At 39.8% G+C, this 144,179-nt stretch overlaps 3 protein-coding genes and 2 pseudogenes across 14 annotated transcripts in view; 2 read left to right on the plus strand and 3 right to left on the minus strand.

The window, feature by feature from the left end:
* The first annotated feature begins 16,887 nt into the window (after positions 1-16,887).
* PKP2 (plakophilin 2) lies at positions 16,888-90,634 on the plus strand. The gene is made up of 13 exons (XM_087814730.1): positions 16,888-17,135; positions 30,775-30,887; positions 31,242-31,894; positions 38,915-39,050; positions 47,088-47,295; positions 55,149-55,326; positions 71,527-71,644; positions 72,509-72,673; positions 73,733-73,906; positions 79,458-79,611; positions 83,897-84,086; positions 88,563-88,650; positions 88,804-90,634. The coding sequence occupies exons 1-13, from the start codon at positions 16,913-16,915 to the stop codon at positions 88,870-88,872; spliced, it is 2,469 nt and encodes an 822-aa protein (XP_087670856.1). The 5' UTR covers positions 16,888-16,912; the 3' UTR covers positions 88,873-90,634.
* LOC107528371 (large ribosomal subunit protein uL6 pseudogene) lies at positions 25,204-25,773 on the minus strand (annotated as a pseudogene).
* A 21,511-nt stretch (positions 90,635-112,145) lies between the features above and the next one.
* Positions 112,146-112,858, minus strand: LOC107528360 (securin pseudogene; annotated as a pseudogene).
* An 8,491-nt stretch (positions 112,859-121,349) lies between these two features.
* On the plus strand, positions 121,350-140,917 carry YARS2 (tyrosyl-tRNA synthetase 2). 5 transcript variants are annotated; one of them, XR_001602358.2, is made up of 7 exons: positions 121,350-122,131; positions 122,826-122,993; positions 125,085-125,240; positions 125,556-125,726; positions 127,938-128,214; positions 132,524-132,570; positions 139,009-140,917. XR_001602358.2 is itself a non-coding variant. In XM_016201454.2 (5 exons), exons 1-5 carry the CDS (start codon positions 121,350-121,352, stop codon positions 128,095-128,097), a joined length of 1,437 nt encoding a protein of 478 aa, XP_016056940.1. In that variant the 3' UTR covers positions 128,098-129,953. The 5 variants fall into 5 exon arrangements, 1 of the variants encoding a protein (XP_016056940.1); XR_001602360.2 differs by having other exon boundaries at positions 132,527-132,570; XR_001602362.2 differs by lacking the exon at positions 132,524-132,570.
* DNM1L (dynamin 1L) overlaps positions 130,430-144,179 on the minus strand; it is a 45,694-nt gene continuing 31,944 nt past the window's right edge. For 2 of the 8 annotated variants that reach the window (XM_016201451.2, XM_016201452.2), the window contains 13 exons: positions 143,747-143,878; positions 142,950-143,156; positions 139,793-139,913; positions 139,444-139,599; positions 139,110-139,199; positions 137,673-137,765; positions 135,469-135,525; positions 134,412-134,489; positions 134,102-134,134; positions 132,264-132,440; positions 131,984-132,093; positions 131,691-131,850; positions 130,430-131,455 (listed from right to left, as the gene is read on the minus strand). In XM_016201451.2, the coding sequence (XP_016056937.1) occupies positions 131,399-131,455; positions 131,691-131,850; positions 131,984-132,093; positions 132,264-132,440; positions 134,102-134,134; positions 134,412-134,489; positions 135,469-135,525; positions 137,673-137,765; positions 139,110-139,199; positions 139,444-139,599; positions 139,793-139,913; positions 142,950-143,156; positions 143,747-143,878 (1,471 nt within the window). In that variant the 3' untranslated portion in view covers positions 130,430-131,398. The remainder of the gene's footprint in view (positions 131,456-131,690; positions 131,851-131,983; positions 132,094-132,263; positions 132,441-134,101; positions 134,135-134,411; positions 134,490-135,468; positions 135,526-137,672; positions 137,766-139,109; positions 139,200-139,443; positions 139,600-139,792; positions 139,914-142,949; positions 143,157-143,746; positions 143,879-144,179) is intronic. The other 6 variants (XM_016201447.2, XM_016201446.2, XM_087814731.1 and 3 more) reach the window with 3 other exon arrangements.

Here is a 144,179-nt window from a genome sequence, read left to right on the forward strand (position 1 = left end):
CATTCTTTATGGAAAACAATAATAAAGAAGAAAACAAGACACAAGCCTGAGACCAAAAGAAATGTAGAGTATTACATAGTGCTCCTAGATACTGAGCACATCCCTCAAATTCTTGTAATACTTTCAACACTTAAGATACATTTTTTTAAAAAGAGGATGGCAAAAAATAAGAACAATATTTTAGCGTACGTGTGTGTTTCAGTTTTTCCACATTTTAAATGGAAGGAAAGGGAGAGTTTAAAGACCTCTGTAGGATTTTTCAGCCCAAAAGGTTTATAATTTCATGAAACTTCTGTCTCAAAAAATTCACCAATGACCATTTTAATCGTTACTTATAGTATTTGTTAGTCGTTTCTCATTTTCCTTTGCCTCTGTAGCATTTTGCACTCTTAACTACATTTTGTTCTTTCCCTTGATTTAAATGAAAGGCTGTGATTTCCGCAGGAGCAACTAACACTTAAGACCACTGTGTTTGGTTATGTAGGATGGACACTGCCCAACACACCACATCCAAAGGGCATTATTTCCATCAAACATATCATACCTATGTATTTATTACAAAAACTTTTATACTGGTCACAGAAAACTACCTTGTCCAAAAAAAATCACTCTATTATAACAATTTTTTTAAAAGATAACCTTTTCTAGTTCACACAATGGATCTCATAGGTTGGCAATAGCCCCGGCAGCACTGCCATTGTTGATAAGAACAGAATGAATTCAGTCTTAAAAGCTAGCTGTTAAAACTTGAGGCTTTACTGTCACCTTGAACTATTTTCCTTCCTCAACAATGACCAGCATGTATTCAATTAACTTTTTTTTTTTAGCATTCACTCTTCTTAAATGAGAGAGAGAGAAGTTCACACAAGTCAACCCCATTAATTCTACCCCCCTTTCCATTTCTCCAGCCATAGTATCTGCCAGTCTCCCTACCTTCAGTCTCATCTTCCACCAACATATCTTACACACCATTACCAGTTATGTCTTCCCAAACACATACATGATCATCTCTTTTGTTTTCTTTACAACATCCATTTATTGCTGAAGAAAATATGAGTCATCCATGTTCCGGCCCCAGTCTACTCTTCCAGCTCATCTCCTGCTTGCTCAGTATTACATACTCAAGGCAGGGAGGGGAGGGGTGTAATGTAGAATGAGTTGGCAAAAGGACAGTTATTATTGGCTGCAATATGAATGTTTATGCTATGTCTGTGTCCAAGTAGACACAGTTTTTTTATTTTATTTATTTTTTTTAATATATCTTTATTGATTTCAGAGAGAGGAAAGGAGAGGGAGAGAGAGAGATAGAAACATCAACGATGAGAGTCATTGATCGAGCCCGCAACCGGGAATTAAACCCCAATCGCCTGGATCCTAGGTCGACGCTCAACAGCTGAGCCACACCCGGCCGGGCGACACAGTTTTTTAAAATCTGTTTTAATGTCTAATTGGGTAAAATAAAAGTGAAAATTCTATCTTCTTATTTGGGGCCTTTAGATAATTCCTCATGGATTTATAAAGTTTCCAGTATTTCAGTCCAGGGACGCTTTCCATTTAAGGCAAAACAAAGCATCCTTCCTCATTTAAGGATGATTCTTTACACACAGCCTAAAGAAAAGTACTCATTAACCCCTCCCTATTATTCATATATGGATGTGAAGTGCACAGGGATGTCTCATCACTTAGTCATTCACAAGTTTTAGGGCATTTAGCTCAAAAATAGATGATAACTCATAAAAGTTCTCTCCCTGTTTATTGTTCCTGGTCATTACATTGTCTACGGCAACAAGTCCATGACCTACCATATCAGCTGACTGCTGCTTTTAGTTTTTATATATAGATATTCCTCCTGCCAATTTTCTAAATAGATCAGGCTTCCACTTGTAATGTAAAATGAGTGAGCATCGAGGAGCTAAACTCAGGACCCATTCTTTCCCCCACTTAGAAGGTAGCTAAATACAGAATTGTAAAAGAAAACATATTTCCTTTTAGTTTCCGATTTTAGAAGCCTTAGGTAGACATATTGGGGGAAAATAAAGAAAAATGATATTTGAGAGACACAGGTGCAAAAGTAAAGAGCACTTCCCCTGACCTGGTGACCTGGCCCTGCAGTTCTCACACCGGCATAGGCGGCCTGGGGTCAGTGGCTAATCTAGTTGTATTTTCACGGTCTTGAACCAAATCTTTGGCTCCACATACGAAATGATGGTCCCTGGCATAAGGAGTGATCCCATGTCCTCTGTTGTGTTTATTTTGTTTTGTTTTTTAATAATCGAGGATTCTTCCTCTCCCGGTGTTTTAGAGCCACAGCCCAGAGCAGCTAACTGTCTACGTGCCAAATAATTTCCCAACTTCCTCTTCTTCCTTTTATTTGTAATTTGGGTGTGTCTTACTTCGCTCAGCAATTGTATTTCCTTAAACTGCGTATAGCGCATTTTTATAAACTTAGTCATAGTATAAATATACTGTGAGTGCACTGTTTGAAGGATATCTTTGATGAATGCTATTATAAGGTAAAATCCCGAGAGCCGCCTCTTGAGGCTTCTCCTATAAAATACAGGGTTTTGGGGGGTAGCATTGTTATTCTTTGGATCCCTTAGCCTTAGCTCACTGGGGACGGTTATGAAAGGAGCTTTGACCTCCCTCAGAAACTCGTTGCATTTTCTTGGCATCAGCCCAAAGTAGTCTCACTTGAGTCCAGTTCTTAGTGCTCTCTCATTTATGAGTCACATAGTTTTAAAACTGCTGACAGTTTCACCAACATTATCATAGTTTTTGCATGTAGAGTTCAGTTTAGGCTTTCTTTCTCTTCACTGAATCCACCTGATTCTAGAAACAACTAAGCCAAGGTGTTTATATTGGAGAGCGCTCCAAGGATCCCGTGGCAGGGTCAAATTCTGTTTGTTGTTTTTTTCATTCCTGTAGCATTTCTGGGGAGTGACGTATATAAGCACTAAAGAAGACATCCTTGAACTGATGGGGAGGGGGAACCTTACTTAAGTCAATTCACTTAAAGGAAAATACCCTGTAACAACCGCTTGATGTCACTGCTGTAGCTCGGCTCCAGCTTTGGGGAAGAAGGAAGTTGGCTCCTTCCTAAATCATCAGAAAAGACAAATGAGACAAACAGAGTTTTCATATTTTCTCATGGACATTTTAAAAAAGGTAACAGTTGCTTCTGTTTTAAATTGGGTTGTTCCACCATGTTTCTTTTACTTGCTCTGCAAAGAGAAGGAAATTATGTGAAGGGACTGAGCAGGTACTTTGAGCAGACAAAGGCAAACATTTCATTTCCATGTCTGCAGTTCTCAAATGTAGCTGTGTATCAAAATTTATCTGGAGATCTTTTTAAAAACACAGATCATCTGACTCTACACTAGAACCACAGAATCAGAATCTCTGGGGTGGGGCACAGACATTTGTTTTTTTAAGTTTCTCAGAGTGATTCTGAATATCAGTAAGGTTTGGAAATGTTTCTCTTTGTCCTACACCTCTCCTAATTTATAATGTTAGAGAATGTAAGTTGACATGATATTCTGTATAACTGAATAATTTTACATTTTCACATCCTCATATGTACTCAAAATGAACTTTTTGGATGTACTTTATCCCTCACTCAACCCACCTTTCTTTCATCTCCTTTCCTTCACAGAGCTTCTTTATTTTTCTCTTCTGTAAATATTACACAGTAATACATTTCCCAAATAGCAATAACTACATATTTTGCTTTACTTATCTATTTTTCAGCTGAAGGAAAGCTGAGCTAGTTCCACCTACCTTTGCTGCTTGGTCTTTCCTTTTATGACAGGCCCAATTTTAGTCTCAGCATTTTCCTAATCATAAAAACAAACACCTTTATTAAATTTATACAATGTTATAGGTAAAATATATACTTTAAAATAATTCCCTTTACTGGCTAGTTACATGCCCGATCCTATTTCACATATGTGCATACATTCTCTCACAAAATCCTATGTGAATTGTACCATTAATGTATCTTTACAAATGAAATTGAAGCTAGAATATTGTCTCCTCCACCCCCACACTCTGATCTTAAAGTCAGAAATCCTAACATGAATACCTTCTCAGGTTTCAGATGCTGCTTTGTCTTATCAGAAATATGATCAGCTTGCTACTGACCAATTTATTAAGTGTCCAGTGTGCAGACTTCAAGGAAAATTAGACTACAAGTTAAATATCAAGAGCCCTACATAAAGACATAGCATGCAGTCTTATTGGTGAGTCATATGGTTTCTGGCTACCAGGGAAAAGAGGCTAAATGGCAAACCCCAGAGAGGTGAACCAACTACTCTGTCATAATCCAACAAACTTAGAACACTTCCTAAACTTTTGCTAAGTAAGGGACAGAAGAATCTATACCTTGGGAAAAGAACCTAATGAGTGGCCTCACCTTTGGCTGATAAATTGAAGATTATAATGTCTTCTTGTGTGGGGTTTTTTCCAACAGTACTCAGTACATTTCAGCTCCTCTGTAGAAAATGTCAACAATCTCAAGTTTCTTGCTTGCTTTTAGACTTCAAAGGAGAATTACGACCAAAAACAGACTCACCCAACCAATCATTTATGTAAGAAATACTGATTTAATTTTAGCATGCTGTCTAATTTTGCCTTCTTCCTGACACAACAACTGGGAAGAATATCAAAGCAAAAACTGCAGAGCTAAGTCTGATAATAACCAAAATAATGATTAAGCAAGCACCAGATACTCGAAACACTGCCAACAGAAAGAAAACAAATACCGTTCATTTTGTCTGAGTAAAATTGAAACAGAAATTCTGAATCCATGTCGAGTGCCGAGTCCTGTATCTAGTGATCATCCAGCTCCGATATTTTGAAATTAAGGTGAAATTCACATAACATAAAATTAACCTTTTTAAAGTGGACAATTCAGTGGCATAAATTACACTCACAGTGTTGTACAACCACCACCTCTATCTACTCTCAAAACATTTCCATCAACTCAAAAGGAAACTCCGTGCCCACTAAGCAGCTACTCCCCCTTCCCCTTCCCCGTTCCCTCAGCCACTGGCAACCACAAATCTGCTTTCTGTTTCTATGATTTACCTATTCTGGATATTTCACATAGATGTAATCATACAACATGTGACCCTTTGTGTCTGGTTTATTTCACTTAACATAATGTTTATAAGGTCCATCCATGTATTAGTACTTCATTCCTCTTTATGCTGAATAATATTCCATCAAGTGTATATATCATGATTTATCTGTTCATTTGGTGATAAACATTTGGCTTATTTTTACCTTTTCCCTAATTTGAATAGTATTGCTATGAACATGTGTGTACATATATTTGTTTGAGTACCAGTCTTGAATTCTTTTTGGTATATACCTAGGATTGAAATTGCTGGATCATATGGTAATTTTATGTTTAACTTTCTAAGGAACAGCTATGACACTTTTTGTAGCACATCTCTCCTCTTGTCATCAGCCTCCAATGAGATGCTTTAAAAAAAACTATAGGAATGGGTAGGGCAACTTCAATTAAACCAGCAGGTCTCAAGCTTTTGGGTCTCTCTAACTCTTTAAACCCTCAAACACTTCTAAAGAACTGAAGAGCATTATTTGTGTGGGTCATGTCTATAAATATTCATTGTATTAGAAATTAAAATTGAGGATTTTTCAGAAACAATGGAGTCATTACATATTAACATAAATACTTCTTGGAAAGATAACTATATTTTGCAAAATGAAAAATTAGCCACAAGAGTCGAATTGTGTATATTTGCAGCTAAGGTAACGTAGCCAGCCTCACCCCGCTGCTTCTGCGTTCAGCCTGCTGCGGCAGGTTGTTTTACTGAAGTATAAGAAACTCCAGCCCTACACAGACATGTAGTTTTAAAAGGGTAGAGTAGTTCAATAGCCTCTGCAGAGAATTATGGGCATTTTCTTGGATACTACATGAAAACTTAAACGGTAGAATCTTAGAAGTCAGTTGTGATGGGGGATCGGAAACCATATGAATACATTTTTCTAACTTAGTTACATTAAAATCTACCTATTCAGCACTTTGACTAGCTCTTTCATCCATGCATGACTGTAACATTAGAAAGGATGGCATGAGTTATCTATCTCCTCCAAATGTCGATAATCATCTTATTATACAATAACAAATATATATATACTTTTTCCAAAAGTATGATTTTAACTTAGAACCTTGAACCTTGTCATTTGCAACAAATACTTATTGTTGGTGTCCTTCAATTGACAGGCTTACTTCATTTATTTTTAAAAAATACCTGCCAATTACTCAAGCCTGAATAATAATATTTTGTCAGTCTTTACAAGTAAAATATATCTCATGGACAAAAGGGACTAGTTTCACTCATAACTCAAGCAGTTGCACAAATGTTTTTCCTCAAAACAACCCTCACACTTCTGTAGGCGGCAGAAGTTCCTTACATGTGTTTCCAAATTTGTGATTCAGAACTTTTAAAAGGCACATATTCAAAGATCAAGATTTAATAAAATGAATAATTTTTACTGCTTCATCAAAGAGACTCCTAAGTGAAAGCAGATTTTCTTTTTTACTGCAAGCGTGTGGAGGTAAAGACTCACAGTGCAGTGCAGGACCCCCGTCTGGCCAGCAGTTTTACCCACCACTGTTTTCTGCCATCAGTGCAAATGTCAACGTGGTGGGAAAGGCAGATAAAGTTCAGTACTATTATTATGAAAATTGTTTTACTACGCAGAACTCTATGGAAGGGTCTGTACACGATGCTTTAAAAACCACTGCTGTAAACTTAGAAGCCAACCAGAGAAAAGTTATACAGGGATATTTTTTTTAATGGGAAAGACTAGAAATTTGGGATTCCCAAGCAAATCAGTGGAAAATGTGTCCCAAGGGTTGCTTGTGTTAAGAGCCAAGGGAGGCAGAGAAAAGAAAAGAAGCAGTCCTAATCTCCTGAACAACCAGACTTCTTCGGGGTCTTTTGAATAGCGCTAAACATCCCTTCCGTATAATCATTGCTTCTGCTACTCTTCTTTCCTCCGGCTGAGGAAGTACATACTCTAGAGCCCAAATTCCCCTTATGACCCCCATAACCACTGCATCACTTCTGTGGAATCTCTGTTTATCAACTCACCTCCACTTTCTTTTCTCTTCCAGGCCATTCCAGAAACTATAAGTAAATCAATGGGTATCTTAGATTCATACCTCAAAGCACTGTCACTCCTCCAAAACTGTCTGACTCTCTGCTGACTAATTGCAGGTTTCACATAGGGCCCCCAGAGACATTTTTCCCTTTAAAAATGATCCATACTGCCCGGCTGGCATGGCTCAGTGACTGAGCATCAGCTCTGAACCACAAGGTCATGGTTCTATTCCCGGTCAGGGCACATTCCCTGGGTTGAGGGTTCGATCCCCCCTAGGGCACGTGTAGGAGGCAGCCAATCAATGACTCTTATCATTGATGTTTCTATCTCTCCTTCTCTCTGAAATCAATAAAAACATACTTTTAAGAAATAAATAAATAAATAAATAAATAAATAAATAAATAAATAAATAAATAAATAAAATTTTTCCATGCTTATTAAAGTCTGAGAAGCATTTTTGTATACAGTACAAAACCTACTCTTAACATTCAAGGCCTTGGAGTTTGGACCTCAAGTAATCTCTTGCACTGTGGCCCATTGATCCTTTTTCCCTGTGGTTCTCAAACCTGGCTGTTCATCAGAATCACATTGAAAGCATTTTCAAGCTACAGATTCCAGACACTATCCCTGAGATTCTGATTTAAATGGCCTGCAATGGAGCTCAGGAATCTGTAGGATTTGTAAAGTTTCTTCTTTGATTCTAATGTTCACATGGATCGGAATAGGAGCCAGAATTACTCTAGTCAGACTAGGTTGTGATCAGCCTTCAAACTATCACACTTTTCTTCTACCTCCACACTTCTGCTGCCACCTTCCTATACCCTCTGTCTACTTTCCACTCAGTCAAATTCTACCCACTGTAAAGACTCAACTCAAGTAATACCCAAACACTGTCTCTACAAACACCCTCCCTGATTGCGCCCGCAGGAAAGCAGTCTCTTACTCCTGGGACTTCAGGAAAACTGTTGATCTTCCAATTTATTCCACACATCACCCCACAGCACTTTCTTTATTGTTGCTTTGAATAATTTTTCACGTTGTTATTTAACTTTCACATAGTTTTGTTTTATCTCTGTATCTACAATCTGCACTGGAAAGGCCTCCAGGACAAGAACATGCCTTATCCTTTTGGATACCAAGCTCCTAGCTACTGTCTTGCATATTGCTTCCTTTAAAACAATCTGTTACTTTGATGACACATATCTAAAAATTCTGAACTATGTAAGATAACATTTAACATTCACGTAGCACTTTATGGTTTATAAAAAATGTTCCCATCTGTTATTTTACTTGTGATGTTAACCCTATTAAATGTGGTAGTGTTTCTTGACCCTATTGTTAAGGCAGAACTAAGGCTTAGGGAAGTCTAACAACCTGACCAAGGTTAAATAACTACTAGGCAGCAGAGAAGGGAAAATAATTGAAGTTCATCTAATTCCCTATAGCCATTATGCTATATTTATTTACATATCATGGATTATTATTCCATTTTTATCCTCCAATTTTTTATTTTAAATATCTTACAAGCAAGCAGAAAATGAGCATCTTTATTCAGGACACTAGGTAGGCTAAGCTCCTAAAAAAATGTGATCATCTCATTTAATTCTCAGGAGCAAACCCAAATGATTCTATGGGGTCTGGGAGTGGGGCAAGGAGAAAACCATGTGGACAGATGAAGTCAGCCTTGCTAAGGAGAGGAAGCATGAACTGGACCTTAAGAGATGCGTAGAAAAAACTAGGCAGCCACTGAAAGTAAGGAGCACCAGTAGTTTAGGGGCTGATGAGAATTTTAGCCTTGCTGCTTCAGAATGTTTGTGCTGGAGAGTTCCATACTGTGAAGTAAAGTGAGCCTGCTAGGTGAGGCTCGTGGGCAAGATCTTAGAATGCGAGATAACTAATGCTGCCTTGATCCCAATGCAGCTGGCTTACCACGGTCATTTCCTCACTTAGATGTTTTCCTGAGAACATCTTTGAAACTTGATTTATTGAGGCAATATGCCTTGTTATTCGTGGTCCCAAAGCTTGATATTTCTGCTGAAATCTAGAACACTGAAATATGAGCAGTGCTAATCAAAATATCCAGCACATCATTCTGAACTTTTTATTTTTTTTGAAGCTATTGCCACAGTCACAACTTCAAAGGGACTTCTTTCTTACTTTTTCTGTTTTATCACAGAAAAAATCACTAGGATTCCTATTTGACTTTGGTTCTATGGCCAGAATATTTTTTCAAAGTGTTTCCTGCTTTCTGAGATATAAGATTTTAAGCTTAAAAAGAGCAGATCTGAACAGGCTTTAATTTGAGTTTGTTTAGTTCAATGCAATAGTAATATGGAAGAATGTCAGAAAATTTGGGCTGTAAAGAAAGTAGGCTCAGGAATGAAGAAATTTGTGTCCTGTCTAGGCCTATCCCTGAAACCAGGAAAATCCAGGGCTTCTCAAAAGGTCTTTGCCCTTTAAAGGATTGAGGAGGTGGCTCTGGGAGATTTGCCAGAAATCAGCAGTAAGCTCTGGGTTTCAGGTTCCAAGATCTAGAACAAAATGGGAAAACAGGCAATTGCTTAACCTTACCTTCATGTAACACATTGTTACTCAGAGCACTAAGTTTAACAATAAAAATGAAATAAAATAAGTAAATGAACCTCAGAATCCCATCTTTCATTATAAACCATTTAAAAAACATTAAAAGATTTGCTATAGTCTGAATATCTGTGTTCCCAGAATTCATGTGTTGAAACTTAATGCCCACTGGGGTGGTTTTAGGACTGGGGCCTTTGGGAGGTTCTTAGGTCAGGGGTGGTGTTGGGGGAGAGGAGAGGGGAGAGCCCTCATGAATGGGAGTAGTGCTTTATGGAAACCCCAGAAAGATCCCTTTCCCACCTGCCATGTAAGGACACAGCAAAAATGTGCCTTTCGTGATCCAGGATGTGGGTCCTCACCGGACACCAAATCTGCTAGGGTCTTGATCTTGGACTTCCCACCTCCAGAACTTAAGAAATAAATGTTTATAGTTAGCCCTAGCCAGTTTGGCTCAGTGGCTGGAGCATCCGCCCACAGACTGAAGGGTCCCAGGTTTGATTCCAGCCAAGGGCAGGCACTGGGTTGCAGGCTCGATCCCGGCCCTGGTGAGGGCGTGTGCAGGAGGCAACCAACTGATGTGTCTCCCTCACGTCGATGTTTCTCTCTCTCTCTCTCACTTCCACTCTCTCTGAAAAGCAATGGAAAAAACATTGTTGGGTGAGGAAAAGAAAAAAAAAAAAGTTTGTTGTTATTAAGACAGCCAATTTATGGTATTTTATATAGCAGCCTGAACAATCTAAGACAATAATGGAATAACAATGTAAAATAATGGGGTTGGACTGACAATTGGTCTGTCCTCTCTCATTCACATCACTCTTGGCAATTGCTATTCTTTAGGACTATAGCAATTATATTCCAAGTGAAAAATAGTACGCTTTCCTTCTAACTATTATAAAGATATCATGTATTTTTCTCTTAGCATTATAAGTAGGAATGCCACAATAAAATGAAATTATACCATTGACCACTTTTGAGGTTCAATTTTGCATTTTTATTAATTTTTAAAATTATTAATGAGTATACTCTGAATAAAATCCAAGATGAGGGTTGTTCAAGCACCAGTGACCTCGCTGAGATGGTGAACAAACTGGAACTCCATTCACTTTTAAACTAGTAGAGGACTGATAGTGAATCCTTCACATGCAGTGAAATAGGTCTGGATTAACTGCACCCCACTTCGAAAGATATCCAAGGTTCCTCTAAATAGAGTTTACACTTCAGTGATATAACAGGCAGAGAACTATTTGTATCCACTAATCTTAGGTAAATCAAGATTGCTTTCCTTTGGCTTTGTTCCTCCAGCCATCGAAGGTAATAACAACAATCCTGCCAACCTCTGAGACACATTCCAATTCTAAATAATAATGATAATGATAATAATAATAGCAACTACCATTTATTGAGCAGTAAGGATATTAGATGGTTTGCAGAGATAGCCACAACATCACCTTCCATCCCTGCATGAATGTCCTTTGAAATAAAGCTTTGTGATCTCTCCTTTAAGAAGTAGCAACTCTTTCTCCACCCCTTGAATCTGGGCTAGTCTTGTGACTTGCATTAGTCAATAGAATATGTGGTCAAAATGACATTAAGCAAGTGCCAGAGCCTAGGCCTATAAGGCCTATTGCTTCTGCTCTTGCTATCCTAGAATGCTGCTGAAGATGACCCTGTAAAGAAGCCCGAACTAGCCTACTGGAGGATGAGAGGTCACATGGAAAGAGAGGCTCAACTGTCCCAGCTGTTCTAGCTGTGCCAGTTGAGACCCTGGACTAGTGAGAATGGCTGTCTCAGACCATCCAGCCCCAGTCAAGCCAGCAGTTAACCTCAGCCACATGAGTGAACCCAAGCCAGACCCATAGAAGTATTGTGCAGTCAACCACAAAATCATGAGAAGGAAGTCATTCTTGTTTTAAGCTCTTAAACGTTGGGATGCATTTTTTGCAATTATAGATAACTGATATACTAAGTATGAACTAGAGATCTAAGGGCTTTATATCTTTATATTTAGTATCTACATGAATCTTCTTAATCCTCTAAGGCCAATACTCTTAACGACACCACATTACAAATAAAGAACTTAAAGCTCCGTGAATTTAAGTAACTTGCCCAAGGTCACACAGTAAGGAAACAAATCAAACTCAGCTCTGGCTTCAAACACACATTTCTAGCACCCTACCATTCTATAATGATGTTTGTGAGGGAAACAAGGGGGGTTGATGGGAATTTTAAAATCCAAGTCAGATTATTAGTATTATTTTTCTATGTGGAATGTAATACTTCTGTTTTGGGAATTTCAAGGAAGTAGTAATGTGTATGAAAAAAACAGACAAATTTTAAAATGCAGATAATGTATTTATGAAGGAATATATACATATCTACCAATCAATACCTTATATTTAAATAACTTCCAAACAAGAGTATATGGTGTAGTAATTTTAATAATTTAAACAATACATGACACTGAAATGCTAGATCCTCTACAAAGTTATACATAAAAAAATAAATTCTACTGATTTTTTCTGCTACTTTCATAGGTTAAAAATCACTAAACATTGTGCTTCTCTAGGCACTCAAGTCACTTTGATGTTTTGTTTCAGGCCAGGCCACCTCCTTCAGGATCCTTTTGTTCAGCTGCACCTGGGCCCACACAGAGGCAAACTAATTAACCAAAATGCCTGTAGGAGAGAGGTTACACTTATTATTTATTAAGCACCTGCTAGTTATCTCATTGCTAGATTCATGGCAGAGACAAAGAAGTGAGGATCATGGTCTCTTATGATGACAAGAATATGTGGTAGAAATCCACCAAGTTGTCCTCTCCCTTCAGCCTCTCTGGCCTTCAGATGAGAGATCTGACAGCTATTAATGTAGCAGCTATAGTCACACACCCAGAAGGTTATCATTTTAACTGATCTGCCATGAGTCATAATTAAAGGAACTGTCTTGAAAGCTTCACTAACTATGAACAAATTGCTCATTGCCAGCCCTAGTAGTTGCCCACCTGGTTTTCAACTCCCACACTATTTTGGGGTCTTTTAAAAAGAATAATTTTCAGATCTACACATTCACAATATATCCAAAATAGCAGACAAAATGAATATCTACATTGAAGAGAAAACTTAACATTCACTGCCATTGAGAGTCCCCATCAGAGCTTCCTTTTCCAGTCCTGATCCACTTTCATTATATGTGGCTAATGATAAAACTGCTACCCATTGCCTTGGCAACACATCCATGTGCTAAAAAAGGAAATAAAACCTGAGGTTTATTTTAAATTTTCTATCCACCAGGTCTTTTACACTAATTTAGGAAATACCTTTTAAAAGGAATAGATAATAATAGCCTGCAAATAGTAACAGGAAAATAGTTCATGAGAGAAGACACTCATGAAAATGTATTAGAGTTTATTTTTTAAATATGAATCAAAGCGTTTTGATGCCATTTGTGTTATTTAAAGTTATCCATTAAAATATTATTTCTGCTCTACAATTTATGCTATATTTAGTCTTTTAGTAACTTCCTGAATTTTTTGCATATTGAAGTTTCCCATATTAGAATTTACATATGGTTAAAGGAAATAAAATTACTCTGAGGAAACCCTAACTGTAGATTTGAAAACAATAAAAGATTAGTGCTTTAAAACTGTAGTGTGTAAATCAAATTAAAATGCAAGTGTAAAACTCAAGAATTTCTGAATCGTTATTTTATGTTCGCAGCAGAAGGAACTGTAGCCTCATAATTCAGTTACGTTATTCACATTACACTTCTACATTCCTGTGGTTCTAACTTTTCATTTTTTATCAAATTCTGTTGGTAAATGAAAAACAAAAGAAATAAAAGAGTTTTCAAAACTGGGCCTAAATATTAAAAAGTAGCAGATTGTAGAACAGCCAAACAACCACAAAACTATTCACAGCATTTTATTTCCATGGTTTGATTTGTTAGCTTGAAGCTACCGTTAGCAGTCATCTCAGGGCTTGCTCACAATTTAGGAAGTTGGCTAGGCAGTTTTCCCAGGAAACATGGCAGGGCTTGCATTTTGTTGGAATAGAAGCACATGCAGACTACATTTTGGGGCACAATGCCAGTCTGCCTACTTCCTCAGCCTGTAATTAACAGTTGCTATTACAACAGGATCCTTATCTCCAAAGGGAGCCTTCTAATGAATTTATGTTTATCTTATTTCCAAAAGGATTGTTTTCCTGAACTATTGAATTCTGAAACTATTTAAAAATTATCTCAGTGTAGTTTGTTTTTTTAATTTATAGGGAATATTACATAGCTAATTAATTGAATACCTAGAGTACATAAGGATATCTGACTTTTTAAAAAATAAGTTACCAGCCCTGGCTAGATAGCTCAGTTGGTTAGAGCACCATCCCATATGCCAAGGTTGCAGGTTCCATCCCCAGTCAGGGCACATACAAGAATCAACCAACGAAGGCATAAGTTAGTGGAACAATAAGTCGATATTTCTCTCTCTCTCTCTCAAATCAATAAATTAAAGACAATAAGTTACCAAAAGAGTATGATAACTTAAATAATTACTACTAACAGTAGTCTAGCACTCACTATGCTAAGTGCTTTTACGCATCATTCATTCATTCAACATACACCTCTTGTCTACTACGTGCACAATCCTAGGACAGCAGTGAACAAAACAAAATCCTTGCTTTCATGGAGCTGATGCTGCAGTAATAAGCAAACAACAATTAAATAAGTAAAGCATAAAACATGTGTGAAGAAAATAAATGCTATGGAGAATATATGTGTGTATAAGTATTTCATTCAAATGACAAGTTGACGTGAGCAGAAACCCAAAGGAGAAAATCCAAAATTGGATCTCAGGGGGGATGCTTGTTAAAGATCGCTGAACAACTATTTATTGAGGATTTCTTGTAACCACTTACCTTTTAATCTTTACAGCAGCACTTTGTGGTAGGCGTGTTTATTGCTCCCATTTTACAGGTAAGAGAAAACTGAGGCTTAAAAATGTAAAGGAACCTGCTTAAAGCCAAACTCCTTACCAAGGGCAAGCTAAGATTTAACTCGTATCTGCCTCACTCATAAGCTGTGCTTTTGACCATCTTTTTCCTGTCAAATCAAGATGTCGACATGCTCAATATCAGTGCCTATTTAACAGGATAGTTAATTACAACAACACACTTAAAAAGAAGAATAGCCTGGCTGGTGTGCCTCAGTTGCTGAGCATTGTCCCATGCACCAAGAGGTCACCGGTTTGATTCCCGGTCAGGGCACATGCCCAGGTTGCAGGCTCCCTCCCCGGAAGGGGGTGTGCAGGAGGCAGCTGATCGATGTTTCTCTCTTATCAATGTTTCTCTCTACCTTTCCCTTCCACTCTCTCTAAAATCAATAAAAACATATTTTTTAAAAGAGAGAAAGAAAGAAAAAGAAAAATCAATTTGAGAGAAAAAAAGTAAAGGAGGTTTGGCTCAATCAAATAAACAAATAATTTTTTTAAAAAAAGCTTCTCCACTCCCCTCTTGAGGGATCTAGATGGAGGCAGAGCAGACCATGTCAAGTTATGGCTCTCCGGGCACACACGAAAAAACAAAGGATGCCCTAGCTGGCCCTGGGGGGGCAGGTACTGAAATCGTCCTTCAGAGCAGCCAAAAGAGGCGCTGAGCCAGGGAGAGGGAGGGAGGAAGAAGAGGTTAGGAACAGAGTTTGTTGTGGGAAGTCTCTATCAGCACTCCCCCTTCTGTTCACCCCTCTCTTTTCAACTGAACCTCAGTATCAGGGTTGGATATTTTCATCTGGCCACATCACTGAGCTCTTCACAAGGCATCATCTCCCTCCAGACTGGTCCTGCTGGGATGGCAGGAACTGCTTCCAAGACCTACCAGCCACATGACTTGACTTAAACACTAGTTCCTCAAGGCCTTAGCCATGAGGCTGGCTGGGAAAGGGTGGCAGAACTAGCACCATTTCCTTGTGCAGGACGGGCCCTTGGACTTCCCCTTGCCCCCTGGAAGCTTGTGTGCATCAAGGGTATAGGTGAAGATAACAGGGCATGCACAGGAGAACGGTAAAGCTGTGTTCCCCAGCCACTCCAGACCTGAGTAAGTGGAGTTTTACAGTAATTACGCGATTTGAGGGAAAGTGAACATAGAAACCCAAGCAATCAAAGGAAGATGATCTTACTTAATACCAGGGATAGATGTTTTTCTTTCTGCCTCTCAAGTCCAAAGAGGAAGGTCAAGGACCCTTTCTGTTGAGCTTAGCTCTCAAGTCCTCAGCCGTCAGCTACGTGTGAAACACAATTAATAGCACAATAAATACAAGTTGCGGAAGATGAGATTGAAACTCAGAGGCCCCTTCGGGGGCCCCCTACGGAGCCGGTCATAAAGAGGGCTTCATCAACATTAGCAGGGCCCTTAGAAAGCATCGCCTATTAAAAGCGTGCTGTTCCCCTGGCGCCCCTCGCTGGAGCTTCTCCGTGTGGGGGTGTTCGTAGGAGAGGAGCCCGTGCGCATAGCGTGTTCTGGGTACAACGTGTATTTGTCAGAGGAAACAGAAGATCTCAGTGAGGAAGAACATATGTTTCTGAGACGGCATCTGTGCAAAACAGTACACAGTCCCTGCCGTGGTACTAAGAAGGAAAAAACTCCCGTATTATTTAAAAAATCGTTTCTTTCACACATGTCATCGTGGCACGATTCCTCCTACTGCTTTTTCCTGCCCGACCGACTAGCCCTTCCTCACCTTCAGGTGCAGGAAAACCACATGTTTGGAGCGGTCTGAGTCAGCCCGGCCGACCCGGTAGCGCGCTCGGGGATCCCGGAGGCGCGGGGCCCAGGAAGGGGCGCGGCTCTCCGCGCGCACCTGCCCGCGGGCCGCGCCTTCGCGCTGGGCGGAGGCCGAGCGGGGCCACCTGAGCCCGGGGCCGCCCCGGGCGGCTCTAGAGTAAAACCCCCGCGGACCGCGCCCTCCGCCCCACCCCGGGGGCGGGTCCAGCTCGCCGGGTGGCCGCGCGCGGCCGCTGCGCCCCGGCTCCCGCGTCCAGTGCGCTTGCCTGGGGCAGGTTGGGCTCCGGGCCTCTCACCGGCGCTGGGGGCGGGGCCGGGGCGGGGCCGGGGGCGGGGCGGGGCTCGCACCAGTGGCCCGGGCCCCGCCGCAGCTTCTTCGCCCGCAGGTCTGGCGGCAGGCGAGCGGCTCGGTCCCCTCCTCCGGTCCCATGGCGGCCCCGGGCATCCCCGCCGAATGCGGCTACATCCGGACGGTCCTTGGCCAGCAGATCCTGGGGCAGCTGGACAGCTCCAGCCTGGCTCTGCCCTCCGAGGCCAAGCTGAAGCTGGCGGGGAGCAGCGGCCGCAGCGGCCAGGCGGCCAAGAGCCTGCGGATCCAGGAGCAGGTGCAGCAGACCCTGGCCCGGAAGGGCCGCGGCTTCGTGGGCAACGGTGAGTGGAGCCGCGGCGCCTCCCTGCACCGCCCGACCCTCCCTCGCCCCCTTCCCTACCCCTCCCTCACCCCCTGCCTCGACTCGCCGCTTCCGAGGGCGCGGGACCCGGTGCCCTGCCCACCTGTGGCTCCCGGTGCCTCCGTGCTTGCCGCGCCTCCGGACTCAGACCGGCTCACTTGGGGAAAGCAGTGTTTTCTATAATAACCTCCTACTCAGCTTTGTCCTGTGTGTACCTACGTGTATGAAATGCACATAGAATATGCATCTATGCGAAAGAATTCAGCCCAGGATTTTAGTGCTTCCTTAACCTGCCCCCCCTCGCCGCCCTCCTCCTGCCCCCCCCTCCCCCAGGGGTCTTAATCCAGAGGCTCCCGGAGCCTAAACACTTTGAAATTTTATGCAGAAATTCGATAGGATCCTTTTTCTAGGGGAAGGCGCCCCTAGCTGTTATTAGTTTTTTTAAAAAAGAGTCTGTGATCCAAATGAATATTTCGAAGAAGAAAACCTGGAAGTGCTGGTGCTCCCACAAGCTGTAAATTGGGGTTGCGGTGCCTCGCCCAGGTACTTCGGGGCGCTCCACCCAGTGCACGGCGCGAATGGTTGCTCTAGGAAGTGAAAAAATTGGGAAGGAGACTTTGGGCCAGGAACAGCCACCACCCCGCGGGGGGGGGAGGGGGGCGGGAGAAAGGGGACTTTGGCCCCGCCAGCCCCGGCACCTCCACCCCCACCTCCTCAGGCTCTCTGAGGCGAAAGGGGTTTTAAAAAAGTAAAATACTATCAGTAACTGATAGGGGAGATGGAAGGTGAGGAAGATGGCAAACTACTTGTGCAAATTAGAAAACATGAAATATTTTCTTCCCTGCTAAAAGCCAGGTGATCAGAGCCACACAGTTCCACTTTTATTAATTTTTTTCATGAACAGTGAATTAAGTTGGGATACCAGTTTGTTTTCTGCAATGTTGAACTGTTTCTGTTTTAAGTAATTGGGCAACGGCAAATGGTGAACCCATCAGGAAAAAGAAAAACGCTCGTAGCTCAGACTAGACATTTAAAATAGCAGACCGTGGGAGGCCATATGGTTTTCAGTTTGTGTAAAAGAATCCTAAAGGATCAGGCAGTCAATATTTACATACTTGAAAGTAAACAGAGATGTTTAATGATTATAGTTAATGTAACTGAGTGCCTACTATGTGCCAAAAATTGGACTATGGGGTTTGTGTTCATTATGTCAAAAAAACCTTTTTAGGTAAATCCTTTAATCCCCACTGTACAGAAGAGGACACTAAGCAGTTAGGTAACACTCAAGTTCCCACAGCTACTAAGTAGCAGAACTGACATTTAAACTTCCAAGCCTGAATTTTTAAACCATTCATCGGTTATATTGTTAAGCTTTTTGGTTATTAATACAAAGTAGGATTTTTATCACACACTAAATCCCCTCCCATTTTTCCTCAGAATTGAGGTGGTTCTGAGAGAGTGGGAGGTGTAGGTAACAGAATTCCCACAGTGCATGGAAAAAACCTAAATTTACATTTAGGAGCCAGGACAACTGAGGTCCATTTTTGACCAATGGAGTCACTGCATCCCTTTAGTCTGTGCAGGTCCAGTGCTACCCTGGAACCAAACTAGCTTCTTCTATTTGGAGGACACAGGGATGCACATTAGATCATCTTTCGTACCCTCTGAAAATGGCTTGCTGGAAAGAGCAATCACACATCAACTATTCAATAAATGTGGGGAATGGACACAGAAGGAAAGGGAGCATTGCTGAGCATCTAGTGTGTGCCTACACTGTTCAACAATATGTTTTGCATTTTATCATATCCTTAAAACAATTATATGAGATAGACATGAGGAGTCATTTCACATATGTAGAATGTGTTGGTCTCTCAACATTTATTGGACGCTTACTCTCAAACCCACACATGTTCTGTCCTCTCTACAACATGGCGAATTCATGTTGTTTCGTGAATTCAAGAACTATCCAATGAGTCTGTTCTTCATGCAGGGCACCGAGTTAAACATAGACTCTGCTTGCTTTAAAGCAAGGAGTTTAAAGTCTGGAGAAGGAAACCTCCCTCTAAAAAATGCGTTATCAAATAAAAAATGGTGAGGTACCCTTAAAAAAGAACAGCTAGTACGTTATGGAGTTTAGAAGGATGAATTAGACCACTCACTGAACGGAATTTTGAAAAGCTCCTTGGAGGAATTGGGATTTTAGATCCCCCAAATTCAGTGGGATTGGACATAAAGAGGTGGCTAGAGGGAAGAGCGTTTTAGGCGGGAATAGCATGAATGCTTCATGGTTTACAGAACTGATATGGCAAAGTGCACTGTCATGATGCTTCTGCTCTAATGCTAAGGGCAACTGGCTGAGTGGCTCTTCAGACTAAGGAACAAAGTGTTTAAAATATTTTGATTGCAACAGGAGCTTCCCAGCAAGCTGAAATGCACTCAGCAGCCTACACAGAAGTGCAAGTCAGGCAGAGAGATAAGGCAGCACACAGCACCTACTTACTTGAAAGCCTCAGCTTTCTGAGACTCAAAAAAAAGCAATCGGCTTGAAAGGAATTTAACATGAACGTGCCATGGAACAATTACCAGAGGTGGTTCAAGCATGTTGTTTAATTAAAGTTCTTTGTACAGGCCGGGGGAGGGGGGCTCCTGATGGTTGTGAGTTTATTATTTCCGTATTACTATCACGTCTCTAAAGTTTGAAACAGACAAGCAATTGTTGAAACAGTGCTGGTCTGGAAAGAATCCTGTATCAACACAAGAAATTCTGGGAAGAAATGACCCTGGTGTTTTTACTGTTGTTAGCTCCACTGGCCCTGGAGAATCTGAATTGTTGGCATACCTGTAAGATTGAGGCAGCAGATAACCTGCTGAAAACAGATATATGAGGCTGATCTGTTGATAAATACCCTGCAAGGATCTTTAACCCTGTCAGTTTCTCTTTACTGCCTTAATATAGGTGGGTGGTTTTCACCGTAAATCACTCTTAACTTTTGCTGTTATTTTAAACTGTGCTGAGCGGTTTTAAAGTTAGCTATAACCCATGGGTAGAAGGGCAGAGGTGTTTAGCAGCATTGTGACGTGAGTCTGTATTGTGGGGAATTTTAAAAATTCTTTTATAAAAATCACAGAGAAGACATTTACGACTTGCAAGTGCTAGCAAAGGGAAAAATTTTAAGTGTCCATATCCTAATTGTTATGCTTTGAAAATACTATCACTTTGCTTATTACACTATTCCCCCCGGATGCCTGTATAGGAAGAAAGTCATGTTTTAAATTGTTGTATGTGATACTTATAAAACACAGTGAACAATATCTTAATAAAATTTGCAACTCCTTTAGAAATGTACCATAAAAACCTGAGGCATGCCATTTACTTAGATGGTTTCCCTAGTCAGTATCTTTTGAATGCCTGTGATCAGGGGGAATTCTGAAGAAAAGACTGAAAACTGACTAAGGTAGCAAAAAGGGCAATTTATAGGTGTTACTGGGGGGAAGCAGGGAGGGGGAGTTAGACATTGTTCAAATCCTGTACAAATTCCTTGATTGCCAAAAAGGAATGCCAGGAATGAAGCAATTCTGGAAGCGAGGTGACTAGTCATTCTGAAAGTAGGAGAGATCGGGAGAGGGGAGAAAACAAGAGTTCAACGGTGGGGTGGTAGGGACATGGCCATGCTGCTCTGAGTGTAAAATGCCAGTTAGTGCCACCTGATTTAATGTACCTGCATATCTGCCTAAGATAGCTCACGGCCAACCTTTTGTCCAGTGTCTAACAAATCGTTTTCAGAGAGTACAAAAAAAAAAGTGTGTCTTTTTTAGAAATTCTTCTGATTATAATTAATCAAAAGAAATAGAATGTTAACACAATGCTGCTTACAAAAAATGAGATCTCTGCCCCTAGAAATGGTGAGAACACATCTTTTGTGGGTAAGGTCTTGAATCAGGCAGACCTGATAGAGAGGTTTCAGAATCAATGGAACAGTGTGTGATTATAAAAGTTCCTTGCTCTGTCACAGATGAGATACAGGAATTTACCCTTAAAGAGAAGGCTGTTCACTTAGGCTTTTGTAAAGGCCCCTTTAATGTTATCTGTGCCCTGTGCTAGTGGTTCCAATCATGGGAACACAGGGCAGCTCACTTGAATGAGATATTCTAGGTATTCATTGTTCACATTGGCTCCTTCTGAAGTGTTGTTTTGGATACCAGCTTTAAATGGTGGGTCCCATGTATTAAAATAAGGCTATATGTATTTACATTACTTTTATCTTCAAGTAGTTACTATTGATTTTACACTCAAATTGAACTTCTGCTCTGATCAATAAAAATTATTTTTTGAGAGGGCACACACATTATTGGTAACCTATCAATCATAGTAATGAAATATGATGAAAACATGTTGCTAAGACTTCTGGTGTTTAAAAATCATACTTGATTAATATGGCCAATAATAAGACCATTTGGTTCCATCTCAGGTGACATTTGGGAATTTTAAATCATACAGTTCTGAGATAAATGTTTTCCTGCTATTTTGGGCATGTTCACAAATGTGTGAAGACAGAAATACCATACTTCTCCTGGGGAAGTAAACAGTAAAAGGCAGTGTTGTGAGTGGGAATAGACAAAATTTGGAAAAATCTTAATCTTTGTGTTACAATGAGCCATCTCACTCTCCTGCCTTATTAGGGTAAGAATAATAGAATTTCAGGTACTCTTTCAATAGAAATATTAAGAAATCTATTGTGTATCTTTGTGTAATGCAGTTAATGATGATTGAATATTGGACATAAAAACAGGTATGTTCTTAAGTGCTTAAAGATGAGCTAGGGGACCCAGTATGTAGCCTTAGAGAAAAATGCATCTTTCCAGAAAAAGAAAACACAATTGCCATTACCATTAAAAGAATTCACACATTTATATTCTTGGAATAATCAGCTTTAAGTTTAACAATATTAATTTGCCAAAGCATTACAACTAAATTTCAGCAATTTCTTTATTTTCAGAAGAAAATGTTGCTCAGGAGCTTAGTAGATTATTCCCACTAAATCTTAAATCTCAGTAATACATCCATGGGATGGGATTGAGAAGGATCACATCAGAATTACTATATCTTGATTTCTTTTTTTCTTTGAAGGAGAAAAACAGGAACTTTTCTTGACAGATAATAGGAACTTATTGTAGGCCACCAAAATATTACAGATAAATATACAAGCCATACAGAGAAGAGAATAACGGTAAATATATATGATCCAGATGTAGAAATAACCTTGCCAAAATGAGCATAGTCAGCTTTTCTAACCACTCAGAAAGAAAGTCTGCCTACATTTTGGGGAAAGAAATTTTTCTTCCTCAATAGTCCCAGAATAACAGAAATAGTAGAAAATATTTGAGTACCTTCCATCCACTCTAAGACAAAAACACACAAGCAACCACTGTCCTCACTTTTGGCTTCACTGTGGGAATCCACAGGATAGATGTCAGCCTGAAGGATTAAGTGCAAACTGAATTTGTGTAACTAGCATATTTTAAATGTACAAGGAAATATGACTAATCAACAAGTAACTTGTCAAATACTGATGCAGGACTGTACTAGACGTGGAAGTAAAGGACGTGAGTCTTCATGTCAAGGAGGTAAAAATTTACTGGAAAGATAAGACACCTTCTTCCTGTTTTATTCTGGCCTCACTCCAATCCATTCTCCCCATGGCTACTAGAGCAAATTTTCTAAAATCTCATCGAATCATCTCCTGATGTGTTTTCCTTTGACTTATTTTCTTGCTGTTATCTGCAGGAGTAAAATCCTCATTCAGCATGGCATTCCAAGGTCTTCGTGATCTAATGCCTGCAACTTCTCAAACGTCATCCTATCACCATTACTCCCACGGCCCACCAAACAAACATGTGCATTTATCTTAGTTGGTATTCCTACTCCTACCCCTGCCGCACTCCTCCCTCCCTTCTCTGAGCCTGGTTAACTCTTGCAAGCCCCTCAAAACTCAGTTCAGTTGTGTCCTCAATAGGCAGCCTTCCCTCACCCCTCCTCCACCTCACATTGTAGAGGGAGATCTTAAATACAAGGTAAAGATTTGATAACCATGAGTCACAGAAGATGCTTCAGCAGGGGAGAAACATGGAAAATGCAAGGGTTTTCTGAAACCACACTTGCCAGATTTGGTAGATTTAAAGGAGAAAGGATAACAGGTATGAATCAGTTGGGAGGGAAGAGGTTAGCCCTGGCAGTTGGGAGGCTGTGGAAATACCATGACTTAAGACTCATTATGAGAACCTGTAGTGAGGTTTTTCAAGCAAAAATAAATAAATAAATAAAAATTCATCTTTTTGACTGTTGCATCATTGTGAGAATATGTGACATTTGTCACTGCAGTTCTGAAGTAATCATCATGGGATATCTCAGCAAGGGAATCGGTAGGAATGCCGAAGTAAGGAGACAAATTACAAGAATTAAGGGATTTAGAAACTTCCAGGGTGTAGCAATTTAGTACTTTACCAGTGTGCTAAGGTACCAGTTTATAATCACAAATTCTATAATCACATATTCTGGCTACTCAGACAAAATACATTCTATGGACCTATGAAACGGCCTTGTAAATATGTATTTCTGTGGTTATCTAGAGCAGTCATTTGAAGATTGGCCCCAAAATGCCACGAACTGATGTATCAGAGAATAACGTCAGACTGCTTAGAGGGCTTCTGAAAAATAAGGACTTCTGGTGGCTGGTTGGTGTATCCATTGACTAGTCACACAGTGGCACAAGGAGCATATGGCCCATTCTCCCAAGAGAGCTGGGTGTGTCCTTGGCATTTTCAACCTTGTTGGAAAGCAGCTACGCTCACCTCTATACCACCACCAACAACTCCTGGCATATTCAACTTCGTAAGAATTCACAGCCAATACTATGCAGCTATACAGCCAGTACACTGAATTGTTTCTTAGGGTTGATTATGTGAGCCATGTTAACTGTAATAATAATTACACAGTGATCACCTGATCACCACTGCACACATTTTGTTAATTTTTCAAAAATGCAAAACATTATTAGACTTTGATGTGCTCTAAAATATTTTTTCACCATAGTTTTTGAAACCAACAAATGCTACTCATTTTCCAGCCTGAGAAAGTACTTATCTGAGTTATATGCAAAATGTGAAATGGTGGTTTCCATAAATATCTGGTCATTTTTCTTAGAAAGTAAGAATAGAAGAAGATAAAGATTTGTTTGTTTTTTAATGTAAGTCCAGGGGAAAGAATCCTATGTTATATGCCCACACAGACAAATAAAAATGCATCACCAACTCGGAGAGTCCTGATATATGGTTCTCGATGGGTCCTAACATATTTCATGTTCTCTTTTAAGTTACTGCTTTTGCTGGTAAATGACTTTAAGGAGCCACTGAAATATGAATTGCTATACTGATTTCTTCTAATAAGTTTCAAGATTCCATGCTTCACCTGTAATAGCATGCCCCTAATTTTACTCTTAGCAGGGGTGGGGAACCTTTTTTCTGCCAGGGGCTATTTGGATATTTGTAACATCATTCACAGGCCATAGGAAATTATTAACTTAAAAATTAGCTATGAAAAAAGCTCCTAGATTTATTGAATTTCGAGTCCTGCCTACAGTTGCCTGGGCAGGGCCAGATCAAATGGTTTCAAGGCCTGTATGTGGCCTGCAGGCCAGATGTTCCCCACCCCCAAAGAAGTGAAATTTGTTTAAGGTATGCAGAGAAAGAGAGCTGTTGTTACTCACAGGTTGCTGTAGAAAGACCAAATACCAGAGGTGATAGCTTTTAAACTTCCAAATTCTCTTTCCACCAAAAAGGGCATTGTGAATACGCCCTGCCAAGGCAACTACTTGTGAGCACAATTAAGTGTAGCATTTAAATCGGCACCAGTAGTGAATGCCTACTGATTTCTGTGCCTACATTTCCCCCCAAATTAATACACAGCTTTTCTTGCATCTTTAAAATGTCACTGGTAAGTCTGAGGAATCGCCTGACATCTTGTTTCTACAGCTGGACAACCTACATCTTATTTATTCATCAGCCTCCTGAACTACTCCTTTTTCAGGAACATCGATACCATCCAACATTTTCCAACATCCTTTATTTTAAATGTTGTGGCTTGTTGAACCGAAGCTGAATTTTATACAAGTTCAGCGTTGGTTCCTTAAAGAATTAACTCATCTTTCTGGGCTTGAGACACTGAACAGGCAACGCCCCACCTCATCCGAACCCTGCGGATGTATTTTTCACCCAAGAAATTGTGGGTTTCAGCAAGAGAACCATTCTCCTGAATAACAACATTGATGGGGAAGTGAGAATACACAGCCTTTATCTTGTAACAGAAGCCTGGCCCGACATCCTCGGTCTCTGTCTGTACGGGACATCAGATAGTGCGAATGGTGGCCAGTTCCTTTCCATTTCCCCACCGTTTGTCAGCCTGAAGCCTCTTTTTCTTTCCAGTGAGACTGAGTTCTACATGGATGTGACTGAAGTCCCTCCGCAGGGTGCCTCTGGGGCCCTTCATAGTAACTGGATCCCTTCAGGGTGATGTCGACATTGTCTTGAATGTCGATAGTGTGATTGCTGAGAGTGGTCTTCATCTTCTCATACATTTAACCATATCTGTTTTTGTGAGAATTCCTTGTACCTCCACCTCTGCACATTCTCATTTTGGAGGTAATTCAGTTTTTTAAGCATGCTCAGGGGGTGCTAGAAGCTTGAAAGAAAAGACGCTTTGCTGACTATGAACGCTATTCTCTTCTCCGATAGAAGCAGGTTATATAAAGGCTTTGCTTGCTTGCTTGTGTAGCAATTCTCTAGCATCTACTTACCATAAAATGGTAATTTTTAAAATGGGCCCAGATACAGGTAATGGTGTCAAAATAGAGGTTTCTCAACGTGATTTCATAGGTGTATTAGATTTAACCAATTAGGTAATAAAGCTGCTCACAAAACCCACAAAGAAAAAACTGATTATGGAAATCAACTTATTTTTTTAACCCTAAAATAATCCATTATTTTGGATAATACTTGCATCGATGACCAGAAATCAAGATATTTTCCTCACAGGGATAGTATATCGTGCAGATTAACATTTAGACCAGGAAAGAGAGGGAATTGCGTTGTCCTGTAAGGTCTACTATAGCTCTGCCATCTTCTGAGTGATTTGGAGCCCTTCCATCAAAACCATCCCCCTCATCCTCCAGCCCCACCTCCCTCCAGCTCCACCCCACTCTAGCTCCACCCCTGCAATTGCTTTGACCCAAACTGCTTCTTATTTGAGGAGGGTGGAGTTTAACGTCATCTGTAACTGCTTCCTTTATTTCCCTTAAAGTGAATTCCATAAAATGTCCATGGTGTTCTTAGAAGAAAAGGTTTGGATAATGTTGCCTGAGTTAATATTAATGTGAAATATTCCCTATAAATCATCACCTCCTTTTGAAAACACCAAAAATACATAATGCATGGTGCAAGTAAAACTAGTGGCCAAAAAAATCACAATAATGTTATTCAGATCCTCAATGGCTGTGTCAATAAAAAACAACCTATTTGACTTGGGCGGTGGACACACAGTGCAATGTACAATTCACATATCATAGAGATGTATACTTGAAACCTACATGACCCCATTAACCAGTGTCATCCCAGTAAATTTAATAAGACAAAAGAAGAAAAGTAGCCAGAAAAAATCAAATTCAATACCACTGGTAAATTTACCAGGATAAAAACTCTGAGGCACAACACAATGTAAAGCTTGCACACCAGTTATTCCTGCTTCTAGAACAGATTAGTTCATGAAAAAGTTGGAAAAGCAAATTTTTGTGATCCAGATCCTGTTTTAAAAACCATATCTCATTTTTGCATGTAAGCATTTTGAATGTATGCTTTCTCAGGTAAACCTCTTTCTCAGCAACTCTGTTAGTAGCTGGAGTTGAGAGAAACTGAGGCAGCTCAGTGATTTGACCAGACACATAGAAAGCGGTAGAGTGGAGGCTCCAGACCAAGTCCACAGATTTCTTTGGTTTAGGAAGATACCCACCTCCTTTTGTGAAGTAAACAAATCCTTAGAATTATAGTCACACCCTCATTTTCCATGTTAGAAAATGTGGATTTTCTTGTTGGGTATATTTAAAACAGGGTGTGCTTGTTTGTATAATATGTTTTTGTTTGCTCTTTTGTCTATTTTTGGAGCATAATCATGGCTGAATTATTTTATATGTTCCGTAGTTATTATTATGGCATATAGTATTTTATTCTCTGATTGAACAGCAAATAAGGACTTTCCTTAAAGAGATTCGTTTCCATCCTGGTTCATATTTATCTTTTAAAAAAAAAATTCCACCTTGTTCAAAATTTCTTTAAAATCTTAGAACACAGCTGCTAATTCACCTTTAATCCACTATACTGATCCCAAATGCATGACTGCCTATGCAAATTTTTGTCGTTTGAGACTGGCCTTTTAACCAGAAAAACCATCTATTGTGCCAACCTGCAGGTTGAATATCAGGAATCACAACCTCTCTGGCAGAGGAAGAGAGTCTATGATTTAAATATCCAATCTTATTTTATTCCCTGTTACCAACCACGTTGTAGTTATTTTGGGAACCAGTAAACTGGTCTCAGTTCATTCATCTGAAAACTCAGGGAGAAGCTTCCTTATAAGGACTTGTGTCAGCAAATAAAGGATTAATATTTACAGAGTATTCTGAGTTGCCCAGACAAAGGTTCTAGAGGAAGGAGAATGATCACTTTTGGTCCTCATATCAAAAACTATATGATAATCCCTTCAAGGCTTTAATACATAACAATTTCAGAAAAGCCACGGTGCACTTCAACAGGAGAGACCAGTGGAGAGGAGCAACCCAGAGTTCAAACCTGATATTGATTCTCTTTGCAATTTAAAGCAGGTCATTTGTTTCCCTATTTATAAAGGGAAATGATAATAGCTGGCTCTGCATCACAGAATATTGAAAAGAAATATAAAATAACTTGAGCTCCTAAAAGAAAAGTAATATTGAAATGTAAGGACCATACAAGTTGCTTTAAAAAGCCTTACAACCCCCAACAACCATGTGAGTTAAACATCTTACTTCAATAGGCCTGATTATAAAACTCAATGATTAGCTATATTGATAGGATACACTGTTTCCCTGGGTCCTGTCCAAAGATTCATACACAGTTTAAAAATCCTTGCAGGAATCTCAACCTAAAGATGCAAGTACGCCCCTTCCCCTCCAGTGATTGTTTATGCATATCTACCTGTTCCTGGAACACTATAGGTGGTGATGGGCAAGAGGGACCCACTGAAGAAATTTTGTTGGATTCCTAAGATCACACTCTTTTGTCATCTGCCACTCTATTATAGAGTAACAGGAATTAATAGTTCTAGCAGCCATCCATATATGCCAGTAGTATTTTCCCATTCTAGATTGTCCCTGGTTTTCATATATGTAGTGTTCATACAATCTAAAATTCTGAACATGGATAACCCTATACTACTTTTTTTAAAGGTAATAACTTTGGTTTCTTACATATCAACTGACCAATAATTTTCTGCCTTGACATAACCTCTGTAGAAAAGGCTTCTGTTTTATTGGAGAGGGGCACAGTTTAAACACTCTCCCTCCCCCGCTTCCCCACACACACACCCCAGAGCTGAGGGCTCCCTGGCCTCCAGACCTTTCAGAATCAGAGCCAGGATGTTCCTGGACCTGCTCAGCTAGCCTTCTTTCCCACACCAGCGGGGCCCTTGCAGCCAGCCCTGCCTCTCTGTTAGCCTGGGCTGGGTGGGTGGTGGGAGTGGGGACAGTGAGGACAGAGTTGAGGACTGTGGGCAGCCTGGGCAGGAGCCTGAGGTAGGTAGGCATTGAGAGTTGAGTTCTAAGGCCACTGATAGCCTTTGCTCTGGGGTCTTAGAGAAGATTCCTTTCCCCCATTCATTGTCCTAGTTTCAGGCATTTTCTGTCATGGAGGTTAAAAGTTAGGGGCTCCCTGACCGTTCACCATCCCTTGTGGAGAAATCAGCCCTCTAGAAACAAGAGAGGCCTCGCTTACCTCCACTTCTCTAGTCTTTAGTGTGACATTCACAAACCCACAGCTGCCTCCCCCAGGACCCCTCAAGGCCTAAAACTTGTTTACCAGCCAGATCATTTAGCTCCAGGAAATATGACACATGTACACACATTTTGGCATGGATCCATTCTTTCTAGTACTCTGACAACAATCTCCATTCCCCTACCCCTCAAAATAACTTGTGAATCTATTGTTAGTCTTTGAAACTTTGATTTTTATAACAATTTTTTTGCAAAAGTATGTTGGTGTGTTCCAGTTATATTGGAAAGAGACTGCCTGTGGCATTTTATTCTCGGTATCTTTCACAAGTCTCTGAAGCCTAGAAGAATTAATTGAGTATATTTTTCCTCCGATTTCTAAAAGAATGCTACATGACAGAAAAATTTTGGCTAAAATTAAGGAACTAGATATTTCCTAGGTTTTAGAGACCTTGGATTATTTTGGCCAGTTTTTTTTTTTTCTTGGTAAGGCGGTGGGAGATTATGAAAGAAGAACAAACAAAAAGCTGAGAGATGGATCAAGATGTAGAAGAGGGCCACAACACTGTCTTCTCCGGCCTGCTCCTCAGAGGGGTGTTTTAAGAGACATGCATCAGTTGACAGTCCCTGTAGGCCCCCCAGAGCTGAGCCGGCAGGACTGTGTCCTACTCAGTGTTTGCAGGTAAGTGGGCTGGCTGTTAGACCACCAAACTGAGAACCAGCCAACCCCGCTGATTCCAAAACCGCACTCGTTTGCAGGGCAGAGGCTGCTTTCCTCTCCTGCCTCACCCTCACATGCCAAAGACCTCCACCCCAGGCTTGGTCTTTTTCAAGCCTGCTTGTTTGCTTTGACCACACTGAGCCACCTTGTTGTTTATCCAAGCTATCTTATCTAGTAGTGTTGAGTCACCGTTGCATTTATTGCCTGTACCTACAGCCTTCTCAGGTAGCTTCTGGGGGTCCCGCCCTGGGAATGGAATTCTCTGACTTAAGCAGCTGAGCTTTTACAGTACAGACCCACCTAAGCCAATACGTGAGTCCCAGATTTCTCAGCATTGTAGCAAACAAACATTTTTGGATTTTTGTGAAAATCTCCTCTTTCTTCCCTTTCCTTAAAAAAAAAATTCTGTATTTTTAATTCACCTTTTATTTTGAAAAGCTTGTAGAGAATGTTGTGATAACCTTTGATCACTGGCCACATCCAAGGGCGATGTTAACCCAGCACTTAAAAGCACTAACATAAATCTAATACTTGTTATTGGCCTTAATACTTAGACTTAAAATGTACTATAGTTGCCCGGCTGGGCGTGGCTCAGCGGCTGAGCGTCCACCTGGGATCCAGGCGATCGGGGTTCGATTCCCGGTCAGGGCACACGCCCCGGTTGCGGGCTCGATCAACGACTCTCACCATTGATGTTTCTCTCTCTCTCCCCCTCCTTTCCTGTCTCTGAAATCAATAAAGATACATTTTTTAAAAATGTTCTGTCGTTATACAATGTTTAGCTACTGATGGGCCCGCTGACATCACCTTAACGCCGTGCTTGCCCGCAGGAACCCTTCACCGAGCCAGCAGCGTCCCTGAGTACGTCTACAACCTGCACCTGGTGGAAAACGATTTTGCCGGCGGGCGGTCCCCTGCCCCGAGGACCTATGACATGCTGAAGGTAGGCTCCCGGACACTGGAACGCTCGTCAGCACATTACCCTAAAAACATTTTTCAGCTCCCATAGCTTCTTTTTTAATGTTGTCTTTCCGAAATAGTACCATTTCCTAAATGCGTTACGAGAAGATTGCCACTGCGCGGACACCGTAGAAAACCAGGGACTTGAAACAGCGTCAAATCCTAGCGCAAATAACTTGACCAAATTAACCAAATCTTGTTTCAAAAGAGATTTTCCAGCCAGAAAGGGCCCGACTCCTCCACGCGATTCAGAGACGCGGCCGCCTCGCGCCGTAGCTGGTGCGCGGCCGCGAGGAAAGCCGATGGGCGCCTCACTTCAGCTCTGTCTCGCCCGCAGGCCGGCGGGAGCGCCACGTACGAAGGCCGCTGGGGGCGGGGCGCCGCGCGGTTCAGTTCGCAGAAGTCGGTGGACGACCGGTCGCTGAGGCAGCCCCTGCGCCGGCTGGAGATCTCCCCGGACAGCAGCCCCGAGCGGGCGCGCTACTCGCTCGCCGACTTCCAGTACAGCCGGAGCAGCCAGGCGGGGCTCGTGCGGCGCCAGGACAGCCGGCGCTCCACCCTGCTGCTGCCCCCCCGGTACGCGCGCTCCGAAATCGTCGGCCTCTCGGCGGGGCCGGCGAGCCGGCAGCGCTACCGCGACGCCTCCCTCAGGCAGTTCCAGTACGCGGCCCTGAGCGACTCCGCGTTCGATGGCGCGCGGCCCCGGCCGGCGACCAGCCACAGCCTGAGCAACCTGCTGGAGAAGGAGAACTTCCCGGCGGCCGGCGCCGTGCTCGCGCCGCTCAGGCCCCTGGCGCCCCTGCAGCCCGCGGCGCAGAGCAGGGCCGTGCAGTCCTGGCAGCACAGCTCCTTCCACAGCGCGCGCACCGTGAGGGAAGCCGGGCCCAGCGTCGCGGTGGATTCGGGCGGCAGGAGGGCGCACGTGACCGCGGGCCAGGTGGCGGCGGGAGAAAGCGGGACGCTGCTCGCCGAGAGAGACGCCCAGCTCAGGTGAGGCCCCTCTGCGTCCGCACGCGCTGCCCCCGCAGCGGGAGCGGCGCCGAGGCCGCCAGGAAAGGTGTCCGGAGATGAGGATCAAATGAGGACTTTTCAGGCAGCGGCCTAATGGACGGCTTAGCCTGTTTACCTCAGGGACAGAGGCCAGGCCACCTGCTCGTGTGGCGGCTTTGCAAGGAAATGTAATGGTCAGTCCGTCTGTTACGGTTGCGAATGAGGTGCGGGCCGGAGGGATGGCTGGCTGCCTCCAAAGCAGGCCGAGAAACTGTCAGTGCAGGCATTTTCTTGAAATAAAGGAAGGGAAATGGTAAAAGGGCTTATTCCAGGTGCCGAGTGAACCTCAAATGCTGTTTTGATAACTACTACCATAAAACGACAGAACTAAAGCAGAGGCAGCTAATTTTTAGATGGGTCCTTCCTTTTATACCCAATACTTTTTTTTAAAGAAATTTTTGTAATTAAAAAAATTTTTTATTGATTCATTTTTAAAGAAAGGAAAGGAGAGAGAGAGAAACATTGTGATTTCTTATTCCACTTACTGATGCATTCATTGATTGATTCTTATATGTGTACTGACCAGGGCTCTAAACCGCAACCTTGGCATATCGGGAGGATGCTCTAACCAACTGAGCTACCCAGCAAGGGCTACTTTTTTTTTTTTTTTAATTTTCACTTGATATTTTTTCCATTGCTTTTGAGAGTAAGTGTGTGTGGGGGAAAGAGAGAGAGAGAGAGACATTGATGTGAGAGAGACACATCGATTGGTTGCCTCCTGCACGACCCCAGCCGGCATCAGTCCTACAGCTGAGGTGCCTGCCCTTGGCCAGAATCAAATCCGGGCCCCTGCAGTCCTCAGGCCGACACTCTAACCACTGAGCAAACCCACTAAGGCAAGGGCTACTTTTTTATTTTAATATCATTGATTTGAAGATCTGAAGGGTATTTTTTGGCAATACCGAATAATTTTTAAAATTAACTTTTCAAAGTCATTCCTTTGCCTATCTTACTCTATGGCTTGACTAATCTGGTCTTTGGAACCAAACCCTTATTCAAGTTTAATGCTGAAGCACAAATTTTATAAACTGAGGAGAAAGTTACAAAGTGAAAGGTTTAAGAAATGGGCAGATGATTAAGTTACTAAGTCCTGAAATAATAATGTATCATTATGGTAAAACATTAAATATGTGATTTTTGTTTGATTTTTAATGTTGCTTAATGGAAGTTGTTACCTTTAGTTGTCACTTTAAGTGAAATTGTACAGTAGAATCATTGACGGTGCAGGTATTGCTGATAAAACCTGTTAGGACTAGTCTAAACTTGAAGCAGGAAATATTTTTTACAAAATATTTGCATGAGACTTTAAACATTTCTTGTAGAAAACAGTTCTTTGTCAATATGGACACAGTTATAAGGAAGAAAAATGCATGAGGTAATTATGGAAAGAAAAAGCTGATCAAGACTTTTAAATGGCTAATTCAAAAATTTATTGAGTGCCTACTACATTCTAAGATTTGTGCCAGGCACAGTTTTAACAAAATGGTTTTAACAATGACAAAGCTATCACGCCACATCCTCCAACAACTGGCATTCTTCTCTTCCTTCATCCCTGTGCCCCTTCCTTCTTAAACCACCCTGGCACCTCCCAGTCTCTCATCAACCCACTGCAATATGGTGTTAGTCCCCACCATTTGACTGAAACATTCTCCCCATAACGTACCCTTAACTACCCTACTGCTAGTTCCGGAGCACACCCAAATTAAGTCCTTACAGTACTCCACCTCTGGGCAGCATTTCACACCACTGTCTGTGAAATTCTCTCTTCCCTTGGTTTTCAGAGCACCATCCTCTCCTGGTTTTCACTCACCTCTCCAGACATTTCTTCTTAGTCTTCTCTGAAAAGACGTTTCTGCGTGCCCAGAGAGGTTATCTTCGGTATTCCTTCTCTTCCGAGTCCCGCTGCTCTTCCAGAGCAGCTCTGGGTACTACGCTTCCATCCTGTGATTCCCAGAGTTTCATCTTCAGCTCTGCCCTCTATCCTGAACTCTAGTTTTGTATATACAGGGTGGGGCAAGAGTAGGTTTACAGTTGTAAGTACGAAAAACACACGGTTTATTCTTATATTATTTATTAATTATTGTATTATTTTCATACAAACATGTAAACCTACTTTTGCCCCAGTCTGTATTTCCAATAACCTTCTGGACATCCCAAAGTCAGTATATCCCAAACTAAATGTATCAGCTCCTTCCCACCTCCCCCTCCTAACCATCTTCTCATACTAAAGTCCTACCATTTACAAGCCTGGAAGTCATTCCTGTCTTCTTCCTCCACAGTCACATATTACCAAGTCATATTTTTATCTCCTTAATGGGTTTAAATCTTTACTCTTCTTTCCACCTCCATTGCATCGGTCTATCTCTGGTCCTGCTCTCTCAGAACCATTCTCTAACACTATTAAACTAAACTTCCCAAGTCTAATTATTTCTCCAGTTTATAACCTTTCCATAATTCCACCAAGTTTTCCTGCTTTTTAGCTTGACACTCAAGGCCCGTGTTTTCCCCTGCTTTTTACTCCAGTCTCACCTTTCTAATCTTTACCCTTCATCACCACCATCCCCAAACGCACCCCCCCCCCCAAACACTCAGACCACTTGGAACCTCTTTTATTTTCCTTAATGGAAGATGTCCATTCATATATTTCCTGTCTTCGTCCATCTACCTATCTTCTATCTATCTATGTCTGTCTATCATCTATCTATCTGTCATCCCTTTTTCCCTAGTAGCTTTGGTTTTGCCTGGCTTAGCTCAGATATGCCTTTTCCCTGACCACTCCCCTCTCCGTCTAGCCTAACTGCCCCAGTGAACTGCACTGTGTGGGTGTCTCTAGTCTACTAGAATAATATGTTATGGTTATTCATTACCTGCTATCCCTCTAGACTTTGAGCTTCTTGTGAGCTTGTCTTATCTTTATATCCTTAGCACCCTAAATCAGAGGTAGGTCCACAATAGTCACTGTATAAGTGTACGGAGAAAGAATGAAGGAATTAAAGAAGGAAGAAATGAAATATAAGCTCTTTCCTTTTTACCATCTAGTTTCTTTTGTTACTCAAATTCTGGAAGGAGTATTAACCACACTATTTCAGGTTATTGTTTTAACAATAGGGTAAATTTTATTAGAATAATTATATTTTAAAAAATAAAATTATATTTCAAAGAATAAAATAAAAATTACTTTAAATTTAAGAAATTTAAAATAAAGGGAAATAAGTCTGTTCTTGATGATTCCTAAAGTTGCCATCCTAGAGACCAGAAATCACAGAAATGAACTCTCTTTGAAAATTTTGCTCTGGATGGAAAGGAAAGTCAGAGGTATTTCCTATATTGAAGAAGATAAGTGACCAAGGTAGTGTGTATGCCTGACTCTCTTCCTTGGCTTTGGTGTGCTCCCTGGCTCATTGCAGTTTCTTAGGCTATCCCCTGAGAGTTCTGCCCCTGAGGCTGCTCTCCTTTGCATTGTCTCACATTTCAAATCTATCCAGCCCCTATTTTTTGGAATCTACTTTTTATGTCTAATACAAGTCCCACCTTTAAAGAACTGTTCTTTCACCTTCATGGACCATTCCTAGAGAGTAGCTAGGTAAGACTAAAAATCTGCATAATGACATAAGGTATTAAACAATAATGGATCTTTCTTTCCAAAAGAAAAATGAATGGTCAGACAATTACTAATACAGCTGAAAAACAAGACGTGGAAGTAAAATATGGAGACAGTACCTGTTCTAAATCAGGCTGATGAAAAAAGGTCTAAAAAATCACCAAGTAAAAACTGCTAGATCAGTTTTTCTGAAAATATGATTTCTGTACCTATGGGGGACTGGTGGTTCAGCAAATGAATATTAGATTTTTCCAGTGTACCCAGGACTGTAGTAAACACCATAAGAGAAAAATCGAGTGGGACACATGATGGTCTAGAGAGGATCAGTGAAGAAGAAAGATACGTCACCAAGTGCTAGATTGTATGGTACATACTAGTGTATACAGGAATTCAGAGAACAAACATGCCATGTGCTAAGGAGATTAAGGAGAGAGGCTGGATCTGGAAAGGGGGTCACCAATCAAGTTTGTGATGTAGGGCAGCGCAGAGCAGAAAAGATGTCATATCAACTTCCCTCCACATCCTCTTAATTACCAACTTCTTTAGTTCTTTGAGTTTTCAAGTCTCTTTCAACTATTTTAATTTTTAACAGCTCAGTTCAAGGCTTCATTGCTACCACCAAGACTCTTGTAGTGCCCTCAAAACTGTCTCTAGAAACACGTATCCTCTCCAAAGTCATCTTTCCAATGCATTGCTTTCATCACACTGAAAAATCTTTGTGAGGTAGGGGAATTTGCATTTCCTGAGCATCTGTGACCACACACAAGAGATTTCCATTCATCAGCGCATGTCTATTGGCCTTCAGAGGTGTAGCCCTATTCTAGTCTCCAGGAACCAGCGCGCTCAGGGCCTTGCTGTTAGCTGGCAGGAACACTGGTTGCTGAGGGATCGCACACATAAAAAAGTGCCGTTTGTTATTTATTGCTAAATAGCTCATATTCTGACCAAGGATATTTTACATTGCCTCCTCTTACATTTTTCATTTACATTGACATCATTTTAACATATTCACTAGCAATATATTGAAAAGACTCAGTACCGGAGAGTATGTTCAGGGAATAATGGAATCCAAAAACTGCTGCTCTTCCTGATCTCCCCTTCCCCCAGCCCCAGCCCCAAGCCACATTTCTGCAGGCTTCAGGAAGTGCTTGATGGGTGAGTGGGAAGGGAAGAAGGAAGGAGGGAAAAGGGAAGGAAGGAAGGAAGGAAGGAAGGAAGGAAGGAAGGAAGGAAGGAAGGAAGGAAGGAAGGAGGGAAGGAGGGAAAAAGAGAAGGAAGGGGATGGGAGGGGAGGAATCCTATAGGAGAACAGAGAAGGAAAGGAAAAGCTCTAGCTGGGGATAGGTGCACAAGGAAGATTTCACAGAAGTGAGGATATTTGAATTGAGTGTTGAAGAATAAATAATAATTAGGTAGAAGGAGTGGCTTTCTAGAAAAATCAGAGACTGACTCTTGAAGATGCCTTCAGTGTTAAAAGGATTAAAAGTCATGTGATTGGAGGATGGGCTGGTCCAGCAGAGGTGGGGGAAGAGGGAGGCTTAAGGATGGCAGGATTTAGAGCCAGACTGTGGTCAAAACATAAGCCGTGTTTCAGAGTTGGGCATCACAGATGGTAACAAAACAGAAAATTGAACCCCTGACAACTGTAGCAAACCTATTGAGGAAGTCTTCATTCAGTTTGGGAACTATTTTTAATGATAAAGTACAGTGACACTGGATTGGCTAGGAGTGAATGCAGAGCTTCTGTGTGAATCATGTTCAGGAAAATAAAGGATTTGAGTAATGGAATTATTTTGGGAAAATCAGACTCTCCTGTCATTTATGACTTACAAAGTGGATTAATGGCTGAATCTTTTAAAAAAAAACACAAAAAACCCTGCATTAAACAGAAGGCTATTTCTATGCTATGAGTGACCTTTCATCAGTTAGAACACCTGTAAAGACTTAAAATTACCATTGAAATTGAGACTGGTAGAGTTTTGATTTCTCTGTAAAGGCAGTGGAGTCTATGCATGTAAAATATTCCATCTCTTTTAAAAGGTGTGTTTATATTTTTTCAAAATGACTCAAATTCTGGTTTTAATAGTAGTAGCTTGCATTTTTTACCAATTAAATTGACTCCCGAGGCACAACATTTTAAAATATGAGATCATTATATAATTCTCAGTATGGATGCCAGAACTATTTCTGCCCCATTTTTAATACTCTTACACTCATGAGGTAACACTTCTGTGTTTGAACATGTGTTTCAGAAGGAGTGGGTATTAGTTTTGAGTCATGAGGTTCATTTATCCCCTCACCTGTGCCACATCCACCCATACCCAAACACACCATTCACAGCACAACACATATTCACATCTGAACACATGTGCATATATTGTGGGTTAGCCTGATACAAGAGAATTTACTCACTATGCTTCCTAGCAGGTACTGGAAAACACCCTCCCACGAAGTTTATAACCTGAAATGAATCAGGAGTAACCTTCTTTGAAGCCGAAGCAAGGTCCTAAGTTAGCTTCAAGGCATATGTGTGGCCGCAGTTCTAAGATGTTAGCAATTCTAAGATGTTAGCAGTTCTAAGATGTTAGCGTCCTGAGTAGTTTCTCTGACTCAATGCTTAAGGAAGGGCATTGAAATAGACTACTTAATATACTCGCCTCCGGGCAGAAATAAAAGGGGAGAAAACAATATAGTACTATGAGGCATTTGGGAATTATTGTTTAGTTTTTTACAGGAAGCAATTTTAATTATCCTCTATAAATTATCCTCTCTGTGTCAAACTGCCTCAGATTTTATCACCACTATAAATACCTACAATTAGTAAAGAACAAAAATATGCTACTAGCTCCACATAATCTCAGTGTCATTACAATAGCAAAGCAAACGAAAACAGAATGTGTATAAAATTCACAGCCATGTGCATTTGTTTTCTCCGTGTGACTGGTGAATACACACATTTACTAGACCTCTTCAGTGTAAATTTAAAATTACAGTAATACATATAGAAAACTTTTCTGTGAAATTAAACTTTTCATATATACTTAATTATAATTACACAAACGTGTCTACATAAGTGAAGACAGATAAACTAACTGATTTGCCAATTTTTTAACTTACGCACTTAGAAAACCTGTCTTGTTATATAATGGACTTCCAGCTTTAACAGACACCCCCCTCGCCCAAATCGGTCCATTGTATCAGGGTTTTTACTGTACTGATTTTTCTCTTGGCTGAAGAAGAGCGAAGACTCAGATGTTCTAGGTGCTTCCCAATATTAGCCGAGTCATCCCTGGAGGCTCAGGTTGGTAGGCAGGAGGGAGTGGGCCTCAATTTTGCTGAATCTGTGACTGTCTGTCTAGGAATGCAGACATGGAGATGACTCTGGAGCGGGCAGTGAGTATGCTTGATGCAGACCACACACCACCTGCCAGGATTTCCATGGCAGCCACCTTCATACAGCACGAGTGCTTCCAGAAGTCTGAAGCACGGAAAAGGGTGAGTAGCATCTTAAGTCTGTTGCAAAACCAGCACATTCTCCTGTCTGTTATGGCAACCCTGCAAACCAAAACCAATAATTTGCTTACATTTTTAAACACCTTCGTTGAGTTACATGTCAACTATGGCTCAATTTAAAAATAAATAAATAAATAAAAATCTTTATTGAGAATTTTTAATTTAAAAGAAAATGTACACTCATTACCAAAAAATTTTCTGCCATTCAGAAACTTAGAAAGTAATTCATTACACAAACCTCCCCCTTCTTTGTCTGTCTCTCCGACTTCCCCCTTTAGAACCATACCCAGAGGCATTGTCAACAGTCTGTGTGCTTTCAGAGTTTTCTGAGAGAGGGTATGGGGTGGCAGTGAGGAGAGAGTGTGTATTTCAAGCTATTCAATATTTTAAAAAATATATTAAATATAAACAATGTTTTCCAATTTTTGTTTTCATTAAATAATTTCATTTATATATAACAACAAAGGCTTAATGGACAACTTTGTACACGTATCTTTTGGCACTTCCAGTGTTCCTATTGGACAGATCCCTAAAATGGATCAATGGGTCATTTTATGTTTGTTTTAAGAAGTGATACATTTGCAGGGGGGGCGGGTATCATAGTTCAAAAAGGTATGCAGTGAAAAAAAGGGAGTTTCTCTCCTACTTCAAACCCCAGCTTACCCTCTTTTGCTCTCTCTCCCATTCTCTCTTCTCCTCCCTCCTTTCTTCCCTCCCCCCCCCCCCCCCCCCCCCGTCTCTCTCTCTCTCATTAATTTCTGGGTATCTTTCCAGAGATACTCCATGCATATAGAAACAATTATTGGATGGGTTGGTTGAGTATCATTTTTTGTTTAAAACAAAATCACAAATGGTAGCAGATTATTTACAGTACTCTGTAGTTTGTTTTCATTTAATATCTTGGAAACCTTCATTATATATTAGCCCTACTTTATTTTTTACAACTGCATAGATTTCTGTTGTATAAATGTACCAGTTTTGTTTGTTCATTTTTAAAATACCTTTACTAAGGTACAATGTGACAAAATTTTGACATGTATATTCATATATATGTTATATATATATAATGTCCAATTATTGAAACCGCTGTATGTTTTGTCTGGTTTTTAAAATTATTTCAGCCAGTAGGTAAATTCAGTTCTTTTTACTATTGAGTCATTTGTAATTTTGATAAGTAACTCCCTAATAACTCCTCTCTCAAATGGTACAAATTTACACTCCTGCCAACATTGTGAACCATTACCACCACATGATATTATTATTTTTGTTTGCTTTTTGTTACTCTGACAAACAAAACAAAAAAAGGCATCTCTGTGTAGTAGAAATTTTACTATTTTTTAAAATCAAGACTAATAGTTTGGTCAGTTAATCAAACAGGGTTACAGAGAAAAATCTTTTTTTAAGTTATATACATACACACAGAGTTTGTCATCATCTTTCTTACATAAACTATGCCCTTTATGTATTATCTGCCATTTTTAGTTTCTTTAAAGTGAAATAAGAACTTAATGGCACTAATTCATACGAGCTCATATTCTTCTAGATTTTTACATATTCTCTAGTCTTTTACATTAATTTTTTCTACAAATAATTGCAGAGCTTTTTAAAGTTCTTCACCTTTATTTAGTCTTTACAGAGCATTCAGATTAGTTTTCAGAGAGAACTCTTCATACTTATATTTCATTCATTTTCAGGATAGGTAAATAAATTGCATTGTTACAATAATCGTCACAGTTCACACAAATACATTGGGAAACAAACCTAAGTTATTCTTGTTAAATATGTAACTCAACTAGTAGAAGTAGGAGTGCAAAGCCCAACATAGAGTAACCTACCAGCTTTGATATTACTCACTCTGGGAATCAATAGATTTCACAAAGGGGAAAGAAAATGTGGCTAGTTCTGCACATCAGGTAAGTCAAGTGAGATAAGAGCCCTTCTCACTCCAGTTCACTCATGAGATTGGTCAGGATTTTTGGCTAGGACTGCTGTTGTCTAAAGGCTTGAGTGGGGCTGCAGGATCTGCTTCCCAGATGGCTTCTTACATGGCCAGAAAGTTGGTGGTGGTAATTTGCAGAAAAATTGGGCTAAACACTAGTCCTTTTTATGGCTAACTCAGGTAAATGTTTAAGGCTTTTTTATTCCCCATCTTTAAAAACTGGGCATTATTTTATGTACTTTCATTTGATAGTATGGAATTACTTGGGTTTTCTTTTGTTATCCAAGTTAGGGTAGATTTCCCCTATCTCTTTTATTATTATTATTTTATTTTATTGATTTTTAGAGAGAAAGGAAGGGAGAGGAGGAGAGAGAGAGATATCGATGCAAGAGTGAAACATCGACTGGCTGCCTTCCACCCGCTCCCCACTGGAGATCAAGCCTGAAACCCAGGCATGTGCCCTGACTGGGAATTGAACTGGCAACCTTTCAGCACATGCATGGGACGACACCCAACCAAGTGAGCCACACTGGCCAGGGCGATTTCCCCTATCTTTTAAATTACTAATTTGATTACAATATTATTTTGCTTAAATATGGAATTAAAGCTATGCTTGCCTTCTTAACTCTTATTCTGTGTTAAGGCTAGAACAAAGACCAATTCTGAGAATAATGAAACGTGAAAACTATATTGGAAACTAAAAACATATGCTTTGTAGAAAAATCTAAGAATTGTGATGTTAGAACCCAAGAACATAAATAAAATACTGCTAATATTAAGCATGATGCTGTAGTTTTTAAATTTATGCATAAAAGACAATTACAATGTGGACATAAGGATCAAAATTTTAAGTCATAACTTTCAAAACCAGTGACAGCTTTTCAGTTCTTAATTTATGTGATTAGGACCCAGCATTTAAGACCATCCATCACTCTCTCCTTTTTGAAACTTTCTTTCTTTGGTCCAGAGTCTCTCGGTTCTTTTTCCATCTCTCTGGCTCCTTTAGGTTTCGTGAAAAATATATGCTTGAGCTGTCCCTTAAATATTCCTTAGATGTCTTCTGGGACTTTTCTTATTCAGCATCATCTTTTTTTTACCTTGGTCATCCACTTCCATGGCTTCCAGTAATGTGATCTAGATGTTGATGACTCAGAACATCTCCAGCCCGTATCTCTTCCCTGGGTTCCAAACCACATGCCTGTCTATTTCCTAGACTTCCCACTAAACTCAACACCAACTTATCAAAAAATGAACACATGATATTTTTCTTTTCCATTATCCAGCCCTCCTCCTAACCTTGTTCTTCCTGCCTGGTTGAGGTAGGACACTTGTGGTTTGAGGATTTGCTCAGGAGTCGCTCAGGGATGGGTTTGAATCCCAGCATCCTAATTACCTGGGTGACCTCAAGCAAGATATTTGGCCTCTCTAAGCCTCAGCTTTGCCACCTATAAAGTAGAAATAATAGTCCTACTATGAAGAGTTGTTGTGAGAATGCAGTCAGATCATGGTGCAATGCCTGCCCCGGAATAATAACTCAGAGAGGATTATTTCCTCTGTAAGTGAGTGATAGTTCACCCAGGTGGCGGTACAGCTCATCCCTCTCACCAGCGTCTCTGTTAATCCAGCTGCCTCTTAATTAATCTCCCTTCCTCCATTCTTATCCGTTCCTAATCCATTCTCCTCACAGCACCCAGGAGATCTTCTAATAGCTGCCTGCTTGTCTGCAAGATAAAGAACAGATTCCTCAATTTAATCTGCAAGACCCTTCTTAAGCTGGTTTTATTTTTATGCCAGCTTCAGAGCTCATCACAGAAGCAGTGACTCCCATAACTGTTTCATAAAATCTTATTATAAGACTAATACAAATTCACTCTGAGAAATTAAGAAAGAAAAAAGAGAAAACATACCCATGGTCTCACTATTGTTATCATTTTGGTTTTGTTCTCTGATTTTTAATGTACATACAGGGTAGGGCAAAAGCAGGCTTACAGTTGTCCGTATGGGAAAAAATACAAAAATTAATAAAAAATAATACTCTGTGTTTCATGTACTCACAACTATAAACCTACTTTTGCCAAACCCTGTATGTACATAGTTGTAACCAAATTGAATATGGGACTTTGTGGGGATTTTTTGTTTTGATTTTTAAAACTACGGACAAATATATGTTTGCTGTTTAAAAACATACAAAGTAGCAAGCCCCATTCATAATTTATACCCTCACCATTTCTCCAAGATCCTCTAATCTCATTCCCTTCTTTATGTCTGTTTATGAGTAGAAATGCAGATATTTTATACAGCTTTTCCCAATAACATTATACCATAAGCATTTTCCCATTATAGTTTGTAGGGATTTTAATGGTGGCGTATTAATGGTGATAGTAGTGGCTACCACGTGTTGAGTGACTGCTGCATTGCCTAGCACACAGTTGCTAATCTTACACAGTCCCCTTTTGACGGATGAGGCAACTGTGTGACTAATAAAATACCTGCCAGTTCAAACATTGTTCTGCCTCTCCCGTGGATACCTCAACGTTTGGATATGTGACAATTAATCATTAACCAGTCTTCCCCCATTGTTGGACATTTATGCTTTCTTTTCACTATTATAAATAATATGGTTACTATCATTAGTGCATTTGTCGGTGTCTGCATTTCAAATTGTTTTCTAACTAAGATTTCTAGAATAGAATATTTTTACTATTTGCCATAAATTGCCACTTACCTTCCTGAAAGGTTATAGCACCAATTTATAGGGAGTGATTAATTCTAAGGGGACAGAAAGAAGAGAAAGGGAGTGACATTTCACAGAGGAGGTGACATTTGAGCTGGCGCCAAAGAGAGGCAGAGGGGACCTAGCATTCCCAACAGGAAAGGAAGTGAGAGCAAAGGCACCAGGGCACGGGGCACGAGGGAGCCCTTACCCCGACAGAGGCAGTCTGTTTCCTTTGCAGATTTGCCACCAGAAATCTTGATCATTTAATTACTTTAGGGTTGGCAGGGAAGAGAATCGGAATAGAGTCAAAAGAGAAAGTTAAAATTCTAATGTGGCTTTGCCCTTCCAGATATTTAGAAACCATCTCAAATGAAAGCTCCTTTGAAGTTCTGAGACATTTATGTTAGTCTGTTTCTTTTTCCTTGCCCCAAAGGGAGAACAAATCCCCAGAGGATTTAGAATAACTTGGAAACAGATGTAACCTCTCTGGTTCCAGCTGCTGCCCTGAATTTAAAGGAGCAAGAACAGTACATGTAACATGAGTCCTAATCGGTACAGGATTCATTACCAGTGTCCTTCTAGTTCTATGCGATGAGTGAATGTCATCAGTTTCGTGCATTTCATATGATTTATATCAATTTGCTTCATAAAGGATAAAAGTAACTAAATTCTATTTTTAAATGTGGGATAGGTGCCAGACACTAGGGAGTCAAATCCTATATTAAAGTAGAGCTGTAGTCGGATTTCAGCATTTATCTGAGCGTGGTGTGTCTGCAGGTGCTGAAAGCCAAGGGGATCGAGGTGGCTGGTTAAGAGAATGGGTCAGAGGCTGTTAAACAGAAGCCTGCCAGGGCCAGGAGGTTTCCATGGGCCACTTCTCACTAATGCTATTGTCACCGCTGGAAATGCAGTATGGTCAGTAAACCACTTCACATCTTATTTGGAAGCAGGCAGTTTATAAATTAAAAATTAGGTAATATTTCAAAGCTGCCAAAGTACCTTTAGGACAAATAGGATTTTCTTTTTGCACCTGATGTTTATGCTGCTATTGTGAAGAGTTAGCTAGCATTTATGATGTTTATGGAGTGACCCACCTCAAAACCCCAACTATGAAATGAATTTGATGGAATTAGAGAAATGTGAGTTAAAGGCTGTTTTAAATAAACTGTGCCTTTCTGCTTTTAATGAAATGTAATAATGGGACTAAATTAAGTGATCAAATAGATGATCTGTTAGACCAGGTTTCACTGATAGCTATGAAATGAAATCTTTATCATTAGCATTGTCATACAAATATATTAGAATGGCTCTAGACATCGCCTATCAAAATTGCTCTGGTCCCTCTTCCAGTTCTCTCCCATTCTGCAAATGTCTCCTGAAAGGGGGTCAGTAAGTGGAAGTATTACTCCTCATTACCACCAGTGGGGCCTTAGGGACCAAAAGAGTACTTTCCTCTGGAGGTTCTAGCAAGCTATAGATTGGAGAATGTATATAAACCTCTTAACACTATGCTGACACTGCCTAATGATGGAAGTTGGAGGAGTTGTTATTTTTGTTTTATTATTATTGTGGTTATTATTTAGATTATTTTACAATCTTCACTTTCATTCCTGCTTGTCTAGTCTTCTCCCCAATTTTAACAAAGGAAGATGTGAAGTTGAAAGACTGAGTCTTAAATAATATCTATCTGTCTGTGGAAGGGAGACTAGAGTTTGATGAAACATAGAAAATGTTAAAGCATGCTGCTGGGCTGGGTGTGCAGCTCTCCCCGAGCATGAACTGCTGTGATGAACTTCATCTGAAAGGGAAACTCATGCCCATTTACAACTTATTTCCTAAAAATTTCTGCATTAAGATGGTGAAAATGACTGAGATTTTTACCTAAAGTTCTTAACAATTTAAAAATTTTTAAATCGGATGCTAATGGAAGCCTATCAAAAAGAAAACCCTTAGTCTTCAACTTAACGTTTCTCTGCAGCAACCCTGTGTCCACCTCTTGGTTTCTTTAGATAGTATTTGCAGCCTAAACCACAAAATTGCCTTGCTCAGACTGCCATTGCTTGACCTCTTCTCAAGAAGCCCTAAGTTTTGGAATCTAAACCTTCTCTTTTTCTTCTTATTCTTAGTTCTGGCCCTTTTTCTTTCTTTCTTTTTTTTAAATATATCTTTATTGATTTCAGAGAGGAAGAGAAAGGGAGAGAGATCAGTGATGAGAGAGAGTCATTGATCGGCTGCCTCCTGTACGCCCCCCACTGGGGAACAAGCCCGCAACCTGGGCATGTGCCCTGACTGGTAATTGAACCGCAATCTCCTGGATCCTAGGTCGATGCTCAACCGCTGAGCCACACTGGCTGGGCTAGCCCTTTTTCTAATAGACAGCATGCTGTCTCTTGCATAGAAATATTTTTTAAGTAGCACATTAAAAAGTGTAAAGTTATGTTATTTACTTAAAATGCTTGAATAATTTATATAAATTCTTTAAAAGTTTATATTGCTACTATGGTTGCCATGGTAAATGCATTTTTATTATTACCATTGAGGAAGGTGATTTCTGTTCAGTTTATATTGACTGTAAAGTTCTGTCCTAGAAAGAAAGTTTTACCCTTTGTGACAGCACGGATGGACCTGGAGAGCATTATGCTAAGTGAAATAAGCCAGTCAGAGAAAGACGAGGACCATATGATTTCACTCATATGTGGAATCTAATGGAACAAACTGAACTACCAAGCAAAACAGAGGCAGACTCGTAGATAAAGAGTAGGCAGACAGCAGCTCTGGCTGGGAGGAGGGCTGTTGGGGGCGTTAAGGGATAGAGAGACTGAGGAAAAAAAAAAGAGAGAACTCATGGACAAGGTGGTAATTGTTGGGGTGGAGGGGGATAGGTAGAGGTAGAAGAGGGCATAGAGGGGATAAATGGTGATTGGAAAAAAATAAAACTAAATTTAAAAAAAGTTCTGTCCTAGGAAAAAAACTCATGCAATGTGGTGTTCTTCCATAAAACTTTCCTTCCTCCTCAAATTCCCAGTTCTCTTCATCTTTATTATGCTCAAGGCTTTTATCACTTAATTCTTTCCATCCACTTAGCTGTCATTTATTCACCCTTTATCACTTAATTTCCCCTTCATTTTTTCATAGGTGTTTGTTTTAACTTCCCTAATGTACTGTAAGCTCCTCAATGAGAGATACTTCTAGCAGGAGTACATTGTACACCATGAGTCTCAGGTTGTGCCACACATAGTTGTTGATTGATGGGAGTTATAATCAACTTCATCTGTTCATTCACATTTCATTGAATGTCTTTAATGCCACATCATAATTAATAAATATATACAGTATCTGAAATGTGCATGCATTTCTTCCCCAGGTCTATCAGCTTCAAGGCATCCCCAGGCTTCTGCACCTCCTGAAATTTCAGAATGAAGATGTTCAGAGAGCCGCTTGTGGGGCCTTGAGAAACTTGGTGTTTGAAGACAATGACAACAAATTGGAGGTAGCTGAACTCAATGGGGTGCCTCGGCTGCTACAGGTGCTGAAGCAAACCAGAGACTTGGAGACTAAAAAACAAATAACAGGTAGCTCTTATTGCATATTAAAGGGCGTACATGGTGCACCCCAGATGGATATGTGATGTCGTCTCTTTTTCTTAACTTTCCTGGAACAAATGATTGATGGGCTCATTGTTATTTGACAGATGGCTTTCAAGGAACATTGTCACCTGCTGGCTAAGACCCCAGGTTCAAGTCAAATTTGAATTCCTTTTCTTCTGAAGGGGAAATTATTCTCAGGCTTTTGCCCACTATTTTTAATTAGAAACTATGCACCTTTGACCACATGTCTTTAAAAAAGCTTCTTGACAAGACTCCTGGCCTGAAAATTCTACATAAATTCTCTAACAGTCAACATTGTAGTTTGAGAATGCCTGGGGTTTCAGTATTGTCCACAGTGTCCAAAACATTCTGAAGAAATGCAACAAGAGCCACACTCAGTTCTTTTTATTATTTACTAAACACTGTATTCACTAAATCTATGCAGAGAAAGTAAATAGGGGAGTCAAATGTAGAGGATCGATTTAATCAAACTAGTCAAAATACTAGTAACTGTATTTCCCAGTCCTTCCATCACCTGAACCCCTCAAAATACCAGCTCCCTAGCCCACCTATCCCTCCAACCCAAAAAAAGAGAGAAAGAAAAGAGTGGCTGGGTATGTTTTTTCAATTCTGTAATTCATATTTATGTTCAAATACTGATTTGAACAAATAACTATCTCCCCCTTCTATGCAGTGGATGAAGAATATGAACTAAACAAATAGAATAAAGCAACAGTAATTTTAGTAATCCTTGAAGTATGGAGAGGGAGGCCTAGTTTCATTTAAATTAGTAGTGCGTGTGGTACAGGAGAAAATGGTTCGTTGATGTTCAGGCACACCCTCCCTGCCATCATCACAGCTCTGCTGAAGCTCTCTGCGCACATTAGAGGGCAGGAAGCATCACTGAGTGCAGTCATCAGCAAGCAGTATTGCCTTGAACTATCGTAAGTGTCCCAGATGATACACTTACATTTTAAAAATTATAAGGAAAGGCTTAGGTTTTGAGGCATTTTTAGGTGTTATTGAGTATTAAATCTCAATTTTACAGATGAGGAAACTAAGACCCAAAGAAGTTAACCCTTTTAATATGTAAACTATTTTTTAATGGTAATAGTTGACAGTGTTCTTATTTAAAAAGGAAGTACTTCATAAATATGGTTTTTTTGGGGGGGGGGTTTGCTTGTTTTAAAATATGTCTGTCTTGATTTCAGAGAGAGGAATGGAGAGGGAGAGAGATAGAAACATCAATGATGAGTCATTGATCACTGCCTCCTGCACACCCCCTACTGGGGATCAAGCACGCAGCCTGGGCATGTGCCCTGACTGGGAATTGAACCACAATCTCCTGGATCCTAGGTCAGTGTTCAATGGCTGAGCCACGCTGGCCAGGCCATAGATACAGTTTTAAATTGAATATATTGTGCTTATGCCATCCTCACTTTATAACAGCTTTCTTTTTTTCTATAAAAATGTTATATCCTCTCTACTCATTTGTATCTTAAAATACATTTTTTCATCTTGATTTTTTTTTAAATATATCTTTATTGATTTCAGAGAGAGGAAAGGAGAGGGAGAGAGAGGGATAGAAACATCAATGATGAGAGAGTCATTGATCAGCTGCAGCCCACAACCTGGGCATGTGCCCTGACCGGGAATCGAACCCCGATCACCTGGATCCTAGGTTGACGCTCAACCGCTGAGCCATGCCCGGCCGGGCGATATATTTTAATTTTATAAAACTATAAAGATTCATACCATGCTCCCCTCCTGCCAGCATTCTATAATGTCCCATGAGATAGTTCCTTTCATATTTATGAGTCATATTAAAATGCCTACAGAAATTAAGAGTGATCTCACTCCTTCATTCAGCCAACATTTACAGGGCAGCCTACAAGTGCCAGGGAGTGAAAATCATACTCGACAGGTTGTGGATTTTATTTTCTAGCTACTAAAACATGAACAATTATGTAATGGATAGCATTAAAAAAAAAAACCCTCACATTTAAAACCTAACATTTTCTTCATTAAAATATAGTAATGAACCACGAGAGAGAATCAGATTATCTTGTTTTACAATTTAAAAAAAGGCTTCATGAAGGAGGTATGTTTCATTGTGGACATTAAACAAGGGGTAGGCTTTGGACTGGGGTTTTAAAGGAGAATGAAGGTTATTCCCAGCAAAGTGAACATCACTACTAGCAAAGCAAAGAAGCTGCTGGTCATTTAGAGGAAGCTTGGATAAGAGTGATTGAGGTTAAGGTACGGAGATTGCTTAGAAAGCTTGGGAGGATGTGTGGGTGTGTATCAAGGAAGTAATCATTGAACCAGGCTTCCTCTTCTTTTGTATAGGCAATAGGAAACTGAGGTCAGAGAACATTCTGTGAAATTGATGCCATGGAAGCCATTCAGTCATCTTTAGATCATCAACAGAGCTGATAAATGGAGGTTGCTTGTGCAAGTCCCAGGATTTCTAGGACAAGCCAAACATTCCTACCAGAGGGTGTTCATTACACATTAATTGAAATGAGTTGATACTTGAATGTTTGATACAAATCCTTCTAAAAAACTTCCTTTACCTCTATTAATAGAAAAGTTAAATAAGTATTTTCCTGGCCTCAGAAATACTTGTTGACTAAAATAGACATGTTTATATCTTTGTTTAGAAACCAAAGTGTGTAACCATGTATGTGAATCTCTTCTTGTCTATCTCATAAACATCTTTTTATGAAGCCCCTATTATGTGCTAGTCACAAAGCTCGGACTTTTCATTTTTCATCTCTGTTCCTCCTGATGGCTCCATAAGGCATTATTGATGATTTACCTGTGATCAGTGTGAGGTTCAGGGGGATTAAGTAAATTGCCCAAGATTACGCAGTAAAGAACAAAGTCCAGATTCAAACCCAGTTTTATCTGGGTGTTTTGCTCTATCAAAGTGGCTCCCACCTATAGCTTGGGTGGGGGTACAGGGTGACTCATTTTTACTGGTCTTGGGAAGGAGCTTGTCTTTGAGAATCTCAGATCAGAGAGCTCTCCCTCAGTCCTTTTTGACCCTCCCTCTCTCCTCTTGTCACTGCCTGGGTTCAAGCCCTTTTCCTCTCTCTGTTCTGCTCTTGCGTAGCCTTGTACCTGGCCTCTGTGATTCAGTATCACACATTCCCAGTCTACCCATCACTCTGTTAGTGATTTCTTTCTAAAATGAAAATAGAGTCTCATTATGCTCCCTATTACCTATGAGATAAAGCCTGCACTCTGTAGCATGCCACACAAAGATTGTGCAATCTGAGCCTCATGAGCATCGGTAGCAGTGTTTCCTCTCATACCCTTCCATCCCAGGTTCTGCAGTGCTAAAGGATCTGCCTGTCTATTCCATGTTTCCTTCCTGTCTCAATGTCTTTGTCACTGCTGTCATGGACCAGCATCTTCTTCCACACCTGAAACCTCTTGTCCTTCAATAGCTGTCTCAAATATCACTTCTCTGGAGTATTTTCAAATGTTGTCCCTCTGTCTGCCTCCAACCCCTCCACCTTGACTTTGAAGGAGGGGCTTCTCTGAACTACCTTTGCCTCTTTTAATATTAGGTTGCCACTCACTTCATGCCTGTCTGTTTATTGCAGTAACAACTGTGGTGCTCACATAAGTTTCTCAGCAACTGTGGATGTCTGACCAAATATTTAAAAAGAGACTTGTGGCCTGGGAATATTTAGATTATACATAAATAGGAGAATCATGTGTGTTTGCAGATAAGACCTTAATTTTTCTGACCCAGTTATTAAAAGAAATTTAGCATCTGAGCTTTGTTCACTGTAGAGAGTGTCAACTCGCTGACCTTTCTGGCATCTTCTGTACCAGTCTAGGAGGGAAGCTCTTCCCTCTTTCAATGAAAACACAAAAAGACTTCAGGATCAAAGAATTTCCCCCATGAGAATGTTCCCCCTTCCTTATCAGTGAGTGTGTTGGTGTACTTTGACATGAGAACAGTACATACTAGGCTGAGATTCATCTTTAAGGTCACTGAGTAATGAGCACAGGCTGTGGTGTGTAGAGCTCTGCCTTGGATTAAAACAGACAGGTGATGTGAATGAAGCAAGGGCGCCTTGTCCCTCTTTGCATATTGCATAAGAAGAGTCAGGGGATGGCTGTCAATGAAGTTTGCTACAAATTTATTTTAACCTCTTCTTATTTTATGGAACTATTTAATTGGGTTACTGTATTTTCATAAAGTATCAAAACATTTTGCTATAAAATATTCATTGTGCACCTTCTTTAAATAATTATATATTATTTTTTTCTGCATTTGTAATGTGCAACAAGATACCTTGGGTTTATTTATAACTTGGAATAAATGGCCTTGTGATAATGTGATATTTCAGGTAAAATTTATAAAATTTAGGTAAAAAGAGTAGTATATCCATGCAAAGGAGATTGTTGAAAAAAAAATAACACAAAAAAAACCCTCATGCTCTGTGACCACTTTGAAAAACAAGGTTAATAACCCCAGTTCTCCTTCTCCTGCTCCCCCTTCTCCTGCCCTGAAGATAAGTATTCATTTAATCAAAAAATTTGCAAGTTTTGCTACCTCAGTGTCATGCAGACTTAGTTAAATAACTATACTTCCAGCCCTAGAGGACATTATTAATAAAATATGGATTTTAGTATCTGTATGATCCCTTTACTAGTTACTATTTTTTGCAAATATCACAGTTGGCAATAAATTTCCAGATAATACAGTTACCATTATTGCTAACTATTCAAAGTATGTCTCTTACTAGAATCCAGGTCCCTCCCTTTTTTATTAGAATGAGAGCTTAGTGACAGAAAATTACAGGCAGACCAGCTACAACAAAGAACTATAATAATTGAAATTTAGGCACTATGAATAAATTGCCCAGAAGTTAAAGGTAAGACAAGTGAAAACCGAAACTCTAAATATTGTATCAGAGAGTCTTGCTCAGATCATTGAACAGGATATGTATTCAGGGTCACCTCGTCCACTAGTTTTACAATACTAGAAATGGGAATCACTTTTAAGATATGAGTTCCTGGAATTCATCCTGACATTCTGGCTCAGTTTGAGGTTGTCACCCAGGAATATGTGGTTCTGATTTGCCACTGGGCTCATTTGAAAACTGCTAGTCTATTCTAAAACCCTGGTTTTAGAATAAAATCCTCTTGTTGATATTTTGGTAAAAGATGAGTTCATTTTTATCAGCTCCTGAGATAGAGCTGGAACTTACAAGCAGATCTTTCTCTTTTCTTCAGTGCTCTGTTAGAAGGTTGTACTTTCAGTGAGCCAAAATCTTCCCAAGAATTTCCACTCGTTGGTTCTGGTTTTGCCTGCTATAGTCACAGAAAATGATATCTAGCTGTTAAATTTGCATTTTTTTAGTTACAGGAGAACATGTATATATATTAGACTTTAATATCATTTAGCTTTGGGTTAATTTTCCTACTAGTCATTGAATTTTAATAATTTATAAGAACTCTGTATATTAAGAGTATTAATGCTTTGTCTTATATTGTCATACATATTTGCCCAATTTGTAATTGGTCATTTATTGATTTTGTGTGTACATGTATGACAGTGTGTATATATAATCTTGCATCTCTAGTGAATACTTAAGCTCTTTCCTAGCTTCATGCCATATAGAAATTTGGCAGGCATGACATTTCTATACAATATCCTAATTAAAAATTATGTATCCTAAAACCATGGAAATAATGTAGAAATAATAATTGCATGTCAAGCTACAAAGGACATTGACTATTGAAAGAAAATTCCACTCCCTTTGTTCAAATTAATCTTCTCTGGTTTTTATTGTAAGGTGTACTTCCTCTTTGAGTGCCCTGTGTGGTCCTTTATAAAAAGGGGAATATTATGCTTCACATTTTTAAGCCTCTAGCAGGCAGAGACTCTTTTTAAAATTTATTGGGGTGACATTGGTTAATAAAATTAAATAGGTTTCACCTGTACAATTCTATAATACATCATCTGTATATTGTATTGTGTGTTTACGACCCCAAGTCAAGTCTCCTTCCATCACCACAGGCAGAGACTCTTAATTGTTTGCTTATTTAGAAAAGGAAGCTTTTTTCCCCTTTTCTTTTTTTAACTTACTTTTGTATCTTAGTAACCAAAACTCAACCTCAGACCTGCCTTTAATTGTTTCCAACCACCCTTGGGATTTATTCTGTCTCTCCTGCTTCCAGGGCCTCTTTAAGATGAAGTGGGAGGAATGAAGTCATTGTGTTACAAAACCTGTGGCTCAGGGACACTGGGGATGACTAACCCCAAATGCTAGTTTGATCAGGAAGAGACCTCCTCATCAGCCAGAATTCTAGTCTTTACAAGACCCAGTGTCATTGTATCTAATGGAAGCTAAGTGTAGGCTGCAGTGGAAATATGGTTATTGTTTTAGAAATTAGTCACTTGTACACAGCCAAAGTAAATTGTTTAAACACAGAAGACTTCACTAAGCCTACCTGGCATGTTCTAATTGATGAGCCAAATACAAGTATGGTTGAATAATTACCAAGCTTTAACTGTACAGACTCTTATTTCAGTCATTAAAGTTAGAGGAGATGATGTCACCACATAATTCAGCCAAGACCACCACGTGTGCTTTTTTCATAAAGTAGACCGTCCCGTGTACCTGTGCTCCCTCTTACCTTCATACAGACAAGGTGGTTAGTTTAACCCATGGGAGTTAGCGACTAGGCAGTGGGAGAGTGAATGGGGAAGAAAATGAAGACCGCCTCTGTATGTTCCCACACTTTATCCTTTCCTGGATGCTAGTGAGTTAGAGAAACTTGCTGAAGTATGACAGATGACGAGGCAACTTTATACCTGCTCAGAGTCACTGGAGTAGCAAGCAGTAGGTGCATAGTCCTTCCACTGAAACAGAAGTAGTTGTAAAATTTTGTAAGAAAAACAAATCCTAAATGTATATACCATTTTGTATTCTTTCTCAGTGTCCAGCGTTACTCTGTCTCACAAATGCTTGGAAAGTACAGTATCCTATTATCTTGATTTTTTTCCCTGAGTTGGTTTATATGGCCTTTCTTTTGAATAGGGGTGGGGTGGGGAAGTCCAAGAGGAAAGGGAAAGTTAAATGAATAAATGTGGTACCAGTCTTAGACCAACGCTTAGGCCATGCATGTTGGCAGATAGGTAAAATACTCTTGTCTCTCCTTCACTGCCAAACTATAATGTAAAAAAATACATGAGGTAAGCAGCATGAATTCCAGGGGGCATACAATCTGTCATTGGGTAGGAGCCAATAAATAGTAATTGGTGATGTTGCTCAGTCTACTGTCAACAGGCACAGCATAGTTGGAGGCTTTCTGCAGGCCCTTCCTGCGATTATTGGGAGGCAAATGTGAGGTGGAAGTTGCAGGTAGTGGGGAGCAGGAGGCAGAGAGAAGTATTCTCTCCATGCATCTAAGGGAGAAACGTAGGACCCTTTAAAATGTTGAAGTCAGTTACAATAGGATCATTTCAAGCCTCCCTGTTGGTAAGCTCAGAGTTTATTATCTTAACTCAGCTTTATGATAGGGTCTTAAGAAAAACAGCAAGAAATGTTTAAGGATTTCTGGCTTTTATTCACATTCCTGATGAATTTAAACCTGAATAGTTATATATATATATTTTAAATTGCTCTTATGGATCAGCTTCCATTGCCATCCAGTTAGCTCTAAATAATTTTTTTTCAGTTGGAAAAGGGACTGTCTCCCCAGCCCCACCCTTTTGATTTATAACTAGCCCTAGCCCTAGGGGTGATGGCCTTAACGGACCTTTTCAGCAATCCTTTTGACCCAACCCTGCACCATTTTGATTCTAGGTTTGCTGTGGAATTTGTCCTCTAGTGACAAACTCAAGAATCTCATGATAACAGAAGCCTTGCTTATCCTGACTGAGAATATCATCATCCCCTTTTCGGGGTGGCCAGAAGGAGACTACCCCAAAGCGAATGGTTTGCTCGATTTTGATACATTCTACAATGTCACCGGATGCCTAAGGTAATGCCACTCTGTAGTACCCCACCACCACCACACACACACACACACACACTTTTCTCTGTGAACTTCAAATACTGTATCCATGTCTGTCTAAAACTCTACCCCATTACCTGGCAATCCTGTAAGAATAAAGATCACTCTACTAGAACCACAGTGTAGAGACAATGAGAAAGGTTCAATAGAATATTGTTTTCTAACACATTTGATTTCAGAAGCTATCCACACAGTAGTTCATAAGAGAGAGGACACCCATTTCAGCAGAGAAACCAGGTATCTGATCTGAACACCTAGAAGTCCATGCAGACTGGCCTTCCCTGTCTCACAGGTTTTAAGGTAGGCTTCATGCTATTTTTCATTCACAAAAATCTACTTTAATAACATGGTTTAAAAAAATAATTTTGAACCTGGTATTTTAATTTTTTAAATTTTTTTATTGAGGTATAGTTGACATACATTATATTAGTTTCAGGTATATAACATGATGATTTGTTATTGTATATATTGTGAAATGATCACCACAGTAAGTCCAGCTAGCATCCATCACCGTACATAATTATAGAATATTTTTTCTTGTGATGAGAACTTTTAAGATTTACTCCCTTAACAACTTTCAGATACGCAATACAGTTATAATTATAGTCACCATGTTGTACATTACATCTCCAGGACTTATTTCTTTTATATTTTTTTCTTATTTATTGATTTGAGAGAGAAAGGAAGGAAGAGAGAGAGAGAAAACATATCGATTTGTTGTTCCACTTATTTATGCATCCATTGGTTGATTCTTGTATGTGCCCTGACTGGAGATCAAACCTGCAACTTTGGCATATCAGGAGGATGCTCTAACCAACTGAAACTCTAACCAACCTGCCCAGGGCCTGTATTTGCACCTTTTGGCACCCTTCAAAAATGTTGCCAACATTCCTCCAACCCCAACTCCTCTCCCACCTCTGGCAATCACCAGTTGATTCTCTGTATCTGTGACTTGGGTTTTGTTTTCTTTTTTTAGATTCCACATATAAGTGAGATCAGGCAATATTTGCCTTCCTCTGCTTGACTTTTTTCACTTAGCATAGTGTCTTCAAGGTCCATCCATGTTGTCACAAAAGCCAGAATTTCCTTCTTTTTTATGACTGTACAATATTCCAGTGTGTGTGTGTACCACATTTTCTTTACCCGTTCATTCATCAGTGGACACTTAGATTGTTTCTGTATCTTGACTATTGTGAATAATGCTGCAATGAACATGGGGTTCATATATCTTTTTGAGTAGGTGTTTTTGTTTTCTTCAGATTAATACCCAGAAGTGCAATTGCTGGATCATGTGGTAGTTCTAATTTTAATTTTCTGAGGAACCTTCATACTGTTTTCTGTAGTGGTGGCACCAGTTTAACATGTCTAACAGTGCACAAGGGTTCCCTTTTCTCCACATCCTTGCAACACTTATCTGTTCACATTTTGATGATAGCCACTCTAACAGGTGTGAGGTGATATCTCATTGTGGTTTTGATTTGTATTTCCCTGATGATCAGTGATGCTGAGCATTTCATGTATGTGTTATGTATGTCTTCTTTGGAAAATGTCTATTCAGATCATCTGCCCATTTTTAAATTGGATTATTTGTTCTTTGCTATTGAGTTATATTCCATATGAGTTCTTTATATGTATATTTTGTATATTAACCCCTTATCAGATGAGTTGCAAATTCTTCTCCCATTCAGTAGGTTGCCTTTTCATTTTGTTGATGGTTTCCTTTGCAGTGCAGAAGCTTTTTAGTTTGATGTAGTTTCCCTTGCTTCTTTTTTGTTGTTGTTGCCATTTCTTTTGGTGTCACCTCCAAAAAATCATCGCCAAGACCAATGTGAGAGAGCTTACTGCCTGTATTTTTTTCTAGGAGTTTTATGGTTTTAGGTCTTTAATTCACTTTGAATTAACTTTGTGTATGATGCAAAATATTAGTCTAGTTTTGTTCTTTTGCGTGTGGCTATCCAGCTTTCCCAACATCATCTATTGAAGAACTTTTGCTTTCCCCATTGTATATTCTTGACTCTTTGTTGTAAATTAATTGACCATATATGGGCGGGTTTATTTCTGGGCTCTCTATTCTGTTCCATTGACCTATTTGTCTGTTTTTTTACCAATACCCATACTGGTTTTTATAATACTGTACTGTTTTTATTATATAGTTTGAAATCAGGAAGCATGATACTTCCAACTTTGTTGTTATTTCTCAAGACTGCTTTGGCTTCAGGGTCTTTTGTGTTTCCATACAAATTATAGATTTTTTAAAAAATTTCTGTGAAAAATGCCATTGGAATTTTTTTTTAAATCCTTACCTGAGGATATGTGTGTGTTTTTATTGATCCTAGAGAGAGAGGAAGGCAGAGAGAGAGAAGCATTGATGCTAGAGTGAAACATTGATTGGCAATCCAGGCATGTGCCCCAGCTAGGAATGGAACTGGCAACCCTTTGGTGCCTGAGACGATGCCCAACCAGCTGAGCCACACCGGCCAGGGTGCCATGGGAATTTTGATGTGGATTGCATTGCATCTGTAGATTTCTTTAGGCAGTGTCGACTTTTTAACAATATCAGTTGTTCCAATCCACAAGTGTGGAATATTTTTCCATTTATGTATGTCCTATTCAATGTATTGTAGCTTTCACCTTCTCATTTAAATTTATTCCCAGGTGCTTTTAAATAACTATAAGGCAACATTGCCTAAAGGGACAGAATGTCTTGCCATAAGAACAACTACAAAAGTTAGTTTGATCAGCATTTCTAAATATTGGGATGAAAAATGCTTGAAATGTTATTTTCCCTTGGGCTGTCAAATGACAGCTAAATCAAGAAGAAATAGAAACACATGCAGGAGGCAAAAAAAAGGCTAGTCTTCTCTAGGGTCCTGCGTAGCAAACTTTTCATATTTGAAAATAATCATTGTCTTTTGTATCCAAGGATTAAAAGAAATTAGATAGAGGGTGTAATCCAAATTAGGCAACCCCAAAGAAGTCAAGATGTATTCTGCCTTTCAATCTTTTCTCTAGTTACGCAGTTCTTTTTTTTTTTTTTTTTGAGGGAATCTGGGTGTTAACTGAGGGAATTTATTATGGTAAGTTTTTCCTCTTATCGCCACAGCTAGTCACACAGTAATGCATATCAGATACCACTTTTGTGTAATACATTATGTAAGCTTCTGAGAGTTTTACAAAGATAAATTAGAAAGGCCTTCAGGAACTTTCAATCTAGCGGGGGATACTGATGAGCAAGCAGTCTAGAATACTGCTACAATGAAATGTGTTAGAGCAGTGGTTCTCAAAGTGGGCCCCCCAGAGCAGTAGCATCTGCATCACCTGGAACTTGGAATTCTTGGCTCCCACTCTAGAGCTACTGGATCAGAAGCTCTCAGGGTGTGACCCAGCAATCCACTGTTAACAAGCCCTCAAAGTGATTCTGGTGCACTGTAGTGTCAGAGGTACAAGTGCAGTGCTGCAGGAATGCAGAACAAAGGGCCATTCATGCCAGCCGAGTGAGATCAGAAAGACACAAAACAAGAGGCGCCAGGTGAGCTGGGCCTTGGTGAATATTTCAGTAGTCAGGAATTCTCTAAGGATGAAGGAGGAAATTCTTAAATAGCAGAAGAGGTGCCTAAATGGTCTCCCCTGAATCCATCTTCTGTACAGTCCACTGGAACTGCGCTTTGAATGTTCTCTTGAGCCTTTAAAGCATTTTGATCCATTTTAAAACATTTTGCATTTTAAAAATTCTGTGTAGCTCCCACTGCCTTACCATGTACAGCAGAGCTCTTAATGTGGCAGGATTGTTTCAACTGAAAATAGCAGCTGTTCCAGTCAAACTCGCTAATGCCAAGTTGGGATTCATTGGCTCAGGTGGCTGAGATGTTGACAGTCACTTGTGGAAGTGAAGGAATCACATCAGGAACCATGACCTCAAGGACTGGGACAGACATTCAGCACCCCTGGGACTCACTCTTCTTCTTTTTTAAATCTCATCTCTGTTTGCTTTTTTTTTGTTATGTTGGGCTCATTCCTGACAAATGCAGACAAGTCTGTGCAATTTTAAAGTCTGTAATCCCTAACACCTAGCAAAGTTTCTGGCATATAGTAAGCAAGTGTGGAGTATATGAATGAAATAAATGAATGAGTGAGCAAATGAAGATACATGATGAATTAGGTGAATAATTGAGTCTGGCAAGAGTATCCAATTTGAGATGAAGCGTAATCACACAGAAGTTGGAAACATAGGCTAAGGCCAGACTGTGGGGCCCTGAAGGTCACATTAAGGAGTTCATTATGTTCTTCTGTAAGCAATATTAGCTAGTGTGTGAAGGACAGGAATATAAGTTTCAGGTAAAGAAGAATAATCATATCAACAGGAAAGGTATATTGAGAAGGTAAAAATCTAAAGAGAAAGATGTTTAAAAATCTCTTCCAGCCCGGCCAGGTGTGGCTCAGTGGTTGAGCATTGACCCAGGAACCAAGAGGTCACAGTTCGATTCCAGGTCAGGGCACATGTCTGGGTTGCGAGCTCAATCCCTAGTATGGTCGTGCAGGAGGCAGCCTATCGGTGATGTTTCTTTCTCATCGATGTTTCTATCTCTCTATCCCTCTCCCTTCCTCTCTCTCTAATGCCGGCCAGGCGTGGCTCAGTGGCCGAGCATCAACTTATGATCCAGGAGATCGAAGTTCGATTCCTGGTCAAGGCACATGCCCAGGTTGTAGGCTCGATCCCCAGTTGGGGGTGTACAGGAGGCAGTCGATCAATGACTCTCATCATTGATGTTTCTGTCTCTCTCTCTCTCCCTCTCCCTTCCTCTCTCTAAAATCAATAAAGATATATATTATTTTAAAATCGATAAAAACATTAAAAAAATATCTTCCAGTGTCACTTCAATAAAAAGAAAAAATCTCTTCCTATAGTCTCCCCTATGAACAAAGAATAAAAGACTTGTGTGGTTTGGGTGATGCAGTGCCTGGTAGTCACACGTTTTCCAGATGTTATAACTGAACACCCTCCCATCAGAATGACACCGTTTTATTTTTTATCCTCACCTGAGGATATTTTTTCCATTGCTTTTCAGAGAGAGTGGAAAGGGGAGGGAGGGAGGGAGGGAGGGAGGGAGGGAGGGAGGGAGGGAGGGAGGGAGGGAGATGTTAGAGAGATACATTTACTGATTGTCTTCTGCACTCGCTCCCCCCACGCCCAACTGGGAGCTGAAAGATAACCCACAACCCAGGTACATGCCCTTTACCGGAATTGAACCCTTAACCCTTCGGTTTTCTGGCTAATGCTCTAACCAGGGCAGAATGATACCATTTTTTAAAAAGTGTTTGCATAGTCAATTCAAACTACTGATTTAAACTACTTTCAGAGGAGAATAGAGCAAAAAATAAAAACAAACAAATAAAAACCTGGGAAATTGAGCATCATAGCATATGCTTACTAAAATATGTGCTCTTATTTCATCTATATATCTACTTTATAATAACAGCTAATTTTTATTGTGATTATGTCCTAGAAATTGTTCCAAATGCTTTATGAGGCTTTTTTCAGTTTATTCTCACAGCAGCCCCTGTAAAGTATGTTTTCCCCATATTATAGATGAGAAATGGGAGCTCAGAGAGGTTAAGTGATTTTCCCGTCATCACACAGCATATAAGAGACAAAGCTGGAATTTAATCCAGGAAGCCTTGTCTTCAATGCCGAAGCTCTTAACTAGTATACTGGATATATTAATGTTCGTCACATGTCTACAGACTGCCCATGTGGATAAAACCTCTGCCCTTCGTAGCCTGGCAACCTCACAAGGTCAGGTAGGCTAATTACAGTCATGTTCAGGTGTCACTGTGGACACTATCTGCATTTCACTGGTTTTGCTTCAGAAGTTCTGTGCAAGTGGAACTCTACACTGCATTTCACATGAACAGAGAAGATATAAAGGATGAAACATGTGAAGTGGGAGATCTTTCCCAGACAGGAGATTGCATTGGAGACAACTGCAGAGTGGAAATTGTCACAATGCATGTAAAAGCCTCTAGGAGAGAGGAATCAGAACATATAAGAAAGACCTAGAGGGAGCCTGCAATCAAATACTCTCAGTTTCCAACAATAGAGATGCCTGCTGAGTAGTTTATTTATGGCCCCAGCTTACTCTAAAAAAATTTTGAGACAAGTGTTGAATGGTTCTAAGAAGAGTGAGTCTTAGCTGCATAAAAAGGTCATAAATATCTGAATTGCTGCAAGTTCACGTGAGGTATTCTTTCCCCCAGTGGGTGCAGAGCCAGCAATGAATTAGCAACATAAGTAGCATTTTTGGCACTGTTGTTGACTTAGGTTAGTGTCACTAAATTCCTTCAGTCTACTTTGGAAAAACCTTCTGCATACAGCAGTGCCCTGGTCTGCGCGGAGCAGTGGCGCACAGTGAATGTGCTCTGTAGGTCAAATGTTTGCTTTGTTCGTGAACTTGCGGCAGTAACTCGAGTTCTGCGCACTTGGAGCTGCTTCCATGAGATTGTGATCACATAGGAGAACATGCACAGTTTATCCTGAAGGGAGAGAAAGACTGATGCTCTCAGGTGTACCGTATTTGTCAAGTATCAAACTATTTATTTGCAGGATTAGCATCTGACTACAGCCGCATTTACCGTGGGCCTTGGTGCTTTCTTTAGGTCCTTTTGGAATTACATACTTTTCATGGCTGAAGCTACTCACTGAAAGGGGATACAGATTTTGCAGTAGGGAAAATCTATTTTCCAACGGTGTGTTCATGCAGATTTCAGCTTTTTTTCTTAAACAATATTATACCAGCATAATGAGTAGTAAAATCCAAGTTAGAAGAGGAAAAGTAAATTGGTACACTCTGATTTGTGCTAGAGCCAGCAAGAGCAATTGTCAGCTTCTCTTCATAACTCCACATGTGTGACATCATGTTGGTAGCTTGCAATCAGCCATGGTGGAGTATTTATACCACAGACATTGGCAAATGCTACACATCAGAGATTTCCCTGCTCCCCTGCCCCTAGAAAGCTGGTTGTTAAACATTTACCACAAACTGCGAGCACTGAGTTTCCAGTAGTTGATTTACTTTAGCAACAAAATGTGGATAATTAGGTTATACATATTCCTTACATATTCCTTTTCAAAGAAGAAACAATTCTTTGTTTTCTTGGAAAGTAGTATAAAGAGAGCTTCAGCATTTTCCTCTTTTTATTTTTATTTTTTTGAGTAGAGAAAACTGAAAATGCCTCATTTTTATTATTTGTTTTGTTTTGTTTTGTTTTAATCCTCACCTGAGGGTATTTTTTTCCATTGCTTTTCAGAGAGAGTGGAAGGGGGGGAGAGAAAGAGAGAGAGACATCAATGTGAGAGAGACACATCAATTGGTTGCCTCCCGCACATACCCCAACGGGGCTGGGAATCGAGCCTGCAACCAAGGTATGTGCCCTTGGCCGCAATCAAACCTAGGACCCTTCAGTCCATAGGCCAACGCTCTAACCACTGAGCAAAATCGGCTAGGGCTCATTTTTTAAAAATTATTTTTATTTACTTAGGGCAAGAAGTGGGACAGTTAAAATAATTTGGTAATTTATTGCAATCAGTAGGATACTCTTCCAGATATTTCAAATTCCAAAGGACTAATGTGACAATCATAGAATTGTAAATTACCAAAAAGCATTAGTGCCTTCTTTGCGTGTACACCTCTCCTACACACACTCATTGTGAGCCCCTGCTTTTCTATTTTTTATGGGTAACTGCTTGGGAATTGGTGTGACATGGCTGTCAAATCTCCATGATCTACCTTACTGATTGTCACACTTGGAAAACCTTTGGATGTGACATAAATAAAACCAATGGTTATTAGGGGTATGTTCAGATTTCTACCAAACATTTATTATTTCTCCATTCCTCCATATCCTTCCCATAGCTTCTTTCTTCCCTTTTCTTTCCTTCCTTCTTTCCTTCCTGCCCTCGTCTTCCCTAAGTCTTGTTCTCTTGGAGAGGTAGAAGCAGCTTAGAGGTCAGAAATTAATGTGCCTCCGGGGGTCAGGCAGGCACTTAAGTGGACAGGTAGGTGTAAGACCGTGGGGAATGGTGGGGACTTTCAAACTAGAGAATGGAAAAAATGCTTACCCCAAAGAGCAGTGTGATTCCCAGTTCTGAAGAACACTTCAGGCCAACCCAGATACATCTAGGCAGCCTATGATGGCAGTCTCACTCTTCAGCTGAAGAAATTAAGGGGCAGTGACTCCTCCACAATTGTAGAAATTTGAGAAAGACAACTAGTCCAGCCTTCTTGGGCTTTTACCACTTGGTCTGTTTTTCTTCTTGCTCTTATCATTGGTCCTTGAGTGCCATTTATATCCAAAGCACTTTTTAAAGTTCTAACTTTCAGAGGGGAATGGAACCTGTCTTTGCCCTGGAGGAACTCTAGGGTTGGTGGGAGAGAGAGGCACCTGAAGAGAGAATCACATTACATTTGAGAAGACACGTATGAAAAGATTATTATGGAAGCACTGAGCTGCTTAACTGAAGTTGCCTGGGAGTTGGGAAAAAATGTTGACTGGAGAGTCACATTTAGGGGCTGTTGGAGAGTGAGTAGGTGTTTCAGTGTTCCTCTCAACCTTTAGCTCATCCTTCTGTCACTGCTAGTTCGTCTCTCATTTTTCAGTCCAGTCATACTGAGAAAGGGTTATGTAATGGCTGCTGTAACCTTGTCCCTACAGCCTGACTAACAACCGCTTCTGCACTGGGAAAACCACCCCACAACTTGCCATTTTATTTAGGATGATAGGGCAAAATAACAAAACAGTGCTGTAGTGCATTATAAAACGTATCCCTTTTTCTTAATTATATTTTATGCCTATATATGCCAGTGAAAGAGTAAATGTGTTTTGATGAACATATGATATAGTTATAATGTACAGAAATTTTTCACTGTCTTGAAAGAAATTTCCATTAGCACCTCTCACTATATAAATCTAGCTGGGGTGGGGAGTGTTCAGAGGAAGCAAACTGTACCTTTAGGAACAAAAGCTGGCCCTGCTGGCGTGGCTCAGCAGTTGAGCATCGACCTAGGATCCAGGAGATTGAAGTTTAATTCCCGGTCAGGGCACATGCCCAGGTTGCAGGCTCCAACCCCAGTCAGGGGCGTGCAGGGGGCAGCCGATCAATGACTCTCATCATTGATGTTTCTCCCTCTCTCTCCTTTTCCCTTCCTCTCTCCGAAATCAATAAAGATTAAAAAAAAGGAGGGAGGGAGGGAGGCTGTAACTATCAATCTTGTTCCTAACTAACCGTGGGGTTAAAGGCAAGTTTTTTTGAATATCAGTATCAGCCACTCTCTGGAAAAAAAATGTCTCCATGTAAAGTTTTAATATATTAAATGACATCTGTGTTCTCCAGCACACACACAAAAATATTATTGTTATACTGAATTTCACTTTTTTATGCTTATCTGGATATCAAACTTCAGAACTGTACTGAAGCTGCGTTTCCTTAATTATCCATTTTCATTCTGTTTACCTTTGATTCTGAATACTCTCAGCAGAAAAGGGCTTATTTGGTTTAGCCCTGTGCATAATCCCAGGTGATTATTTAGATAATTAAGATAATTAATGATGATCTAATTCACCTGATAGCAAATAACTATTTTTATTTCTATAAGAATATAGACCTGAAATCCAGAATTTACTTTTTAAGACAGTTTAATTGTGGTTATTTACTTCTGGAAAATAATGTAATATAAAACTACAAGAATGTTAGCTGAAGCCATGTAAACCTGAGAGAAGTATCCGTATAGTTCAACCTGGAGATTCACTTTCCCAGAAATATAAAGACAATTGAATCATCAGCTTCTACCTCAGTTCTATGGTTAATTATGTAAACGCTTTACATTTGATGTGTGAACATAAATAATAGAATTGGCAATATTTCTAGTTATGTTGTACTATCGGTCATTATCTCATTTTATAAGTTGGGTATTTTAGATATACAAACAAACATGTGGTTTCATGAATTAAATTATTTTGTAAATTTTTCTTTAAGTAAATTTAAAAGGTATAAGTGGTATTTAAAAGAGTAAATATAATCTTGGTCTTGAAAATGATTGTTGTATAAGCTGAACCTCAGCGATTTTAGGTCATTATTTTGAAATCTCTCAACAATAATTAAATTAGTGAAGCAAACATATCAAATAATCTTGCAGAACAAATATAGCCCTGCTTGCCCGGTAACCCCTCTCTGGCCTCCCTGAACCCAGTGTTTCTAAGAGTGTCTCATTGGAATTGTCAAGCAGCACAGCTACAATCAGCCCCCTTGCAGAGGCCCCTACTCTTCATACTAAACTTTCCACTCTCCTATTCATGGCCATAGCAGGTGCGCCCAGATTAAGAAGTTGTACTTCACAGAAAATACATGACATTTCTGTTTACCAAAGAAACTCCTACTGTTACCTATCAGTCCATGAACAGTGACTGCCTAGTATGGGCCGAGACATGGGATAATTAAAGAAAATACATGAATAGAGAAAATATGGGAGAAGAAAAATCAGCAAAAAAAACAGACATAATTTTTATTACACCAAGAAGACTATATTTGCTTGCCTTTATCAGTTTATGAGTTGAATCTTGAACAGAAAAAGAAATTCTCAAGAATGTCTTCGTGAGAAATATTTAAAAGCTTCTTCATGTTAAAAAAAAAAAATCTGCATATAACTTACAGTTTAAGGTAGTGTTTTATTAACTCTATCTTATCACACTGAAAGTCTTTGAAATTAAAAAAAAACTAAAATTATCGTCATAGTCAGAACTACTACTAAAATTTTTTTAAGTCATCATTATAAAAAAACACACAAGTGCATGGGTTGATATATTTGGATAAAACCACTGATGACTTTCTTACTATCCTGTGGTCAGACTCTGTCCCTGTCTTGGAGGTGCAGGCTATCCAAGCATCATATGTTCTACTCTAGGTCTTGAGCATCTTCATCAATTCTAGTCTGGCACCCTAGACCTCTCATTTAAGTGTCAAAAATGTCTGTTCAAGTTCCAGAGGCTTCTGTGCATATTTTAGAAATTCATTTGCTGTTTATAATTGATTTTAAGTGGAATTTGGCACTCAACCTTGAACAGCCTGCCTAAATCAAGAGGAAATGACTGTTGCCTACCAACCAAATGATTACTGGCTGCATCGACTGGTAGAATACTTTTGGAAGACCCAAAAATGCAGGGAAACAGAACTAAAGGATTTCGGGGATAGATTTCCTCCTCCACATTCTGGTTTCTTGATGTGTCATAGATGCTGACATATCATTGTGCAGTTAATGTTCCTTGTCCTGGAAGAAACAGAATGTGTAGGTGGTAGAGCTTTGTTCTATCTCCCAGTGTTGCTTCTGTTTGCAGATGTAGCAGTTGACTTTGGCTGATGTTTGCGGATACCTTCAGGATCTGATGTTGACTTCAGAATAACAGACAAGCCCTTCTTTGGGCAGAGACTTTTATTGCTCTGCCAGTTCAGATGAGGCTCCCCTTTTGTTCTGTGCAACCACAGGCTGCCTCTGCTGCTTTTTCTGGTAATCACAGACAAGGCCCAACTGTTTGATATGTATCAGCTGAGAGTTAAACAAAAGCCCAGACCTAAATCTCAAATAACGAGAGGAAGAAGGATGCCTCCTTATCAACCAGTGTCTTATCAAGTGCCTGCTGGGTCTTAGAATGGACTCTGAGCAAGTACTTAATTGACTGGTACTACTGGGGTCTTAACTGCACAATTTACAACACATGATATTAGGAAGGTGCACCTACAATTTTTAAAAACCGTTGAGGTGATCACCGTCTCAGTGCACTGGTTAGAACTTTAAGACTTGCCCCATAGACAGCAGATCTTGTATACGATGGTCCCAGGAAGAGTCATTAGTAGGAAAACGCACCTATTATAAGTAGAATGGCCTTATTAAAAAAAAAAAAAAATCTCTGCCTCTTAGAATTATTTATTTTGTTGGCAAAGTGTCTTGGAAAAATTCACTCCAACCCTGTTTTTTCCTGTGATTTTCATGTCCTGGAAATAATTATGCCCTTTCACTTTAAATATTTCATATCAGCTCTTCAGTTCCCCAGGCCAGCTGACCATTCACTGAGCTTGGACTTTGAGAGCTGGCAAACTAGCTATCTGACAGCACACCTGCCTGTAGCCACGCGCACACAGCCCTTACATGGAAAGGCCAGTAACAATCCTGTTAGAAGCAGGTAATTCTGATTTTAAACAAGAGTCACAGGTCAGGATTCTGAATGAAATTTTAGCAAACCTTCATTTCAGGAATTTTGTGCAAGTTATAGATCATGATATTGGTAAGGTACCTACCATAACGTCTAGCACACACACTGAATGGCAGCTCCTTTTATCATCTGACATTGTCCATTCTTTGGTGTGCCATATGAATTTAAGGTTTAGTCACACTGCTGTTAATCTTAACAGTGGCATACCACCTTCCCTTTAATTCCAGTGAGGTCCTGAGTCTTTGGTTTTCTTTTCCTCTTTTCACTGTGACACTCAGGAATGTGTGAGATAAGTAGTCCCAGGAAGAGTCATGAATCACTGATTTGCTTTCAGATGAAACACCTGAATTCTCCTAAACATGTGAAGTTTTGTTCAGAGACAGACAGGGTTCAAGTTCTGTTCGTACCCCTTGCAAGTCATATTGCCTGAAAATTCCTTTTAATTTCAAACACAAACTACAGCTCAAGCTGGCATCTTCTCACTCAGGCCCAGTGGAGGCAAAGAGCTCCAGAACCCTGCTCCACTTCCCCTCCTGAGGGGTGGGCAGCCTCCAAGCCCTGGTCCAAGGACCTGGGTTTTATTTATTTATTTACTTATTTATTTAAATCCTCACCAGAGGATATTTTTTTCCATTGATTTTTTTTTTTTTTCGAGAGAGGAAGTGGCAGGGGAGAGAAACAAACAAGCAAGCATCAATGTGAAAGAGACACATCGATTAGTTGCCTCCTGCTTGTGCCCTGGCTGGGGTTGGGGATAGAACCTGCAACCGAGATACGTGTCCTTGACCAGGAATGGACCCCTTAACCCTTCAGTCCAAGGGCCAGTGGTCTAACCACTGAGCCAAACTGGCCAGGGCAGGACCTAATTTTTAAATTTAAACTTTAGTATACAGTAGTATACAGTTTTAGTTTCCTAAGAGGTACTTACATATTTACTCAGACTTCTGTTGTATTATCCCAACCCAAAGAAAACTCATTGTTTAATCAAATTCAAACCATAGACACTAAATTAAAGGTTTCCCATATATTCATTGGTAACTCTAATAATCAGTTTTTATTGAGTAACTACTCTGTATGCTCATTCTCTTTTACTTTTCAACAAGATAATTTTAATATATTTTATTTATAGTTTTGAGATATTTTGCCATTTTAAACCTCTATTGGGCTATACATAGGAAATAGTTACAGGTAAATATTTCTCAGGATTAAGGAGATACATTGTACAAGGATCATTCTGCCTAAGATTAGCCATGTTAATTATCTGATTCCCACAAACTAAAGTATTAGCCATTGAGAAAAATAACTTTTAAGATGGATATATTATTTTCTAATAATTATTGGATGGTACAATAACAAATTCCTTTCTGACTAGTGACTTCTATTCATGGATGCAGTGCTATAAAGTAATACGCCCTTATCATTCATATTTCTGGGCGGTTGAGTAAGGTAGGAACTATTTTTGATATGCAGGAGCAAATACTGAAGCAGTGGGGTTCCATGCGCTTTCTGTCAGCAAAGGTATCAACTGCCAGGAATCCCTGATAAGTCCCATTTCAAGCAAGGAGAGTCTGGATAATACCAAACTACCAGACAACAGTTAGTGTGTGTGAACTGTCAGTGCTGCCAAACTGAATTACCATTCCCACCCAAAATAAACACCCTGAGGTTAAGCAAAGCTAAGTCATCCTTCTGTAAGGTATGTAGTGGGTTTAGCTAGTGAGAGAGACAGACCTTCAATTTGTCAAAGCAGTCTTAAACTACTGCCATTTTCCCAAGCCAGAGGTTGAAAAGTGCAAAGGGAAGCTTTAAAACGTGATAACGTTGTCTTGGAATTGGGGTCGTAAGGTATTTGCTAAACAAATGGCAGACTGAATGAATGTTGGATGGACTTTGTTCCACTCTGGAGCAGCAGCCTAGGGCACAGAATAAAGAACAGCTCTCCGATCCTGACTTGAAATCACTTAACTTACTATCACCAGGAAAAGTAACTTAAACTCTTTGGACCTCAGTTTTTCCATGTAGATAGAGGATCTTGTTTCAAATGGTCAGTTCTTGAGAAAAAGCTATAGTAAAAATGGTTTTATTGAGTTTATGGACCCTTCATTATCTTTTTTAATGGTCAAAATGTCACAGTTTTTCAGGTACAGTAAAAAGTAAGGAAGGAAGTGAATCTTTAATTAGATTAAAGATCTTTAATTAGATTAGTTCTCATGTCAAATGAGAACTAAAGTCACAAATAAGATTTTGTTAAAATTAAAAATTTGTTGTATCAATGCAGCAGCCATTAAATTGTCAGTATTTCCGTGTTTTAGGTATAGTAGTGTTATCTCCTCAACTATTAGGTTGAATCATGAAATTGCATTTTTGTGGCTTAAAAACGCTCAGGTATCATCAGTTTCACCCTATAGATGTGATGTCCATGGGAGCAGAGTACAGTGTTGTGTGCTCTTCCCTTGTTCCCTTTAGTTCTTGCTACAATGCTGGGCACATTTGTTCTTTGACAATATCTGTTGAATGTAGTATTTGGGAGCAGACAGTCTTTTTTTTTTTAATCCTTACCCGAGAATATGTTTATTGATTTGAGAGAGAGAAAAAGAGAGAGGGAAGGAGGGGGAGAGAGAAAGAGAGAGAAACATTGATGTGAAAGAGAACATTGATTGGTTGCCTTTCGTAGGTGCCCCGACCAGGAATTGAACACACAACCTTTCGGTATATGGGACGATGCTCCAACCAACTGAGCCACACCAGCCAGGGAGGGAGCAGAAAGTCTGTTTGAAATCACTTAGTGCAATATATTATTTTTAAAATGAAGAAAATAAGACCGAAAAAGTTCTTAGAATTGTAGTTGTTTTGATGTTCAGAATGGCACTGCGACGTTATAAATAAGTCTTTAATGTGCTTTGAGTATTCTGCCTATCAGTAAAAACCGATCTGATCAATTTTATAAGAATAGTTCTTAACAACTGAAGTTGGCGAAAGGCATTGTTCTTTTGCTATTCTTGTTGACAAAGATGCTAACATTTTTAGGAAAAAAATATTTTCAAATAGTTAGTGCTAACAAGAAAAACTTAATCCAAAGGAACATGGTAACAATAATACCTGAATATAAACATGATCTGAATTTGAAACATGATCCCCAAATGCATTACTTGACTGGATTTGATAAGCTTCAATTCTCTATAAGGAAACAACCTCCGCTTGTAGATTCAGTTACTGTTTATAGAAAGGTGTCACGGCTTAGCAAAATTAGAAATAGACTAAGTACAAAGATATTTATAGGTCATGTTCTTGACTTAGGTCTAACAGTGTAAAACCCTGCATTTGCCTTGACTTCTCTCTGCCATTTTAATTATAAAATCATGACATTTTAGAGTATCTGGTTTAATATTTGTTGATAACAGTTTATACTGAAACCTACAAAAACCCCCCAAATAATAGAGTTCAGCACCCTATCTTTATAAATGAGGAAACTGAGGCCCAATGAATTTAAGTGACTTTCTGTACCTTAGAGTTAAGTCACAGAATAAGTTGGGACTTGGCTATCTCTAGTAAACAATGCCTATTGCATCCTTTGTTCTTTTAGTTGCAAAGTCTTTGCCTCATATGTATACCCTCTCAAAAATTGGGTGAAGGTTAAGTAAATAGTGCTATGACCTTGGTGCTTTGAATGAAGTAGACAGAAGACACTTATTGACGGTAATGTATTATATGAATATACTTAGAAGTTGTGTCCAGATTTAATGACCATTGAGCAATTGATAGAGACCGCAGGAAAAGTCTGTCACACTTTGACAAACTTGTCAGTTTTCCAAACCCTTGGAAGAAGCATCAGGTAAAGCTTTGAAACAGAGACCTGTTGGATACATGGCCTAAGCCTTACAGTTTTTGTTTGTGTGTTTTTCCTGATAGAAACATGAGTTCAGCTGGCCCTGATGGGAGGAAAGTGATGAGAAGGTGTGATGGACTGATTGACTCATTGGTCCATTATGTCAGAGGGACCATTGCAGATTACCAGCCAGACGACAAGGTGAGGCAAGAGTTAAATATCTTACATACTGAATTATGTTGTCTGACTAAGACTCTTCAGAGTATTCTTGAAGTAGCTGTTTGGGTTGAGCTTTTTTCATTAATTCATGCACTGAACTTAAGATTTCCCATATGTGCTTAGAAATATTAAAATCTATCAAGCCCCATTTTTTCCTATTTTCCAGACCCACATTTCCAGCTATTCCTTTAACAACTCTATGTAGATATTTGAAAGAAGCCCACATGCTCTATGTTCAGCAGTGAACTCAAATTCATCTCTTCCCTCATCCTCAAACTTGCTCCTTCTCTGTATAATCTTTCTTAACAATTACCACCATCCACCAAATAAAAATAGAAATCTGAATAATCTTGCACTGCCTCCCCTCACATCCCACGTTTACTGAGCAACAAACCATGCCCATTCTACCTGTGAAATGCCCTTTGGTTTACCACTTCTCTCTAATACTACCTACCCCTGCTGTCCTAGTTTGTGCAACTTTCATACTGATCATTGCAATCGGCTCCTGATTGGTTCCTACCAACAGCATCTCCTGTTTTCCAACTCCACATGACTACTAAATTATGCATTTAAAATACAGAATCATTCTGAACACACTCTTTAATAAGTAAAGGAGAAGGGCTCTCCAATGTTTTAAGAAATTCAGTCTCTGTTCCTTAGCATTGTGCTCATGACCATTCATGGTCTATCCTTAGCCTTTCTAACCACACTCATTCCACTCGCCCAGGATCCCTACAGTCCAAGCATCCAGTAAACCTTGTAAGATCTAGAGCCTCATACGTCCTGTGACATCACACTTGAAAGGGGATGTCTGTATGTATCTGATCAATATTTGTGTTTCCTCAGGCCACAGAGAACTGTGTGTGCATTCTTCATAACCTCTCCTACCAGCTGGAGGCAGAGCTCCCAGAGAAATATTCCCAGAGTATCTATATTCAAAACCGGAATATCCAGACTGACAACAACAAAAGTATTGGGTGTTTCGGCAATCGAAGCAGGAAAGTGAAAGAGGTATATAGGGAGGGCTTTGAAAGAAAAAGTGTTTGTGTGTGTACATTTCTGAGTACTTAGGATACTGGTGTTGGCAAAAGTAGGTTACAGCTGTGAGTACGTGAAACAGGGTTTATTCTTGTATTATTATTTATTAATTATTGTATTATTTTCCACACGAACAACTACAGACCTACTTTTGCCCACCCCGTATGTCAAGCATTATTTTGAGTTCTTTTAATCCTTACATCAACCCTACAAGGTGTAGATGATTAATACCCTCATTTACTGAAGAGGAAACAGAGGTACTGAAAGGTTAAATCGTTTTCCCAGAATAATTCAGCAAATTAATAGAGGGCATGGGATTCAATTCCAGGCAATCCAGCTCCAGATTTGCATTGTTAGCCCTTAAAATAATACTGCCCTATACCCTGCAGCTTAGGAAATAGGCTTAAAGCAACATGGCTAGTGGTATATAAATTGTTTTAACATTTAAAAACAGCCCTGATACTGAGATTTGGACATTCTTAAAAAAAAATGACAAAAAACGTTGGGCATCCTAAAAGCAAACCCATAGGAAGGAATACCTCCCATATTGTCATTTCACAGAAACTGAAAGAATGTGACCTCTCCTGCTCCTCGGAGTGGCGTGGTGTTTGTGAACTTGGAGAAGGGCTGGTAAATTTAGAATCCTGATGTGATCCCAGACCGCTTTACCAGACTCTGAGGAAAGAGGCCTGTTTTTCTTATCTTCAGGGTGTTTGTGCCTAATTTAGCTTTTCATTTAACAGCAGCCTGAAAACTATTCTAGGACAGCCTATGCTTTATTCTCTGGGTTCTTTCGCACTGTGAAATGGAAGGTTGGGGGTATGGGATGTTGCTAGGCAGAAATCATCATCGTGGGCTAAAAGTTAAGTCATTGGAAAATGGACATATCTGCTTTTTCATTTCTGTTTCAGGGGCTTCTTACTATACAAATTATGATTCTCTCTAGGCTATTTCTAGTCTCTTGGTTTGGGTGCGTAGTTACAGAAATCACTTGCAGACATTAATTCTAGATTTCATCCTGTGTGTGGTTAGCAGTACCAGGACATGCCCATGCCCGAGGAAAAGAGCAACCCCAAGGGTGTGGAGTGGCTGTGGCACTCCATCGTGATCCGGATGTATTTGTCCTTGATCGCCAAGAGTGTCCGAAGCTACACCCAGGAGGCATCTTTGGGAGCGCTCCAGAATCTCACAGCAGGAACTGGACCAGTGAGTATCATGCCTGTTTCCTCCTTTTGAAAGTTAATGACATTGTAGATGGACCTGCAGTCGGTTTAGAGATGAGGCAGTGAGGTAAGAACAAAAGTTTTTCTCCCTTTATTTAAGTCAGTTCTCAGGAATTGTCAAAGACTTTTAGGGTTCCAGAACTTCCCACCTCAGCTTCTGCCAAGCCAGGTCACTGCGAGGGAAAGACTCATAGATACTAATACTAGCCAGAGCTCTTTCAGTTGGAAGTCTCAGAATCCTACCTACACTGGCTTAAGGAAAAGAAGGGAGGGAGGGAGGAAGGAAAGAAGGAAAGAAGGAAAGAATTTCTTGGATTACATAACTGAAAAGTCCAGGTGAGTCTTCCTTCCGTCATGGTGGGATGTAGGTACCCCAGCCATTGGAATTGTGACTGCTGATCTGTTTTCCTCTGTTGGTTTCATTCTTTTTTTTTTCCCTTAAAGATTTTATATTGATTTTGAGAGAGAGAGAGAAACATTGATGTGATAGTGAAACATCAATCGGCTGACTGCCTCCGGCATGCCCCCCATTGGGGATCAAGCACCCTAACCCAGGGCATTGACAGTTCAATGCCCTGACTGGGAATTGAACTGTCAGCTTTTCAGTGCCAGGGACGATGCCCAGGCAACTGAGCCACACTGGCCAGGGCTATTGGTTTCATTCTTAACAGCTCTGTTGTAGCAAAGGTAGCCACTAATGATTTCAGGCTGACATTTTATCCACACCAATGTCCCCATAAGGAAACAAATTACTTTTGCCCAGTATTTCCATTAAGAACTCAGAGAATTAGTCTCCCTTACCCATTGCTGAACTGATACCTGTGGCCAGGAGCCTGTGATGTTCTGATTGGCCAGATCTGGGTAATGTGCCCACATGTGAATTTCAGAGGCATGGGTTTGAGCAGGAGAGGGTCACTGCCAGCTTGTACCACTGAAATGGTAAAACACTGGTAGCACCTTAATGGAAAATCAGAGTGTTATTACCAAAAGGAGTAATGAATGTTGGGCAGGCAAACACAGCAGATGTCCACTGCCGTATGGAGTTGGAAATGACACCCGTGCTTTTGTGTCCAAGAACTTCAACTACACAATAAAGATCTGCTCCTCACTTACTTTATAGGAACAAAGTCAAAATACATAAAACCGTAAAAGCTTATTCCCTTCCCCATGTATTTAGCACCTTGCCACACATAGTTAGGGATTCTATAAATAACTATTTGAGCTAAAATTATTTACCTTGGTCATAAAATGATTAGCACAAACCCCCAAAATAGTTCATTGTGTGGCCAGGCTCCAAGTGGCCATCCTCTTAGGGAAAAGCACTCTTATAGATAACAAAAATATTATTTATTCTTTATTTGAGAAACTGGGTTCTTTCTTTAATGTGTTTACACAGAAGTTTGCTCTGTTCTGAATAAAATTGTGCAGAATTAAAACCAACCTTTATCTTAGCACTATGGTTAAGATTATGAACAGACTTTCAGTCTGTTAGATTTTTTGCAAAATGTACTTATGCCCAAACAGAAATGGTAAACTACCAGAGACCTGAATGACTCAGGGACATTATCATCTTACCTTCTCATTTTACCATGCTAAGTTTCCCAAAACCATTTCCACCACTTTCCCAAACCGTGGAAGCCCTCTTATTAACTACCAGCCAACTTACAAGAAAATGTCAGAAATTAAATTGCGTTGTGTGTGTGTGTGTGTGTGTGTGTGTGTGTTTAATTAAGCTTGTTATGCTCTGAGTATGGCTCACTATGAGCCAACCCTTTAAATTTGAATTTTAGCCTGTTGCATTCCAAGATCTCTCATGGAATCCAAGCAACAGAGATATCTTCATAACTGCCCTAATTGTGTCAAGGCATTTAAAATTATACCTAACCTTAGACCAGTCCAGTGCCCTGAAAGGAGGCCTGCACTGAACTGGTATTAATCCATACGGTTGTTAGAGTTGAACTTGCCTGGAGATTTATAGGAGAAATTATTAGCACCATCAGGCACTATTATAAGGACTCTTTGTTCTTGTAAGTTATGAGATGCTTTTTATTAAAATTTTGACTTCTATGAATATCTTTTCTGATTATTTTCCTAATTTTGTTATGCTTAAATTGTGTGATTTAAAAAATACTTGTTTTTTTAATTTCTAAAAGGAATCATTGAGCCCAACCGGGCATGGCTCAGCTGTTGAGCATCGACCTAGGATCCAGGCGATCGGGGTTTGATTCCTGGTTAGGGCATATGCCTGGGTTGTGGGCTCAATCAATGACTCCCTCATCATTGATGTTTCTATCTTTCTCTCTCCCTCTCCTTTCCTCTCTCTGAACTCAATAAAGATATATTTAAAAAAAAAAAAGTGTAATATAAGTTTAAAAATTAAGTTACAAGCTTTCAGTTATAAGATGAATTTAAGTCATGGGGATATAATGTACAGCATGATGTCTATAGTTAATAATACCGTATTGTATATTTAGAAGTTGCTAAGAGAGTACATCTTAAAAGTTCTCATCACAAGAAGGAAAAAAAATTTTGTAACTGTGTGGCGATGGATGTTAACTAAATTTATTGTGATAATAATTTCATAATAAATACATATATCCAATCATTACATTGTACACGAAAAACTAATACAATGTTATATGTCAGTTATATCTCAATAAAGTAAATAAGCATAGATTAAACATTGCTTCATAAAAGTTAAAAGTCATTGAAATAAACAATTTCCAAGTTTCTAAAACACTCTAATACCACTTAATTTGATAGCTGTTGGAAAAAATAAAACGTATCCCCTACCCAAAAATGTCACACTTTTTTTTTTTTAATATATCTTTATTGATTTCAGAGAGAGGAAAGGAGAGGGAGAGATAGAAACATCAATGATGAGAGAGTCATTGACCAGCTAGCCCGCAACCCGGGCATGTGCCTTGACCAGGAATCGAACCCCGATCGCCTGGATCCCAGGTCAATGCTCTACCGCTGAGCCACGCCCAGCCGGGCCAAAACTGTCACACTTTACCTGAAAATCAGTTCCAACAGCATTTAAATGCAGAAGGTAAAACAGTAAAGCTTCTAAATGGTAACATGGAAAAATGTCTCCATGACCTGGAATAGGGAAAGATTTCTTAAAAGTGGACACAAAAAGCACTAATAATAAAATAATTATTTTATAAGTGGACTACATTAAAATTAGTAACTCATGCTATTATGCAATCAAAAGTCATTGTTAAGACAGAAAAAAAGGCAAACCACAGAGTAGGAAAATGTTTTTGTAACATACATAAGTGAAGAAGGGTGGTATCTAGAAAATATTAAACTCATCAAGTTAACAATAAAATGATAGACAACCCAGTAGAAACAGGGACAAGAGACTTAGCAGGAACTTCACAAAAATAATGTAGAAATAGCTAGTACTCATTTGAAAACCTCGTTGTAATCAGGACAGTAGGAACCAGAAGTGCCATTTGCAAACGGCTGACCAACTAATCAACATATTCTCTATGGCTGAAAGAGAAAATCAGTTTCGCAATTTCAGTGGGTGGGTGGGGAAAAGCTAGAACTGTTAAAAGGAGAAAGATAGCATTTGCTGTGATGGTTTATGTTCCCTAATCTAAATAAGAGAGCTTTAGGGCAGGAGAGAATTGATGATGTGAGGTGGGGGGCAGCGGTTGAGGTGAAGGGGCAGCAGTTCTTGATGAGGCTGAAGGAAAGTATGGTAGAGAGGGGAAAAGAGCAGGGAGAACAGGACATTGTCTGGAGCTGACGTTTCCAAAGTCAAGCTGTATCTGGGCGAATACAGATTCTGTGTGACCATGATAGTGACCGGCTCGTGTACAGAAGAGATGAAGGTCAGTGACTTTTAGGACGTCCAGGAGCTAGGAGGTAATCGATGGAGCCATTGACAGTGGACAGGAGGCGCAGGAGGCTCTGAGCCAGGCTCTGCAGCCCCCTGTGGGTGTTGGGAAAGGACCAATCGGTCTTCAGATGACAAAGAAAATGCTATGAGGGTGACAGGGCTGGATGGCAGTGACTCAGAAGAGCAGAGTTTTGCCTGTGAGGGAAGACAACTATCTAGATGAAGGGAAGAGAGAGGAATGCTAAGTGCCCAAGACACAGGCGTGGTACAGAATAAATAGCCTCCTCTCTAGATGGCTACAGGGGAAGGATTCTTCTCAGAGGAGAGCAAGTAGTCTAATGGAATGTTTTAACAATTAGTGAAAGACAGGTATAACTTGTTTACAATAAAACAGACATTCTGAACTGTTTTGAGTCACGGAGACTTTGAGTATCTAGTAAAAGTTATGGACCCTTTCCCTGAGAAAGTTTATTATAAACACAAGTAGTTTTAGGGACCTCCTGTCCCCTCCCCAAAACCTATATTGGACCCTATATTAAGAGTCCCTCTTCTAACAGGCACAGTGGAGAACGTAAGGGCAGCCATCCATAGGAGGTAGGGGCAAACAAGCAGTGTTTGTTAAGATAAACGGAGAAGATCACACCCTGAAGAATGGTCACGAATTACAGAAATGTCTGGCATGGTGGCCTCAAATTAGCTTCAAATAGAAACCTGTAAAGTTACCAGCACACAAGCTAAGGCCTCAGTATTGTTGGAGGTCTGCTGATGCTGGGAAGAGCCTACTCGGAACTCAGATACTCTGATAGTAGGTGACCAGCCTAATTCCAAATGAGATTTGCCTCTAGTGGGCCTGGACCAGCAACTTGCATATGCACATGCCTCTGGCAGAGCATAGACTTTCAGATAGTCTGAGTAGCAATATGTTTCTATTTAAAAGCCCAGTGTCTCTTTTAGGAAAAAAACGGCTTTTTTAGAAATGAATAAGTTTATTAAAATATGTAAAATGCCAAAATTTGAACAAGAAGAAACAGAAAAGATGAATATGCCAACCACCAGTAAATACAGTGTAACTTTGATTCTACAACTTTTAAAAAATTATTTTTTTTTTATTGATTTCAGAGAGAGGAAGGGAGAGGGAGAGAGAGATAGAAACATCAATGATGAGAGTCATTGATCAGCTGCCTCCTGCACGCCCCCTGCTGGGGATTGAGCCGGCAACCCAGGCATGTGCCCTGACCAGGAATCGAACCGTGACCTCCTGGTTCTTGGGTCAATGCTTAACCACTGAGCCACGCCGGCCAGGCTGATTCTACAACTCTGATTCCAAAACATCGTCTTTATCATGTTTTTTGTGCGATGATGAACTGAAAATGTGAATAAAGGGCAGACTGATCAATAGAAAGGAAAGGAAAAGACAGGCCCATTTTATTTATAAACATGCAAAAAATATAGTAGCTAACCAAATCCAATAATGTATTTAAAAATACTGCATAAACATGAATTTTTTTATTCAGTAATTCAATCGAAAACCTAATAAGAATTTAAAGATACTGTCTTAGGCTGATATCGTCACAGCTCTAGTTTTTAAAACATCTCGCTCAATCTCTAGTAATCTACAGAAACTTACTATTACTGTGAAGTCAAGTGCAACAGTATTTACAGGATGTGTCCTACAAAACAGATGCCGATGTCAGTGGCGCAGACAGTGGTGCAGAAGGAAAACGGCCTCCAGCACACCCGGAAGATGCTGCATGTGGGGGATCCGAGTGTGAAAAAGACTGCAGTCTCCCTGCTGAGGAATTTATCACGGAATCTTTCCCTGTGCAGTGAAATTGGTGAGTCAGTAAGAGTATCTAGATGTAATGTGACTGTGTTAGAAATACAAATGCAATAAAGCATTGTCCTTATCACATTCTTTTTATAATGATGGGCTGAAAATGTAAATAAAAAGCAAAATGTGATGACTAGACCTGACTCTTGTGCACCTAGGCATCAAGGGTAGGCTTTCTCACAGGGTCTCAAATAGGACTTTTCTTCATATCCAACATTTTTTTAAATTACTGCAGAAGAGAAATTCTAGGCCATACTAATAATTAACAAGATAAGTAATATAGTTGATATTTTTCAGCCCTTGGTTGTGCCATCCAATGAAGTCTTTTTAATTCGTGTTGCTGTCTTGCAGAGTGTTCTCTGTGAGGCCTATGTGAGCACCACTCTTCTGGATGAACAGGTATTCATTAAAATAAAAAAGACAAAAGTGCCAATTCATCGCAGATGGTTTTAGAACAAATACAATGAAAGCTATTTGCTCCTTTTTTTGAGTCTGTATTATTGACAAAGATAATAACTGTGTTACACTATCATGTAACAATTCTTCATTTATTTGCTTTATACCTAGAAATATCTGACAACAGAATCAAGTCAAAAACTATAAAATGAGACAATAATGTTAGAATTGTTTATGCTTCCTAATGCTCCATAAATTAGTCATTTCACTAAAATTATAAATACATTTTTGTGAGTTTTTTTAAATGGATTGGATTATTCTGAAATTACACACACACACAGCATGAGAGGTATTGAAGTCTGTGGTTATGTTTTAATAATGCCATTTCCAAAGACAGCAGGCAGCGCAACACTGGACAGGTGGTTTCATGCCCATTATGAGTATAAAGAGGGCCTGGAAATTTTTCAGCGGATCTAAAGGAAACCTTGCCCTCGGCACTCTCAGAATTATGGAAGCGTTCTCCCCATTGTCTTCTGAGGACTTTTGTGCTCCACTTCAATCGGGTGTATTACCCTTTGACTTCTTTTTCTTTTCCCAAATAAAATGTTGACTCTGTCTTTAAAACCCTGCCGATGAGAATAACCGCCCTCCACACATTATGCATGTGCCTCCCGGGCTGCGGTCCTCAGCTGCTGGGGAGATGAAGCTGTAGAGCCACAGTTTATGGAAGATGACTTCACAATAAATGCCCCTCATTTTCAGGGCAACAGTGAGACGAGGCTTCAGCAAGATAAATAGAGTTTCTAAATTTTAAATTGGCTTTAGATCAAATATATAATTTGAGTAAAAGGACCCATCTTGGTTCAGAGTATTAATAGCCAGGAATAAATGAAAACCAGTTTGAAATGCACGTTTTGTGTTTCTCATGAGAGATTTCTAGGCCAGGTAAAACTTCCCATGTGCTGACCTGGAATACAATCATCACATTTTACTGAGATTTACAGAAATAAATTTAAAACTTATATTTTCTTAAAAATGTGAAGATAGGCAACTTAGTACAGTGACAGTCATAGACCTCCTGTGGAGGACACGGATCTGCATCCTACAATGCTCCTCTGCCACCAGGTCACTGGGGCTCATCATTTAACTGCTCCAGACGGGGGAGACTGATAATCAGTTCTTAAGTGTTTTCCCAGGGTCAGGGAGCATAATGTGTGGTATGTGCAAGCAACAGGAAGTATCGGGATACATTTCTAGAGTCTCAATTCACATTCATTCATTGTTACAGATGTCTTCAAACATCCAACTAGTGTATTGGCTTTTTAAGGCATTGAGTTTTAGCCATTAAATGAAATCTCTCTCAGCAATATGACATTGAGCTATAACCTTCCTATATCATGATAAGGCCTTTAATTTTATATTTTGGTATTAAAGATCCAATTTTAATTATCCCAAAGTGAATGTATTTATGGAGGCCCACTGTGTGTGTGTGTGTGTGTGTGTGTGTACAGGGTGGGGCAAAAGCAGGTTTATAGTTGTTCATATGGAAAATGATACAGTAATTAATAAATTATAACATAAGAATAAACTTTCACATACAACTGCAAATCTGCATTTGCCCCACCTTGTTTATGTGTGTATACACACACACACATACACACAGAGAGAGAGGGAGAGAAAGAGAAATACCGAGAGATCCTGCCTTTCTACATTGAAGTGTTAAGTTTTGTCGATGTATTAACAGTTATACTGCTTTTCTAAGAAAAACAAATGTGATACAAAATGTTAAAGACTGTCTTCTCTGATTCTCGCTCCTCCTGAGACATCACCCTACATTTCAAGCTTAAAATTGATGTACAGAAGTGGACATTCTTGCTGGAGGTGATGAGCGGGGAGAGGTGGGGCTCTCTCTCATCAGTAATTGTTCTCAGTGTGGGCAGCCCGGGCTCAGCAGCCATTACTGCACCCTGCAAAGAGATTGATTGGTTGTGATTGTCGCAGACTTGTTTTTATGTTTTCAACCTAAATTCAGTGAAAGGAAAATTTATGTTCTCAAGGCCTTTACTTCTGTGGCTTAACTTGTTAAAAAGAGGAAGCCTTCTGATAATACTTCATCTCTATTGAGACCTTACTATGCACAGAGTACTATGATACAGTAACACATATTAAGTCATTTAATCCCTCAAAACAACCCTGTGGAGTAGATAACTATTGTTATCCCATGTTACAAATTAGAAAAAATCAGGCATCGAGAGGTTAAGTAGCTTGCCAAGACCACACAGCCATTAAGTGGCAGAGACAAGACCAAAACTAAAGAAGTATGGCTTCAGAGATTGAGATCTAAACTAAAGAAGTGTGGCTTCAGAGGTTGAGATCTAAGCTCTTAACACTCTGTTGTGATGCCTAAACACAGTCAAGAAGAAAGTGTTCCGGCCCTTGAGCAGAAGCTGTCTTTCCTGTCCATCGGGTCCAGGACTTATCAAAGGCTTACATGCTGCTCTGTCCCTTTTTTTGAGGACCTCTCTGCTATAGGCATGGTGGTCAGTGCTGAAAGTCTGGAAATGAACATGATAATTACCTTCAGTGGACCCGTAGCCACATTTGGAGTTCAGATAGTCGCATAACCAGTCACAATGCAGAATCATACAGAGGGAAGTACAGTTCCAGGCACCACATAAACTCATGAAAAAATAATAAAATTAAACAGAAGTATTTGTTGTACAATTACAATAAACACAACACTGTATTAAAGAGCTGTGAGGAGCAACAAAAGCAAGAGAAACATGCTCTGTGTCTACTAAAGAGAGTCCAAAGTAGTTAGAGAAAAAGAAGAAAACATGTGAAAAGAATTATTGTAAAAAATCAAGTACAAATTCATACTGCTCAAAACATATCGCATAAGGCAAGTTATGATGAAATCGTCAACTATTAATACCTCTCTTGTTACTACAAAAGAAGCCAAACTAAAACCGTTACCAAGAACTTATGTACTTAGTAAAAAAATAAATTTAAAATAATCTGTCTTTTTTTTAAATAATATTATTTGTGCATTAAAGAAACTCTGGGCAGTACAGATAATTTTTTTAAAAATATGTTTAGGTCACTGTCAATACTGTTATAGAAAAACAACTTAATATTTTCATGTATTTCTTCCAATGTTGCTTATGTGTATTTTCTTTCCTAATGTTATATTACATATTCTTTATATAAATAAGCATACAGATTTTTCACATAGAATATTAATATAAATATTTCCGTTATTTGCATGCCTCATGGATATGTTTTGTGATGCATAAAATTCTTTGCAGATGTATTTTATTTAATTATATTCTATTATTGGGATATTTAGGCTTATTATAAGTTTTCAGTTCTATATAATACTATAATAAAGATCTCTGCGTAAAGCTTTTAACATTTTTAAAGTGATGTCCTTAGGATGAATTCCCAGGAGTATAATTACCGAATCAAAGAATGTGAAAATTTTTTAAATTCTTGATATTTCTATCAAATTGCTTTCTGAAAAGGTTACCAGTGTATTGAGCAGAGCATCATCTTTTTAAAAATCCTTTTAAAATTCGAGTATTAGAACTCTGGCCAGAATGACTCAGTTGGTTTTGGGTTTGATTCCTGGTCAGGAGGCAAATGATTGATATTTCTCTCACATTGATGTTTCTCTCTTTCCCCCCTGCTTCTCCCTCTCTAAGTCAATAAAAACATATCCTTGGGTGTGGATTAAAAAAAAAGAAACAAGTATTAGAGAGGCTACATCTTTCTATATGCTTATTAACCACTTGTGTTTCCTTTTTAAAATGTTCTTTAACCAAAACATATAGGGATTTTGCTATTAAGAAACAGTCTTTTTAATCAAGTGTTCTTTTTCTTTCATTTTCTAGCCAAAGAAACTCTACCTGATTTGGTTTCCATAATTCCTGACACAGTTCCAAGTACTGATCTTCTCATTGAAACTACAGCCTCTGCCTGTTACACGTTGAACAACATAATCCAGAATAGTTACCAGAATGCCCGGGATCTTCTAAACACCGGAGGCCTGCAGAAAATTATGACTATCAGTGCAGGCGACAAGTAAGTCCTTCAGCATCTGCCCATCGGCTGGCTCCCCTTCCCCACCACCACTCCCATCTGTAAACCTAGTTGTAAACATTGCCACTGAGGACCGTGGGCAGTATTCAGAGATAGTCAAACTCCATAGCTTCCAGCATTTTATTGACCTAATGAGTTAATTTGTTTCCCAGAACTACAACTGTGATTTAAGAACAGCAGGATGTAGGAGAGAGGGAGTCCTCTGGACAGGGAATACCCTTTTCCTCACTTACATCTGTGGAGCCAGGGCTGGCCCAGGTGGCTAAGAAGCAGTGATAACACAAGAGGTGGGAGGCAACATAATCGATTCTTGCTTTCTCAGTTTTCTCGGTCACGTCTCTTTCCACACCTTGTTCCCTTTTGAGAATAGGGAGTCTAATGGACACACCTTGTACATCAGTCATCCCACATCCTGGATTCTGTCTTTGAATTTCCCTCATTTAAAAGGAGGAAGAGCCCCGGCTGGGTGGCTTGGTTGTTGGTAGCATCGTCCCATGCACCAAAAGGCTGCGGGTTCGATTCTCAGTCACGGCATGTACCTCGGTTGTGAGTTTGATCCCTTGTCAGGGCACATTTGGGAGGCAGCCAATCGATGTTTCTCTCTCACATGGATGTTTCTCTTTCTCCCTTCCTCTCTAAAAAAATCAAAAACATATCCTCAGGTGAGGATTAAAAATAACAATAAAAAAATTACAAGGGAGGAAGAGCATGAAAAACCTTGTGTAACCAAATAATTACTATTACTTAATTTAGAGTGATGGGTCTGAAAGAGGCATGAAGATTATTACTTTTCTCTCTATACAATTCTGAATTGTTTGACTTGTTAAATAAAAGTTACTTTTGTAAATTAACAAAAAAGAAAGACATATTATAGCCTAGTTCTAATGAGTTGCAAAGCAAACAGACTTCACCTGTGATGGACAGACATGTGCCTGGCCGCACAGGGGTGAGCACAGGGGTCTGTGGTATCCTGGGATGATCACACATGGCCTCTACCGCAGCCCCACCCAGGGTAAACCCCTGTGCTCTACAGCCCCCCCTCTGATAAAACTCACAGAAGGGAAGGCCCCATTCAGAGTCACAGGACGAAAGGGAGCACTGGTTAGGTCAGTTCGCCAAGAGCAAGGAATATTCACCTTGTCCCCAGAGCCTGGCAGATAGCAGTTGCTCTGTCTTTGTGGAAACAATAAATTATTGCCGCAACACAGAAATGACTGTTTGGAGTAGTCATCCAGACTTCTAAGCAAATCTCCGTAAGATCATCTGATTTTAATTATTTGAGTATTCAGACATAACGAGCACATTGGAATACACTATTGTTGCTGGTGAAAGTGGGCTCTTTGGCAGTGTCTCGAGAAAGGAATTTCAAAGGGCTCATGCATGGAGAAGTTTAAATGTAGTGGTAAGATTTTTATTGGGGTGAAGGGAAATAATACACCCTCGAGGATGTAGAGGACAGGCAGGCTCAAGTAGCAACTTCCTTGAAACTTCTGATAACCCTCCATATATTTTCTTGGCTCTCTGTAAGGACCAAGGCGTCATTGAAACCATCCAACCCACTTCCCGATTTCTCCCTGTTGGCGTTGGGCCCTCCCCGTAACCAGTCCCTTTCCTGGACCTGTGGGGTTTTGTGCCCCCTATTCAATCTGATTCTTTTCCCAGGGTAGGTCCTGCCCCTTTGTCCCCATTTTCCTTTACTGCACATGCCTCAAAGTAGAAGCACCTCCCCCCTGTGCCATGCGGACTTCTATGGCCCGTGTCCAAAAGTTCTGTGCATCATCTGGTTTCTGCTGGCATGTGCCCAGCAGAGGAATTTCCCTCCCGCCTCCCTCCAGTAAGCCAGATAATCCAATAGTCCAGTACAGGCGGGCAGCACCCCTGGGAGATTTTCCTCTGCAGTCCCCTGCAGTGTGTAAATGAGTCTGCAAATGCTGTGGCTTCCTAGTAAGTAAAGCTTAGTGGAATGCTGAAACTTCCTAGTGAAGCAGGCCCTTATCTGACTCAGCTCCCCAGTTTAAGTTTAATACTGATCCAGCTCCCTGGTTTATTAAGCTCAATGTCTGATTCCCTTTGCCCCGTCTCTCTATTAACAGCTAGTTAACTACCTATGCTAACACCATCACTTTTGGAAACTTCTGTAGTTTAGCAACATACAGATATACTACTCTGTGACAATTTGTTGCCCTGAGTGTTCATTTGTGAGCCAGCCATCACATGCCCAGTTTAAAAACAAAAACAGAAAAATGTCAAAAATGTCTATGGGCTGTGCCTGATGCTCCTTGCTAGAGTGCTGTATAGCCGACCTATAATTTATGGTTGTCAACCTAAATGAAGACGTTAACAGAGGCAAGCTCAAATTAACCAGAATTTGAGTTCTTTCGTGAATAGCAGAGAAATTGCAGTTCTGGTAACCCATGCTGCAGCAAGGTCCCAGGGAGTCTGGGTCTTCTTTAATCAAACATTTACAGAGAATTGGCCTCTCAGGTCATAAATTCTGTTCTTCTGAGGGGGCATACATGACATTCTCTATTTCTTATCCTCTGACTTCATTCGAGGTTGAAATCCTTTCACATGGGCTAGCCTGGGGATCAGTTATCATTTACAGCATTTTGTCTTTGAATACACGAATTCCCGAGTGCCAACAACCAACTTATAAACAAACTTTTTAAATATAACACCCTTCTAAGTTTTTAGCTGAGACACTCCTGCAATAAAAATGACAGGTTAACAAAACAAACAGAAGCTTTATAACATGAAGATCTCCAGTATACATGGGAGAGACCCAGGAAAACTGCATAACTCTTCTAAATGGCCCAAGCTACCCCTTTAAATAACACCTCCAGCTAAAGACAAAAGATGTTTGGGCTGAGGGGAGGTCAGTTTAGGGGGATTCCCAGGAAAAGCACAGTAAACAAAGGTTGTTATGCAGATTTAATTCCTCGCCTTCTCCATTGATAAAAGTTTCTAAAGATTTATTCATTGTTCACTTTCCTGTACAGAGAGGGAGACCCTGCTTACAAATGGAGATTTCCCTTATAAATGTCTCTTACCAAAGGGTCACTTCCACTCACTTTTCAGAGCTTTCCCTATGTCTACCGTCTCTTAAAAATAATCAGCCTAAAATAATCCTGATGCCAGAGAGGCAATGTTTTGGGGTGGCGTAGCCTGTTCTCCTTCAGTTACTGTTGAACTTTTCCAATTTTAAATATTAGAGAACCATAGCTTTCATGGATTAGTTATCTTGGTTATAAAGGATCTACTCGGAGACGTCCACAAGGTAACTAAAAAAATCTGTAGGGCACTGATTTGTCTCACCCTCTGCCAGGTTGATGAGTGATGAACCCAACATGCGATTCTCCATAAAGCTTTGCATTGTCTCTCCTTGGTTGCAGGTTTACAAACTCCTGTGATAGGAAAAATGAAAGATACATTTCTTCATTAAAAGAAAAAATACAGCCACATGGTCATTCAGGTGATATAAGAGAAAGAGATCAAAGGAAGTATTTTCTCCCTGCCAGAAACAGGAAATTTAGGACAAATTTAAAAGCAGAACATCAAAAACTAAATACAGTGTCAAATTCAGTGGGAGCTTGGATTTAAAACAGGAACACATTTTACATTTGCTCTGCACAAGAACAAAGACACTTTGAAGCTATTTTAACAAATGTTCCAACAAGAATTTATTTTATTAACTTGAAAAAATTACTCCTACCTTTATAGGGTCACTCACTCTAAGAGAGGGATATATATTTTTCAATCATACTTCCCTGAATTTGCACTATAATATACATATATATATACACACACACACACACACACACATATATAATACAGTATATATGCACACACATTATAAAATACAAATATATCTATAAATAATGTAAATATACAAATATAAGTTGTATTCTATAAATTCAAGGATTTGTAACATATTCCTTGTAAATATAAAGAATTTGCTCTATAGTCTTAGCCAGTTTGCTCAGTGGTTAGAGCATCAGCCCCATGGACAGAAGGGTCCCAGGTTCAATTCCGGCCAAGGGTACGTTCCTCAGTTGCAGGCTCGATCCCTGTCCCTGGTCGAGGCACGTGTGGGAGGCAGCCAATCCATGTGTCTCTCACACTGATGTTTCTCTCTCTCTCTCTCTCTCTCTCTGTCCTCTCCTTCCACTCTCTCTGAAAAGCAATGGAGAAAATACCTTTGGGTGAGGATTTAAAAAAAAGTTTGCTCTATAAACAATGTTAGCTCTGTGTTAGAGGTTTTAAAAGACCTATCCAAAATAATTTCTAAGAAGTGGTCCCTGGCCTACAAAGCTTACCATTTAATTCCCTTGTCATTGGAGTAGCCCTACTTAATGGATGGCTACTGAGTAACAGAGCTTAGAGATTTACAGACCAGCAGTCACCTCCTCCAGGAGCCTTAGGCATTCTCACCGATCTCGGGATGTCCCTTTCTTTCAGCTATGCCTCCAACAAAGCAAGCAAAGCTGCTTCTGTTCTCTTATATTCTCTGTGGACGCACACGGAGCTCCACAACGCCTACAAGAAGGTAAGAGTGCCCAAAAGGCGGGCGTCCTAATTAACACAGCCTGGTCCTGATGCCCAGCCCCGCGTGGCTGGGTATGGTGGGAAATTGCTAAGAGCTGCAGTTTTGTGTGTGGAAATGTCGTTGCCATTCACGTTTATGTTGCTTACTCCGTAGGCTCAGTTCAAGAAGACGGACTTTGTCAACAGCCGGACTTCCAAAGCCTACCAGTCCCTTAAAGACTGAGCCAAGAAAGAAAGCTCTCTCGGAAATGCCAACTTCACCATTCTCAGCCACAAAAAAACCCCGAAGGAAAACACCTATTTTTTTACTTCCCAGTCTGAGAAACCTCAAAAAAGAAAAAAAAAAAGAAAAAGCATGCCCTGTTTTTACCCTTTTCTAGTCCATGGTCTCCTGAATCCAGAAAATGAATCATCAGAATATGATTTACTGGTCTTCCAGGGATTTTCACAGGCTTGCCACCAGAAGACGCTGGCAGCAGGCTCTGTTTGCCCCCCACAAACAGGGTCTTTGGGATCAGGGCTTACGGCGCATGGCTCGCTGGAACCAAACTGTGAACTCCTGCGGAATGGACGTGAACAGAAGAAGGAAAGAAGCTGTTGTGGTGTTACTAGGATTTTAAAGTTTGATTTATATTTGTAATTTATGGTTTCCATGTTCTGTCACTCATGTGCACATTGCTTCACCATTGAAGTATATTTTTCTGCAGTGTTGAAACAGAATGGAAACAATAAATATTTGTTAAGTTACCCAGGAGAAAATTTAATGGCGAAACTGTTTTTGTTTTTATATTACTTTGTGCTTGCTTAATCCTCTTGAATTTTTTCTCTGATTTTAAATGGACGTAAGTTTAAGTTGCAGAGCATGCGTGACTCTAAGAAAAAGGAGTGAAGGTAGTGAACATACAGATTTAAAATCTTTTCCACAGGGAAAGGCACTATGGCTATGAAATTCAGTGTTTCCTCTAAACACTGAGTAAATGAGATTTTTTGCTCAAGGAAATACTTTACCTGTAACAGGAGCATTGAATGCAAATCTCTTCTGAAGAGTAGCATTCAATGCAACCTATTTCCTGGACTTTTTCAGCCACTGCAATGGGCTGGTGGAAGCATGGGCTCTGTCTTTAGCTACAAAAGAAACCAAGGTCTCTGGAGCTGCTGGGCCAGCCCAGGGCTCTGAAAACACAGCTCATCTTAATGAGTGACGTTATCAACCAGCCCAACTTTGCCCAACATTGAAAAAATAGCACAGAGCCACTAAGTCTCCTGATCTTCCTCAAGCCATTACTTTAAGTAAAGGAAACTCTAGAGAAGAAAAATGAAGTTATGTTGAGGAGAAATGGGTCTAGGCCACCCAGAAGCAATTTAAGAAGTACTTATGTTTAAAAGTTGACATCATCTATTAAAGCGAATCTGTATTAAGTGTTATTTTAACTGGGCCGTGGTTTATACCATTCATATAAAAATAGTCTTCTCAACTACCGTTCTGTTATATTTTGCTTTTTTAAAAAAAAAAAAAATCTGACAATGTTTGTTATAAGACAGTAAGAAGGAAAAAATTCTTCAATTCCCTTTGGCCAGAACAGTGTAATAGGAAATAAATTCCCATTTTCAATTTGAATGTGTACCTACGCCTTTATTATATTTAGAACTTGAAATTTTTTCAATTTTAACAGCTCAATGGAGAAGACCGAAGTTACTAACCTAGTGTAAACTGAAATTATTTAGATACCAATTTTTTAAATACTAAGAGAGAAATTCTCTTTTTCCAGAGTTTTGACAATAAGCACTTGGAGAGTTATCTTTATTCCTCCAGAAAATTGATGTATGTTCAAGAAGTTTCTGTATTTTTTAAGGCGCTAGTGGAGCCTTCAATAAAGTTCAGCATAAAGTGAGACAAAAATAACATCTCCTTCATTGGTGTCTATGTATCTGATTTGTGTATCTTTGTGTATGTGGTATGACTGACATGACACTTGAGGATTTGACCTTATAAACTTTAATTACTAAGAGTTTAATACTTTGTAATTCCTTATATTTCTTCCCTAATTAAAGTTTTAAATCCTTTACCAAGAAACACTTCCTACAAGAAAGATGGGACTAGCTAGTGATTAAAACATGTAAAAATGGAGAGACATACAAATGCATTAGCTGTCGTTAGATTTTAGTAAATGGAGTCTGTGACCATGAACGATAGATTATGTTTGATCCCCATGTTTTGCTTTGTCACCCTGTTTACAAAAACCTCACCACTTTGCTATCTGTGAACACCTCTGAGGGAGGTCCTTGTGTGATTTATTATCAGTTTTGATCACAGGGCCACACAAAGCTCTTTTATTTCCAACGTATCCCAGACCATTGTCCATGTCATCAAAGGAACTGACAAACTGAGCGGCGCCTTTGCATCTATTTGTGCTGAGTTCCAGAGGGCTGCTGCCTTGTCAAAAATTCTTTGTGGTCTTCTGGAATATGGAATATTGCTGCCGTGGATTTCTGTAACTGGAAACATTTATTTATGCCTGATGGGAATAACTAAAGGATTATCTGACAAAATAGACGGGATTAACATGTTGAATGGGAAAACCAACAGCAGGAGTAGATAAACCACTTTAAAACCAATGTAGTCACCCTCTGAAGAAGCAATTTCCTAGAAGAAAAGGGAAATGGGAAATATATATATATATTTATAATTTATATATTATAGTTATAAAGTTTCCTTTAAATAATGTGTAATGAACTTACTGCATTAGAATGAGTAGGACTTCAGTTTATGTGTACTCTGAGCAAAATTGCAGAAGTCTCAAGTCGCAGAATCTGAGGATTAAGAGAAAATTTTGAGGGCATCTGGTCAAGTCCTCCTTAAAGTATCTTCTTGTATAAGAAAAGACTCAGTTCTTATTAAAGTGACAGAGAAAAATATGCCATCATTCATTCAACTAATGCCCAACATGGTCCTGTAATTGGCCTATCTTAAGACTCAGTAACTGTTGCATTGAAGTGTTTGTTGTGGGAAGGAATAAATATAGATGACAAAGGAAACAATTTTTTCAAAATAAAATTCTGTTTTAGCTTTAACATTTTAGTTTATATTTGTACTGACCATTTCAACTCTTTTGAAATTCAGCCTTTTAAGGACAAAAAAAGAAAGCTCTTTTCATGATTTATTCAAGAAAGAGTGCTCAGAACGCTGCACATTGGCATAAGAGCTGTTTAAAATACAAGCAGAAGGGAAAGCATTCTGAAAGCCATAGTTTGGAAAACACGGTTAAAGAATCTGTCAGTGTTTAGCCTGGAGAACAGTATTGTGAGTGCTATTCTGACAGAGTAGTGGACAGAACAGGGTCAATAGGCGGAGACTTTGGGAGCCTGGCCCAACAATGGACCTATTGAGCATGCCGTATGGCATCCTTTGAAGTATGTTTGTGTGTGTGTGTGTCTATATATTTACATACATATTTTAAAATATATACTTACATGTATATTTTAAATATATACATATATATTTTAATCCTCACCTGAGGATATTTTTTCCATTGCTTTTCAGAGAGAGTGGAAGGGAAACAGAGAGAAAATCGATTGGTTGCCTTCCACATGTGCCCCGACCAGGGCCGGGGATCGAGCCTGCAACGGAGATATGTGCCCTTGGCGAAAATCATACCCAGGACCCTTCAGTCCAAAGGCCAACACTCTAACCACTGAGCCAAACCAGCTAGGGCGTGGGTATATATTTTTTCTTTTTTAAATTTTATACGTGAAAACGTGAAACAGAGAGGTTAAGTCTCATTCCAAAGTCACATAGCTAGAAAGTTCAGAGGGCCTATATGAACAGGTGTGGGCATGCCTAGGCGTTCTGTGGGAACCAAGAATGACAGACTCATGTCTCTGTGCTGGGGAAATGTGGGATCTCTTTGGCTTCCCTCTCTTTGAAGAGTTCAGAGGGCGGTCTGACAGTGTTGAAGAGAACTGATTCTAGAACCAGCCAGCCTGAGCTCAGACTTCTCCACTTACCTCTCTGAGCCTCAGCATTCCTTATCTGTTACCTGGGAATAAAAGTAGTAGTTACCTCATTGGGTTGTTGAGGTAATGTTTTCATAATTATATAGCACTTAAAACAGTACCTGACAGTATGTCCTCAATAAATGTTAACTAAATTTTGTGGACTTCCTGGTTTGCGGTGGGGTCTTTGCTTTTATATTTTAATCCATCTCTTTGGCATTTCTCTTTTCAGTTGGTTCAGTTAAAAGCCCTAACCGTCCCCTCATCTACTCATTTTACACACACACACCCGAACCTCCCTTAGAACACCAGGCAGTAATGAGGAAAACAAATATGGCTCGGAGAAGTGATTCTGAATGTCTGTTCCTCAGAACACAAGTCCTTTGGGGGTATTTATAAGTGTTATGTGAAAAGAAATATCCCACACTTAAGTAAGTTTGAGAAGGGCCGAGTTACACAAAGATCAAAAAGATCTTGATTATAAGACTTCTCAGAGTCCCTAACATGCCATGTGCATTGTGAAATCTCCAGGAAGGGATAGAGAAGTATGCTGCGTGTCACAAACATTTTGTTTGAATCAATAAGCCCTTTTTTCCTTAGATGACTCTTGAAGAAGCTGTGCTTCTGTAGTAAACACTGAACCAACAGTGATCAGAACCATAAAAAAGAGGAAGAAATCTGTTTATCTGGTTCACAGTCTAGTCCAGTTCATCTTTTTCTTTTTTTTAATTTATCTTTATTGTTGAGAGTATTACAGGTGTCCCATTTTTCCCCCCAATTGACCTCCTCCACTTCGCTCCTACCCCCTCCCCAGGCCTTCACCCCGTTATTAACTGTGTCCATGGGTTATGCATATATGCATATAACTTCTCTGGTTAATCTCTTCCCACCCTCCACCCCCCTTCCCTCTTTCCTTTGAAATATGATCATCTGTTGCATGTGTCAATGTCTCTGGATCTATTTCATTTGTCAGGTTCTTTTGTTCATTAGCTGCTTCTTGAAGAAGATCCTTCAACATATCCTGTAGTGCTGGTCTGGTGGTGATGAACTCCTTTAGCTTTTTCTTATCTGTGAAGCTCTTTATTTGACCTTCAATTCTAAATGAGAGCTTTGCTGGGTAGAGCAATTTGGGTTGTAGTTCCATGTTTTTCATCACTTTGAATATTTCTTGCCACTCCCTTCTGGCCTGCAAGGTTTCTGTTGAGAAATCAGCTGACAGTCGTATGGGTGCTCCCTTGTAGGTAACTAATTGCTTTTCTCTTGCTGCTTTTAAGATTCTCTCTTTGTCTTTAACCTTTGGCATTTTAATTATGATGTGTCTTGGTGTGGGCCTCTTTGGGTTCCTCTTGTTTGGGACCCTCTGTGCTTCCTGGACTTTTAAGTCTATTTCTTTCCCCAGGTAGGGGAAGTTTTCTGTAATTATTTTTTCAAGTAGGTTTTCAATTTCTTGGTCTGTTTCTTCCCCTTCTGGCACCCCAATAATACAAATGTTGGGCCTCTTGAAATTGTCCCAGAGGCTCCTTATACTATTTTCATATTTCTGGATTCTTTTTTCTTTTTGCTCTTCTGGTTGGGTCTTTTTGTTTCCTCATGTTCCAAATTGCTGATTTGATTCTCAGAGTCCTCTACTCTACTGTTGATTCCATGTAAATTATTCTTCATTTCAGTTCCTGTAGCCTTCATTTCAAATTGGTACTTTATTATGTTATCTATTTTCTCAGTTATTTCCCTAATAGCCTGCTTAAACATCCTTATAAACAAAATTCTGAACTCTGTATCTGTTAGCTTGCTTAGATCTATTTCATTTAGTTCTTCTTCTAGAGATTTCTTCTGTTCTTTCCTTTGTGACATGTTTCTTTGCCTCCTCATTTTGGCTGCATCCAGGTGTTTGTTTCTATGTATTAGGTAGAGCTGCTATGTCTCCTGGAATTTGTAGAGTGGCTTTGTGTAGTAGGTTTCCTGTAGGGTCCAATGGCTCAGCCTCCCCAGTCACCTGAGCTGGGTCTTCTAGGTGCTCCCCTGTGTGGGCTGTGTGCATTGTCCTGTTGCAGTTGATCCTTGGTTGCTGTTGGTGTCCCTGGGAGGAATTGACCCCCAGGCCAGTCAGCTGTGAGGACCAGCTGCAACTACAGCCAAAGAGCTGCTGTGCTGGAGACACCCGTATGGAGCAGGATTTACTTCAGTGGGGCTTTGGTGTCCACCAAGTGCGCCTCTTGAGTGTCACTCATGGATGTGGTAGGGTTGTAATCCAGCATGGTCTTGTCTGACCACCAGGTGCACTGTCTCTGGGGCCTCCCAGGAGGTGCAAAGTCAGCCTGTGCCAGTGCCTTGCCCAGGGCCACCCAGCATGAGCTACACAGCAAACCGTAGTTGGCTGCTACTTGTGCTGGGCTTGGCGGTGTCCAGGAGAGGCCAAGCTCTGAGCCAGTGCAGGCTGCCGCTAGTGCCAGGCCTGGGGCCACTTATCAAGCCATATGGGGCCCGCTGCTGCTTGTTTGAGAGATTTTAGGAAAGTCCTAAGCATGAGGCTCGAGAGGCTACTTGCATGGAAAAGCCCCTGGAAATGGCCTGGATGAGCTGCAGGTGGGGAGGGGCGGGGCCTCTGAGAATCCCGGGGCGGGGCCAAAGGTGAGAGTCAGATGCTGGCGATTCAAATATGGCGCCTGCCTTCGGCTGTGTGCGGGGAGGACTCGCCAAAGGAGCAACGGCCTCTGCCAGCCCTTCTGCCTGGGAGGAAGCCGCCCCTCCAGCTCTCGCCCGGATCTCAGGCAGGTTAGTTCCTCCCCGAGTGTCCCGGGTCCTTTCAGGCTGCTGCCGGGCGCTGGGCTCAGAGGGAGCGTCCGAGTGAGTCCGTGCCGGGCCCTTTAGAGGAGCTGCTGGGGCTCCCGGAGCCTCCCCGACCCTCAGCCACAGTCCCCGCTGGTTTCACAGCCTGGAGTTGTGGGGACGTCTCTTCCCGGCCCTGGAGCCCCGGGCTGGGGGCCTGCTGTGGGGCTGGGACCCCTCGTTCCTCCGGGAAACCCCTTCCGCCGAGATGTCCCCCCGGGTTTAAACTGCGGCACCGGGTGTGGGCCCGCGGCGCATCTCTGATTCAGCCCCAATCCTCCGGCGTCCCCGCCCCTCCTCCCGGTCTCATTGCTCCTTCAGGTCCCTGGTTGTGGGGCTTCTGTGCAGCTGGATCTCAGGAGGCTCTGAGAGATGGTGGTTCTGTATTTTAGTTGTGATTTTGATGTGGTTGCGGGAGGCGGCGGGCGCAGCTGTTACCTACGCCGCCATCTTGTTTCTCTTAGTCCAGTTCATGTTGATATAGCCTGGAGTTAGTCATGAACAGTCTTTCAGGAAAATTGGAAAATCGGTGATTTCAATAGATTGAGGACTAGTTCCTGAACATTTTGTTTCATTCCCACCTGGAGTGCTGCTAGCCTGCAGACAGGATGATGACCCGTAGTCAGCAGCCCAGGGAAGCAGGGGGAGACACAACAGACATCCCACGTCCGGCTGATCAGACCTCCTCATAATTCTCACATCAAGAAGCAGTTAAATCCCTAAGAAGCTGGATTTTCCCCGGTAAACCACTAACACACAATACATCTGGCAAAGAATAAAAAACAAGTCCAAAATGTTGCAGATTTTCTTACAACTATAATAGGATGTTCTTCCCAGTAACAACTAATCCTTTGGGTGTTTGTTTTAGAAAAAAAGGGTTTCCGTTTTTAATTACATCTTTCAACAAATATGCATTGGAAACTTATTGCTGGAGCTGAGGACCAGCAAGAGGCACCTTTCTGAGAAGTTGCTCGTGGATCTCAGTGACACTGTCACAATTTACATTATACTTTGCTTCACCTGGGAAATGACAAGTCATCAACTATTTGGTGAGGGTTAAGGGGCTCTGGACACAAGGATTTTCTGGAATATGTCTCATAAAACCAGAAATGGTTAGATTGAGAGGCAGAGAATCATTAAGAAGATATCTTCATTTTTAACCAGGAGTTGTCAGAATTGACAACTTGTAATAAAGGTGCATGAAAATTCTAATATTTAGAAAATTGATCAAAAAAGTTTTTTCTCAGGAATTTGTTTCTTTTACTCCGTGCTCTAATTGGATATTTTTTCAGTTCCTAATTTTTAAAAAACAGAAGTAGTCTACTTTTGTGGTATTATAAAAATTGTGTGTGAAGATATTAAGTAGCATGTCATCTCAGGTTCTATTTCGTACTGAACAATAGGGTGCAATGAAGTCGTTTCAGAAGCTTCTGTGCCTCTTTTTCATTCTCTCCTTTTTTAAATTTATCTTTATTGTTGAAAGTATATCCCCCCATTTTTCCCCATTGATCCTCTCCACCCCACATTCGCCCCTCCCCTCCCCTTTAACCCAGGTTATACCTTCATTGACCAAATCGTCTTGGAAGAAAGTTGACCTGAGCTTGAGGTGGTTGGAAAAATCTTCACTTTCCTCAATGAGACATTAATTTAGCTGCATAGAGAGAACTTGGGTTTGGATTCTGACTTTTTCCCCCCTCCAGGAATTGTTTGCCCTCACACTTCTAAGGGTTAGCAAAAAATGCCCTTTTTCATAAAAAAAAGTTAAAATTTTTCAATTACAGTTGACATATAACAGTATATTAGTTTCATGTGTACAACATAGTGATTGCACATGTAATTTAAGAAGTGACAACCTTGATAAGTCTAGTACCCATCTGACATTATACATGCTTATTACAATATTATTGACTACATCCCCTATGCTGTGCTTTACATCCTCATGACTATTTTGTAACTGCCAATTTATATTTCTTAATCCCTTCATCTTTTAAACCCAGTCCTGCAACCCCCTCCCTCTGGCACCCATCAGTTTGTTCTCTGTATCTATGAGTTTCTTTCTGTTTTGTTTGTTCATTTATTTTGTTTTTTAGATTCCACATGTAAGTGAAATTATATAGTATTTGTCCAACTTATTTCATTTAGCATAATACCCTCTATATTCATCCATGTTGTCGCAAAGGACAAGATTTCATTCTTTTTTCATTGTTAATACTCTATTGTATATATGTACATCTTCTTTATCCATTTGTCTATCGATGGACACTTAGGCTGCTTCCATAGCTTGACTATTGTAAACAATGCTGCAGTGAACATAGGGTGTATGTCTTTTCAAATTAGTGTTTTGGATTTCTTTGGATATATCCGTTGACATGGGATTATGGTCATATGGTAGTTCTATTTTAAATTTTTTGAGGAACCTCCATACTCTTTTCCACAGTGACTGCACCAGTTCACAATCCCACCTACAGTGCACGAGGGTTCCCCTTTCTCCACACCCTCTCCAACACTTGTTTGTTGATTTGTTGGTGGCAGCCATTCTGACAGGTGTGAGGTGATATCTCATTGTGGTTTTGATTTGCATTTCCCTAATGATTAGTGATGTTGAGCATTTTTTCACGTGTCTGTTGGCTATCTATGTGATCATTTTGGAGAAATGTCTGTTCAGGTCTTCTGCCGATTTCTTAATGGGATCGTTGGGGGTTGTTGTTGTTTTTGGTGTTAAGTTGTATTATAGGTTTCTTATATGTTCTGGATATTAACCCCTTATCAGATGTATCACTGACGAATATCCTCTCTCATTTAGTAGGTTGTCTTTTCATTTTGTTGATTGTTTTCTTCGCAGTGCAAAAACTCTTTAGTTTGATCTAGTCCCATTTGTTTATTTTTTCTTTTGTTTCCCTTGCCCGAGGAGACAGATCTAAAAAAATATTACTAAGTGACATCAAAGAGTCTACTGCCTACGTATTCTTCTAGGAGATTTATGGTTTTGGGTCTTACATTAAGTCTTTAATCTACTTTAAGTTTATTCTTGTATATAGTATAAGAAAGTAATCGAGTTTCATTCATTCACATGTGTCTGTCCAGTTTTCCCAACACCATTTATTGAAGAAACTGTCTTTATCCCATTGCCTCCTTTGTCATATATTAATTGAAAGTATAGGTATGGGTTTATTTCTGGGCTCTCTATTTATGTTCTATTGATTTATATGTCTGTTTTCATTCCAGTACCATGCTGTTTTGATTACTATATTTTTGTAGTATGGTTTGATATCAGGTGGCATGATACCTCCAATTTTGTTCTTCTTTCTCAAGATTGCTTTGGCTATTTAGGGTCTTTTGTGTTTCTATATACATTTTTGGATTGTTTGTTCTAGTTCTGTGAAAAATGTCACTGGTATTTGATAGAGATTGCATTGAATCTGTAGATTGCTTTGGGTAGAATGGACATTTTGACAAAGTTAATTCTTCATATCCTTGAGCACAGTATATCTTTTCATTTATTTGTATCTTTTTCAATTTTTTTCTTCGATGCCTTAATAGATTTCCAAGTACAGGTCTTTTACCTCCTTGTTTAAATTTATTCCTAGGTATTTTATTCTTTTTAATGCAATTGTAAATGGGATTCTTTTCTTAATTTCTCTTTCTGGTAGCTCATTATTGGTTTATAAAAGTGCAACTGACTTCTGAATATATCCTGATACTTTAATGAATTCATTTATTAGTTCTAATAGTTTCTTTGTGAATGGATTCTTTAGGGTTCTCCCTATACAGTATCATGTTATCTGCCAATAATGACAGTTTTACTTCTTTTCAATTTAGATGCCATCTAAATTTTTTTTCTGAGGGGGTCTGATTGCTGTGACTACGACTCCTAATACTATGTTGAACAAAAGTTGTGATAGTGGACCTCCTTGTCTGTTGCTGATCTTATATGTGGAATCTAGTGAACAAAATAAACTAACAAAGTAGAGACAGATGCATGGATACAGAAAATAGACTGACAGCTGTCAGAGAGGAGAGGGTTAGAGGTTGAGTGAGAAAGTTGAAGGGATTAAACAAAAAAAGAAAGACTCATGGGCACAGATGACAGGTATGGTCACAGTCAGAGGAAAAGGGGGAGTGGGAGGAGATAGAAGAGAACAACGGGGGGATAAATGGTGATGGAAGGAGACCTGTCTTGGGGTGGTGAACACACAATACAATATACAGATGATATATTGTAGAATTGTACACCTGAAACCTATATAATTTTATTAACCAATGTCACCCCAATAAATTAAATTTATATATAATTTAAGTATATATAGCTTTCAGCTTTTCAACATTGAATATAATGTTAGCTGTGGGTTTGTCCTATATGGACTTTATTATGTTGAGATAGGCTCCCTCTATTCCACTTTTTTGAAAGTTTTTATCATGAATGAATGTTAAATTTTGTCAAATGCTTTTTCTGTATCTATTGATAGGATCTTATGATTTTTATCCTTCATTTTATTTATGAGATGTATCATGTTAATTGATTTATAGATATTGAATAAAATTTGCATCCTGAGAATAAATCCCAGTTGATCATGATGTATGATCTTTTTCATGTATTGCTAAATTTGGTGTGCTAATATTTTGTTGAGAATTTTTGCATCTGTGTTCATCAGGAATATGTCCTATAATTTTCTTGTTTTGTAGTGTCTTTGTCTGGATTTTGTATCAAGGCAATGCTAGCTTTGTAAAATGAGTTTGGGAGCTTCCCTCTTCTTCAATTTTTTGGAATAGTTTGAGAAAGATTGTATTAATTTTTTTTTTTTAATGTTTGGGAAAATTCCCTTTTGAAGCCATCTGGTCCAGGGCTTTTGTTTGTTAGGAGTTTTTATTACTGATTCAATTTTTTTAGTAGTTATTGGTCTGTTCAGATTTTCTGTGTCTTCCTGACTAGCCTTGGAAGATTGTTTCTAAAAATTTATCCATTTCTTCCAGGTTATCCAATTCATTGGCATATAATTGTTTTTAGTATTTCCTGATAATACTTTGTATTTCTGTGGTATCAGTTGTCACTTCCCCTCTTTCATATCTGATTTTATTTATCTGGGTCCTCTCTTTTTCTTGATGAGTCTGGCTAAAGGTTTATAAATTTTGTTTATCTTTCCCCTTTATGGCCGTCAATATTTGCTTTATATAGTTAGGCATTCCTATGTTGGGTGCGTAGATGTTTATGAGAGTTGTATCCTCTTGTTGGATTGACCTCTTTATCATTATGAAATGTTCGCCTTTGTCTCTTGTTACAGCCTTTGTTTTAAATTATATTTTGTCTAATATAAATATTGCTACCCCAGCACTTTTTTCATTTCCATTTGCATGAAATATCTTTTTCCATCCCTTTACTTTCAGTCTGCGTGTGTCTTGAAATAGGTCTCTTGTAGGCAGCATATGTACGGGTCTTGTTTTTTTATCCACTCAGCCACCTATGTCTTTTGTTTGGAGAATTTAGTACATTTACATTTAATTATTGATAAGTATATAGTTATTGCCATTTTATTAATTGTTTTCTGATTGTTTTTGGAGTTGTTCTCTGTTTCTTATTCTCTTGCTCTCTTCTTGTATGTTGGTGACTTTCTATAGTGTTGTGTTTAGATTTCTTTCTCTTTATTTCTTGTATATCTCTTATAGGTCTTTGATTTGTGGTTACCATGTCTTTCCTATATATCAAGCTATATTTATAGCAGTCTATTTTAAGTTGATGGTTGCTTAAGTTTGAACACATTTTAAAATCACTACAATTTTTACTCACCCTTTCCATGTTTGTTTTTGTCATTATATTTGGCTTTTGTATGTGTTTGGGTGTATCCCTTAATTTTATTGTAGTTACATATAATCTTCCTACTTTTGCCTTTTAACCTTTGTACTAGCTTTATAGTTGGTTGATCCACTGCTTTTACTAAGTGTTTGCCTTTGTCAGTGAGAATTTTTTTCTTTCCTTTATTTTCTTAGTCATATTTTTATGTTTTCTTTTCTACTTTAAGAAGTTCCTTTAACATTACTTTCAATACTGGTTTAGTGGTGATGAACTCCTTTAGCTTGTCTTATCTGGAAAACTATCTCTCCTTTGATTTTAAGTGATAGCTCTGCTGGTTAAAGTAACCTCGGCTGTGGGTCTTTCATCTTCATCACCTTGAAGATTTCATGCTATTCCCTCTGGCCTGCAAAGTTTCTATTGAAAAATCATCTGATAATCTTATGGAAATTCAACTGATCCATAACTAACTTATTTTCTTTCTACTTTTAAGATTCTCTCTTTATCTTTAACCTTTGGCATTTTAGTTTGACATGTCTTGGTGTGGGCCTTTTTGGGTTCATCCTATTTAGTATTTTCTGCACTTCCTGTACTTGTCTGTCTATTTCTTTGCTTACTTGGGGAAGTTTTTGGTCATTATTTCTTCAAATAGGTTTTAAGTCCCTTGTTCTCTTCTCTTTATGGTACCCCTATGATGCAAATGTGGTACGTTTCACGTTGTCCTAAGAGGTCTCTTAAACTATCCTCAATTTTTTAAATTCTTTTTTCTTTTTGCTGTTCTGGTTGGGTGTTTTTCACAACCGTTTCTTCCAGATTGCTGATTTGATCCTCTGCTTCAACTAATGTGCTGTTGATTCCCTCCAATGTATTCTTCATTTCAGTTGTTGTAGTCTTCAGTTTTAACTGATTTATTTATGGTTTCTCTGTCTTTGCTGTGGTTCTCACTGAGTTCATCGACTCTTCTCCTAAGTTCACTGAGCATCCTTATAACCAGTGTGTTGAACTCTGTGTCAGCTTATCTCCATTTCATTATTTCTTTTTCTAGAATTTTTTTCTGTTCTTTCATTTGGGACATGTTTGTTTGTCTTCTCATTTTGCCTGACTCCCGTGTTTGTTTCTATGTGATGGGCAGATCTTCTATATTTTCTGTGGCAGAGTGGCTTTCTGTAGTAGATATCCTGTGAGGTCCATTGGTACAGTCTCCCTGTTCACCTGAGCCAGGTTCTCCAGGAGTGTCCCTTGTGTGAGTTGTGTGTGCCTTCCTGTTGTATTGAGCCTTGACTACTGTTAGCAATCAAGTCAGTGGGTAGGACTGACCCTCAGGCTGACAGGCTTTGAGGACTGGTCGTGACTACAATGGACATGCTATTATGCAGGAGCTAATCCCACAGAGCAGGAGTTGCTTTAGTGGGGCTCTGGTGCCATCCAACTCTGTCCTTTGGGTGGCTTGTGGAACTGGTTGGGTGATGCCCTGGTGTGGTCTGAAGCTGGCCACTGGGTGTTTTGGTTCTGTATCCTCCTGGGAGGAGGTCTGATGCGGGCCATGGTCAACTGCCATTTGTGCCCAGTTTGGGGCTTCCTGGTGGGAGCTACAAAGTGATCTGCACTTAGTAACTACCTGTGCTGGGCTTGGAGGCACCCAGGAGAAGTTTAGCTGCAAACAAGTCTGGCTGCCACTGGTGCCAGGCCTGGGACTCTTAAAGAGCATGGGCACCACAGTGTGAGCAGAGGCCAGCTACCACTTATGCAAGGTTTGTGGTTGCTTAATTGAGGCTACATTCCCAAGCCAATACTAGCCACAGCTTGTGACATGTTTGGGATGACCTGATGGGAGTTGCAATGCAGGCTGAGATCAGCTGCTGCTTGTGCTGGGCTTGGGGCCATTTAGCATGAGTTACAGGGCATGCTGAGGCCAGTGGGTTGGAGTTTGTGGATCTTTGAGAGATTTTATAGGAAAGTCCACAACCCAAGCGGAGGCAGCCTGTTTGAAGTGCCCCAGGTGTTTGAGTTGGGTGGGGCAGGTTCACAGGGCATCACCAGGGCAATGCAAATGATGTTAACCAAATCTGAGAGCTCAGATTTGGCTCTCGCCTGTGCCTGCTGCCTGGGTTGGGGGAGAGCTCAACAAAGGAACAATGGTGCCTGCTAGTGCTTCCATCCCTGGAAAGAGCTACCTTAACCCCTGCCCCTCCGGCCCCCCACCTTGAAGCTAGTCAATTCAGTTCCTCCCTGTATGTCCCTGGCACTTTTTGAACTGCTTCCCATGTGCTGGAACTTGGGGCAAGTGAGTTTGTGAGCTAGCAAGTCCATGAGTGGGCCCTTCAGGAGGAAGACCTAGGACTCCTGCAGCCCTCTGTCTCACTTGGATGCAATCCCTGCTGGTTTTCACAGCCAGAAGTTATGGGGACTTCTTTTCCTGGCCCTGGTGCCCCTGGCTGGGGAGTCCAGTGTGGGCTAGGACACCTCACTCCTCAGAGGGGACCTCTGCAGCTGAGATACCCATCCCAATTCTTAATCACCACAAGTGGGTGTGAGACCAGCCCATTTCTCATCTCTGTCCTTCCTACCAGTCTCAACGCAGCTTCTTCTTTATATCCATAGTTATGGGACTTTGTTCAGCGGTCTGCAGGTGGTTCTCAATGATGGTTCTATAATTTAGTTGTAATTTTGATGTGGTCATGGGAGGAGACGAGCACAGCATTTACCATCTTTTTTTAAATTTTTTTATTTTTTTTAGAGAGAGAGGAAGAGAGGGTGGGAGGGAGGGAGGTAGAAGGAGAGGGAGAGAGAGAGAAATCAGTTTGTTGTTCCACTTATTTACGCATTTGTTGGTTGATTCTTGTATGTGCCCTGACCAGGGATCAAATCCACACCTTGGCATATCAAAATGACACACTAACCAACTGGGCTACCCGGCCAGGGCATTACTGCACCATCCTGACTGGAAGTGTTTCTGAATTCTGACTTGACTTCTCACTAGTCGTATGACTCTGGGGAGTTATTTTACATTTACCTCATTGGTAAAATGGAGTTTATAATTATTACTTCATAGGATTTTTGAGGGGGAAAAATAAAATGTTTTCAAAATGCCTGGCACCTAGGTGCTCAATAAAAGGTAGTGGTTACTTCCTCCCTCTTGTAGATCTGGCTCCACTCAGGGGTCTTCAAGCTTCAACCTCTGCTGCCAGTTGTACTCCCCTGCTTGCACGGTGTCCCAGGAGTCACTTTAGAGCAGAAAGCAAACTCTAGGAAACAGCGGTGACAAGAGAGATGAGGGAAAACTTACCTGCTGAACCTCTTTGCCCCTGCTAGCCCCTCCCCATGCCTCCAGGTTTCCCTCACTTTTCTTCTGCTGACCTTAATGTACAATCCCACAGTCCCTTGTCCTGCCCATTTCCACACCAAGCTCCATCCATCCTCCTGAAGAACTTAAATCAGGAGAACCTCCCAAGGGCAAAAAGTGAGGGTTGCTAGGGTTGCAGCAGACAGAAGACAGTGCATTCTTGTCAACTCAGGTGGAAATACTGAACAGGTTTCTCTATTCAAAAAGTAAAGGTAAATAATGTGTTAGGTCAGCTATACAGTAAATATTAGTTTCTTTCTGGAAAAAAAAAAGTTTTTTTTAACAATATTCTGAACCAGTAAATGCTTTATGTTTGTATGGAAGTTGGGTGTGGCGTGGATTACGTATCACCCCAACTACACCCCTTCTCACCTCTTTCCAACACAGTAGAATTTTTAACAGGACATGTGTCCAGGATACAGGCTACATTTCCCTGCTCTACCTGCAGCTGAATGAAGGCATATGATTAAATGCTGACCAGTAGGATGTAAGTGAAGTACAATCCAAAAGCTTCTCAAAACCTTCCTTAGGAGACAGCGGGCAAGTGGCCTTTGCCTCTCTGTGTCCCCTGTGTCCATTCTGACTAGAACACTGATGCTACCTGCCTGCGCCACAGAAACGAAGGCCACGCCCTGGTGTGGCAGGACAGTGACCTGAGAGGGACTTAGACCGGCTCTGGATCACTTACCTTCAGACACTGCACTCATGAGAGGGAAATAAAATTGTATGGGGTGTAAGCTATTATTATTTGGGTTTTTATAACTCACAATCAAGCTTAATTCTGTTACTTCTTGACACCATTATCCAGAGCAATATAAAATTAAAAGAAGAAATTTCCAAACCTCTCTTCTAGATCAAAATACCAACTACACAATTAAATTGCTAGTAAGAATACAGAAAAAGAGAAGTTAATGAGGTAAGTTCATTTCAGACTTCAGATCCCTTTATCCTGTCGATAAAGCTCTTCACAAAGCAGTCTTCACCCATGTTGTGAAATTAGTTCCACTCAACAGAAAAATAAATACAATTCCAACAGGGAACTGGGACGGTACAGGTTTGACCGAACGGTGTCAGGTTTCCTCTGAGAAGTATGCCCTGGGGCATATTCCTAGTGGGGAAAAATTGTAGTACCTGAAATACAGTTCATAAAACTATATGACCAGCACAGCCTGTTTTCTACAATGTATTTGCTGACAAATGTCAAGAGGAAAGTTTCTATACAAGGAAAAGAGTCATTAAGGAGGCAGCTAACTTAGGTCACAAACATTTTCAAAGGTCTATTTGAAAACCATCTACAGTTGCCTGACGCAGTGTTTCCCCAGGAGCGCTGTTTGACAAAAGGCATCCCGTTTCTGACCTACCTATTGCAGTGTTTAAGAAACATTACCGAGTCATAATAAATAGCCCTATGAGGATCTGTGGGACTTTACGTCATGGATCTTGTCCTTGGGCACTCGGTACCCAGTCCCACCTCTTCTGAATTCCCTCCTGTTGTGTCATAAGGGCTAGATGGCAAACAACTGTATTTTTCAGACTCTTACAGTTAGGGTTTTGGATGCAGCTTATGATGCAGTTGGGTAGGAAGATGGAGGCCATTTTCCAGCTGCTGTTGTGGTTGGAAAGCAAATCTCAAAGCATGTAAGTGTCCCAGTGTCCCGTCACCAGCCTTGAGGGTGTTGGCAGCCGCGAGAGTGGCAGGTGTGAAAGCAGCAAAAACAGCGGCTGCCCCTGACTTCTGCTGCACCAACTCTCCCACAAGCGCGTGAGCACCCAGATTCCTGTAGTAGCTTTTTCTACTCAGACATCTACAGTGAATTCTGTTTTCTGCACTTTCTGATAGAGTATTCCAAACACACTTATTTTCTAATAATTGGGGAAATTAGCTTCCCAGAAGAGCCTAATTTTGTTTGTTTGCTGAGTTTTTTCATGTTAAAAAGGGATCTTTGGTATATCATAATGTGTATGTATTTCTTAAACATTAAGCTGGACTGAAATATCCAGCCATTTTCAATAAATCTAGTAGTGTTTCTGTAAAACTTTTACTTGATCTTTGATGAATATTCTAAGAGCTAATAAGTTTAACAGAGTAATTTACCCCAAGTAATTAACACCTTAATTAATTATATTCCATTAAACATGTTAAACTGGGATTGCATAATTTCAGTGTATCTCCAGGCTTTTGTGCCTCTAACAGGTTGGACCCAGACATTAGCAACTAAACTTTCCTAAATGGTGCTGAGAAACCTGAGCAGAGAGATTCCTTTAAACATTCAAATACTATTCACAAACTAAATAAATCAATACCTTTCTCATAAAAATCATAAGACTAGTATCAAACATTTCAAGTTAAAATCACAAGTACAAAATGTCAAATTCTCTTAAATGTATTAAATAACAAATAGAGGCAGATTATAATAACTTTAAAACTTACCTCTAGGTGTACATAGAAGTATTAAACTAACTGTTCTGATCTACGTCATCATTTCTGTGGTAGTTCCTCAGTCTCTGTGGGGTTATAAAGTCACTGACACAACTAAGGGAAGCTGAGTTACCATCTCAGGATGGCTGAGTCCATTTAATATGAAATCCAGGCCCAAACTGCTATCTCAGACTGGCTACAGTCAGATTCCAGGCCTGGGCAAAGGTTCTGGGCTCCATTTGATTCTACCCAAGCTTCCTGAACCACAGATGACCTCTTCCTGCCCTTCCTACCCTTCCCAGAGGAATAGGACTTTTGAAGCACATGCTTTTTCTTGCTACCTAGTTCCCTTACCCAATCTCTAGCAACATTTTATTATCTTACTTAGGTGAGATGAATTCCTTTCTCATACATACACACACAATCACATACACCAAGCAAACTGCAATTAACCTCTTTGCTGCCCGATTACAGTTAATCAAATTCTGCAAGCACACATACCCATAGCAATTAATGCTTTTATGCTTTGCTTTATTACCTATTTCATCAGTCATCAATTCAAAAACAAAACATAACATTATATGGACATTGCTGACTTTGGGCCCCTGATACAAAAGGTCTAAAATTATTTAAAATGGGAGAATAGTATTTATTTGAAAAGAAAGACAAAACGTTTTGCTTTTAATCTCTTGGGGTACAACCATTGTTCCTGAGAACTTAGATTTTAGTTCATGGGAAATGAAAGAAAGACACTTCTAGGTCTTCCATTTATATCCTGCCTCAAAGAAATTTTCCTGGATCAAGAATGCTTAGCAGTTTTAGATGTTTTAAAATCATTTTTGAACAAGCACCTACTAGGGCTCTTGCTTTCCAGAGTTTTAGTTAAAATTCTGGTGAGCAGGTAGTTAAAGCCATCAATTTGTTCTGTTTCGCCACTGGAAATTATTCTGAAAGCCAAGGTTTCTTGCAGGAATTTCTTCTGCATCAGGAAAACCATTGGAGAAAGGCCATTCCCCGCAATGCTATGCTTGGCAAGTTAATCTTTTGTAAGACTATTCACAACATTAGAACAATACAAAAACCCAAGCAAGTAGCCAGATTCCTCATCCTTAGAGTTGTGGGTGGAAGTCAACATTTTTTGACTCACTGCCCAAGATTCATTACTTTGAATAGGTATGTTCTGAGCTGAACCCCTGTGTTTGGCAATTGCAGCAGTAAAACTCAGAAACGATGGTCAGGGTTATCATGAGGTGCTCGTACACAGAATTTGCTTCTATAGACCACGGTTATTTTTTAATTTTTGCTTATCCTTTTCACTTCATTTTTTAAAAGACGGTATTTCCTTATTTAGTCTTTCAACTGTACAGTCACAGTTTACCAGACAATTGAAAAGTGTTAATTTTTAAAATGTTAATTATGATCTGACAAAAACCAGCGATCCTTTATGGGTCAGTGAAGTCTGATTAAGTGGTATATGAAAAGACATTTGTATAAAAAGAGTTCCTACTTGAATAAGATATTTATATCTGCTTGTCACAGTGCCTAGAATTCAACAATTAGAGATTGAGGCTCTGATTAAATATAAAACCTCTTTTAAAAGTACAAACTCTCATAGACACATTAACACCCAAAGTTCAACCAACTGCAAGAGACCATATAAAGCACAGCAGTAGCATTTCATAATAAATCATCATACAATGGAATAATAGTAAAGAAAACGAATGAGCTACAGCTACAAGCATCAATGAAAGTAAAATTAGAAAACTGCAATCACTTCTAGGTTATTCCACTTAAACCTGTGGAACTTTAAGGATAATTCAAAGTGGAATCAAATAACAGAAAAACAGAATATCTAAAAACTTTTTAAAAATTAGATTCACTTAGCTTGGTAAGAAGTGACAGAGGGCAAACTTAATAATGGTCTCCAGACTTGAAAGGTGTTTGCCAAAGAACTGTAACGAATAATTGTGACTCTTCAGTGCAGAACAAGAAAACCCTTTTCAGTGCTTGGTGTTTGCAAATGCACCTATTACTTTCCCTTGTGACCTTTTGTACAAAGTAGTCTGATTTCCTTTTCTCGGGTTTTCTTGGTCTGTATATTAACCAATGTTTATTGGCTTTCTCAACGTAAGGATATTTATGGTGAAAGTAATTTCTAATCTCCTTCCCTCTTACACTGTTATGAAATACAAATATAATTGTAAGGAATGTGGGTGTGTGAGCTCTGTGCTGAAAACCTGCATTTTCACACCCAGTAGGACCCTCATTAAAAACCATTTCTAGCACTAAAAATGGCTCTGGGCTGGGACCTTCTGTAGGAGAACTCTCTTGTCTTATGAGAGGGTTGCCTGGGCCATCCTTACTTCAACAGGGGGCTTAAGAACACTTCCATCCTTTTCACTCAGGATTACGGAGAGGAAGAGTCCACATGCCTATTATATTGGAAGAGGGGGAAAAGGAATGCTTCCCTTTATCTTTCTAAGTGCATGTAAGACTTCACGACCGCCATCGTCCTCACTGATTGAAGGGAAAAGCAGGCTCTGGTCAAAGGTGGCTGCAGGGTGGAGCCATAATGAAGTAGATATGATGTGTCAGCGTCTGCCAAAAATGTTACACACGTCACTGCTTCCAATCCTATCAGTAAAACCTCATGAAGTAGACACTACTGTCCCCATATTACAGATGAGAAAGCTGAAACTCAAAATGGCTAAGTAACTTGCTCAAAGTCACGGCCAGAAAGAAATCGAGCTGAGACCCAGGAACATCTTTGTCTTACCCCAAATCCTGGATCTTAACTGCACTACAGTATGTGGCTCCCCTGATTCAAAGGGACTCTACTCTGAACCCTAGCAGGTCAGTAAAGCTGCTTCTAACAATAGCAAAGCAGAGATTAAAAAGCCAAATGTTGAGCTACGCCTCACCTGAGACCCCTGCAAAATTCAAACCCTGGGTAAGCAGGTTAGAGTTAAAGACTGTCAATAAGACATCCGCATGCAGTGTCCTCAACTAACTATTTGGAGTACAAGAGCCAGGCTGATTCAAGGCTTAAACCAACTATGAAACAAACAGGAGTAGAACTAAGTTTAGACCTGGTTGGATTGGGATCAATATCACAGAGTCTTTAAAACTAGAGTGTATATTGCCAAGCTGGTGTGGCTCAGTGGTTGAGCGTCGACCCACACACCAGGAGGGCACCTGTTTGGTTCCCGGTCAGGGCGCATGCCTGGGTTTCAGGCTCGTTCCCCAGTAGGGCATGTGCAGGAGGCAGCCGATCGATATTTTTCTCCATCTTCTCTCTCTAAAATCAATAAAAACATATATATCTTTTAAAAATAGTGTATCCACAGAGCAGTGACACTGAGCAGGACTCCCTCAATATCTCAGGACAGGGCCTTTCTGTCCTCTGCTCTTGCTTTAAGTTGCCATTAGACATGGAGTGAATGTGGCCGAGCCAGTGTGTTTCGCCCTCAGAGGAAGGCAAGGCTCTGTGTGCGTCCGTTAGAGCAGAAGGCTTGGTCCTTGGCACCCCTTTGCACATCTAATAGAGCTCATGTAACCTAAAGGAGATGACATTTATGACAATCTACACCATTTGGGGTAAAGGGACCGAGAAGGCAAATTAACATATAGATGCGTAAACCCAAATGCCAGAGCACCAACTGTCTTGCCCACTAGTTGCATCCCCTGTCTTCTTGATGCCATCCTTCCTGCCAGTAGGATTTCATTTACAGCCTAAATGCTTTCAGCTGGAGATAAAGCTGACCAATATCCGCTGCTCAGTAGGCTGACTTCAATTGAGGCCTTAACAGGAATATCTTTCCATCCAAAGCAGCACACCTGGGAGAACAAAGCAAGCTTTGTTCCTCATCTGAACAAACAGACCCTGTGAAAATGATTTATTCTTGCTTTTTTATTTATAAAACAGAACATTGCCCTTCCTCCTTAAAGCAAAAGTATTTGCAGAGCCACTGCAGCTAGTCTGATGCAAGTTTATAGGCCGAGGGTGGCATTCAGGTGGACGTCTGACGTCTGAGTTAACCATGCGCCGGCCGGGGCAAGGAAGCGGTGAACCCAGAAACTCCTTTGTCCAGCTTAACAGGAGCTAATCTTGAGTTTATTATTGAGAATAATCATAATGCTTTAGTCTTGAAGATTATTTATCATTTCTATCACATTGCTTTATTTGATTTTACAGCAGTTAATCTGATCAACAAATGAATGTGTGAGTACTCAGGAACAATAAAGCACTATACCCGGCATTGTAAAGGACACACACGCAGACTCATAGATAAGGGCGGATCCGTGCTTGCCAGGGATGGGGGGGCAAAATGGGTGAAGGGGGTCAAAATGAACAAACCTCCATTTGTACATAAATAAGTTGTGGAGATGTAATATACATCATGGTAACTATAGTCAATAAGACTGTATTGCATATGTGAACGTTGTTACAAGAGTAAATGTTAAAAGTACTCATCACAAGAAAAAACTTTTTTGTAATTATGCTGATGTATATTAACTAAACTTATTATAGTGTTCATGTCACATTGCAGGGTGGGCAAAAGTGTGTTTACAGTGTTGAATACAGGAAACACAGGGTTTTATTCTTGTATTATTTATTATTGTATTATTTGTATTACAACTGTAAACCTACTTTTGCCCACCCCTACATATGTAAATACTGAATCATATGTTGTACACCTGAACATGTAATAGAATGTTACATGTCAATTATATCTCAATTTTTTAAATATATTTTTATTGATTTCAGAGAGAGGAAGGGAGAGGGAGAGAGAGAAACATCAATGAGAGAGAGTCACTGATCAGCTGCCCCCTGCAGGTGCCCCACTGGGGATCAAGCCCGCAGCCTGGGCATGTGCCCTGACCAGGAATCAAACCCCGGGATCTCCTGGATTGTAGGTCGATGCTCAACCGTTGAGGCACACCCATCTCAATTTTTAAAAAGGAAATAAAGTTGCAGCTTTTTATGAAATTATAAAAAAATGAGGGTGCTCTTTCTGTACTGACTAGAAACTTTGCCAAGATATATAATGTTAAATGAAAAAAAGATGCAGAAGTCTGTCTAGTATGTTATTATTAATGTTCAGTATGATACATTTGAAAAGATGCAGAAGAAACTGGTAACAGTGGTTGTCTTCTGGAAGAAAACTGGACTTCGCTTTATTTTTTCTATTAAAGAATTGCTTTATGAGTACAAACTACTAATACATACAAACTATAAAGCACTAAGAAACTTAAATCTCTAAGTCATAGCAAACAGGTGGCAATTCAACATCCAGAGTCAACAGAATGCTTGAGGGAGACTGCAGCGGATCGGACTCCCACAGTGGAAGGGCACCTTCAGAGGTGAAGGGGGACCCAAGTGTAACAGCTTTTCAAGTTTCCTGTCCTCATCAAGGATCATGAGAGGCACTCCACTCACGGGGAGCTGTGCGATCTGGTGTTCTTCAGGCAGGTCAAAACTCTCAAAATCTAGAGGATTGAAGGGAACGAATTTTTCTCTCTCTGGGTAGAACAAAGCTTTTTGCTTTAACAGTCTTCTTGGTCACCTTTTTAGCAGAGAAAGTTGTCTGTTTCTGTTTGAGAGGTCCATTAGAATTTACTGACTTTTCTTTAGCTCTGTTGACAGTTCCCAAAGCCTTTCTGGGAGACTTCCATAGGGCTGGCAGAGCAGCAAACATTTTGCCGACATGTGGCGTTGAAACCTGAGATCTCCCATCTAAAGACTTGACCGAAGGCCAGGACCCCAGCTTCAGTCAGTCCTTGGGAGTTGCAAGGGTGCCCAGTTCTCCATTCCCCTTATCTGCAAAGATCACAGTAGCCATTCTGGATTAAGTTAGGACCAATAGCCAAAATCACCCACAACTCAGCCTTCTGGACCTCTCTTTAAGTGCCACAAAGTCAACCCACAGGCTTTTGACATCAGCCTTAGGACATGATGGCCTGATGGCTGAGATCACAGCTCCTATTATGTCTTAAAGAGTTATTTTTCTAATGAAAAGTAATACAGGTTTTACTTCTGTTCATGTCTCCTTTATATATTTTTAGATGTGGGAAATCCCAGTTTACTTTACAATTTTCCTCCCAATTGGTAATTTCTCCAGTCTTTGAATGGGTTCCAGGTTCTTTCCACCTTGGGCAGAATCCAAGTGGACTGACTCTAAAAGAAATCATTCCCTCCTTGCTTGCATGCATGTCCTGTCAGTATTGCTGGGAACATTATTTTGTCAAGTTAGTGTAAATGTATATGTTTTCAAATGTTAAAATGTAATAGGAAATAGGTTGCCTGAGAGAAAAGAAGACTGCAGATAAAAAGGGTATGCCCGGCCGGGCGTGGCCGAGCGTCGACCTAGGATCCAGGCGATTGGGGTTCAATTCCCGGTCAGGGCACATGCCCAGGTTGCGGGCTCGATCAATGGCTCTCTCATCATTGATGTTTCTATCTCTCTCTCCCCCTCTCCTTTCCTCTCTCTGGAAAAAAAAAAAGGGGGTGAGCAAAAGAAAAGAAATAAGACAGAGGTCAGGAACAAGAAAAACCAAGTATTTAGTTAGTTAAGGTCCTTGCTGGTCTTGCTCAGTGGTTAGAGAATCAGCCCACAGACTAAGGGGTCCAGGTTCAGTTCCAACCAAGGGCACATACCTCAGTGGCAGGCTCGATCCCCAGGCACGTGCGGGAGGCAACCAATCGATGTGTCTCTCTCACATCAATGTTTCTCTCTCTCTCCCCCCCCCACCCCCTTCTGCTCTCTCTGAAAAGCAATGGAAAAAATATCCTTGGGCGAAGATTAAAAAGAAAAGAAAAGGAAAAGTTAGTTAAGGCCTAAAGTAAGAAGAGTTATATGTAGGCATTAAGAAAACTAAAAAATCATCAAAAACTAGCTTAAAACATTCCGTAGGAGGGAGCAGGGGAGCTTGATCACTGCAGAGGGTGGCTGGTCTGCACACTGTTCTGAACTGCAAGGCATTCATCCTAAAAGGTAGTGTGTGTGCCCCATGCAGGTGCAAATTTATCCATTAGGACACAGGATTAGAAATCAGAATTTTTATTTTTATATTTTTAGTTCAATTTGTAGATATTTTATTCCACACATAATATATTCTTTCAACAGTACAGTAGTCATCCCTTATTCATGGTTTCACTGTCTACAGTTTCAATCACCTTTGGTTGACCTAGCTCTGAAAATATTAAATGGAAAATTCCAGAAATATACAATTCATAAGTTTTAAATTGCATGTCTTTCTGAGTAGCGTAAGATTTCATCATCTAGTGAGCCGTCCTCATAACGTTGCAGCACATGCATTACTCGTGTTTGTGGGGATACTGGTGTAAACAAAACTACTACGCTGCCAGTCATATAAAAGTATAGCATGTGCAATTATGTACAGTGCATAATACTTGGTGATGAGAATAAATGACTGTTACTGGTTTACATATGTATTACATCATAATTTTTATCATTCTTTTTGAGTGTACTCTTTCTACCTATTAAAAACAAAGTTTGCTGTGAAACAGTGTGCCGGGTTACACCAGCAGCAGGCTCGGACGGCTGCTTACGCACCTGATTGCATCACTTTCTCCTGTGCTTGACTTCGTCTTGTATTGTTTTGTTCATCATGGCCCCCAAGGGTACAAAATCCACAGCTAATGTTGCCAGTAAGAGGCACACTGAACTGACCTGGAAGTAAGGACCACGAAGGTCGATGCTCACCAGTCAGGCATGTCCCACCCCACCACAGCTACCACCTTGAAGAGCGAGAGCAACGTGACGGAAGCTGTTAAAGGCTCTGCCTCACTGACAACAGCAAGACAAGCAGACTTCAGGAAGGGCATGTATCAGACCTGGAGGAACTTCTGCTGACCTGGACTGAAGACCAGGCACAGAAGAGTATTCCTCTCAGCACCATGGCCATCGCTGCCAAGGCAGAAGTTTGTCTGCGATGTGAAAAGGCTGGACCTGAATGCAACGTTGAATTTACTGCTGGCTCTGGGTGGTTTAAATGATTCGAGAATTGTTCATTACAAATGTGAAAGTGAGTGGTGATTCTCTGAGTGTTGATGTGAAGGCAGCTGATGAATTTTTGTAAACTCTAGATGTGCTGATGGTGGAGGAAAATGCCCTGCCAGAGCAAATATTCAGTATTGATGGGCTCTCCCTGTTCTGGAAAGGGCCTTACGTCCATAGGAGGCCAAGTCAGTGCCAGGTTTCAAGACTTTTAAGAACAGGATCATAGTCTTGCTTGGGGGGCAATGTTGCAAGCTACAAACTGAAGCCCTTTTTAATCCTGCACAGTGAGAACCTCACGCCTTTCAAGCGTATCGACAAGCACACGCCGCAGTGTCCTGCAGCTCCTCTTCCACGATGCCCTCCCGGGCCTTCACGCTCGCTCCCGGCGCACTCACTGACTCACCAGAGCAACTTCCAGTCCTGCAAGCTCCACTCATGGTAAGTACTCTATACGGGTATACCATTTTGTATCTTTTATACTGTATTTTTACTGTACCTTTTCTATGTTTAGGTATATTTAGACACACAAATACCATTGTATTACAATTTGCCTATAGTATTCAATACAGTAACATGATGTACAGATTTGTAGCTTGGGAGCAACAGGCTCTACCATTTAGGTGTGTAGTAGGCCAGACCATCTGGGGTTGTGTAAGTGCACTCTGTATTGTTTACACAATGATGAAGTCGCCTAATGATGCATTTCTCAGGAAGTGTCCCTATTGTTAAATGACCCATGACTGTAAGATAAATAAGGCTTGAGATTCTAATGTATAACATGGTGACTATAGCTGATAACACTGTATGATACAACTGAAATTTGGTAAGAGAGTAGAACTTAAACATTCTCAGTGGAAGGAAGGAAAGTTGGTTGGAGGCCTCCACCACACATCTGCCTCCACATCTCTCATGGGTATATCTGATTGGAGGAACCCAACTTACGGTTAGAACTAACTACAAGAGATTCTGGACAATATAGCTTTTAGCTTTCTAGCCTCTGCTGCACACAAAGCCATATAGAAGCAGTTAGGAATAAATGTTAATCCACCATAATGAACACAAATGCTATCAGGCTAAAATGGCCTAATATGTGCATTTCACAGCAAGCTTGAGATTGTCAGCAGCACCATCCAACTGTAAACTCCTGCTAAAGATTAAGGACAAGGGTCATCTGTCTTCCTATCAGTTGAATTCTCAGAACCTAACACAGGTCCAACACCTATCTCTTGAATGAAAAACTACTAAATGATCTGTACAGAGTGGCCAAGAAGTTGTTCTTTGTTGTCAGAGAGATCTGGATGCAAGTACTGATGTCTCCTCACCTGTGAACTAGCTAAAAATAACGAAATTTCTCTCAAGTTTTTGGTGAGAATTAATGCATGTAAAGCACTTACCACAGTGCCTTGCACATAGCATTTAATAATGTTTGCTGTTATTATTGGTATTACCATGATTATTCCTGCCCCTGGAATCAACCATACCTCAGGGGTCACCTTGCCAGTTCTCACCATGGATGTATCCAAGTCAGAAAGCTGCATCTCCTTCTCTTCCCTGGATACCGGCTGCGGGGCATTACCAAGGGTCTCCCTGTGGATCTTTTATTCTGCAAGGCTACCCAACCCCTTGTCTGAGTATCACTGACCTATCTGTGTAAAGATATGCTTTAGATCTTCTAACATCTCTAGTTTTCTAAGATCAGTCCCTGCTGCCTCCGAATCCAGTCACTTCAAACACTAAAACACTTATAACCCCCTCTCTAGTGTGGCAGTTTAAATAATAAAGATAAAGAAACAATAAATGTGACCTTTGACTAATGTATTAGCAAAAAAAAAAAAATCTCAGAATTTTAAAGCTGAGGGAGACTTTAGAAATAACCTAATCTGGGCCCTTAACCTGTAAAATGAGGACACTAAGGCCCTGAGTGACACCACCTGGGCCCATGAGTCCTGGACCAGAGCTCTTCCTGCCACAGCACAGAACCACATTTTGTTGTTATGAGGATGAAGGAAGTAATGTCTGACTTTTCTGTTTGGGGCAAGTAAATGCAAGGTATTTATTCCTATTATAATGTCATAGAAGAGCGGTTACAGAGGTGTTTCCAGACTTGTTTCCCATTAGATAACTGAGCAAACAGAGCTTACAACACAAGTGCATAAAGCCTGTGTTAAAGATACTGAAAAGAGAAAGACAAAAGTAGGTGGAATTGAAATGGAAATGCTCTACAAAACCTAGACGGGTTGCCTGTTTCACTTCTCCAGTGAAGTTATACATTCAGTTCGCCTTGATGGAAGGGCAATGATGAGATGATGGATTCACTTATACACTATGTCAGAGAGATGAGGAAATTACTAAGGCAGTTTGAGAAATAGAGAAATTCCAAAATTATCTTGTCTGAAGACATTATCCTTTTGAACTAAGCTCTACAAAATACAATCACAACTGGGGTCTCCAAGGTTCTGTTTCTAGGAGACAAGCCCGCTTTTGTCATCACATTAGCAAACAGATCAACCACTCCTGGGGCTTGCCAATCACCCCGAAGCATGACCCTAGCAAAGAGTCGGAAACCAACTGTTGGTGTGGGGGACACCAGCTCTCACCAAACTCAGAGCAAGAGGAGGGTTATTTGAGGAAAAACATTCAGTTACTTGAGAGAGCAAAAAGCAGTGCAGCCCTTGCGAAGGAAGACACAACTGCAGACTGAAGGGGAAGAACTGTTCTAATTCGATGGCCCAGGATCCCTTTAACTCTGTCTATTCGGGAAGGGGCTTCCTTCCCTTGGCACATCCCTACAATGTTTCTTTCCCACAGCCCACCCTAACCTACAGGTCCCTCAGCAACTGCCTTGGAGTCATTCCCTGTCTCTGCTCCAAGGCTTGGGGGAGGTGGGGAATGGAAAAGGACCCTGGGTCAGAAAGAGGAAGTTGGTGAAGGACAGGACTGCTAAGAAAAATGCAACTTCATGGAACAATTCCATCTCCATGAGGTCAGGGACAGGACTGCTAAGAAAAATGTAACTTCATGGAACAATTCCATCTCCATGAGGTCAGGGACAGGACTGCTAAGAAAAATGTAACTTCATGGAACAATTCCATCTCCATGAGGTCAGGGACAGGACTGCTAAGAAAAATGTAACTTCATGGAACAATTCCATCTCCATGAGGTCAGGGACAGGACTGCTAAGAAAAATATGACTTCACACAATAATTCCATCTCTGTGAGGTCAGAGACCTTCCTTCGGTTCACGAATGTGTCCTAAGCCATTCGAACAGTGGCTGACTCATCAAATACTTACAGTAAGTATTTCTTCAATGAATGAGCAAACTTCTCAGTCCTTAACCCACAATAATGGTAGAAGATTGCTTCCATCATTACTGGACTCCTTCCTCCCAAAATTTTAACTAAAATTTCATCATTTTACATGATGCCCAGGAAATAATCTCTCTCATTTCCAATCTCTCTGGTCACTCTAACCATCCTTGTAGGCCAAGGCCGCAGCGGTTCTCCGAGGCCTCCTGCTGGCACTCAGGCATTCATTTCCCTGCGTGCCATGGAGCAGAGGAGCCTTAGGTAAGGCTGGGAACCCCAGGCCAGAAGTGTCCTAGGAGACCATTGCTTTGCAGCCAGGGGGCAATGCACAGCTCCTCTTGCAAATGGGGCCAACAGCCCAGGCTCTCTTGCCCAGGTTGGGGTTCCTCTTTAATAAGGACCACCCTGTCTCTTTTTCTTCTGCTTCTCCAAGCTTATTTCCTCATACTCTATCCTGCCTCTAGGTTTTTAACATTGTGAAATAAAAGCCACAAAAAATTCCAGGTTTACTCTGCATTCCTCCCTGTTGTCCCCCAGGCACTGACACACACAGCTTACTACTAGCTTAAGTGGATAGAATGGAAGGGGAAAGATAAAGGACAGAAAAACAATGCCATAAATATCTCATAAATATCAAATACTCAGATGTGCGAGGACGTGACCAGGTGCATATAGTTAAGTAAAAATCAGCTTAAACGAAAATGAGAGCAGGTGTTTACCCTTCTCTGAACTGCAAGACAGAAAGGAAATGCACATTTAGTAACTATTTTTGGTCAGTATCCTCCTATAGCCAACAGCTTTAAAAGAAATTAATCTCTTCTAAAAAAATGGTTGAGTATTAAGATGATCACCAGTTCAAAAAGCATTAGAGCCACTTTAAGAAAAGGGCATAGACTAGGCTTTAAGGCACTTTACTTACATAAAATTATATTTTTTGGGGGGGTGTCTTTATTGATCTCAGAGAGAGGAAGGGAGAGGGGGAGAGAGAGAGAAACATCAAGGATGAGAGAGTCGTTGATCAGCGGTCTCCTGCACGCCCCCCACCTGGATGATAGGTTGATGCTCAACCACTGAGCCATGCCGGCCGGGCTAAAATGATGCTTTCAACCAAATGTAATGGCCTTTTCCTTTTTGTGAGGATGATAAGCATAAGCATTATTGCTCTCACATCTTAAGACATTTTAGGGGTAGGATGAACCTGGGTAGTGAGAGCATTTTTCTCTTGTCCCACCAAATGCAGAGGAAACTTCCTGGAAGGAATTTGTTTGGAATGAAAGGGAAGCAATTAGCTTGCAGGTAGGGTGGGCAGGGTGGGAGGGTTTTGTGGGATTTACGGTGTGAGTTTCAAGAATAATGGCAACAGCGAACCCACGAGAAAGGATGAAATTATGAGGCAGGTTGATTTATTGACAACAAAGGATTGAAGCCAGCTTTTAGTTTTCCCAAGTAGTAGGAAATAGGAATATCCTGGAAATACTTCAATTGGAAGAAAGGCTACCCCTAAATCTCTGAAATGAACTGCAACTTCTATTCTTTGTTCTGATCCACTTCCTTCTGAGTCCTATGTCCTCACTTTTCTTCCAGAAGAAACCCAGACCTCCAGTCTCCCAGAGAAGAGAAAACACAAGTGGGAAATAGTATTTTATAGTGATTATAATGATCAGAATTCCTCTTGCTCCTCTTGCAGTCATTTCGCTGTGACCTTTAGGCAACTCACATTTCAGCCCAGCCAGGCCTCTGCTGTAACGTGCCACTGATGAACGCTCCAGGATTACCTGGGACTGCCTGCCTTTAAACTGTTGGGCACCAGCTGTGAGAGACTAGCTAAGACTGTTAATGCTGACTCTTTTTGTGCCTTTCGAATACTCTTAGAGGCAGACCTCATTTTATTGTGCTTCACAAATGCGTTTTTTACAGAGCGAAGGGAAGACCCTCCACCAATGAAAACATAACTCACTGAAGGCTCAGATAATGGTTAGTGTTTTTTTTTTTTTAGCAATAATAAATACAAGTATGTACATCGTTTTTTAGACACTATAGCGTGAACATAACTTCTGTATGCACCAAGAAACAAAAACATTCATGTGATTTGCTTTATTGTGATTCCATCCCTCCCTTACAGATATTCCCAAGAGCACACCCCGATAACCTTCCTGCGCACAAATCTCCAGTTTGAGTCTGCTTCCCAAGGAACTCAACCCAAGACAGCTGGTCTTGAACGTGGTCCTAGAAATGAGACTCTAAAGCGGGGTGTGGGAGCAGGTTCCCCGCCAGCCAGCTGCCAGCAGAACCCCAGCCCTAGTGAGCGGAGTACCGATGGCACCTGGCAAAGCTGTGGCTATGTGATTACTAATTTGGAGCCGCTTATGCCGAAGCTATGTCCCACCTGCTTACCTGTCATTTAAAATAAATAAAACTTAGGGCTTTCCGCATTCATCGCGCTGAACGTCCTCTCGCCGCCTGTGTGTTGGACAAGGCTGCCCCCTCCTGGAGGCGCGGCGAACACCGGGGCGGGGGCGCTCCCCGCCTGGGAATCAGGGTGAGGACCTTGTGTGCGTCTTAACCCCAACTCCGTCTCTCTCCAAGAAACTTAAACCAATTCCTAACCCCTCACAACCTCCGGGAACAAGTTTCTGTATACAAACAAGACTTCAAAGAAGCTGCGCGTCACAATTTTTTAAAGGGGAAATTTAAACAAAAGCTAACACTTGTAGCGCGCCACGTGCCAAATACTTTCTTACTCCTCACAACAGCCCTACACCCACACTGCAGATGAAGAAATTAAATTCTAGGGAGTTTAAAGTGGCTGCCCATGAAGCGGAACCGTCCCCGGGGCAGTGGGAACTCCAGCGGCCGCCGAGCGCGCCAGCTCCGTACCTAGGGACCCGCCCCACTCCAGCGGGCATGCGCACAAAAGCGCGGAGGCTCCTCACGACGAAATTGTCGGAGGCGGGCCCTGGACGGCGTAAGGGTATCCCGGCATCCCTTTCGCCCCACCTCCAATATGGCGGCGCCCATGTTGCGGCGCATTTCTCCGGGTCGGTGGTTTTGTACCCCGGGCCCGTTGGGAGTCCTGTCCCTGGGGCTGCGTGAGGCCCACTCGGGCGATAAGGGGTTGCTGGCGGTGCAGAAGGCTCGGGGTTTGTTCAAGGAGTTCTTCCCCGAGAAGGGTACGAAGGTAGAGCTCCCAGAGCTCTTCGACCGCAGCGTCGCGGGCAACTTTCCCCAGACCATCTACTGCGGTTTCGACCCCACGGCCGACTCGCTTCATGTGGGGCACCTGCTGACGCTGCTGGGCCTCTTTCACTTCCAGCGAGCCGGCCACAACGTGATCGCGCTCGTGGGAGGTGCCACGGCGCGCCTGGGAGACCCCAGCGGCCGCACCAAGGAGCGCGAGGCGCTGGACGCGGAGCGCGTGGGCAGCAACGCGCGCGCCCTCCGCCGGGGGCTCGAGACCCTGGCCGCTCATCACCAGCGGCTCTTCCCTGACGGGCGGGCCTGGGGCAGCTTCACGGTGCTCGACAACTCGGCCTGGCACCAGCAGCAGCACCTGGTGGACTTCCTGGCGGCGGTGGGCGGCCACTTCCGCATGGGCACGCTGCTGAGCCGCCTGAGCGTGCAGGCGCGGCTCCGGAGCGCCGAGGGCATGAGCCTGTCCGAGTTCCTGTACCAGGTGCTCCAGGCCTACGATTTCTACTACTTGTTTCAGCGTTACGGCTGCCGCGTCCAGCTGGGCGGGTCCGACCAGCTGGGCAATATCGTGTCGGGATACGAGCTCATCAACAAGTAAGCAGACCCGGGGGAAATCCTGGGACCGAATGGTTTACACACGCAGTAGCCGCTGGTGTACGATTAGGATTGTGAAATGACGCCCTTCGCTTAAGTCCTCGTTGGTGTTTTCTCTGAAGGGTCTGTAGTGGTGTTATTATCACTGGCTAATGAGAACGAAAGGGTTGAGCTAAAGTATTAGGTATGGGGCGTACTCTAGAGCTCGGCAGGAAATAGACCACTAGTCAGGATTTGATTGTATGTTTTAATGCCCCGAGTAGCTCTTTGTTTCTGATTTGGGGAACTGCTCCCCTGTGTTTGTATCTGAGCGTGTACAGGCTTCTTGAGCAGCCTCTGCCTTAGTTCTGCACCTGCCATGAAGCTAGGGACGAACCACAGGGCTAGCCCATGTGTTACTCATTTTGTTTAAAAATCCCTTTATTTCCTTGAGTGTCTCTACCTGACTCCCATCACCCAGGTTTCTCTCCTCTTCCCACCCAGCCTTGCAACATTTCTAGGCCCTAGATAAGCACCTCCCTTTGGCTTGCCCAGTGTCACTGGTTCAATGGCAGTTCAGCGTGACAAATGCCAGAACAGAGTGAATGCTGTGAAAGCAGTGAGAGAGACAAGGATCCAGATTGAAGAGGGCACAGAAGCTTCGTAGAGCAAGAGACCACACTGAGATACATAATGAAGTTTTCTTTATGCATAGGTTGACTGGAGAAGACGTATTTGGAATCACTCTTCCTCTAATTACAAGTACAACTGGAGCAAAACTGGGAAAGTCTGCTGGCAATGCTGTTTGGCTAAACAGAGATAGGACATCTCCATTTGAATTGTATCAATTCTTTGTCAGGCAGCCAGATGATTTGGTAAAAAGGTGAGTTCTTAATAGTGTGCTGGGAAAAATGAAGCTCATAAGCTCATAATTTTGGCATTGAATCAATGTATGCTTTATAGTTTTTTGGGTTGTTTTGTTTCTTAAAATATATCTTTATTGATTTCAGAGAGAGGAAGGGAGAGGGAGAGAGAGAGAGAAACATCAGTAAGAGAGAGTCATTGATCGGCTGCAGCCCGCAACCCCGGCATGTGCCCTGACCGGGAATCGAACCCCAATCTCCTGGATCCTAGGTCGATGCTGAACCGCTGAGTCACGCCAGCTGGGCAGGGATTGTTGTTTTTTAACTTAGATTCTATTTAATGCATAAACAGTTACATCACAGAACATCGTAACTTTGGAACTGTTCTAAAGTTAAACGCTTCTGGTTGGTTAAAGCAGAAAACCACTGTGATTGCTAGAAAAGTCTGATAGATTTGGGACTTTTGTGTTCTCATTTTCATTTGTTTCAAGGTATCTTTTGATTTCTTCCTTGATCTCATTGTTAACCCATTCATTGTTTAGTAACATATTATTTAGCTTCCATGTCCTTGTGTGTTTTTCAGTGTTTTTCTTGTGATTGATTTCTAGTTTCGTATCATGATGGTCAGAGAAGATGCTTGATATGAATTGAGACTTGTTTTGTGTCCTAACATGTGGTCTGTCCTAAAAGATGTTCCATGTGCACTCAAAAAGAATGTATATTCTGCTGCTTTGGGGTGAAATGCTCTGAAGACATCAGTTATATCCATCTTGGACATTTCTCTTAGCAATATGACAAATTTAGAAGGAGTATGTCAGAATCAAAATTTAAATAAATTTAAGGATGAACAAAAGGATTTTTAATTCCTCAATTCTTGTTCCAGTGATTTATAATATGGACAGCAGTAATGCAAAAATGTCTCCACATAGTTGACCACAAACTTAGTTGTCACATAGCTACTAAAAAAACAGGATCATGGACAGCAGTTTTCATTAAAACAACATGAATAATCATGAATAACTTATCAATTATTAAGCTGCTTTTTATGTTTCTTGGCACATTTATCATATATGATACTTAGGTTGCCAATATGTGCTCTCCCAAGTGTAGACAAACTTTTATTCAAGTACACTTGACAGTAGATCACTGGAAGAAATGTAAAAAATCAAAAGTTCCATTGTCTTGGAACTTGTAGGTTTCTCTCAGGTAAAGGCCTATAAAGAGCTGCCATATGACCAAGTGATTCCACTTCTGGGAGCATCTCTGAAGAACCCCTAAACACTGATTTGAAAGAATATATGCACCCCTATATTTGTTACAGCATTATTTACAATAGCCAAGACTTGGAAGCAGCCCAAGTGCCCATTAGTAGATAAGTGGATAAAAAAACTGTGGGATATTTACACCATGGAATACTACTCACCCATAATAAAGAACAGCTTATCTTTTGCCACAGCACCGGTGGACCTGGAAAGTATTGTGCTAAATGAAATGAGCCAGTCAGAGAAAGACAGGAACCATACGATTTTACTTATGTGTGGAATCCAGTGAAAAGGAACAAAATAGAAACAGACTCAGATACAGAGAACAGACTGACAGCTGTTAGCGGGGAGGGGGTTGGGAGGCTGGGTAAAAAAGGTCGACGGGATTAAGAGAAAAAACCCCTCCTAGACACAGACACAGTATGGTGATTGCCCGGGGAACGGGGTGGGGAGGTAAAGAGGGTAAAGGGGGATAAATGGTGATGGAAGGAGACTTGACTTGGGGTGGTGCACACACAATATAGTATACACATGCAGAGAAAACATAGTGTAAAAACATGCTTGGGAAGAATGCACACAAATCTTGCCCTGATTATTTCAGGGCAAGAAGGAGAATACGATGGGGCTGGGCCTTCATCTATACCTGTGTTATTTTGTGACTTAAGATCTTTAACAAAAATGGCAAAATAATAACATCTTCAGTCCAAGTGGCATGTGTATGATTGTCTTATGTTCAGTACATTTCTGCATATTTGTTATGTTTCACAATTAAAAATAAATTCAAAAGAGAGCCAGAGATAAAAATTAGGTACGTGATATAAATCTAACACTTTATTTTTTGTCCCAAAGGTACCTGAAGCTCTTCACTTTTCTGCCCCTTCCGGAGATTGACCACATTATGCAGCTGCATGTCAAAGAGCCAGAAAAGCGGGGTCCTCAGAAACGGCTTGCTGCAGAAGTCACAAAGCTTGTTCATGGACAAGAAGGGCTGGATTCCGCTAAAAGGTGGCCTTTTCAAATAATTAACACTGATGAAGTTACTTAGTCAATAGACTTGGGAAATTTGGAGCCACACTGCTTTAGAGTTGTCCTTCACCACTAACAAGGATTGTCAATGTGTGCCTTAGTTGCTTTAAAATAGCCTCTTTACCATGAAGAAAGATGATCCTAAATTAAGTTTATGAATTATACAAGATAAGTGTTGCTGTTTCAAAACCTTTACATCTAGAACGTAATGGGCACTTCATAATTGGATACTGGGTGTTAGAATGTGTATCTGAACAAGCACTCATATGATGTTGTTCTCAATCTGCTTTTCAGGTGTACACAAGCCCTTTATCACAGTAGCATAGATGCACTGGAAGTCATGTCTGATCAAGAGTTAAAAGAGTTGTTTAAAGAAGCTGCATTTTCTGAATTAGTTCTTGACCCTGGAACAAGTGTCCTAGATACATGCCGCAAAGCAAATGCCATTCCAGATGGTCCCCGGGGGTAAGGTTATTTAACTTTGATTCACGGTTAATTCAGTAATAAATGTTAAAATTCACAGCATGTGTTTCCAGGGAGGGAGTTTTCCTGAAAGTGCTTTAATGGTATCTCATTCCTTCCAGGAGTTAGATTGGTCTGAGAATAAAGTGAAAACTCAGATTATTTCTTGCTGAAAATAGCTTAAATTTTCTGTGAAGTCTAATAGTACTACTATACTATTTCTTATTAAATCTAACCCAGTTTTTCCTCCAACATTGGAAAAGCTTACCTTTAAGGAACCAGTATAGTCAATAAATACACTGGGATCAGTCAGCTCAGGGGTGGTCATGATTTGAGATCAAAAGAACAGAGGCCCTAAGTGGACAGTCACACAAACCCCCTCATATTCAGTCTGTATCCTCTTTATTTGGGGGAGTAGGGGGGTTGTCCAACCTGTTTAAAGTATTAATTTCTGAAAATGAAATAAGCATATGATGTAACTTCATAAGACTATTACTACCAGCTACATACGATTATCCCTCTTGTGAATTTTATTCTTATTCAGGAAGGAAGTAGATTTCAGTTCCTGAGTTTGTGGTATTAGGGAACGAGGCGTTCCTCAAAGTCACTCGGCTTGTACTCGACGCTTATCCATTTCTAAATGAAAAGTGAGATGCAGGAGAGCACTAGTTACCCGGAAGGCGCCGGGTCGCTCATCTGCAGGCGTCTAGCGCAAGTCAAACAGTTACCAGTCCGTGCTCATAGTTATGAAGGACATTTGTTAATAGTTGGTGGGTGGGGTTTTTCTTTCCAATTGTTTTGGATTATTTGCCTCCATCCTGAAGAGCCTTACTCTATACAGAGAAAATACCCATTGTCTTTGTATCACCTGCCACTCGACTTTATTGGTTTCCTAACATGCTAGTTTACTTAATAGGCACTGAATTGAGGGTGGTGTTCTGCACCTCCCACAGTGAGTACTGCGTCTAAGATTCTTTCCTCACTGGAAGCATTTTTCATTTCCTTCTGAACTGTTCTAGTGATTTACTGATTCTGGAAGTTTTACTGCTACTTAAGATGACACCTTATCTGATTTAGCCAGAGATCTAAGTAATACTTAAATTTTTTGGATCGTATAAGCTAAGTAAGGTTGGCTTGTGCATTTAAACAAAGTGTAAAACATGATCTGGAAACTTAACAGCGTGGGTAACACTTCCTAAGAGGAAAAAAAATTGTCCTTACTGTTGAGCTAAAACCATGCCTAGTAGTCATTTCTTAATTTTATCTGGTAACATATTCAGATAAGAGAAAACCAACATTTGCCTTGCAGGACTTCCAAGGCCTTTCATGCTCTAGCCCTCCTTCCTACTGAAATCTGCCTCTTTCTAGCTACTCCCATGTTTCCTCATCTTGTTTGTACAAATAACTGCAGCTTACTCTCCCAGTTTCCGTGACTCCTTTCAGGAAAATTTCCAATTCCCACCCCTCATTGTGCTCCTAGCGCAGCCGCTCATAGCTCTTTACAGCATTTAATCAGTGTGTCATAATTGTTCATTTGTTTGTCTGGCGCTCTCCACTAATTTGCAGTACTATTTATATTTAGTGAATAGTAAGGGCTCTGTAAATGTTTACTGAATGAATTGGATGATAAATAGCTTGAATAAAACCTAATTACTTTACATAGGCCATCACAAAATTTTGTTAGTAATCTAGAATTAAATCAGTGACCGATTTTTCATTTCTGAAATCAGTCAACTTTTTAAGAGAAAGTTTTGCTTTCTTGTATTTTAACAAAATTTGCCCTTATTTGCTTAGATTCGGAATGTAACTGGAAGGGATTTTGCAGTTTCACAAGCAAGTTTCCTAAAGATTTCTGTAGCTAATACTATTAACAGCAGGTCCTCAAATAATGCCATTTTGTTATGATGTTAATAAGGAAAAAAACCCCACAATTTCTGGCCAGGGCTTGTACCATCTCCCCACGTCTGCATGGATTTTCTCCAGGTATTCTGGTTTCCTCCCACCCCCCAAAGATGTGCACATCAGTGTGTGCGTGTGCCCTACGATGGAAGGGCACCCTTCCAGGATTGGTGCCTGCCTGCACTCTGAGCTGCTTGGGAAAAGCTCCAGCCACGTGCAACACTGAACTGGAATTAGTGGGTTGGAAAAATCATCCTGTTTTTATTTATCTTAAATGTATGTATAGCTCTAGTTACTAAGTATTTCTATTTTTAGGTATCGGATGATAACAGAAGGTGGAGTCAGTATAAATCACAGACAAGTAACGAATCCTGAAAGTGTTTTGATTGTTGGACAACATATTCTTAAGAATGGACTTTCACTACTTAAAATAGGAAAAAGGAATTACTACATTATAAAATGGCTTCAGCTATGATGAAAAATCCTTCTGGCGATTCAAACTTCATTCTCAAGACATACGAAAGGTTGGATACAGAACTTACACACCTCATACAAATCAGCAGAGAATGGAGTATACTCTAGACCTCACAGTGTGAGTAATTTCATTATTTATATAGGTTGGTTAATAAGTTGTTTGTGTAATGATGGGATATTTTTATTTTCTGATCCTTAAACATTAAGGATTACCATAGAAAACCATGATTTCCAGGGTAAATGTTTTAAAAATTATACTTTATGAAAAAACTAAATGCTATCTTTCCAATCCTATCTTGCTCTCCTTTTTGGACATGTGGAGGAACAATGAAAAAGAGGCAGTGTAAGGAATTTCGGACACTTACATCAAGTATCTATCTCACTGACCTCGCCAGTGTCTATATTATCCCAAAACCAGTAGTAGCGCTAGCATCCATGTTAGAAATGCAAAGTCTAGTATTGGAAACTGGGTTTTTGTCGTTAAGAAGCAAACATAGTCATTCTTAAAAAAGGGAAAAGTCAGATACCTATAACTGGCATTAGAAACTACAATGAAAATAGTTGTGTGTGTTTTTTTAATCCTCCCCCGAGGGTATTTTTTCTATTGCTTTTCAGAGAGTAAGGGGGGGAGAGGGAGGGAAACAGCGACAGGAGAGGCACATTGATTGGTTGCTTCCCGCACGTGCCCCGATTGGGTCAGGGAACGAACTGGCAATCCAGGTATGTGCCCTGGACCAGAATGGAACCCGTGAACCTTTGGTCCCCAGGTGGATGCTCTAACCAATGAGCCATGCAGCCAGGGCAAAGTTGTTTCTTTTCAAAGAAAAGATTAAAAAATCAGTACTTGACTTCTCAGAAGGTTTATAATTGTTTTCCACTCCCTGACCTGTGTTTCAGTGAAACTAAATTTACTCACAGCTCTGTTTTGTTAGGTTACTAAGGTAGCAATATTTTATAGTTTCACCTTCTGTCCCCAACCAGACTGCAACTTGAGATGAACTGAAAACTTAAGTAACCAAAGAAGTAAGAGAGGCAGATATTGTTATACCAACTATCCAATTACATGAGAATATCAAAAGATACTCGGATAAGGGGAGTTTTCAGGTCAAATTTAAAGGATATATATCAAGACTTAGTTAAACTATACATGTAGGCAAGTTAAATCTTCAGAAGTTTCCACATATAATAAGGTAATAGCACCCCATTTCCCTAAGGATCAAGTGAAAGGCACAAACATACTGAATGGTTCACCACCGAATTTCTGGAAAACCTTACAGGCAGCAAAGCGTGGCTTTATTCAAATTCTAGCCATTTGCTACCTGGATGACTTGGAGCAAGTCACTGTCTTCATATGCAAAAAAATGGACATTAATAATACTTCAGTGAATTGTTAGAATTTAATAAGAAAGTCTTAAATAAAACTTTCATACAATATAAACTGTATTAGATTTATATGTTAAAAACCCAGAGTTTATCTAAACCTTTGGGAGTAAAGTGAGGAAGAATTCATTTATTGATAAACTTTAATGTCATTTCATACCAGCAATTTTATTTACACAGCAAGAAGTACAAGTATCCATTATAAAGGTCATAGATCATCTCCACATTTCAGAACTTCACTCAGTTTAAGGGCCAACAAAGGTTTTCTCTTTCCATATCTTTCTTGTTTTCCTCTGTACAAGGTGTGCAGAACTAGAAAGTGCATTACCATAGCATGTCCTTAAAGGGAACATTTTTAATTGGAAATGTTTGATATGCTGGAGAAAAGTACATTAGAAGGGTTTTTTCCCCTTACAAAGTCAAAAGGCTAAGATGGTAGTCGTCTGATCTGTCTGAAATAATCATGGATGGCTGTAATTTCAAAGTGGATGTTTAACGATGGCAGAGTGATATTAAAGTGCACTAACAAACATTTTGGAACTGTGTGTTCTATCAAGATGGTGCTACTAGTGAATTCACAGTACCATATGTCAGACTGCATCTGGTTTTTTTATGCTTGAGATAACTTGGTGAGCCTGTTGTTTCTTAGTAAATGGGTACCATAAGCTCAAGTTAACAGATATATTCATATTGCCAACAGTCCTTCGTAAATGTTGTAACTTAAAAAGAAAATTTAATATTTGCAGTGTATAATTTACTTAACATGTTAGCAATGGAGCCTTAAGAATTTGACCATTATCTTAAAATTTGAGGAATTTTAATAAAATGTATATATGTTTTAAACCTCACCCTCAAGCCCGTGGGTGCAATTTAGCTGTCTATAAGCCAGTAGGAGTTTGTGTGTCTGCATGTTTTTCTTTAAAGGCTCCACCAGTATTTTTACACCTCTATTCTAATGTATTTTGCTGGGGGTTTTATGTATAAAGAAGAAGTAAAAGAGGCATATATTGTTATACCAACTTTGGTCAAACAAGCAAAAGTTAACTATTGCTAACTAATAGTTATCGATCAGCACAGTATTTGGTTTTAAGTCCCACCTCCAAGTGAATCTTGGAGCATGGTGTAAGTGCCCCAGTTTAAAGATGTATCTGTATTACTACTATCATTTGAAAGCCAAGGGGAAATTTTAGAACCTCTAAAAACTAAAAGGAACTGGTCATCACCAAGTCTAGATGGTTGTTTTTAATACAGGAAAATGTAATTCATGCTTCTAGGTTTAAGTAAGAATCAAAGATATTTTAATGCAGTAGGGCAATTGGACAACAGAAGTGGAAGGGCTGTGTAGCTACACATTATGCACACACACCATTGTCATTGTTACAGATCCTCTGTGCATCCAGCTTTCTTACTAACACATTAAAGACTGCAGAGATAAAATTAAATCAAAGGACAGGTGGAATACAGTGACTGTGTGAGTAACTTGCCAACCCACATCTTTCAAAGCCAGCTCAGTTTATCTAGTCATGCAGTACAGTCGTATGAAATGTCTTGGTGCGCTCTTCTTGGACTATGGCGGCAGCTTTAAGACTACTAACAGATTACACAGGTCATCTTATCCACAGGCAAGCTGCTTGTACAACAAGAACATTAATATTTTTAAGTTCAAATGAAACTGTCACAAGAAAGACTTGATGTATTTTATATATACTGGGAAACTTTAGAAACAGCCATTTATTATTTGGATTAAATGTGTGATTCCATTCTGTAACACAGAGTATGATTTTCAGTGTATAGCCAGTCTTCATATGAGCAGAGCAATTCATACCATTGAATACACAGGAGTTCATAAATAAAAATCTACTCAAGTAGGCAGTAACTAGCAATTTTCGAGTCAACAGAGTCTCACTATTACGTAGTTCTCTTCACCAAAGATGAGTCTCTCGGATTTCAGCAATAATTTGACCTGCTCCTTGTAATGCCTGCATTAAAGAAGATGAGAATTATAAACTCATATTTATGACATCAAAGAATCTGAATTATGTGGGGTAATCTCTATCATGTGGTTGATTTATATTAACCAGTACCTATCTGGACTCTAATCATGTACCAACATCACATGAAGGCTACAGATGTATCCAAGGATCAGAATACATTTTAAATAACAAAATGTTTATATCTACAACCCAAATGTGAAAAAAAAATCCACACTAATACCTTTAGCATATCCGCTGCTTCTTTCCTACGCTGTGCCATGTCCTCAGATTCAGTCAGAAGATCATCCAATAAGGATGACTTGTACAGCTGTCCTACTAACTCACTCTGAAGAGTATCTTTCACATGATTAACCAAAAAATGCATTACTGCCTTTGGCACACTGCAAAGCAAAACATAAGAGGATCCATTTGAGTTAGAATAAAAACTTAAAATTTAAAAATTACATGTATTTTCAAAACAGATTATGGAATCACCCAGCAGTATTGCAGTCTGACTCATTATGTACTACCAACCTGTCTTGAATATTCTTTCTGACAATAAGAAAATATGATTTGATGAGTCGTTCAATAACCTCACAGTCTCGCTGCTCACGGGCAGACAGTTTGCGTGCAACAGGAACTGGCTAGATGGGGTCAGGGCGAGAAAAAAAAAAAAAATTTGTGCCATTTTGAAATGGAAATATTTAGCATTCAGAATTCAATGAGTTTGAGACGTTTAGTTCCTTTTGCTTTTTGTGCGTTTTCCTAGTAACTGGTTACCTTACTAGTCCTCAACCAGACTCTCCCGGCTTACCACGTCCAGCAGATTCACAGCATGGCCCTTCTGTGGACTGGCTGGCATAACTGGAATTGGCTTTGATTTTTCCTCAGCTAACAGCTCTTCAGCTTTGGACGTTTTCAGCATTCCTCTCCAGTTGCCTGTTGTTGGTTCTTGAACAGCATCTCCAACCCCACCACCTCCAGACATAAGCTGGAAGAAAACAGATGTTCCAGAGTCTCTACCAACCATATCAAATCTGACCACAATTAAACCAAGTTCATTTTCTTTCACAGTAGTCAAGGAGAACACACATCCAGTACCCAGCTGGAGTTATGACAAGGTGAGAAAGAGATGCGCTGGCCTGTATAACCTTCTTTAGCATTTGCTAGCTTTTCATTTTTTCCAAACTCTCTTACACTAGATTGCAGAAAAATTGTAAGATGCCTTTAAAAACAAGACTGCTCATTAAAAGCATGAGGAAAAACATACTGCTCAGCTTAATTTCTTCAATGTAACCTTAAACACTGTTGAACTGTGATCTCTCCAAAAGTCCTAAGAACTCAAGTCTCCAAAACTTGAGTTTATGTATTCCTCAAGTTACTTTACATTTAGTCAACAAAATATCATAGGATAAAAGTAGAAACATTTTTATAAAAGAAAAATATACCCATGATTCTTAGGCTGACAGTGACCTTAGGCTGCCTAAAATGTGAAATGTAACATAAACACAAGTTCCCTCAACGTCTATATTCTTGAGAAAGGATCTGCTGAGAGAAATCTAGTGCTACCATTAATCACAACTGCTTTTTCACCTTTTCTAGGGTACGTTAGTCTTGATTTCTAAAAGGAAAATGACTACGATAATAAGAAAAACAGTAATTCATCAACATTTAAGATATCAGATGCTCATTGAGATCTTAGACTATAAAACCGGATATAAGATGACATCCAAAATTTATAGAGAGACAAAAATGGCTTATATAAACTTAACAGAAGAGTGTTATGACAGTTATTTAAAAATGTCAGTTTTGGGTATCATTCTGGCCTAAGTTTTGTCTCCGTTAAGATGAGAGCTTTATCTAAATATAGGCAGTATATTTACACATTAATTTTAAAATGTCTTTATACATGAATGGTGTAACAAAATCTTAAGCAAATTCAGGATGATGCCATGAGTGAAATAACACATAAGGAATGGTTGTCTCGAGGTCTTAGCACAGTGGGCTGAGAGAAGACATTTATCAGGTTTTGTCTGAGGTTCAAAACCTTAAATCTGGACAATAAAGAAAGGAGCTAAATGGCAGAAAAACCAGAACAGTGGGTCTGAAAAATTTAGATTAATTTTCCCCTAAAAAGGTTATCAAGAATCAACAGTCGCAAACTCTCACAATCCCCTTGTTTATATTAAGCTGTTGGGGCTCACGTTAAGCTATATGTATAGGGTGACAGGTACAAACTAAATGGAAGCATAACAAGCATGAGTACTAGACATATCTCAGAACCTTTAAAGAAATATCCAAAAGTACAATTTCTATCTCTGGAATTATAATTCCCAAACAAAATACTAAATTCAAAACTACTCTTAAAGGTAACAGAAAACAGTGGGAAAGCCTATTATTGTTATTATTTTAAAACATTAAAACTAGAATTAATGCCGCCTTAAAGGGGTTAGATAAGAGCAACATTAAAGACGTAACACAGACGACAAGTTAGATGCCACGGTACAGACAGGTTCTTCAGTGGTTCTGAAACAGTGTTTCCATGAGAACCATTAGATGCCACTGTACAGACAGGTTCTTCAGTGGTTCTGAAACAGTGTTTCAGCGAGAACCAAAGGTACCAACATTGCTATTCTGAAACAAGAGACTCACATTTTTAGTTTCTCTTCTGCTGTCCTGAATTAACTGTTAAAAGATATGTTAAAACATGCAGTTTAACAAGCAAAATTTCAGTATCAATGGCTTGAAAGTCAAAAAGTACAAAATAATTTCCTCTTTAACTTGTTTTTCTGTGTGCATCATCTATATTGCAAGCAAAAGCATGTCAAGAATAACTTACTTCATACGTATACATTACTGTATATAGTCCATATTAATATTGTTTGTCAGTGTACTGTTTCCAGATGATTATGTTGCACCAAACAACTAGGCATGCAGGCTTAGACTAAGAATCACAACAGACCTTGCCATCAGCCTCAGCAGAAGCAGCAGGGGAGGGCTCCTGGGAGGCAGGTGCCAAAGCACTTGGAACTTTAGAAGACTAAAGGCAAAAAATGCAGGGAAAAAAAATCAAGGATGCCAAAATGCATTCAGAAACTTTCTATAAATGTGAATTTTCCTGCCTGTATCAAAATAATAAAGTAACATGAAAAACAAAAGTAATCATGGGACATAAAATTAATGTTTATTCTGCCTTATTTCTTGTACTGATGTCACCTTTGTTAAAGGCTGTTCTCAGATGCATACGTAAGGAAAATCCAAAAACTTCATTTTTATTTTTGGAATTTGGTAAAATCTTTTCTGGAAAAGAATTCGAGGTATTGGATTTTTATACACACAAACAATACGTGCAACTAAAGTAGGTATTAACCTGTTATGTGCATATTGTTGTCTCCCTCTCCAAAAAGCCTTCTTATTATAATAAAGTCATTAGTCATTTCAACTAATTTTAAGTTGATAAAGTCACTAAATTTAAAAATAAGGCTGGATATTTAAAATCCATCCACCTTTATGCATTAAAAATACTATTATCTTTAATTTTATTTTTCAATTACAGTCTACATTCAGTATTATCTTGTACTAGTTTCAGGTGCACAGCACAGTGGTTAGACAATCACATACTTTATTACAAAGAGTTCCCCAATATTTCCAGTACCCACCTAGAACCATACATAGTTTTTATAATATTGCTGACTAGATAACATATGCTGTACCTTACATTCCCATGACTATTTTGTGACTACCAATCTGTACACTTCTCAATCCCTTCACCTTTTTCACCCAGCTCCACAACCTCCCCCCGCCCTCTGGCAACCATCAGCCTGCTCTCTGTAAAAATACCATTACCTTTAAATTATTTAAAACCTGTTTTTAAACCCTGCATAATTTTACTCAAAGAATGAAATAGCCCCAATGGAATATTAAAGGAGAAGAGAAAAAATTACTCCTAGAAGTAACATTCTGAGGCTTGCCAATCCATCTTTGCATAATAGGACTATGCTTTAAAAATTGTTTTTTACCTTGTCTCGTGATACAGCTGAAGGTAATTCTCTTGCTAGCCTGTTTCTCCTTTGTTCCTATAAAACACAACCATGCAAAACAAAACTGATTATCAGAGCACTGAGATATAAGCCTACTAAAAAATGTTCAGCTTAATTGAAAAGTATGTAATAACTTACAGTATATCCTCTCTCTGTTGGAACTCATGCCATAATTATATTTTAAAACAAACAAATCATTTAACCCAATGCTTCTCAATCTTTTTTTCTGCCCCAACACACCTGAGGGATACAACACAACTGTCAGTAATAGTGGCTCCCCTGTATGAGGAATTCTAAAATGAGGAGCCATGGAATGAATCTCATGAAATACAACTTTATGTTATATTCCCATAAATCCCACACACAAAACCATAAGTTTTAAAAATATCTGTGGTGAAGGTTATCCTGTAAGAATGGTCCATTTTCTTTACCCTAAACCATCTCCAGGTTATAAATGTAGTGTTGAAAACTGATAGTCCTTTCTGTAACCTGGCTGACTTAACAGACTGATCAGCTGCCCACTCTTCTAGTTTGCTATTATTATCAAAGTAACTCTAGTACAAGTAGCTAAAGAAACTGTTATATTCAAAGCAACGGGTACTGAATAAACACCATGATCGGTAGAAGACCAAGAAAATATACAGGGATGTAGATAAATGACTCTCACAGGCAGCATCAAATATAGTAAAAAAGCATTTCGTTAAAACCGTTCCTAAGTAGAGAGCTCTTCGTGAATACTTTCAAACTTGCGAAGAGCTGTTAAGTCAATAAAGCTTCACAATGACATTTTGTGATTTAATAAAATTTTCTGACCAAAATTTGACCCATTTTCGTTTTTTTTCATGGGAGGTAATTCAGCGATAAAAAAATACAGTAGATGATAACTTTTAAGATGTTGAAATGTACATTTTGAAGAGGGACACAAAGCAAAAGGCAGGGGATCCAAGGACTAGAAATTCTCACCCTAGTCCCAAGCAGTTATGACTTTAGTTGGCCCTAGAGCCCGACAGTCGTGGCTTCCTTGCTTTGTTAACTGCACAGGTCCCCAAGATCTACTCTCGTAGGGCTATTGTACAGATTAAATGAGAATAGTCACATAAAGTTCTTTGGTGCAGACTCATTAAAACCAGAGAGATACTCACACTTGTAGAAAAATACTGATCTGAATGACATCACATCATAAATGACCTTGTCCTTAATTACAAAAACTTCCAGACATTTTCCATGAGGTTGGTTTCGATGTTGTAAGAACTAAAAATCCTTATCCTAAGATGGTGTCTACATGCTAATTTTAACATAACTTTTATCTAGTCTACTTTCCGAGTGTTTAAGTGCCTTACTCATGTGCATTTTAGAATTTTTCTGAAAGTAGGAATCACTTCAGCTAGGTAGCTAATAAAGAGTTCTGTGTACCTGTTAAAGAGAAGATGCTTGTTTCCTCCAATAGTGCCCAGCAAAATAAGCACTAAAGCAACAGCTGTTACCATCTGTGGGTCTCAGGTTCCTTATCTGTTAGTTTAACCAAAGGGTTGAAGTCATAACCCAGGGTCCCTGCAGTTCCCAAATTCCATGTTTATAATATTCTTTCCATCCATATGCATAAGTGGAAGTTTGATATAGAAGGGGGCTCTGAGGTCCTACTGTATTAGGAGTAGCAGAAAAATTTACTGTTCTTGGATAAAAGTCAGAGAGAAAAACAGCGTAAGATCAGTTGCTCTGTCCACCAGTCTTGGCTCCATCTGAGGTCTTATGCAACTTGCAACATTAACATCAAATGGGGGAAAGAAGATCCATGAAATGCAGCCACCCCAGTGAAAAGAGGACTGTTTTTCCAAATCTAGTATAATGTAAGTAGTTCTCGGAATTCATTTTGTTTTATGCACTTCAACCTGAATAAACTGCAACAGTTACTGAAGTGGAGCCAGGCAGACCTTCACACTAAAGCAGTGAATCCCAGATTCTCTGCATTACAGTTCCATAAGCAGAAAAGGAGAACAATGCCTCCGGGTGGTTTTGAGAATTAAATTTAAGAAAATAATGCCTTTGGCATACTTATTAGCATATAACAGACAATAATGTGGTGGTACATGTATGTTTTATAGTTACCCCGTACTCAACATATTTGATAAAACTGAGTTATAAGAGGTTTTTCTCTCAAAAAAGATAATTCAGATTGTACTTACCTCTATATTATTGTTCATTAGCCCACAAGCATCAGCGAAGTCGGGATGTTTTGTGTTGATATAAGCCAATTCAATTGCCACTAAGTTATGGACCTAAAAAAATATAAAATTAGGCTATATACAAAAATATTTCAACCTAATTTTACTTTAGGAAATTATATATAAAACTTATTAGATAGTTCTAAAAAAGACAGTACAGGAAACTGATGCCTAAATAAATATTTGATAATTATACCCAAACAGATAAATCTTATGCCAAATATTAATTTGCTCTATCTTTTGAATTATTTCTACTTCAGTATCTGAGACTGCACTTCTAGGGGGGAAAATGATTAAGGTAGTTATCTACCTTATGCAAATCTAAGTTCCAAAGCTTAATGCAAGTTTGGTACTTAAACCTCAGGTCATTCAATATTCTAGGTCAGGTTCAACATTAAGAAAATATTTCAGAATCAGATATAAAGATGTTAACTTTAGGTGAAGAATACATTTAAAGACCTGAGGTAATGACTGATGAACCTTAATTATGAAGCACCTAGTTTAAATATTATAAATTATAGGTGGTTCAAAATCCTAGTGGGACAATCATCAAAAGGAAGGTTGGAATTAATTTAATCTCAGCACTGCAGAGATTACAGTAATTTCTTCATTTTCACCATCCCGACAAATCTCAGGAATCAGAACAACACTAAAAGGTCAAGAATCAGGTAAAAAGGATCTATTCAAATGAAATTCCAATGATTCTGTGACATTAGTGTGTACAATCTGAGGTCATCTAGGGGTTATGCTTGCTCGGGGAACAACTAAGCAGCAGCACTTAACATTCTCTATTTCCAAGGATGCTTTTGTCCTCTTAGTGAACCTCCACTAGGGCTCACCATCCTGAGTCAAATATCCTAATGCATTTTTAGTAACCAGAAAGGAAAACAAAAAGGTCAATTTCAAATATTTATATTTCTACAAATTTTAGCATTTTTATTTTAAAGGATAGCAGCAACACACAAAATAAAAGCAAGCAACTATGATATTAAAGTATTAGGTCATCAAACAAGCAAAGTAGAGGTGGCCAAATTATCCTGATGTACATCAGCATGAAATTAAGAGCCTGTTATAAAGCCTCAGTTTACTGGGGCTAGAGATAAAACTAACTTTCCAGTAGATCACTGTTCCAACATAACAAAGCAAAGCTATTCACAAACTCAATAACTCCCTTTTCATGAAAACCTGTGGCTGCAGATTAGTAATGATTAAAATATGAAGAAAAATACACTTTGTATCAGAATTATTGAAGTTTCTTTTGAAATAAGACTGAAATCCACTTTTTTTTCCTTCTCAGCATACTGGAAAACATCACGCCTAAACTTTCATCATAATGCTGTACAAAAACATGTTTATTAATAGTGACTACAATGATGACTTATGAAAATAATAGCTCACCATTTCATTTGTAACTGGCAACCGTTTACGAAGAAGACAAGTCACTACTTCGACTATGGCATCATGAAGTTTAGGAAACCTCAACAGCTCCTATATATGGTAGAAGAAAAAAATGTAACAGTCTATTTTGTTTAAAGAGAAATTAAATAATCACTGAAATACTGAATTAGACTTGGAGCTCCATTTAAGTATACTATTTCAAATCACTTTTAGATAAGGAAACTGCGTATTTTAACTTATAGACCATCTTATGTATATATTTCCTTCCACCCCATGAAACCACTCCCTCGTGTCTTTTACTACTGACCTGAACCCTGTTCCATTTCTCAGTTACCTGTGTACTGTAGTTGCTACAGTGCTGAATGATCCTTTGCATTTCTTCATGAACCAGTTCCACACAGCGGAGGCTGGGCTCTTCCAGACGTTTGATCTGCCGCTTGACCAGTAACTCAAAGGAAACTTCAGGCACAAACAAAGCTGGACGAGGACCCTAAGAAAATTAAATTTCAAGCTCTTACAGCTACATATCATTTTAGTTCTTTGCAAAGGTTAAATCACATTTTGGTATTTTTCATGAGAAGTGCTTCCTAATTTCATGTATGAGAGCAAAATAAGTTGTACAATTTGAGTTTTAAAAAAAAGTTTAACCTCATTTCAAAAAATTCTGAGTTAAACATACTCACAGTAGCATTTCTAATGGCAGTCAATATGTCAATAGTGTTAAGGCCACCTAGTGGGTCAACAGATTCTAAGGTTCTCCCAAAAGTCTCATGGAAAATGTAACAGATTCTAGCACCACCGCATCTGAAAGGCAATGACAATGAACTATGTGGTTTCTAGTATTACTAAAAGGGAAAGAAGTCGCAAGTTATAAGTCTTTCTATAAGCTTTATGCTTGACTCAGCTGAGAAGTCTCAGATAAACAATTACATTTAGACCACTCCCATTTCCACGTGTCTTCAACTCTACTGTGAACCAGTTTCTACAATTTCTATATCTTTATTGATTTCAGAGGGAGGAAAGGAGAGGGAGAGAGCAGAAACATCAATGATGAGAGTCTCATTGATCGAGCCCACAACCCTGGCATGTGCCCTGACCGGAAATCGAACCCCTATCACCTGGATCCTAGGTCTACGCTCAACTGCTGAGCCACGCCCCGCCAGGCTGCGGTTTCTTTTTTAAATGGGGGAAAGGAGTCATTTCATAAAGACACACACACACACACACATTCTGTCAGGAAAAATCGGTTCTAAGAGCTACTAAACATCTTTCCTCTGCCCTAGTTTTCTTCAACTAGCTATGAGCTCTTTAAAGACAAGAAACAGTATCTTATTATTTCTATTTACTCACAATCCAGAGTAGAGATTGGTAAACTTTTTCTACAAAGGGCCAGACAAATATTTTAGGCTTTTTAGTCCATAACTGTCTATGTCACAACTACTCAACTCTGTCACTGAGCACTAAAGGAGCCATAGATAATATGTAAACAAACAAACAGCTGTGTTCCAATAAAATTTATGCACACTAAAACTTGAATTTTCCTCATTTAAATTTTTTTTCCAACTATTTAAAAGCACAAAAATCATTCTTCACCCATGGGCTATAGTTTGCCTACTCCTGTTTTAAACAAATTAACTCGCTGGGCCTATGTACTAGGCATCTTGTGTTTCTTATTTTAATGACTAGAACCCCTGGTGGTATCTTTTTATTCAAGTCCAGCTGAATTCTACAAATGTCTGTATGTCTCCCCAAATCATCCCTTTCTATTTTCACCATCACTATTTACTACTTCCTTATAGTAATCTATAAGGAAGGCAAAAGGTTCAAGCCTAACAGGCTAAGTGAAATAAGCCAGACACAAAAGGACAAACGTCATATGATTCCCCTTATATGAAAGATCTAGAATAGGCAAATTCATAGAGACAAAGTAAATCAGAGGTTACCAGGGGCTGAGGGAGGGGGTAACAAGGAGATATTACTTAAATGGATACAGAGTTTCTGTTGGGGTGCTGAAAAATTTTGGAAATAGATACTATCTGATGGTTGTACAATACTGTGAATGTATTCAATGCCACTGAATTATACGCTTAAAAATGGTTAAAATTACCAGTAGTTGGTCTTTCTGCCCCCTCTCAAAATAATGTTCATATTGACCAGAATTATCCTTCTAAAACAGTTACTCCTTTAACCAAAAGTGTTTTATCTTTTATAGTAAGAAGGTCTCTAAATTCTGAAGATACTCAACTTTCCACAAGATTGTTCTTAGCCACCTTCCATGCCTTACCTCCTGTTACGCCCCATCATTATACATGCCATTCTCCAAATACATCCTGGTTATTATTTGCTGTTCCAAAGCCTAAAACACCCTTCTACTTACTACCTTCCCAAATTCTATTCAGAGCCTCAACCAAATGCATTCTTAACAAGGGAGCTCTCTCAATCCCTGAAAGAAATGTAAATGGTCTCTCTTCAGTGTTCTAAAGGCTCTGTTAGGTGATAACACAGGTATTTGCTTTATTAACTACTTATAAAACTCCATGAATGTTATATGCACTTTTCTGGCTATGTATTACATTTAATAAGTATATAAATAAAAATAGTGGATTATACTCCTATTTGCCTCCTAATTAAGCCTCATGTTACCTTGACCTACCTTACTGAATTCTTTAAAAGGCTCATTTTAGTAATTTTTATTTTCCTCAATATGCCATACATATAACAATTATTCAATAATTAGTTTGTTAAATACTCTCTTTATGGAGTTAAATCACAAAAAGGTCACCAGGGTCACACAAAAATACATAGACCTATACACACACACACACACACACGAATACGTGTATAACAGTAAATTTGAATAAGATCTGTGGCTTGTACCAAAGTCCATTTCCTCGTTTTGTTACGCACTACAGTTATGCGAGATGGCAACATTAGGGGAGAGGGTGGAAGGTGAACAGGACTTCCCTGTTCACCTGTATATTCATTCGCAACTTCCCAGAAGTCTAATCATTTCAAAACAAAAAGATTTTTTTTAAAAAGAGTTTAGAGAAATGGAGATCCTTACTGCTATGAGGAAAACAAATCTATTAGTAGTATGGCAATAATAAGAGACTCTGAGGATGTTATACCATTTGATCTTGTAATTCCATTTCTAGGAATATATCTTAGGATATACTTAGATACATACTTAGATAACATGCCCAAAAGACAGTGTATAACTGAAAACAAACTATCAATAGTATGGGACTGGTCCAACAAATGATAGTATATCTAAAAAATAAAACACTATGAAAATCTTAAGATTGATCATACAAATGTATATGTTTGTGACATGTTAATTTAAAGAAATGATTCCAAAATAGCATGTAAAGCATCTGATTTTAAAAGATGTATAATACAGGCATGTTTATGTTTTACAGATGCAAAGAAAAATATCTAGGTTAATGCCAATATTAGCAGGGATTATTTCTGGATGATGGAATTAAGACTAATTTTGTCCTTATGTATTCTTTTTTATCTACATTTTCTTATTTTTCATGAACAGTTATACAGTACGTATTAAAGAAACAAGCATTTTAAAAGTTAAATTATGAAATATTCTTAAGTGCTTTTCAATTAAAGTCTTATTAAAAATATATAACCTGAAATTTTTATTGTGCTTTACATAAAGAAATTTTAACACATCAGATACCATCCCATCATTTCTACAAAATGATAATCCTGTTTTACAGGTAATAATAAATCAGTCAGATAATCTCATAGTATCTTTTGTCCCTGTAACAGAAGATAAAGTAACCTATCAATCCAGTAGCCAAACTGATAGAGAAATTTCTTACTTACAGCTCTGAAGTTTCAATATATTTTGCAGTTCCTTCAATAGTGTTACAATATTCTGTGGCAAATTTGGTAATAAGTTGGAGTAAAGTAGCACTTTTGTCATCCACAGGTTCACCATAGCTATTTAGAAGAGACTGATACTGAGCAGCTAAAACATTTATTCTTGTCTTCAACTCTGGTAAGCAATCTCTGATGTGATGCATCAGTAATCTAACAAAGGTTAAAAAGGAAGGATGTTAAAGTAAAATTGTGTATTGGGAAAAACCAAACAAGTCAAATTTTTAAAATGCAAATAATGGAGCCCTGGCTGGTGTGGCTCAATTGGTTGGGGCATCATCCCATAGGTCACGGGTTTGATTTCCAGCCAGGACACATACACAAGCTGCAGGTTCAATCCCTGTTTGGGGCACATACCCACGTTGCAGGGTCAGTCCCTGGTCCAGCTGAGTATCAGAGGCAACTGACTGATATTTCTCTCTCCCATCAATGTCTCTCTCCCCAACTCTCTCTAAAAATCAATGGGAAAAATATCCTCAGGAGAGGATTAACAAAAAAATAAAAAGACATTTTAAAATTCACTCTAGCATTCCTAGACTACATAATGATTTCATGCCAACCACCCCAATAAAAATAGACATCTACATTACAAGAACCTACTTTACAAGAAACAAAAAGTGAAGCTGTACATGCAAGAACATTATGAAAATATAAGGAACTGAAAATGAAAGGTCTCAGACAACCTATTGGCAAACAAAACCAAAAAAAAAACACCTCATTTTCTAAGAGGTAAAAAACATTACCTGTTTAGAGTCCTAGCAAGATACTTTGTTCCATTTCTGTTAGCCAGAGAGGGGTATTTCTTTTGAAGGAAAGCATATTCATCACGGATTGAATCAGTCACACTCTTCTTATTGTTAATATCTAGCTGGCTCCTAAGGTTGAAAAATAGTAAAACTGTTCAGCTGAAGTCAACCATGGTCCTCTATGTACCTTGGATGATGATGGTGATGATATAGCAGCACCAGGCATTGTTCATAATGCCTGACATGGATTGTTTTTAATTCTCACAATAATTCTATGTGGTAGGTATTATCCCATTTTACAGCAAAGGAACTGAAGCTCAGGGAGATTAATCAACTTACCAAAAGTCACATATTAAGTAGTTCAGTCAAGATTCACACCATGTGACTTATAAGTAAGTAAAGCCTACACAGTTTAGGCCCCCTCATTACA

The sequence above is a fragment of the Miniopterus natalensis genome, chromosome 2 (genome assembly GCF_054644295.1).
Source record: "Miniopterus natalensis isolate mMinNat1 chromosome 2, mMinNat1.hap1, whole genome shotgun sequence".
NCBI classification, from domain to species: Eukaryota; Metazoa; Chordata; class Mammalia; order Chiroptera; family Miniopteridae; genus Miniopterus; species Miniopterus natalensis.

What these genes read in the sequence shown, in the direction of transcription:
- PKP2 (XM_087814730.1), top strand. Translation starts at nt 16,913, where the DNA reads ATGGCGGCCCCGGGCATCCCCGCCGAATGCGGCTACATCCGGACGGTC. An exon ending in GACTAAAAAACAAATAACAG is followed by an intron (nt 47,296 to 55,148) that starts GTAGCTCTTATT and finishes TTTTGATTCTAG; the next exon opens with GTTTGCTGTGGAATTTGTCC. An exon ending in TCCACAACGCCTACAAGAAG is followed by an intron (nt 88,651 to 88,803) that starts GTAAGAGTGCCC and finishes CTTACTCCGTAG; the next exon opens with GCTCAGTTCAAGAAGACGGA.
- YARS2 (XM_016201454.2), top strand. Translation starts at nt 121,350, where the DNA reads ATGGCGGCGCCCATGTTGCGGCGCATTTCTCCGGGTCGGTGGTTTTGT. An exon ending in GGATACGAGCTCATCAACAA is followed by an intron (nt 122,132 to 122,825) that starts GTAAGCAGACCC and finishes CTTTATGCATAG; the next exon opens with GTTGACTGGAGAAGACGTAT. An exon ending in ATTCCAGATGGTCCCCGGGG is followed by an intron (nt 125,727 to 127,937) that starts GTAAGGTTATTT and finishes TTCTATTTTTAG; the next exon opens with GTATCGGATGATAACAGAAG.